Below are 139,898 nucleotides of genomic sequence, written 5' to 3' on the forward strand. Positions count from 1 at the left end.
TTGTAATGGTGCACTGTGGTTGCTTTCGGCTATATCGCTGGTGTGCAGCAGGCTTTGGAGACAGTGGCACTGAAGAGATGACAGAAGGCAGAGATAGAGGTGGCGGAGACGAAGATGTTGAAGTCCTCTTTTGAAGTGCCTAGAGTGGATAGGATTAGAAATGAGCTCATCGGAGAGACAGGCAAGGTTACACGTTTTTGATTTTGGCAAATGGCTGCAATGACACAGAAAGTGAAAAATTCCAAGGGGTCTGTGTCATGATCTGTCTGTGTTTTTTTTGTTTTTTTTGTTTCATGTTTTTTCTCAGTGTTCCTGTGTCTGTCTCGCTATGATTGTGTCCACCTGTGCTCCTTCCACTCCCTAGTGTTAACCAATCAGCTCCCTCCTACCTTTCATGTCTTGTCCAGGTGTTTCTCATTGTCTTGTGAGTCTGTCTGTACTTAGTTTGAAGCTTTCCTTTCACTTCTTGTCAGGTCATTGTTGCTGTGGATTGTTGTCGCGTTGTTGGAGTTGTGTTGTCTTGTGGAGTCTTTTGGTGTTAATTTCTGTTGGTGTCACAGAGTTGTCCTGTAGTCCAGTCTAGTCCAGTCAACTCTTTTTGCCACGGCAAGTCCTCTCTCTCGGCCACGCCAGGCCTATAGTCAACTCTCTCCAAGTCAAGCCAAGCCAGGTCACGCCAAGCCTCGTAACCGCGCCCAGCCCAGCCTCTTCACCACGCCAAGCCAAGTCGCTTCACTATGCCAAAAATTACCCTGTCAATAATATTTCTCTGCCCCACTTGCCATTTCATTAAAATATCCTAAATTGTCCTCCTGCCTCGCTCTCTATCTGGGTCCTCCACCCTCTGCATCATGCTGAAACATGACAGTCTGAATATTTTCCGTACCCACTGTAGCTTGACTTAAAGGCAAGACAAGTTTATTTGTATAGCACATTTCACGCACAAGAAAATTCAAAGTACTTTACATAAAACATCAAAAGCATTACAGAAAGAAATAAAACATTAAGGATTACAAAAACCAAAATCATGTAGAATAATTAGATTAAAATCACTAAAAGCAAGACAAGTAAAAATAAAATAAATTAATTAAATAAATAAAAATTAAAAATACAGTGAAGATTTCATGCATTTCATGAAAGAATAACATCAATAAATAACATGATTTAACCTATTTGTCAGGTGTGATGTGCCACTTGCAAAAACCAAGTAACACAGCCATAAAATAAAGAAATATGTAACTAGTGTAATGTTTCTAACTTGGGATCTTGTACATTACATTTTCTTTGTATATGGCTGAAGTAATAAAACTACTGTGGGCACATAGTCATCTCGAATAGGAGTAGCAGGAAATACTATGTGTGTATAAGTCCTGATTCAGTTGCTTTCCAGAATAACACTTAGCTTGATGCTGCCACACAAAGACAACAGGTTGTCCTCATGCATTCTATATTTAGACACCCTGTGAGAAACTTAAAAAGATTACTGTCTCTGGAACCAAGTATAGTCTTCCTCAGCCTCAGCCATGAAGAAATGGCTAAATATAGACAGCCCGCCTGTCTCTTGTGTGTCTAATACTCCCGCATACTGTCTTCACCAAATAAGGTGGTATTGTGACTGTGATGTAAATTTTGCTTCGTTTCCCCCCAATATTACAGTGGTGCTATCTATTGGCTTCAGTAATGTAGCATGAATGTAGCCTGTCAAGATTTTACTGTTTTTTGTTGACACATAGCTGGCCCTATGTAAGGCTAAATATAATTGCTATTATTATGGTAATTACTGTGTGTTTATTTAATATGGCAGAAAAAATGTAATTTTAAACAAACACCAGGAGCTAGAAATACGAATCCCATTGATGCCATTATTGTAGTATGTTAATGCTGATTGCTATTATAAGATGTAACCAGCTACAGTGGAACCTCCAAATGCCTCAAACCATTCCTTGTGGTTGGCTTTCAAGTTATTCATTATTGTATTAGATTGTAAATTATTCCCTGCTCTTAGAGCAATGCCTTGCCCAAGGGCACCTCGACAGCACTCAGGATGCAGGTAGTATCTCAACAACTAGATGCAACCTATTTGTTTTTTCAAATATCTGCAGAGCTATTCGAGCCATCCCCATCTAGTTGCATTATTATTACTTACTAGTAGTAGTAGTAGTAGTAGTAGTAGTTGTGAAAATTGCATCAGTGATGGTGGGGTGTATAGTGCCCCATATGGCACTGCTTTCATAATGAATATGTCTATGGTTACATCTTTTCTATCAGGTCCATTATGATATAAGTTTGTGTGCATGAATTAGGACCCAAATGCAGAGAAGCAGGAGAACCAGGGCAGGGTGCAGGATGTTGTCAAAGAAAAAAAAAGAATGTATTTCGAAAAAGCAAACAAGACATTTGAAATGTTGAAATAAACTACTAAATAAACATAAATAAATAAAAACAAGGTCCAAAGTAGGCTAACAAATACAAATTGCTGTGCCAGTAAATTGAGCACCTTTTATTCAGACAGTTTACCAGCTCCCTTGTCCAGGGGCACAGTGCTGTCAGTTCCTAAAAAGCAGCTTGCAGATTGTCATAAGTGAAGCAAAAAAAAAAGGGGGGTTAAGTGACAAACAAAAAAAAAAGTACTGTTTTAACTTTACTTTTACCATCAGATGTGCTTTTCCAATATCTTTTCCAATGGCAGTGTAAACTACATAGCGAAATAGCAGTAGTAAGCAAATCATCAGAACTGCTCTAATTCTTTTTCCTGGTCACATCACATTGCTAGCACTTGCAGAATTTGTGGAGCATGACCATTCTCCCCCATTGCCCAATGAAAAAAACGACATGGGCTGTAGACAATCACTCAGCAAAACAAATTCATGCTATGTATTCTTTGTGTACCTAACCCTAACCCTAAGCATGGCTGGAAGTGGATTTTAGTCCGGCCCACTAATCGGCCCTCATGCGTGTGACATGCTCGCGAGGCGGCCAAATTTCATCTCAACCTACTGAGTGAAAGGCTTCTTTTTACGTTTCTTTCTACTCCCGCAACGGCGAAAGCGACAAATGCCGCATTGATTCACATGACCGACGCATTGTGCTGTTGGCGACAGGTCTGCAACACATACCACACACACATCAGGAATTGTTGCTGCTCTGATTGGTCCAATACGTCATACGTTGCGATGACATACAGTTTCCCACACAGAGGAGAGAATGCACCACGTAGCTCGTTGCTGCTGCAAAGCAAACTAGTTTGGCAGCGGCGTATGTGTAAAAAGAAGCTACTCACGTTTCCCCTTAGCTGCCACCTTCCAGATCCATCCATCCATCCATTATCTGTACCGCTTATCCTCACAAGGGTCGCGGGGCGTGCTGGAGCCTATCCCAGCTGTCTTTGGGCAGTAGGCGGGGGACACCCTGAACTGGTTGCCAGCCAATCGCAGGGCACACAGAGACAAACATCCGCACTCACAATCACATCTAGGGGCAATTTAGAGTGTCCAATCAACTTACCATGCATGTTTTTGGAATGTGGGAGGAAACCGGAGTACCCGGAGAAAACCCACGCAGGCACGGGGAGAAACATGCAAACTCCACACAGGGAGGCCGGAGCCGGGATTGAACCCACGACCTCTGAACTGTGAGGCGGACGTGCTAACCAGTCGACCACCGTGCCGCCCACCTTCCAGATCGTTTTCGCAATAGAATTAAATGCATCGTCTAGTCATCTCGGTCCCTTTATTGTTGTAGCAGGCACGATATCCATTGTTGTCGCTGTCTTTTCTAATCGACGCCCCCTACTTGGAACGTAACTGTTTCAAAACAACTTGTGTCCACGAGTATAGTCAAGCTTATGTTTATGAATATGGCCGGAGGGTCGCGGCCGGAACGGTACCCAGGTCAAGGGTAGAGGGTCGCGGCCGGACAGCCAAAAAAGGGTCAAGTGCTCAGCTCTGGCAAAAAAACACATCCGTCATTCGTTAATCCGTCATTTTTAAAAGGTGTCCAATCATTCGTCAATCGCCAGCAAAACAGGCGTCCATCAATGACAGAATGACGGACGTACCGTCTGTCAGTCTGACGGAATTCCCACCTCTGTTAAGCGTAACCAAGACATGTCTGCAATGTAGTGGTGATTGGGCAATGCAACTTTAAACTACAGTCTGAATATTTGCACCCGTGGATTCACATATTCTCAGATTTTATTTTTTGGGGGTGGTTCATATTTTGGATTTGTCATGGGTTTTACAGGATTCTTTCTCCCCGTGTCCGCCTTTTTTGTAGAAAAACTATATTCAATGTTCATCAGCATTTTTTGAAAACTTTTTGGGGGTTGTAAAAAAAATGGGGGGGGGGTATTTTTCACCACCCCCCCCCCCTCTCTTTTTTACTATTATCATTTTTTTAATTGTATTCATTAATCAAGGGGACACTCAGTGTGTTCTGGGGCAGTCCGCGAGCCGCCAGTTGCCCATCCCTGATGCACACAAGATATGCGCGTCTTCTCACGAGGCTCACTCACTACCGCAAGCCGAGGGAAGCGCTAAATGGATGGTCATGTTACACTGAACAAGCGTGCGTCCCCGACCTCTCGCGTGTGACGCAGAGAAGTCTACTTAAACCGGAATTAACGCCGAGTGCAACAACCCCGCGCGTCATGCAGGCACTATCGTCCTTTTAGCGCGCACATAAACTCAGCCCGCAGACGGCATTCATTGTGGATGCGAGACGAGCTCAAAGCCTGCATGAAGCAGCTGTGCTGGGGAAGTCGCGTCCACAGCATTCCCACGCGTGCCGTGGTTGGAAAATGTTGTATCACTTGGATGCTTTTTCGCGTTCGTAGATTTTATTCCCTTTTTTTTTTTATTTGCACAATCTGCGTCTGAGTGACATTTTATCCGAATGAACAGTCATGGGAGAGTGGACCATATTGGAGCGTCTCTTGGAGGCGGCAGTCCAGCAGCACTCGACTATGATCGGAAGGTAAGAGTTTAGGAAAGAAAGAAATCATCCCCCGTGTCTGTACACATGCATTTGGTTGTAAACCAAGTTTTTATGTCTTATTGATTAATATGACTTTACAGTGTGGAAAAACGTAGGGTGGAGCGGTGGTTCAAATAAGTGACAAATGAAAGTTTGCATCTACAGGTTAAATACGCTCCAAGCACAAAGGAGGAAAAAGTGACAAGTGATGCTATTTCAGTCGTGGACAGCAGCCTTAACAGTGTCATGAGTAGACAAGGAGCTATCCATTGATAAAGAATCAGACTCCATTTCATCTGAGCACAGCCCGCCCATGCAAATAGAAATAAGTTCTGTTCTATAAATAGCATTTGTTATGAACAATTTAATGGTTAGAATAATCAGTAATTGTTATTTCTGGTATCGTCTTCCAATGTTTTTTTGTTTTTTTAGTTTTTCTTCAAACCTATACAAGGGCTCACAGTCTATATGTGATTTGATGATTTACTTGCCTGTCTACGGAATCTACCTGACATTCAAGCTGTGCAGGTCGGAGTAGCATCAAGGGCTTTAGAATAGATAACGCTAATGTTTAAATGTTTAAGATGAACATAACCACTGTTGATGAGGTGATTGGGTGTAAGCAAATTACTATTGCTGTTTTATAGTAAAGTATAGTATAGTATAGTATAGTATAGTATAGTATAGTATAGTATAGTATAGTATAGTATAGTATAGTATGCTTAGCAAATGTATTAAACCATTGGAGGTATTTGGCCCCGACATCATGCAGCATCATGAAGTTTTTATTTCCAGTGAGCAAATCAAGACAAAATTAATAAGTAATAATGTGCGTCACTGTTACCTTTCCGCTGTTTGTCAAACAGTGAATTTTAAAATTAATGGCTCACAATCATTACAGCATTCAGAATGTCATTTTGTTCAAATAGTGTGTATGTCCTGATATATTAATGTATACAGAAATTTGTCAAGACCAATGCTGTTAAATTCACAAAGCTGTGGCATAAACCTTACATTGGGTCGTGGTTTAATACATTAACACAGCATGTATCATAAGTTACCATGATATGATGATGCTGTTCTATTTTTTTTTTTTTTTTTAGTTTCCAAATGATTATTCCCCCCCAAAAAATAACACAACAAATGAATATGATTACAGTGTACAGTATATAAAAAGGCGACACACACCCGTTCAAAGGGTAGTTTTTTGTTACATAAAAAATGACACAAGATCAATCATTTTGTAACCTTTTTCACCGTTAATATGTACAACTCAGCTAACTTGGTTTTAGTTTTTGGGGGAGGGGAGGTAAAAATTAACAATTGAAATTGTGAAAATGGGATAGCAGAAGGATGATAATTTTAAAACTTTTTCTGCCATTAATTTGAACTGCACAACAAATATGTAAATCATTTCTAGAGGGAAACTAAAACTGATCACCTAAAATAATTGCACAAGTCCACTTGCCTTCTTGTAATTGGGGATGTAGCTGTGGCCAATCACAACTGACTCCAATTTAACATGAGTTTGACAACAAAAATCACAAATTTGAACGGGTATGTGTAAACCTTTTTTCCATCCACTGTAGATACAAACAAACCATTTAAAGTATTAAAACAGATGGAAATGTAGACTGTGAGAAAAAAATATTCCAATTATACAGTATATGTTAAATGGCTTCTCTTTCTTTCCTCAGGATCCTGCTGACAGTGGTGGTGATTTTTCGTATTCTGATCGTGGCAATAGTCGGAGAGACAGTGTACAACGATGAGCAGTCCATGTTTGTATGTAACACCTTACAGCCAGGCTGTAACCAGGCTTGTTACGACAAAGCTTTCCCCATCTCTCATATCAGGTACTGGGTGTTCCAGATCATTATGGTCTGCTGCCCCAGCCTTTGCTTTATCACCTACTCTGTCCACCAGTCTGCCAAGCAGAAGGAGCGGCGCTACTCCACAGTTTACCTCTCCCTGGACAAAGAGCAGGACTCCATGAAAAAAGATGACAGCAAGAAAATCAAGAACACTATTGTTAATGGGGTGCTACAGAACACAGAGAACACCAACAAGGAGGCGGAGCCTGATTGCCTTGAGGTCAAGGACAACCCCAATTCAGTCGTGCGAACTACTAAGTCCAAAATGAGAAGGCAGGAAGGCATATCTAGGTTCTACATCATCCAGGTGGTGTTCAGAAATGCACTGGAGATAGGATTTCTTGTGGGTCAATATTTCCTTTATGGATTCAATGTCCCCGCTGTGTATGAGTGCGATCGATACCCTTGCATAAAAGATGTCGAGTGTTATGTTTCCAGGCCAACAGAGAAGACAGTGTTTTTGGTCTTCATGTTTGCGGTCAGCGGCATTTGTGTGGTGCTCAACTTAGCAGAGCTCAACCATCTAGGGTGGAGGAAGATCAAAGCTGCCGTTCGAGGAGTGCGAGCAAGGAGGAAGTCCATTTATGAAATCCGCAACAAAGACTTGCCAAGGATGAGTATGCCCAACTTTGGACGCACGCAGTCAAGTGACTCAGCATATGTATAAATATGTGTAACACAAAAAAGCTGCAGGACATCTGTGAAGAAACTAGAGGAACTTAAATATTAAACTGAAATAAAAAACACTCTACTTTAAGATGACAAATGGTGGCATTACGACCTTGGGAGCATGTTTCACAAAACTTCTAAAGACTTTTGTCTTGGACTGGACTGTACCATGAGATGGCCGACGTATCTCATATATATTTGTTGTAGTTGGATAGGGTGATCACCATCATGTATGGATGTACTTATTTTTTCTGGGGAAAGACATTGACATGAATGGCTTGATTGTTTAATTGTGAAGCGCTGCAGATGATGGTTACATATTTGTTAAGTGCATCTTAAAAATATACACTAACTCATAAACCACAAGAACATTCACAGAGCAAGATGTTCCTATATATTCCAGTGGTTATGATAACATGAAAGTGAAACAAACACAGTAAAGATGGACATTATACAGTATACAGATTTTATATATATATATATATATATATATATATATATGTATGTGTGTGTGTGTGTGTGTGTGTGTGTGTTAACGCACACACACACACGCACACACCCCTATATACATACACACACTTGAATATCACAAAATGTACTTCACTTCATTGCTTTGGATGTCTGTGCTTGCACCACTGGCCTTACCTGGAGGTCTACCTCCATTTTTTTTAATTACACCTAAGCGCCCTATCTATTTATTTATTTATTTATTTATTTATTCATTTATTTATTTATTTATTAATTATCATCAAGTGCCATCCATTTACAGTACATTGTAAACACAGTATATTCATATTACAAAAAAAATTCTTGTAACAAAATACGCAATGTACAGCATGTATTAACAGGTGTAGAGAACACATGACATGACACACAGGGTTCATCAACAGTGCATTTGGTCATACTTTCATGCGTTTTCTCCAATTACTCCATTTTTCTCCCCCATTCCAAAATATTTGCATGTTAGATTAACAGAAGACTAAAGTGTGCGAATGTTTGTATGACTGATGGTTTGCTTATATGCTTGTGTGTTTGTTTACATATGAAAATGGATGAAAAACAATGATGTCATGGGGTTTTGATTATGGGTTAATATTGTGTATTTTAAACATCTGCAATAAAAATGAGCCATATGAACAATTATTATGTTTGATTTTGACATCAATTGACTAGATTGATTTGAAATTCAGAACTTTTGCCCACTTTATGTCTTTTAATCACCTATATCTAATATCACTGTGATGTGTGATGTGTAATTACTGAACACCTGAGGGGGTTCTCCAGCAAGCAGGTTCAACCTGAACCTGAATTCTTAGTTGACAAGCCCTAAACTCAATCACTGTGATTACTCAGGTCCAGGTCTGATCAGAATGAGTTCAATTATGTCTGAGTATGCCACAAGAGCGAGAGCAGAAACTTTCTTCCGTCTTGAACTTTCACTTATATCTCTGGGGTTGAATTCACCAAGATGGCAGGGCCCCAGTGGTGGGTGAGATCCGCCACGGAGATCCAAAACGCCCGAACGTTGTGGGGCTGGAACCAGGTAGCATCTTCCCACAAGGCCACCTATTTCAGGGGACATAATCCTTACTGGGCTTTACATGTGAAGTACCGCTACTTTATTTTGCTGTCCATCTTTACATATTGAAAGTCGCTATCCAATTATTTCACTACTCAACTAAGTAAAGTTACAGAAATAAGAGACACATCCCAAATTCATTCCAAAGAGCATTTCTGAATTTACGTTTCAGCAGCAAAGTGAATTACTGGTTTCTACTGTTAACTCACATCACATCGAATCAATTTTGGTTGGATCTTTTGTGTTAATTTGGAAGGGTGGGGGGATTCACAAAAATCAACTACTGAACAGAACAGTGGTAGGCCTACCTAAATACTGATGACATTTGGCTTGTACACCAAATTACACGTGATCTACACACAATGAGGTCTGACCTATTTGACATTAGTGTATTGCATGGGTGCGTTAATATAGCTCCCTTAATCCAGATTAAATATCCAGATGTTATGGACTACGAGTAGACCGCAAAAAGAAGGTTGGTATTGAGTCTATATGATTCTAACATGACACGCCAGATGTCTGGTTTGACAAGAGTTTCGCAAATCGCAATGTCAAGTGTTTATAGAAATTGTTTAGAATAGGGCAGGCAAATAACAATAGTATCTTCAATGTGAACGATGTGAAAATCAGACAGTAATCTCAACTGACTGTTTGAAATCTTGTAGAGTTGGTTCTCTTTGGTTACATTCGGACCGCACTCACATCACTTGACCCGACTGCATTCATAATTATAAATTGAGATTTAAACGTGCAATTAGAACAGTCCAAATTTCATTCATTAAAATGAGTTCACACACCAACATGGTCAAGCAAATGTATTTAAAAAAATAATAATAATACAAATCTTTAAAAAGGCTCATTGGCTTGATGAAGAGATTTTGGTATGCAAAATTGTCTAAAATTGTAAGTAAATGCTCACCAAAAAAAACTGTTACATTCACAAATTATTATTTTTGGACACGAAAAAATATTTTGTTTAGCACATAAGAAATGATGTTGATCTCAAGTCAATCTAAATGTTTTCAATATTACTGGTCTATACTGGGCGGCACGGTGGTCGACTGGTTAGCACGTCCGCCTCACAGTTCAGAGGTCGTGGGTTCGATCCCGGCTCCGGCCTCCCTGTGTGGAGTTTGCATGTTCTCCCCGTGCCTGCGTGGGTTTTCGCCGGGCACTCCGGTTTCCTCCCACATTCCAAAAACATGCATGGTAAGTTGATTGGATACTCTAAATTGCCCCTAGGTGTGATTGTGAGTGCGGATGTTTGTCTCTGTGTGCCCTGCGATTGGCTGGCAACCAGTTCAGGGTGTCCCCCGCCTACTGCCCAAAGACAGCTGGGATAGGCTCCAGCACGCCCCGCGACCCTTGTGAGGAGAAGCGGTACAGATAATGGATGGATGGATGGTCTATACTGTGAATCAGTGGTGCCCTGCAACCTTCCTTGCGCCAGACTAGTCCCTTAAATGTATCTAACAACCACATATAGAAGCAAATAGACAAATGATGGAGTATCTAATTAACTATTGTGCAGTTGCAATCACTTCAGTTTTGTAATGGTGAGCCCTGCGCTTAAAAAAAAAAAAAAAAAGCCATGTTTGAAGCATAAAAGGTCCTTGCACATGAAATAAAAAAAGTCTGAAAATACCAGAGATGGGCACTTTACCCTATATTGCCGGTCCGTCCTCCATCCGCGACCTGGCCACCCTTTCGTCATCGTCCTTCCGTCCTTATTCATAATAATAATCATCCTCCGACCCCGTCTAACCTCGTCTTTTTAAAGTCCGTCTGCCCAGGGGGGAAAAAAAGCGTCCGTGCGTGACATTATTTTAAGATCATTAGTTGGCTAATTTCCTATTCACATCCACTTAGCGGGTGGGAGTATCTTGAGTGGATTGAATTGTTTACAATTGTTTAAGTCTCGCCCAATATAGCATTTGGCCAGGGGACATCACGGGAATATTTAAGATTGCGTTATAATGCAAGACATTTTCATTTTTTTATTCCGTATTTCACAATAAAAAATAATCATTTCAAAATAACGCAATGTTATTTTAGGAGGGGGCGGCACAATGGTTGACTGGTTAGCACGTCTGCCTCACAGTTCAGAGGTCGTGGGTTCGATCCCGGCTCCGGCCCCCCCGCGTGGAGCCTGCATGCTCTCCCTGTGCCTGCGTGGGGCCTCTCCGGGAACTCCGGTTTCCTCCCACATTCCAAAAACATGCATGGTAAGTTGATTGGACTGTCTAAATTGCCCTTAGGTGTGATTGTGAGTGCGGATGTTTGTCTCTGTGTGCCCTGCGATTGGCTGGCAACCAATTCAGGGTGTCCCCCGCCCACTGCCCGAAGACAGCTGGGATAGGCTCCAGCACGCCCGCGACCCTTGTGAGGATAAGCGGTATAGATAATGGATGGATGGATATTTTAGAAGGAGAACAAAAGACTTCCACTTCCGGGTCGTAGCTTTCAGTGTATGGTGGCGCTGGCATGACTATGAAACAGGTTTGGAGAGATTTTTCCACTCTAGAGATGTCCCTGACAAGGACATGCTTCGCATGCAAAGGGATAAGGGGTTTCACTTATCAATGCTGCAAACGCACAGAACGGGGCCTGAAAGATGCGTACGCAACTTCCTGCCCAAACCTATCAAAAAAAACTTGACAGGAAAAAATGTGCTAGTGTACAGCAGCCGGTTTTATCAAAGCTACGTGCACACAAAACAGGCATGAAAGATGCGTACGCAATGTGCAATGTGTAGTGTTCGTGTATGTATTGTACGTATGTATTCGTACATTCATTAATATCCCAAGTAGTAGCTAGAGGCCTTGTCTACACGTAGCCGGGGGTTTTGCAAACGGTGGATATTAGCCTGCGGTTTGCCCTGTCATCCACACGTCCCTGGAGGGTTTTTCATTGAAAACCGAAAACTATGGCCACAGTGGAGGTTTGCGGATATCTCCAGTCCCTAGAGGCTTAGCATGCTTGTAAATGCATTTGAAAACGCACTTCCGTGGTTTAGTGTAGCTGAGTGTTTTTGGAAGTGTATTCCTACATGGGGGGGGGACAGCCGTTTGTTAAAAAAGCCCGGCTATGCTGGAGCCTTTTGGGGTTTTTTTATGCTTAAGTGTCCTTGAGTGTCTTGTCAGGCTCTACATAAATCTCATTTATTATTATTACTAGAGAAAAACAGACCCAGACCCATTTATCAAAACAACATGAGCCTATAGTAAAAACTAATGCTCCAATATACTCAAATACAATAAAAATGTTCTCATTTTTATCTCTATTCCAACAATTCAGAAAAATAACTGACCAGCGAGTTCCCCATCTTCCGGTGAGCTAGATTTTGCCAGTCAAGCAATATTGTCCAAGAAGACTTTGCAGCCCACCTATAAATATGATTTTGCTGACCCTTGTAAGTATCTCAGTGTGCAGGGTCATACAGTAAAATATTACCACTTAACTGCTCATTTCAGCAAACGCCTTCTTCATCTGAAGGGTATGAAAAAGTAATAGTAAGAGTATGTATCAACTACTGCAGAGAAAGTTAATGAAAGTAGAAATATTTGATACACATTAAAATCATTGGATACAATATTGTTTGATGCACAAACAGATGAAGACAAGATTTAGAGTGTGTAGTGAAGTGTCAGTGATCCATCGGAGGATAAATGGGTGGGCTACTCTGCAACACACTCCACACCCATGTGTCCCTGTGAACGTCCCTGACTGATGGTCCTGCATAAGTCAGGGTCCTGCATGACCAGGTCCAATTGGGGATTAGGTGCTGAAGCAAGTATTTGGCTGTGTTCACAGAGGTGTCACTTTGCATTCATGGCAGTTATGAGACTTATATGAGTGAGTGACTAGAGCCTGATTTAATATCTATATGCTTTAAGTCATGACATGACATGACTATTTGGACAATCCTGGAAATAATACATTCTCCGAGAGGCACATCTATTCTACTTTATGTCCTGGTGTGTGTTTTTCACCCATAAATATTCATTTGACCTGTTTGTTATTGATCTTCATCATAGCTATTATGTAGCCTACTGCTTGTAACACAAAATATTTATATCTCAGTGTTTGGAAATAGTGTGATTTATTTAATTAATTTGAAATGTATTTTAATGTCCGTCTGTCCAACTCCTCACCAGATTCCTCATTTTTCATGTAGTTGATAACATACGCAAACTATCCCCTTAATAATCATTAATCACTGCCAAAAATGTTTTATATGTCTTTCCACAGTCCAGCCATTCAATCCCAGGAACTTCCTTTTTCTTTTTTTTTTTTTTTTTTTTCAAACATTAGGGTAAAAGAGGGTCTGAAAATGTCTGGTAGTTAATGAAAAAGGTAACCCATATTTTTTCTTTACATTAATGAGTCCTATGCACCTCCACCAGGCTAAAACAGCATTCTGATTAATATTGCATTTGTGGATATGAGTTAAGCAGCAAAATCCACCTGTTATTAGCCATCTCAGTGGGCGGCCATTTTGTCACTTGCTGTCAACTAAAAATGACATCACAGCTGCTCAGGGCTCAGGTAACAACCAATCATGACTCAACTGTTTTCTGAAGCTCAGCCATGATTGGTTGTTACCTGAGCCCTGAGCAACTGGGTTGTCATTGTCAGTTGACAACAAGTGACAAAATAGCCACGCCGAGATGGGCAAAAACGGTTGGATTTTATGATTTACCTTATTTTCACAACTATAAGGTGGACTTAATAGTCTTCAATTTTCACCAAAAGCCTTATAACGCGGCGTGCCTTGTGTGTGCACCGAGTTCCAAAATCTGTAACTGTTATTGTGTGACTTTGATGAGCGCGCCGCTTGACTGACTGGGAACCCTTCCTGCCGATACACTGCTTATACAGAGAAAAGACAGACGTGACCGATGACAGAATGCAGGCATTAAAGGGTGAAAGGTGGGCGTGAAAGACGATGCTAAAGGCACACCCCCAGTAAGTATATGTGCATTGTGCAAAGCAACATCAAAAATGGCACCCACGGAGAAACACACTTATGAAGCACAGTTTAAACAGCGTCTCTACAGTCAGCATTTGACTGAGGGCAATAAAACATGCAAAAGAAATGAAGCTCAAACATTTTCAAGGAGGTCCATCTTGAAGCTTTCGTTTTATGAAACGACACCATCTATCCATCCAGGCAAGGACTACCGCGATGCAGCAACTTCCGGTGGATTACAAGGAAAAGCTGGCCATCTTCCGCTCCTACTGCAGTAAAAACATTGCCGAAAAATACCTGTACATCCAGCTCAACCACATCACTAACATGGATGAGGTGCTGCTCACTTTCGACATTCTAGTGAACCACCCAGTAGAGAAGAAGGGGACCAGAACGGTAGCGATACGCACAATGGTGCACGAGAAGTCGGCTTTTACTGTTGTGCTTGGTTGCCCTGGTAATGGACAGAATCAAAAGGGCAGGTATGGACCAAGAGAAAATGAGAGAGTGGCTGAGCGAGGTGTACGTAAAGCGACCAGATCTTGTTTTTCACGCGTCACCGTCCCGGTTGATTTGTGGCTCCATGCGGGCCCATCTCATATCCGCTGTGAAGAGTCAAGTGCAGCAAATGAACTTTGAGCTTGCCATCATTCCAGCAGGCTTGACGGAAGGAACTCCAAGTGCTGGACATCGGGACATTCAAAGTGAAGTTGCGAGAGGCATGCTATCATTTCTGGGGAGCCGCACGGCAACGAGACTGACAGACAATAGTTTTATTTATACAGCGCATTTCATAACAGCTAGAGCTGGAACAAAGCACTTTACATCCAAACAACAAAATAGCCATAATACAACAAAATGGAATCAATAAATGAACACAAAACACTATATGCAATAGACAGTGGACAGAGAGGGGGCTTGCCTAACATCCAATGGGAGGTCATTCCAAAGGGAAGGACCAGCAGCCAAAAGGGCCCGAATCCCTCTGAGGCTCCGCTTGGTCCTCGGCACCTCGAGCAGCGCCTGGTCCACAGACTTGAGGCTCCGGGAAGGTGCGTAGGAGTGGAGGAGCTCAGAGAGGTACGCCAGCGCAAGGCCATTTAATGATTTATAGACAAATAGGAGAATCTTCAAATTGGAACCTAAAACGCACTGTGAGCCAGTAAGGGAGGCCAGAATTGGTGTTACGTGCTCCATCTTCTGAGTTCCAATTAGTAGACGGGTAGCAGCATTTTGGACCAACTGGAGACGTTTGAGGGAGGACTAGCTCACTCCAAAATAAAGTGTATTACAGTAATCTAGCCGAGATGTAACAAAGGCATGGATGACTGTTTCTAAGTGCTGATGGGAAAGGATGGGCTTTACCTTAGCCAGCTGTCTAAGGTGAAAGAAGCTGGACTTAACAACAGCGCTGATTTGCTGGTCCAATTTAAGATCACTGTCCATTTTCAAACCCAATTTTGAGACTGTTGCCTTTAGAAATGAAGACAGGGGGCCCAGGTCAGCAGGGTGGGATGGAGACGAGCCACTGGGCCCGAACACCATAACTTCTGTTTTCTTTTCATTGAAATTTAGGAAATTCAGTGACAGCCAATCTTTGATGTCCTCTAGGCAGGACAAAAGTGGTCTTAAGGAGAAAGCCTCTTTTTTGCTTAGCGGGCTATAGATTTGACAGTCGTCTGCGTAGCAGTGGAAGGAAATACCATGTTTTCGGAGGATGGAACCCAGGGGCAGCAAATACAAGGAGAACAGCTATGGCCACAAAACAGCTCCCACTGCTCCCACTGCTTTTTTTAAAAACATATGTTAGTATGCATGCTAGTGTATGTTTTAGTGTGCATGCATGCTACCGTATGTTTTAAGCTAGTGTGTTTTACCATGTCTGCGCCCAACAATACTTATGCCTTATGTATGTGTTGAATACAGAAATAGCACCCGTAACTGAGACTGCACCATTTAATACGGTGCGCCGTCACCTAAATACGGTATTTCATATTCCATAAAGACAATATCAACCAGAATGCCGTGTTTAGTCTAGTGGGGGTGCATAAAACATATTATTGTAAATAATTTTGGGGGGTTGACTTTCACTTTAAAGTAGGGACCTACAGTACCCACATTCTGGATAACAGAAAGACCACTCAATATTGCATATGATGCCAGAGTATCTAAAGGCCTCAGTTTAAGTGAGAGTAGAACTATACAGTATGAGAATGCTTTAGTGTTTTTAATTGTTTTTCTTTTTAATTCTAGAACAAGCCACCAGAAATAGAGAATGGCTTGATAAAATATTTTACAAAATGATTCAGGTTCACATACAGCTATTCCAAATGCAGGACTCCTCTGTGTCCTGCTCATGCACTGGTGTTGTGTGGCGTGTATTTGTTCATCTGTTTGCCCAGCTTTGTCCTCATTTCACCACCACCACATGTGACATCACTAGTCACGCTGCTGATGCACTGGTTTGGAGGTCACTCCTCGATGTGACAGACTGTCACAAAGTGAAATATCTGTTGTGACGTGCCAGGGTGCAATGTGCTGACACCTGGATGTGCCCACCAAGCAACCATTAACCAAGATGCTCCAGGCCAACACATGGACCATCACACGACCACCGGGAATCAAGTGTTAAATTTCCGGGAAGAGGGGCTTCGTCATAAACAACCACTTTACCAAACCAAAGAAGCTCGTTGAATCTTTACAGTTGTCAGTAACTTGTTGTTTGTCTACTCCTGGCTGCAGAGCGGTTTTCAACTTTTTTCATGGGGTCGTCTTCCAATATTGCAGTTTAAATGTTAATATGAACATAACAGTGTATAATCTACATAGCCCACGATGTAATATATGTATCTGTTAGATTGGCATTGGGAGATAATTTCCCATCACTTTCACACGATTCCCCACTTCCAGTTTGACATTGATGTTGCCGTGTCTGTTCCAAAAAAGACCTTTTAACAGCCTTAAAAAGGCTGTTGCTTCGGCATGCAGGTGTCATGTGGATTTTTTTTAAAAAATGCTACCTTTGATGAGGTTACTTTATTTCATCTGCCGCTACTATCAGTGTAGCAAGATAATGAGAACTAAGGTTACTTTCACCACACTACGGTTTGTTTGAAGTACTGTTGAGTTCTGCTCTGCTGTGTGTTCATGCTGACTTATGACACGCAAGCAGTTTTTTTAGTGATGTCATACTGCTTCGTCAGCACTTCGTGACAGGCAGCAGACCGTGGAGAACATTTACAAACCATGATGTTGAACTAACACATTTCCTGGTGTTATAAAGAGTTTGTAGAGGCTGCATACCAATGTACATTTGTTTCTGCTCATTCTCACTGCCTTGTGGTGTAAATGTGTCCATGCATAATTTGAGATACTTGTGTTGCTCTATATTCTCATTCATTCTTCATGTTGAATTTCTAACCAATTTTAAAAGTGAACTTCTTGTTGTCAGCAAGCAGTGGCCTCATCATACCCTTTGTTCCAGTATTAATGAACTGTGCCCCAGTATCAGGCATGGATGGGCCGTTGAATAAAAATTGCTGCGCAGTTGTTAATATCTCACAGATGGCAACAGTGTTACCCTCCATTCATTGATTCGCGACCTGTTCTCAACCTATCCTCCCTCCTCCCTTTCCCTCCCCCGCTTGCTGTGTGTTGAGGTGTATTGAGTGGCAAGTGGGAACTCACCTCCGACAGACGGCTGATATTGTTCTATATCAACAACATAACTCGAAAAAGTAATTGCAATGACACATTGGGCGTCAGAGAGCCCCCTACTAGCAAACCTGTTGATAAGACGTCAAAACAAGACTGTATGAAGCAAACGTATCGATCAGGTCACTCAAAAAAACTTAAAGGATGAAGAAAGAAACAAAGAGATTGTGGTAAGTGTTTATCTTACAAAACAAAAGTAGTGCTGCTAGTTTGTCCCAGTATCACCAACCATCAAAATGTTGACAGGGCATTACTAGCTAACATTAAACAGCAGCCCAGCAGATGAGACAAAACAGTATTCACAGTATCAGTTTGAATTTGTTTACAAAGAATTATGTTGCATTATGAGCCATGCTGCAAGAAGTTAGTCCTGTTCTGACAATGATCATTTCCTATTAGAATTATGCATTTGCTGCAAAATGCTAAAATTGATAGCAACCTACATTTTTCTGTCAGCTTGGCCTGTCCAAACTGGTACTGATTTGCAGAAGTGGGAATTTTACTAAAATTTGCCGGTCCGTCCGTCATCCGTCATTTTTTCTAGCCGAACACAACTGTAATCATCAGTCGGTCAGTCTGTCATGTAATTTTAATTTTAACCGGGCTTCTGTCATCGTTTCTGTCAGTAAACGTCACCGGTCCACTAGCTCGTCAATCGTTAATCCGTATTAAAAAAAAAAAAAGTTCCAACAGATGAAAAATCCATCCATCCATTATCTGAACCAATTTGATTAAAATGATAAATGGAGTGCACATCTACATCATACAGTGTCGGCTTCAGCTCAGGCCTTGACTAAACACGTAGCTGGGGTTTTTGCAAACAGCGGATATTAGCTGCGGTTAGCCCTCACCGGTCATCCACACGTCCCCGGAGTTTTTTCATTGAAAACGCAAAACTCCAGCCACAGTGGAGTTTTATCTCCGAATCCGCGTTTGACGCGTGGACAGTCAGACCCGCAGATTTAGTCGTGTAGACAAGGCCTCAAACAGCTTTACACACGCATACACTCATATACATTTCACATAGCCTACACTTATTTGCCAATGCATTGATTTGTTAAGTGCCGCTTTAACTCTTAAAAGTTTCACTTTAAAATTTTGCTAACCAAAATCCTGTATCGTATTGTTGCCAAAGATACAATCTTGGTGGATTAAAATACTACCTTGTCCTGGTGCAAGCGGAAATGAAGTTACCCTGACAACAAATTGTTTTTTGTTTGTTGTCGTCTTCTTCTGTCTTTTAGCGGTTGGCAAACAACTTTTGGTGCATTACTGCCACCTTCTGAAATGGAGTGTGGGCCATCAAAATAACGTTTCACAACCTCACCCTACTCTTTCCAAAAATAAAAATAGAAATGTAAAAATTAACTTAACAAGAACTTCTTGACATATATTGTCAATGCAGTTACTCGAGACTGCCATCAAGCCAAACACACGTGACACAGGTGGGGCGCGTTTCTGAACGTCAGAACGTAACAGGGCCGCTGGCCGGAGGTTCCGGACCAATGTAGTTGGGGGCCTGTGCCCCAGTAGAGCTTATGCCTAGCAACGCCCCAGATCAACAGGTAAAAGAATGTTATTTGTCATTTGAGGCCTCAAAACATCTCATCATCTCATCCATGCAAGGTACTACGAACAAATGTGCAGATTTGGCTAATAAAACCAAATAAACAAAAAATGACTCCGGTTACAGAGTGTCTAATCTTTTGTTTCAGACCCTAATATGATACAAAATTAATGTGTCATTATGAACCATTAATAAAATGACTAGAAGCTGCTTTTGGTGGAAGTGGACTAAAACAGATTTTGTCCTTGTTTTATGTGGCTCAGTCCCTCGATGGAGAGACCATTAGGCATATTTGAGATTGTGTTATTCAAATCAGAGGGTTGTGTCTGGTCTCTTTAATCACATAGCAGCAAGCAGCATGTGTGGATTATAGGATTTGCAGCTGCCTCTCAGTCCCAGTGTTTTTCAGGTGAAGTAGGCCAGTGGTTCAGGACATCCAGGATAAAGCTGGTCACAGCCCAGAGTGAACCTTATACTGCTGCTGAAAAAAGTTGTATTTTTACAAGATATAAATAATGATCCCTCAAATCTTTCTAAACCCACAAAGATGCTTTACAGAAACAAAAACAGATCACTTTTGAATTTATTCTTGTGCCTAATCATACAGTATTTTCAATGTGATTGATACAATATACTTTAACATAAGATGGAAGATGTGATGAGACAGCAAAATGTACAGTGTTTTTTGTGAGCGTGTGCTTGCATGTGCCATCTCCGCACACGGTGGATCTATTTTTGGTACTGGGCTGCTTCACAAAAATGGCTGGATCACAAAGCAGGCTGGTGTTCTGCTACATGCAGATTTATGTGAACGAGGCTCAAACATGTTAAGCTAGTCAAAACTTTCTGCAAAATAGGTTTCTCAAATGCCTTTTTTCAGGCAATGAAAGTGAAATGAAAACTTTTCTTGACAAGATTAGCTACTTCACACAAAGGCAGGTATTTAGATGCACTACCCAGTTTTTGGTGCAGAAATACAATTTAGTACAAACTGTCATGTCTGTTTTCAGTTTTGCTTTTCGTTTTGGTGAAATTGGTGTGCGGTGCCTTGGCAACACACCTGTTGCCGATCACAGTCACTCGCCTTTTAGGGACAGCTGTGTCAGATTTTCAATTGCTTATACCTCCATGTGGTCAGTATTGTTTGACTTCTCTTTGTATCTTCCATGTGCTTCCTTGCTAGCAATTCCTTGTCCATTGTGCTTCTTGTTTCCTGTATCTCCTGCTAACATTACATTGGAGTGTATTTTTGGTATAATGTATTGGGGTATTTTTGATTCTTCAGGTTTTTTTGGGTTTTTTTGTCATGGCACCGTCCATCTCTTTAATAGTTTGGTGTATTTTTCTATATTAGCACTGACTTTTTGTTGTGTCATTTTTGGCGTCCTTAGCTTGCATTCAAGTTTCTCCATCCATCCATTATCGACCGTATTTTCTGGACTATAAGTCGCAGGTTATTTTCATAGTTTAGCCGGGAGCAGCGACTTGTGTGTGAAATTATTAGCACATTATATTGTATCTCTTTCCTTTTCAACGTCAGCAAACAATACACCAAACAACCACAGGAGGGCGTTCTAAGGCTGCATATAAACCTGCATTACATATTGACTTTACAACGGGCAGAATAACATGTATAGTGTATATAATTTCACGTCTTATTATAACCCATATAAAGAAATAAAGATATATCCTAAAAGCTATTAAAATACATGAATAACTTAAACGGTTAAAATCTAACATTTTTAATAAGTAATTAAAATAGTATGATAAAGACAATTTGACTGTCTATCAACATACATCCATACAAAATAGTGTACTGTTGCTTTACGACACTGGCTGGGGTCTTGCATCAGCCACACGTACGGAGCTGAGAGCGGGGAAGAGAACAAAGAGATAATTATGACCGAATACATAAATACTTTTGGTGACTTGGAAACATTCTACATAGTCAGGGATAAATAAAAGACTTATTCAATCGATCTACATCCGTTTTGGTGAGTTTAAAGTTATCTTACCGTAACTTTCTTGTATGCTACATGTGTGAATGTTAGCTAAATGTTACCATTGTAGCTCGGTGGAAATGATGTGTATTAAGAGCACAATTAATTTCCTCCAAAAATGTGACTTATACTCCAGTGCGACTTATATATGTTTTTCTTTATTGTGCATTTTATAGCTGGTGCTGTTTTGTAAAGGTTAATCTAACCTATTATCGATGTTGATGTCTCAGCCAATGGGATGGCTGGTTAGAGGGAGGTCCCTGTGGGGGGGGGAGTATTCATGTTTGCTGGTTAGAGAGAAGTCTAGTAAAGTTTTGAAGCAAGTCATTCTCTCTCTCGCTCTCATTATTTCCCGACACATACTAACATAACATGGTGTCAGAATGAAACCGTTATAGTCGCGGGAGTGATACGCCTCCAAGAGGTGAATTATCCGGACCAGACGAGCGGGAGAGGCTAACGACGGCTCGCTAACGCCCATCGACAAGGCCGACAGGAGAGTGTACTCAGCCGAAGTTGCATCGGGGTGAACAGGCGACCAGGCAGCAGGTAAAGCCAAAAAGAAGAAAACAAACCAAGGAGCAGTTTAAATAATAATACAGAGAAAAAAAATGCAAGGCAACCCTCCAGCACTAGCGAGCAGTGTCCAACTAGCTCCACCTGGTAACTTTGACTTCAGCAATGCAAATGAATAGACAAAGTGGATTCGACGTTTTGAACGTTTCAGGATAGCATCAAGTCTGGATAAACAGTCTGAAGAGTACCAAGTTAACACACTGATGTATACTCTAGGGGGATGAAGCTGAAGATATACTGAGTGTTCCGCCCTTAAGAAGTGATCAGAAGAAGAAATATACAGATGTGAAACAAGCTTTTGAGAACCATTGCGTGAGCAAGAAAAATGTCATTTTTGAGCATGCACGATTTAATAGACGAAATCAAGAACCAAAAGAAAGTGCAGAATCGTTCACCACTGCTGTGCATAGCCTCGCGTAACACTGTGTATTTGGAGCACTAAGAGAGGAGCTTATTAGAGACAGGATTGATTGTGGGTCTGCAAGATGCAAAGTTTTCTGAGTCATTACAGATGGATCCTGATCTCACATTGGAAAAGACAATAACCAGAGTACGCCACAGTGAAGAAATAAAGGGGCAGCAACCGGTACTGCGTGGCAATATGAATGAGAGGCAGTCTGAAAACGTAGAGGTTATGTCGGCAAGGCCCAAAACCCAGTATGTTCCAAAAGGAGGACACAAGAACAGCACACGTATTAAACGAGGAAATACGGACAAAGCCACATGTTGCGGAAGATGTGGAAATACAACAGACCACAAGTGGAAAGACTGCCCTGCTAAAGATGCAGAATGCCGCAAATGTAAAAGGAAAGGACATTTTGCCCGGAAATGCCGGTCAGCTGGCGGCATCCATGACATCACAGATGATTCTACAGAGGGTGACTCTGACCTCACCTTTCTTGGAGAGATGATTATCGACATGAACAGTGTTGAAAATGAATGGACAGTACATCTGGAATTAAATGGAGAGACAAGAGTTTAAATTAGACACTGGTGCAGGAGTCACAGCTATCCCGTTTTACCACTACTCATCAGACAAACACGGGACTTTGAAACCTCCTAAAATTCCACTGTATGGCCCAGGCAGGCAGCCCTTGGAGGTAAAAGGTTTCTTTAGAGGAAAACTGAAGGTGAAAGACAAGCACACTGAACAAGACGTCTATGTGGTGAACAATTTGTCAAAACCACTGTTGGAGCTTCCACCCATTAAAGCTTTGACTCTTGTGAAGCGAATACACACAGTTCAAGTGGGAGAAGATGTCATAAAGTGTTATCCCAGAGTCTTCCGAGGACTGGGGAAACTTAGAACACCATACAAAATTCAACTAAGATCAGGTGCCACACCATATGCTCTGTCCGCTCCACGTCGGGTTCCCCTCCCATTACGTGACAAGGTGAAGACGGAACTGGACCGGATGGAGGCTATGGGGGTGATAGCGAAGGTCACACAACCCACTCCATGGTGTGCAGGTCTGGTTGTGGTGCCAAAACCGAGGTCAAAAGAAAGACTGAGACTGTGTGTAGACATGACACATTTGAATGAGTGGGTGCAGCGGGAAAGACACATTCTGCCAAATGTGGATCACTCACTGGCGATGTTGACGGGAGCAAAAATATTCAGCAAATTGGATGCTATGCCAGGATTTTGGCAGATTCCACTGACGGAAGAAATCGCTCTCCTGACGACTTTCATCGCTCCATTTGGTCGCTATTGTTTCAACAGGCTGCCGTTTGGAATATCCTCAGCCCTGTGACGGTGTGGTATGTCATGCTGACAATGTCTTAGTGTATGCGAAAGACCAGACTGAACATGATACCAGACTACACCAGGTGCTGAGGAGACTCTATGAGGAGGGGCTAACTTTGAATAAGGACAAATGTGAATTTGCCAAAAGCACAATAATGTTTCTTGGACACAGTCTCTCAACAGAAGGTGTTAAGCCTGACTCAGGCAAGGTCAGAGCCATACTGGAGATGCCAGAGCCCACCTGCATTGCTGATGTCAGGCGAGTAATGGGCATGGCTAACTACTTGGGCAAGTTCCTGCTCACCTCTCCTCATATGCACAGCCCCTAACGGTCCTTCAGTCAGAGAAGACAGAATGGTGCTGGGGAACACCACAGAGAGAAGCTTTTCGGAGGCTAAAATCTGAACTGAGCTCACCCAGAGTCCTGGCTGTATACTCACCTTATGCAGAGACGCGCGTGTAAGCTGATGCTTCGTCATTTGGGATAGGAGCAGTCCTGATACAGAAACAGCCAGAGAGTGAGGACTGGAAACCAGTTGTGTTCATCTCCAGACAGCTACCTGATGCGGAGAAACGTTACGCTCAGATCGAGAAGGAGGCGCTAGCAGTAACCTGGGCATGTGAACGCCTACAGTCATACTTGCTAGGGATGAACTTCACAATTGAGACTGAACACAAGCCGTTGGTCCTTTTGCTGAGTTCGAAAGCGCTGGATGAGCCTCCTCCTCGGGTCTTGAGATTTCGACTGAGACTGTTAAAGTTCACCTACAACATTGTACACGTGCCAGGGAAACAACTCGTCACAGCAGACACACTGTCACAAGCTCCACCATTATGTCAGTTAGCCACACCGGAAGAGAAAGAGCTGGAGGGGGACGTCCACATTTTCGTGGACTCAATCAGACTGTGTCTTCCAGCCACTGAAGCAAGATTGCAACAGCTTGCAGAGAAACAGAAAGAGGACCCAATCTGCAGTAAATTGAGATATTACTGCCAAACAGAGTGACTCGACAGAGCTCACCTGCCAGCTGATATCGGACCCTACTGGTATGCAAGAAATGACCTTTCCATGCCCGAAGACCTGCTTCTGAAGGGACAAAGGATTGTTATTCCCAACTCCTTAAAAGACGACATGCTTGACATTCTCCATCAGGGTCATCAAGGGATTGGAAAGTGCCGAGCCAGGGCTCGTCAGTCAGTCTGGTGGCCAGGGCTCTTATATTATATCAAAAACATAGTGGAAAACTGTCCCACGTGTATCAAGCACAGGCCCACTCAGCGGGAACCCCTGATACTTACCCCTATACCTGAGAGACCGTGGCAACGTGTTGGAATTGATCTGTTCATCTGGAAAGAGAAAACCTACCTGGTAGTGATAGATTATTTCTCGCGCTACATTGAAGTGGCACACTTCCATGTCACATCAGCCAGAACGGTCACAGCGGCACTAAAGAACATCTTTGCTCGGCATGGAGTACCTGTGGTGCTCATGTCGGACAACGGGCCACAATTTGTTGCTTCCCTCTTTAAGGACTTTGCCACAGAGTACTGCTTTACTCACATGACCAGCAGCCCGTGATACCCACAGGCCAATGGTGACGCTGAGTGAGCAGTGGCCACATCAAAGGATTATGGAAAGAGGGAGAGGACTATGCAAAAGCGTTGCTTAGTTATTGAGCTACCTCTCTAGAGAACGGTTACTCTCCAGCCCAACTACTCATGGGAAGACAGTTAAGGACCACACTTCCACAAGTGCCCAAAACACTGAGTCCACGCTGGCCGAACATCAAACAGTTCCGGAGCACAGAGACTCAAGGAAAACGAAGACAAGTGGAATATTACAACAGACGCCACAGAACACGTCATCAATCCGAGTTACATCCAGGTCAGAGCGTATGGATAACTACAGAGAGCACTCACGGGACGGTGGTACAGCAGACGGATACCCCCAGATCATACCTCGTCAAAACAGAGGATGGACTGTTGAGGAGAAACCGTACACACTTGCGAGCAACCCAGGGTTCAACATTTGTTCCAATCAACAGGGAGGAAACTGACATACAGAGAGCAAATCAACCTGCAGCAGTGCCAGATGCTGCTTATGTTACAAGCTCAGGCAGACACTCACGTCCGCCTAAAAGACTGGATTTGTGATTTGACGGTTAAAAGAGTTCCTGACTGTTATTGCCAATGTTCTATGGGGGAAAAAAAGAGTTTCAATGCTTGAAGTGAAATAATGATGTTTCTTATTTAAAAGGGGGATCTAACCTATAACGTGCATCGATGTTGATGCCAATGGGATGGCTGGTTAAAGGGAGGTCCCCGTGGCGGGGAGTGTTCATGTGTGCTGGTTAGAGAGGAGTCTAGTAAAGTTTCGAAGCAAGTCATTCTCTCTCTCACTCTCGTTATTTCCCGACACACACTAACATAACAGGTGCGACTTGTACTCCGGAGCGAATTATAGTCCGGAAGTTACGGTATGTCGCTATCCTCACAAGGGTCAGGGCATGTCGGAGCCTATCCCAGCTGTCATCGGGCAGTAGGCGGGGGACACCGTGAACTGGTTGCCAGCCAATCGCAGGACACACAAAGACAAACAACCACAGAACATACAAACTCCACACAAGGAGGCCGGAGCCGGGATCGAATCCACGACTTCTGAACTGTGAGGCGGACGTGCTAACCAGTCGATCACCATGCCTGGCAGCTAAACTCACCTTTTAAACTCCACTTTGAAACTCTTGACTTTTTAAAAAACTCGACATGTTCTTACCAGGGGCGTAGCCATGGGTGGACCTGTGTTTGCACAGGCCCACCCAGATTGACCGACAATCGCAGAGCATACATAGACAAACAACCAATCACACTCACAATCACACCTAGGGGCAATTTAGAGTGATCAATTAACCTACCATGCATGCTTTTGGAATGTGGGAGGAAACTGGAGTACCCGGAGAAAACCCATGCAGGCACGGGGAGAACATGCAAACTCCACACAGGAAGGCCGGGGCCGGAATCGAACCCACGACCTCTGAACTGTGAGGCGGACGTGCTAACCAGTCGACCCTTTTCGCCCTTTCAAGTTTCTCATGTTCCCTAATTTAATAAACTATTTTTTTTTGTACATTTGGCATCTGAGTCTCCATTGAGGTCCAATTTCTCGGTAGAGCTGATTTTAACATACCGTCAATGTTTGAACCTATATTAAGCTGATGTCATGTGTAAAATGGGTTGATTTTCCCAAAACAAATTAAACAAATTAAGTAGTTTCAGAGCTTTTTTTGCCGGTCTGGCCGCGACCCTCCACCTTTGACCTGGGTACCCTTCCAGCCATATTCATAATCATTGTCGGCCCTGTCCCCCCAAAAAAAGTGTCCGTGATTGACGCCGCCGCGGGAGAGATGCTAATGGCAGAAGCTTTACTCGAACCTGCTGTGGATTGTGTATTGTATAGTTATTTGGGTCCAACAGACGGCCAGAAGTCGCATTCAACAAGTTATTTATTTTCGCTTAGAGCGCGATCTCTTTAAGATATCGTACAAAAGAATGAAGACAAGATAATAGTATATTCAACTTGTACTAAACTGGGCAGGTTGTACCAGCATTCCTGACTTGTTTTTAGTGGAGTACCAGTAATTGAAATTGAACTGTGGCCGTAAATATCTTATTGCTGAATGTTTAGTGCATTTTAAAATGGAACTAAAAAACAATACACATTTTGGTGAGTTGCACTAATACAATGAAACTACCTATAAATGCTAAAGGAAATACCGGATTTGTAAACATATTTCACCCTTCCTTGGCACCAATCATTTTTTCTCCAGCAGGAGATGAGGCATTTTTGAGAGAAAAATTTGCGCCAAATAATTTGAGAGCGGCTATTGTTAACATGGTGTTGCGAATCGATTCTAATCTCTTTTATTTATTTATTTTTTACATCGATGCATATTCTATGCAATTTAAATTGATTTTAGATGAATCATTACATCCCTAGAAAATGTATTAATGTGTAAATTCTTCATGCGTGGTGTCAGAAATCAGATTTCAACTGATTGAAACTGATGTACACAAATAAAATTTCACACGCAAAAAGTATTGCCTCTTCATCGCAATGATACTGAATAAATGTTATGCCTACCTACAAATAATATACTCAGTGAAATAATTTATGTCTATTATACTCTGATGTGTTGCATAATTATGCAACTTAGTACTCATGATTTTGTCAAGTATTTTAATTTCTATGTTGTCATTTTCTAGTGGCTCTGTTTCAATCTCCACATCGTCATTGACATCGTCCCCCAAGTCAGGCGGTCCATCTGAGGGCATGTGTTCATCGTCGATCTAGATTGTCATCAGTGTTTGCCTCAATCTCCAACTCTGCTGTTTTTTCAGCCCACTCCGTCTGGATCTCAGCCGTCACCAGTGACTTGGAGTTACACTTCAAGTCAGCATGTAGGGTCAGAGTTGCGACCGTCACCAAAGAGATCATCCTGGACATGACTGGCTACATTTCTGAAAATATAATTACATAAAGGGTCCGCTGATAGTGTAGTGGTACACACGCCTGAGTTGTGTGCGGGCAGCGCGGGATCGATTCCCGCTCAGTGACAGTGTATGTGTTCCCTGCGACTGGCTGGCGACCAGTTCGGGGTGTAGTCTGCCTTCGCCCATTGACGGCTGGGATAGGCTCCAGCAACTCCCCGCAACCCAATATAGGATAAGCGGTTTGGAAGATGACATGACATAATTACATAAAAAAAAATTATCAGGCAAAGTATACTGTTTGAGATGATGGTAACTTCGATATGTGATCAAAATAAATTATTCAACTAAATGATAACATCGATAAATGTGGCTCTGAATTAAAAATGTATATTGTTAGCTGCATATCGTCGCTGCCATGTGAAAAACACTTTTTTCAATTTTTACATGAATAGTGTTTCCGTTTTACAGACATCACATTAACATGAAAATTTAAAAAATTGGATATAACTGTTTTTCACAGGACAGAGATGACGATATGCTGTATGTTGGGGAGGCTATTTCGCTGGATCTATTTGGGTGTATACAGGGTACAGGATGGTGTATCGGTCAGAATACAGGAGGCAAGTTTATTACTGAGTTGGGGTTCTTTACTCAGGTTGTAAGGGATGGATTACAGATGATGGATGATAATGAGGCGGCACGGTGGTCGACTGGTTAGCACGTCCGCCTCACAGTTCAGAGGTCGTGGGTTCGATCCCGGCTCCGGCCTCCCTGTGTGGAGTTTGCATGTTCTCCCCGTGCCTGCGTGGGTTTTCTCCGGGCGCTCCGGTTTCCTCCCGCATTCCAAAAACATGCATGGTAAGTTGATTGGATACTCTAAATTGCCCCTAGGTGTGATTGTGAGTGCGGATGTTTGTCTCTGTGTGCCCTGCGATTGGCTGGCAACCAGTTCAGGGTGTCCCCCGCCTACTGCCCAAAGACAGCTGGGATAGGCTCCAGCACGCCCCGCGACCCTTGTGAGGAGAAGCGGTACAGATAATGGATGGATGGATGATAATGATAAAGATGCTAGACAGATGACAACTGACAGACGGCAGATGACAACTGACAGACGGCAGAGGACAGCTGACAGATGACAGACGACAGAGTCTGAAATATCAAATAATAACATTAAGGGGATGCACAATATTCAACTAATTGTGACACATTTTACACAAATAATCAGACTAAGGCTTGATGTATAAAATGCTAGAGAAAACTTCTTAAAGGAAATACAATAGAAAACGGGGCAAGCTCTTAACATAAATAATATTACTACTGTTGTAATTGGCCAAATAAACTATCCAAGGGACACTAAAATTTACTGGTGAGTTACGATGGTCTAGTGGGCGATAAGAATAACACAAAATGACAATAGTGCAACAATGTCTCGTCCGCGATTCCTCTCTAAATGCCATATATGGATGTAAAACTAACATGAACGCTACAAATACACATATTATGGAATATAGAACATGAGGAACACGCTTACTTTTTGGTCATGAACTCTACAACCGAAACAAACGTCAACGTCTCTATCGACCTTGTAGGACACAACTCCGTGAACCTGCTCTTTCTTGCACACTACTTAACTGCTCATGCGCAGGGAACACAGCGTCATAACATGCACGTAGACAGTCACATGATACGAAGAGGCATGGCTATACACGGCAACGGCGTGGTAAATGCAAAATACAGTATTTACACCACTACAACAATGCAATGTCTTAAAGCCTTTTATATAGCCGCCCCCAAATGTACAGGGCACATTTGCTTATAATAAAAGGCTTATTAGTCCCTTTGAGGGTCTTGAGCTGCTCCAGATTCAGATGGAAGGGCTGGTAGCATTACCAACCGAGCTACTGGTTGGGTGTACACATGCCCTTTAATGTCAAAATTAGCTGACTTGATATGACTATCATCACTACGATGAATCTTAGTCACATGACCAATAGGACACATGGCACGAGGTAACTAAGGGTCGGCTATCATGACCACTGACTTCTCCAGAAAGTCAAGGGGGGAAGTGTGCCATTTCTGTCTTGTTTGCAATCCAGGGAGGTATTCTCTGATGAATCTTGACCAAAACCGGTCTGCAAGGACCTGTGAATGACGCCATGGCCTGCGGCTCAGGCTCTCAATCTTCGGGTAAATGATTTGGGGAAGTGATCCATCAGGCCGCCCCAGTAGAAGGCTCTTAGGGGTCACAGGGTCAATATCAGCCAGGTCGGCGGACACATAGCCTAAAGGTTTTGAGTTGAGAATGGCCTCCACCTCCAGCAGAACAGTGGAGAGGACATCCTCATGGATGTGCTCTGGGCCTATACAAGTGCGGAGGGAATATTTGACTGCTCGTACTTCCTTCTCCCACACTCCACCAAAGTGTGGGGCTGCTCGAGGGTTGTAGTTAAATTAGATTTTCTGCTAGGCAAGTTGACTCTGTAGGGTTGGACAAATATTAGTGAGGGCTTCCTTAAGTTCTCGCTCACCTCCTTTGAAATTGGTCCCATGGTCCGACCATTGTTCAGAAGGGGTTCCTCTCCGGGTGATGAATTGCCTTAAGGCCATCATGAAAGCGTCACTGTCCATACTACGGAGGAGGTCTAAATGAACCGCTCTAGTGGTCAAACACTTGAAGATGAGACCCCAGCGTTTCTCATGGCGTCGACCAACCTTTACTAGCATGGGGCCGAAACAGTCCATGCCGGTGGCGTGGAAGGGAGGTTTGTGTAGTTGGAGACGCGATGTTGGAAGGTCGGCCATCTTAGGTATAGAAGGCTGTGCTGTCCAACTGACAATTCTTTAAGTGCCTGACAATCCGCACAGGAACGCTGATGACGACGAACCGCCTCACAACCACGAATAATCCAGTATGTCCTCCGCAGCTCCGCAACGACTCGCTCTGGCCCTGGGTGTTTAAGGTCCTGGTCATACTTCTTAATGAGCATGTGAGTCAAAGGGTGAGAGGCATCAAGGACAATCGGATGTGGGGTGATTTCATCCTGTCCCTCAAGACGGCGTAACCGGCCCCCTACTCTTATGAGCTGAGTAGAGGTGTCGATAACTGGTGCCAGTGTGAGAAGTCGACTTGAAGATGACACCGACTTCCCTGCTAACAGCTGAGCACAATCTTCAGGGAAAGATTGATTCTGGGATTGTTGTAGGATGAGTACCTCAGCTTGTCGGTACTCCTCAGCAGTGGGTGAGTAGTCTGAGGGGACTTGGCCATGAAGTTTGGGATCGTCCCAACCTCGCTGCTTGTCCCACAACTGTCTCAGGACAAGCTTGGCACGGGTGGAAAATGGCAACAGGTATCCTAGCGGATCATACTGTGAGGCTAAGACCCTATATATATTTCTCAGAGTCGGTGCTTTGTACAGGACTAACCTCTGCTTGTAGTCTAGAGAATCCGTCTGCCAGTTCCAGCTGAGGCCAAGGGTCGACTCCAACGGGTTTGATTTATCCTGTGCTAACCATGTCTTGACTACTGGATCTGAGTTCGGTAGGTAGGTGGCTGAGAACACTCGGGTCATTGCAAGCCCATTGTCGCAATTCAAAGCCGCCTGAAGAGAGTAGATTCCTGAGCTGATCCACCAGACTCTTCGCTTCAATGGTTGTAGTCACACTCTGCAGGTAGTTGTCGACGTAGAAACAGTGCTCCACTGAGAATCTGAGGGTATCGTTGCACTGACTGGGATCCTTAACGTGGCTCTATAGGGCATAAGTCGCACAAGAATTCCATAAGAATCTCAGCAGCTGACAATCCTCAGGGAGGAGGTGGACCTGGTGGAACATCCCTTTGATGTCCCCACTAACTCCAATGGGACATTCCCGGAACCTCAAAAGGATGGCTAGCAGGGGGGCCCCTAGGGTTGGGCCTGGTAAAAGGTACTGATTAAGGGACTGGCCCAAGTACTGAAAAGAGCAGTTAAAGACAAGGCGTTGATGGGGGATGAACCAGAACCAGCACTCCTTAGATGATGTGACCTCTCCAACCTCCTGCACTGCACCTGACTCAATGAGTTTCAGCATCTCTGCTTGGTAGCTTCTCCCTGCTCAGGGTTTTTAAGGAGGCGTCTCTCAGTGCTACGCATTAGGGCCATAACTGATTCTTTAAGTGCCTGCAATAGTGGCATTGCTGCATGGCGTAACAAAGGGGTAGCATATCTAAGGATGCCATCCACCTCTGTACGTACCGTCTTTGTTCCAAGCAGGGCTATGGCTTGCTGGTCCTGCTTAGACCGTGTCACCTCCTTCTCAGGCCTGTAGGGGACAGTATCCACTTTCCAGAGTCTCTCCACGTGCCTGTAGAGATCATCCATGGGTGGTAAAACTGAGGTAAACAGGCATTGGGCTGTATAGGATGGCCGCCCCATGGGCTAGCAAGGGCCCTGCAGGATCCACCCCAGCCTGGTGTGGACAGCTGCCGGACTACCATGAGGGTCAAGTCTGACGGGCTCAGTGGGTGTTATGAGGTGAGGCTGGTCTGAATCTATCAGAAGCAAAGGCTTTACTTCTCTGAGGGTAGGAATAGGAATACCACGTAGGTGCTTGAACTTCCTCCGTAGGTTGGTAACAGGATAGCTATGCTGGGCTAGGTTAAGTCCGCTTGCTGTAAAAGCACCGGTAATCTTAAACATGACCTTAGGGTTGTTGGAAGAGGCGACCCGGAATTATACTGCATGGCCATGCAGTACTTAGATGTCCTGGCGGACTGTGTGCAAGGGAAGGACTTCAGGAGTGCCTTCCATGGGAAGGGACTTAGCAGCATTAGATAGCAGCATAGTCCTCTTGGACCCGTCGTCCAGTATTGCAAAGGTGTCTAATGTCTGACTACCATAGTGCACATGCACACGCATGTCTCAACCTTCAGCATGACCCGGTTACCAAAACTGGGTCGGTCGAGATAGAGGCTCTCAGAGGCACAGGTGGTCAGACAACTTTCAGCTTTTGGAGGTAAGTCTATCTTAACTTCCTGAACTCTTAAGTTAACGTCGTGGAGAGCAAGAAGGTGCTTCCCTTGACAAAGGCTACAGGGTTTCTTGAGATTGCACTGGGCAGCTAAGTGTTGATGAGCACAGCGCCAGCACCGCTTGTTCACCTGAATCCATTATTTTAGCTCATCTTTGGTGAGCTTGGACACACTACTACATTGACTGAAGTACTGCTCTGTACTTTCACAATGGGCACAGTAAGCTTTAGACTTGTCTTTCTTCTTAACTCTCTGAAGGCTCTTTTTTGTTATGTAGCACTACCGTTTGTCTAGCGGTAGAACGACTGTCTCCTTTGGTGGTCTGCTTCTCCTTGGAGCTCCGTCCACTTGTTGGATTGTCGAAGCCCTGACACCATGACTCATAGCAAAGCCACTCTGACAGATCACGCAAAGTGTGTGTGGCTCCAGGTCTCGTGAGCTGATAACGGCGGAAGTCAGCCCGTTCAGCAGGAAGCTTACCCATCAGGTGAGCTACGTGTGAACCACAATTTAGCTCTATTTCTACTTCACGGCCCAAGGTTTGAAGGAGACCTACCAGGGATTGGACTTGGAGGGCAAATCTCTGGAACGGCACTGGATCACCCCGTCTTACTTCTGGGCCATCCAGAACGCTGGTTATCTTCTTTAGGGCAAGCTGATTGGGTTGACCATACTTGTCATGAAGGGCTGTCATGGTGTCGGTATACGGGGTTGACGAGTTTAGATCGAGAGTTTAGGCATCTGATATTAGCCTAGCTTCCTCTATCTTAAGGCGGTCTACGAGTACTTGATACTTGAAGAGCTCTGTGGCATTGGAGGGGAGGAGGTTCTCTAATGCTATACGCAACCTGGCAAACTCACTAAGGTCTGGGAGAGTGAACTTGGGGATAGTTGGTTGTGGTCCTCTGTACACCGACTCCGGGTGTGGAACCCTCCATGTGATGTGTGACTCTGTGAGAACTTGGTCCATGAAGGGGAGATGGACCTGCTGAAGGTACTCTTGGATAACTGACGTGGCTGAACAGGAGGAACGTAGAAGGTCTCATGACTTGAGGGAATGAACTGAGAATGACGGACCAGTGATGGTTGTGGCTGAGATCTGTAGGGCTGAGACTTGGATTCGGGGGGAGCTGGTTAGTTAGGGTACTGCTGGTCTTCCACGTTAAGGGCACTCAAGTTGGCATATAGGTCATCCTCAGGTTCAGGCCATGGTGGAGGATCAGTCCAATCCTCCTCTTCCTCAGAGTCAGTGACGAAAGAGCTGCTTATTGGGATGGCGGCCCCCATAGGATATGATTTGGGGCTGGAACCAGGGTATTAAAGGAATGCTGGCCTGGCTCACGCCGGTTCTTAGCGAGTGGGCCACATCAATCAGCTGCTTGAGGTCACTACGGGCTTTGTTTAGCTCCTTTATGAAGTGCCATATGTGTCTCACGTAGGATAGTGTTCTACTCTTGAAAGGCACTAAGGTTCGGGTGATACCTCGAGTCCAGAAGTGGAGGCTGTAGGTGTGACTGGACAGGTGCAGATAACATTTCATCATCCACATCCCTCCGGCTGAAGTTTGAGGCTAGCTGAGGGGCTCTATACAGAGCAGCATCCCCGAAGTTCCCCGAGTGAGGTTGAGGCGCATGAAAGGGGGTCATCTGGACTGGTCCTTCTGTGGATATAGCGGTCTGCCTGTTGGGGTCGGAGTAGACGAGTCCCACCGTGACTGGCCACTGTACTCGTATCCCATGTAGTCAACCTCAAAGTCCTGCATCCAAGCTGGAGGGTGTGTCCGACGTTTCGGCCTCACATCATGATGTCTCTCTTTCTCTGTCTCCATCCTGAACACTGTATCCGGCTCGAAGGGCCAATGTTGGGGAGGCTATTTCGCTGGATCTATTTGGGTGTCTTAGAGCTTTTTATACACTGTGTGTTGAAAAGAAAATGAATTAGTGTTACCCTGGTCTTTTTGATCGAATCAATATTGCTACTGTATCTTCAGGGATGACATGAGCCATCTTGTTGCTACTACTATAAAAGAAAAAAATAATAATTGCATTGAAACTAATATTTTCAATTCAAATGTGCACAACTTTGTTGGCTTGTGCATGAAACCTTCAAAATAGATATCCTGACAGTGAATAATATTTTAGCAGTACAGCATTGTATATGTAGTGATTTTCTCCTTTTGTTCATATACAATCAATAATTTGTTAGAATATACAATACAATACAATTTTATAAAATATCTATAAAACCTCACTACCCTTTCGTGTCACTACATTTCTATTAAAGATAGCTCAAAGACAATCGGACTCAGTGACATGTCTACAAAGTAGAAACAAATGATGGGACATTTTGCTTAAGTTTTTTTCTTTTACATTAACACACTAGAATGTCCTTGTTTTTTGGAGTTCTCTGTGACTACTTAAATGAATAAAATGGAGCGCCCAATTTAGCAGGAGCTATTAACAGCATCCATACAATACATACATTTTTGTTAACGTGCTGAATTGTGGGTACAAGTGACTAAACTACAGTATGGTGACAGATACGTTGAAAACAGAGCTACATTAGCCAAGTCCTAATGCTAACAGTGAAACGCATCATTAGATTGCAATCTATCGGCGTAAGCCTGAGTCCAAAGCTATTATTTGAGACAGAACGACGTTGTGAAATACATATTAATAAATTGGATACACACGTTGCTGACTTTATCTGCTGTGAAGATGCGTCTCCTGAGCCGCTGGAAGCGCCATCCGATCCGCTCGCGTTCGCCATCTTTGTTTTCTTCTCTACGCATGCGCAGGGAGAGGAATCTTGGATCAATAAGCTCTTCTTCGGACCTGCCTGTGTTCTGTGTGACGTCATCCTGATTTGCAAGTTGTGCAGATTCGTCCTCACAAAAGTGATTCGTCGTAAACTGGCAATTAGTGCGTAGTGAAGATTCGTAGTCGTAGAAGCGAGAGTTGTATTCACAAAACAATGGCACTCACAGTTTTTATTCGTACTTACAAGAAAAGAAGTCAAACCCTCACAATTTTGATTCGTATTCTCAAGAAAAGAAGTCAAACCCTCACAATTTTGATTTGTACTCACAAATTAATAGTATTACGGATACAAATCTTTAAATCACGGATATGCCTTTTTGACAGCGATCTTACTCCATAAATATACTCCCGGACACAAGTTGTTTTGAAACAGTTAAGTTCCAAGTCGGAGGGCGTCGCTTCAAAAAGACAGCGACAACAATGGATATCGTGCCTGCTACAACCATAAAGGGACCGAGATGACTAGACTATGCATTTAATTTTATTGCCAAACTACTTTGCTTTTGCAGCAGCAACAAGCTGCGTGCTGCATCCTCTATCTCCTCTACGTGTGGGAAACTGTATGTCATCGCAACATGTGACATAATGGACCAATCAGAGCACCAACAATTCCTGATGGGTGCGTGGCAGGTGATGCAGACCTGTCGCCAACAGAACAATGCGTCGTTCACATGAATCAATGCGGCAGTTGTCGCTGGCGCCGATGTAGGAGTAGAAAGAAGCCTAAAAAGAAGTCTTTCACTGAGTAGGCTGAGATTGAATTTGGCCGCCACGCGACCACGTCAAACGGATGAGGGCCGATTAGTGGGCCGGACTAAAATCCACTTCTGGCCATGCTTAGTCTAGCCATTTTTTTTAATTTGTCGACCCCCGCTCCAAAAGGGGCATTCAGCCGGGCCGGAGGGTCTGACCGGTCCAGCCCAGGGACGGACTGCCCAACTCTGAATAGTTCATACCTCCTTCCACATAGTATTGTGTTGTAGAAACTCCTTGAACTTTTTTTTTCCAGTGTTAAGCACAGATGGTTTTTTTTTCCTCTCTGAAATATAATTGCATCGATAATTTTAGACATGACCCATACTGTCAGTGATCTGCCCAACAGCGTTTGAGCTTCTGTGTACAACCAACGTCACCAACAAGGTGGCAACAGGTCACCCCCAAGGACCACAGGAGCAGCCCTGCGACCTTCTAAACACAGCACACCAGTGATAGGATAGAAATTGCTTGGAATGTTTTAAAAGTGATCATTTGAAAACGTAAACATGATTCATTGAAACAAAGTGTTGCATGTTATATTATCAGTTTGTTGATTACTTAAAGAAGAAATCAACCCAAACATTCCATCATCTATTGAAAAAAAAAAAGGACCACTTCTCATCAAGATTAACTGTATATAAAAACACTCATAGCGAGCTCTGATTAAGATCTGATGTTATCTTAACTGGATAACAAAAACAGCGTTTGGGTTCCTTATTTTATTTTTCATTATTTTTAATTTTTTAATTTTTTTTACCACATGTAGCAGATGCAGTAAGATGTGCAAATGCTGATACTGATATCTCCTGACTGTTGACTACAACAACAGACTGGTATGTCAGGACCATTGTCCGCCTGGAAGCATACGTGAGGAGGTAAGGGCACTGCATCCAGTTTGGCTCTTTGTTTGCATTTTGGGTGGTCCGAGGTCAAGCTTTAAGGCAGAGCAGTCATATTCGAATCTGAGGACCCTCTTATAACAAAACGGAAAGCAGTGGGGATACTGCACTAAGGACAGGGTATCAGTGCTCTAACACATGGGTTCATAACCCTCACACGTTTTGGAGTCATTTCTTTCGGGCATTTTAAGAAAAAATGCCTTTACAGTTGCTTGCATTAGAATATTCTGACCACTAATGGAATTTTACAACCAAGTAAATGTTTTATTTCCGTATTATTATTATTATTATTATTTAAATGTATCTTTATTTTATTGTCTATTTTTGAAAATGTGTCTGTGATCAAGCCATTCTGAATTTTGTCAAATTGACAGGTAAAGACAGGTAATTTACATACAGCTCCCTCACCAAGTTTATTCTCCAACTATTTGCATATGGTGCATATGTGAAGCCCTTAGAGACTTTCCTGTGATTAAGGGCTATATACATAAATTTGACTTGACTTGACTATTTGTCTGTGAATATATCCCAGCTGTCTAGGGGCAGTAGGCGGGGGACACCCTGAATTGGTTGCCAGCCAATCGCAGGGCACACAGAGACAAACATCCGCACTCACAATCACACCTAGGGGCAATTTAGAGAGTCCAATCAACTTACCATACATGTCTTTGGAATGTGGGAGGAAACCCGGAGGCACGGGGAGAACATGCAAACTCCACACAGGGAGGCCGGAGCCGGGATCGAACCCACGACCTCTGAACTGTGAGGCCGACTAGCTAACCAGTCGCCCAGAAATAACACTATATGTTAAATAAAATTACACTATTTATGAAATCAATAAAGAAATCAAATAATCCTTTCTGGTTTATTCACAGAAAAAAATAAGTTGGGTAATACTAATAATAATTAATAATAATAGTGATATTATTATCACTATTTATTAAATAATTAATTACTAGGTTTGGACATCAATCAAGCACATTTTATTTATATAGCACTTTTCATACATAAAAATGCAACTCAAAGTGCTTTAAAACATTCAAAGCAAAACATTTGAGAAAAAAAAAAAATTATAATAAAAAATAAAGTGATACTTAGAAAAATAAAATAAAAAGAAAAAATCCGTTCATGCCCTCCCTCCCAACAAACCCAAGACAGATATCCAGTAGTACATCAGCAATCATTCACACACTCCCACACAAAGTGCACAACCTGATAAAATGTGTTAAAAAGACATGACAAGGCACAGAGAAACCATATGAGGAAAGGGTACCCAAGGGGAGCTCTCCGCGCCGAGGGGAATGACAGCCCACGGCCACAGGGGCGCCACCACCATAGAGGCCCGGATTAGACAGGCGGAGCCCACACAAAGTGTAGAGGCCGCCGGCCACCCAGACCTAAGGAGACCCTGCGATGACAGCCCCCGCGGGAAGGGCAGTCACCCCTCCCTCAAAGCGGAGGCCCCCCCCATGAGGAAACACTGGAGCTAAAAGTTGACAACGGCAGAGAGCAACAAAACTAAAAGACAGAACAGTAGTATAGTCTAAGAATTAAAATCAGTAAGACAAGATAAAAAAATAATCTTCAATCAAAAGAAAAGATAAATTATTTAAAAGTTGTTGAAAGCCAAACTAAAAAGGTGTGTCTTGAGCTTTCTCTTAAAAATATCAACAGTCTCTGCAGACCTGACTTCCTCTGGCAGGCTATTCCAAAGGTGAGGACCAAAATGGCTGAATGCAGCCTCGCCATGCATTTTGGTCCTCACCCTTGGAATAAATAAAAGGCCGGCGCCAGAGGACCTCAGGATCCGCGAGGGTTGGTATGATAAAAGCAAATCAGATAAATAAGATGGCCCAAGACCATTCACACATTTATAAACTAATAAAAGTACCTTAAAATCGATCCTGAAACACACAGGGAGCCAATGCAGCAATTTCAAAACTGGCGTAATGTGCTCCCGCCCTCTGGTTCTCGTCAGCACCCGAGCGGCTGAATTCTGCAGTAGTTGCAGTGGTGAAATGCTCTTTTTCGGGAGGCCAGAGAGCAGGGCATTACAGTAATCTAAACGACAGGAAATAAAAGCATGCATCAGCACTTCCGTGTTAGCCTGAGAGAGAAACGGGCGGACTCTGGCGATATTCTTAAGGTGATAAGAACCAATCTTGGTTACATTTTTAATATGAGGAATAAAACTGAGCTCAGAGTCAAAAATGACGCCAAGGTTCTTCACACAATGTGAAGGATTAAAAATGTGTAGTTTTGGTAAAAGCTTCTCTCTCTGACCTTCGGGACCGATAACTAAAACCTTAGTTTTGTCCTGATTGAGCTGTAGGAAATTATCTGCCATCCATGACTTGATATCTGAAATGCAATTTAAAAGGGTATCAATGGGTCCTGTGTCATCAGGAGACATGGCAATATACAGCTGCGTGTCATCAGCATAGCTGTGAAAGCTGATGCCGTGTCCCCTGATGAAACCCCCAAGGGGAAGCATATAAAGATTAAAAAGTAGGGGGCCTAAAATCGAACCTTGGGGAACCCCACATTTCATTTCATGGGTTTTGGAGGAACAAGTATCCATACTTACAAAGAAATATCGATCTGTGAAATAGGAATAAAACCAGTTAAAAACAGTACCGGAGATGCCCACAAGATTTTTAAGTCTATTTAATAAAATTTGGTGATCTACTGTATCAAAAGCAGCGCTTAGATCCAGTAGCACCAAGACTGAGTTTTCTCACGTCTGCAGTGCACCTAATATCATTTAAAATCCTTAAAAGAGCAGTCTCCGTACTGTGGTTCATCCTAAAACCAGATTGATATTCCTCCCAAAATTATTTGTATTTAAAAAATGATTCAACTGGATGAAAACCAGTTTTTATAAAATCTTACTTAGAAACGGTAAGTTGGATACAGGTCTGTATTTATTAAAAACGCTCGGGTCAGAATTGCTCTTCTTCAGAAGGGGCTTCACCACCACCGTTTTAAAGGCAGCGGGGAAGACGCCCGTCTGAAGAGAGCGATTGTCTATGTTTAAAATTTGTTCCTCAAAAAATCCATAAAATGTCAAAAAGAAATGTGGGAATTGGATCCAAAAGGCAGGTTGTTGGGTTTACCTGGGAGAAAACTCGACCAAGTGTCCTTGCATCAACCAGGGCAAAACTTTCCAGTGTTTCCTCATGTAAATATGATTGTCCAGGTTTATTAAAACTTGTGTTTTGACGGGCTAAAAGACTGGATCTTATGTCATCGATTTTACTTCTGAAGTGGTCTGCAAAGTCCTCACAAGAGCGTCTGTTGGTCTCTGTGGGGACTTATTAAAATCAGAACTAGTTAAAAGTTCAAAGGTGGAGAAGAGAACTCTGGGGTTGTTTTTATTGACTAAAATAATTTCTTGCCAGTTTGACTGTATTGTAGGATTTCAGTTGTTCGCATAAAATTTCATAGTGTACTGTAAGTTTACTTTTTCTCCACCTCCTCTCTGCACTCCTGCATTTTCTCTTTGATGTTTTGATAGCATTGTTTCTCCACGGGGGTACAGTCTTTGTTTTTGTTGTTTTAATTAAAAGTGGAGCTACTGAATCTAATGATGATTTAAGATGTAGGTTAAAATTGTCAACAATAAAATCACAGGGTGCAGGTAAAATGTCAGCAGGAGTGCTTTTTAAGATCTCGATAAAATTTGCAGCCACCTCAGAAGATAGGTAGCGTTTCTTCACTGTTCTCACCGGGACTGCTAGATGGTTAAAACTGGCGATGTTAAAATAGACACAGTAGTGGTCTGACACTGCCAAGTCAACAACAGAGGACACACCAGCAGACAAACCATAGGTTATAACCAAATCCAGGGTGTGTCCTCTGTTGTGAGTTGGCTGCAAGATGTGCTGTTTAAAATCCAAGCAGTTTAAAAGGTTTAAAAAATCTCTGGATAGTGGGTCCAATATGTTGTCCATGTGTTTATTAAAATCGCCAGTTATTAAAATCCTGTTATAACTGGAATATAAAATGGATAAGAATTCTGAAAATTCTGTAATAAAAGAAGTGGAATGATGGGGAGGTCTATAAACGGTAATGCAGAGAATAGGGGGACTGCTAAAAACCAAGGCATGGTGTTCAAACGATAAATAGCTGCTAAAAATGATCTCCTTTGATAAAAGAGTATGAATAAAAATTGATGCAGTCCCGCCTCCTCTTTTGCCATCCCTTGTAGAAAATAAAAAGTTAAAATTCGGTGGGCAAGCCTCGGTGAGAGCAACTGGAGTATCTGTACCAAGCCATGTCTCAGACAAAAGTATACCATGTAAATTATTGTCTAAAATCACGTCGTGTATGATAAAAGTTTTGTTTAAAAGGGAGCGCACGTTCAGCACGGCCAGATTAATTATTGTGCTGGACGTGCGCTCATGGTGGTATGAAACGGAATTTGGACAATTCCGGTTCCGATTCCAGTTCAGAGTCCTGTTCTTTGATTCAATTCAGGTTCCTAACGATTCTTGATTCGGATTCTTCACAAAAGAAATGGAGGTGTTATTTTTTATTATTTTCAAATCGTGAACTTCTGTGTCCTTTAATTTCATGAACTTTTTACTGTTTGTGAACTTTACTATGAGTTACTATAATGGCTATTATTAACCAGTATATTTTTTTGTATATATTTTATATTATTTTTGACAAGAACGTTATTTTTGAGAACCCCAAGAAAATACAATAAATAATGCAGCAGTTACTTAAAGCATGCTATGAACATCGATTGATGGGCTCACCTAATGTTGTTTTTCTTTAGAAATAAAAAATATATATATATATACAGGAAGTCCTCAATTTACGAACGAGTTCCGTTCCTTCACTGGCGATGTAACCTGAATTTCCGCGTATGTCATACTGTATTTCACCATTAAAGTCAAAATTTACATCAAAATGCTTGGTATAAAAAAAATGAAACAAAATGAAATAAAAACATAAGATGTATTAAATATTAAATGCGCTGTAATATTCTTTGACTTTATGTTTTCCGTGTGGTCCTTGAAGTGGAAACGAATGTGATTGGCTCATATTACGAGTGAGTGATATGTTCTGTTGTTCTATGTGAGAGTAGTTGATATAGAGAAGTTTAATAAAGAAGTGCAGTTGGCACCACGTCGTGTTAGACTGGCTGACTTTATTAACATGAAACAAGACATGCGCAAGCTATCATCTCCGTCGCGTAACATCTACTATCGCTAACAAATGAGCAGTGTTGGGCAAGTTACTTCCAAAATATAATATATTGCATATTACTAGTTACTTGCATGTGAAAGTAATAAGTTTCTTTACAATATTACTCTATTTGTAGAGTAATGCGTTACTCAAGTTTAAGTTATTTTTAAGTTACTCTTTCAAAAATCGGGGATTAATTTATTTAATAATGATTTCAAGACCTTAAAAGGAAAATGCAAAATTTGCTGCCGTACTCTAGCTGGTAAAGTAAACTTATGAGCATATTTAACTATATAGTGTGGTCTATAATATTAAACGTTTTGACTCTATGGTGTGGTGGAACATCACTACCTTTGATCAATATTTGTATCAGTAAGATTTATTTTTTAAATATAAATATTGGAACTGATATTTTGTCCAGTATATAAATAATCACACTGTAAACCACAAATGAAATTATCATTATTCTCAAATTACTTTACACACTGAGGGCGGCATGGCTCAGTGGTAGAGTGGTCCTTTCCCAACCGGCAGGTTGTGGGTTCAATCCCCGGCCATTGTGACCATGTTGAAGTATCCTTGAGCAAGATACTGAATCCCCAGTTGCTCCCGACGCTGCGTCATCAGGAGGTAGATGAGGTACAGTGTGAAGCGCTTTGAGTACCAAAGGTAGAAAAGCGCTATACAAGTGACAGTCCATTTGCCATTTACACACAAATAATAGTGATGCATAACATATAATTGATAATTGGTCTGGCAAAATAGATAGATAGATAGATAGAAACACACAGACAGGGCATGTGTAATAAAAGCAAAAATATGTATTGAAGTCAAAACTGACCTGACTAAATGTTTTTTCCTTTTTCATGATTATTTTTTCTATTTATAATAATTGAAAGTTCAGTAAGTTCTAATTTTCTTTTACTACATGGAGACAAAGTTTCGAGGTGATTTGAAAAGAAAGGTAAATAAGAAACGAGCGCATCAGACTCTAATAATGGCGTCTATTGTAGTTTGTCTGATTGATGGTGCCATAGCGTGACGTCATTTGTCACCGGCAGATGATTTGCATTTTGATTGAACAGCCAATCAGAATCACTACGTTTTACATATGGCAATTGGTGGCACTAAGCTAATTAAATCATATCTAAAAAGCACAGTGACTTATTTTTTTGCAGTTTATTCGCTTCGTTTTACTTAGGTTTGTTCCTGCTTGTATTTTGTGTCTATGATTTGCAATTTATTTTATGAAACCATGACAATGATTATTGTCACAAACAATAACTTCTCAGCCCTCTAGGATGTTGTCAATGGTGAAAAGACAATCAAATTGCATGGAAGAGAGTTGATTCGCGCACTCACGTTGTCACGTGAAGCTCCAGTGCGACAGGAACTTTTTAAGTATTGCTAGAAGTAATAACTTGTGATCAAGTGATGTTATGAACAGAACAACTTGTTAAATGTAAAATACAGATGTCAACATGTGTATTATAGTCCCGAAATTTGTAACGCGTTACCCGACTCAGTAACTGTAATAATATTACAAAAAATGCCTAAATGTAATGTATTACTGTACTGATGCGTGCGTTAATTTTGTAATGCGTTACCCCCAACACTGCAAATGAGTATTGGTTACCCCCAACACTGCAAATGAGTATTGGGCACCACTCGCACCACCGCGGTGCAGACTTGTATGACCGGTCCGTGGCAGAAAAAAGGTTGGGGGCCACTAGTGTAGGGGGCCCACACGGCACATTTTATCATTAAATTATATAAATTTACGATTATACATGAAGCATCCTCCAAAACGGGGACCTATCATGGGCCCTGTGAGCTTGTGGGCCCTGGGGCGACCGCTCTCTTGCCCCCGCTCTGACAACCGCTACTGGCCGGTGCGCAAACACGATCGAGACACTCAACCAAAAGGAATACTGGTCTATGTAGCAGAGGAAGTGCTTGTATGCAGAAGTGCGTTGTTTGGGGTGCAACCACCGCAAATATACAAGCAGAGGTAAACGAGCTCAGAGACGCAGCACAAAAGCACACTTTTGGAGCGAGGAGGAAACGACTGCTTCATTCCTGTGGTGAGTGACATGAATATCAAGTGTTTTATTGATAGTTGAAAGTAACATGCGGAAATAACGTCCATTTGAGTCACAAGGGCGTGCGTCGACGTCACAGTGGGTTGTTCAAATGCCGGAGCAACTCTGTCCGCTCATTCATGTAAACGGGATATTCAGAATGTTTCAGGAATCAGAATTTTGACCTTAACCGAATATTGACTGCATGTAAACATAAACTCTATGGTGCTGGGGACAAAAGAGAAGAGGAAGAGGCACAGGCGTCGTAAAGTCCTTGATGTGCTGGCATCATCCTTGAGTACTGCGCGCAGCTTGAATATACTCGTGGACACAAGTTGTTTTGAAACAAGTCGGGGGGCGTCGCTTCAAAAAGACAGCGACAACAATGTATATCGTGCGTGCTACAACCATAAAGGGACCCATATGACTAGACGATGCATTTAATTTCATTTCCAAACTAGTTTGCTTTGCAGCAGTAACGAGCCGCGTATGTCATCGCAACATGTGACATAATGGACCGATCAGAGCAGCAACAATTCCTGATGTGTGCGTGCCATGTGTCCCAGACTTGTCGCCAACAGCACAATGCGTCGGTCATGTGAATCAATGCGGCAGTTGTGCCGATGCAGGAGTAGAAAGAAGCCTAAAAAGAAGCCTTTCACTGAGTAGGCTGAGTAGGACTGCCCAGCTCTGTGTATAATAGACAAACATGACGCTGTATTTTAAGGGCAACCATAGAAAATGTATCTAATCCAAGCAGCAGAGCTGGGCAGTCCGTCCCTGGGCCGGACCGGTCGGACCCTCCGGCCCGGCCGGATGCCCATTTTTGGGGCGGAGGGGTGGGGGGTGACACATTTTAAAAAATTGCTGGACTAAGCATGGCCGGAAGTGGATTTTAGTCCGGCCCACTGGTGTTCGGGCAGGTGTGACTGTCTGCGTGCGAGACTGTGAGAGGCAGGGGTATGCTGTCAATAAACAGCCGGGCGCACATGCAGGCAACAGTTGTTTTTAAAGATACGCCAAACAAAAACAAGCATTTTAGCGACGCGTTCCAGTAATTTGTGATAAATTAATGAAAATGGAGGACTCTCAGGAAAGTAAGAAGACTGCATAGAAAATGAAATGCAGTTACAACAAGGTCTGGGAACTCATTGTCCGTGGGTGAAGCCAGTGAAAGACGAGTCAGATAAAGCTTTCTGTGAACTTTGTGGCTGCTGTTGCTGTTATGGAGATATCTGAAAGACTTGAGTTGTGATGGATATAAGCTAAAGTGTTTCATCAGTGCTTTCCTTGGTTCTGGAAGTGCATAGTGCTGCTATGGTGGACACGTTTGTTTACAACTGAATTGATTGTAGTTACAGTATTGTTATCTCCTGACTATTTTTGATATACTTTTTTATTTTCGTTTTATGCTGTGGCTGTTTAATTTGAAAATAATTTGAATTGCAGTAGTTGCAGTAGCCTGTCTTTGTTTGGATTGTCTTTGTTACTGTAGTAAATAGTCACTGCACTTAATGCTCTACATGTTGACGAGATTTGACAAGGTTCAATTGTGTGAGTGTGACTATTGTTAAAGTGCATCCACCTCAAGATATGATGAGACTGACTAATTTCAGCCTTTATTGACAGAGAGATTGACAGACCCAGTGATTCATGAAGAAAATATACTTTTACATTTTTTGTAAATTCTTATGAAATTATTTTTGAATTTGTGTTTTGTTGTATTTTTTTATTGTATTGACTATTAAGAATGGTGAGAGAAATCTCCAGGCCCACCCTGATTTTTCCAGGCCCACCCATTAGCCATGTTCTGGATCCGTCCCTGTCCTATTGATATTGTCTCAGAGATTCACCATTTTATTAGCAGTTTGTGTTGTATTTTTGTAACTGCAGATAATTTCAACTGCAATTCTGTGTTCTGTGTTTTTATTTGTAGATCTATAATTGTTATTTCATTACAGTTTATCATATTATATGTTACTGAACACTTGACAAGCTGTGCCATATGCATTTTTGGTGTCCGTCGCGAGCGTCAGCTGCGTACCACATTGTCCCCCACAAGCATACTCCCTGTCCCATATCTGGTAAGTTTGGATCTGGTAACTCAACATGTGTTAACTGACAATTGGTAACTCTAGTGTGACATGCTCGCGAAGCGGCCAAATTTCATCTCAGCCTACTCAGTGAAAGGCTTCTTTTTAGGCTTCTTTCTACTCCCGCAACGAAGAGAGCGACAACTGCCGCATTGATTCACATGACCGACGCATTGTGCTGTTGGCGACAGGTCTGCAACACATGCCACGCACACATCAGGAATTGTTGCTGCTCTGGTCGGTCCATTATGTCACATGTTGCGATGACATACAATTTCCCACACGGAGGAGGGAAGGTACCATGCAGCTCGTTGCTGCTGCAAAGCAAACTAGTTTGGCAGCGGCATATGTGTAAAAAGAAGTTACTCACCCACGTTCCCCCTAAGCCGCTACCTTTCAGATCGTTTTCGCAATAAAATTAAATGCATCGTCTAATCATCTCGGTCCCTTTATGGTTGTAGCAGACACGACATCTATTGTTGTCGCTGTCTTTTTGAAGCGACGCCCCCTGACTTGGAACGCAACTGTTTCAAAACAACTTGTGTCCACGAGTATAGTCAAGCTGCGCGCAGTACTCAAGGATGACGCCAGCACATCAAGGTGGAGTTCATGCACTTCTTCTGCCTCGTCTTCCCTACTTCCGGAAACACGCCGTAGCAAACCTGCTGTGTATAGTGGTTTTCTGGTATGCTTTTATTTTGAAGGCCGGGAAGTGTGTGGAGGGGAAGTGTGGAAAATAAGTAACTTGTTGACTGCGAAAAAAATCCAAACATATTTGGGAAAATGTGTCTGAAGTTGTAACAATGTTAGTTAACATAACATAACGTTTCTATACACTGTTATCGCCTGTCGGTCAGTCTGTCATGTTATTTTAACTGCGATTCTGTCAGTAAACATGAAAGGTCCACCAGTCCGTCTATCGTCAATCCGGAAAAGAAAGGTCCAACACATTAAAAATCCATCATCCATCCAATCAATCAATCCATTATCTGAACCGATTTGATTAAAATGTTAAAGTTTTGCTCACTTTACCCAGAATCTACAGTCTGTCACAGTGGATTAAAATGATTCCAAACCAAAATAAAGAAGAAATTACAAGAAATGAATGTTTTTTGATATTCTTCTTCATCATCTTCATCATCAACTTCTTCCTCTTCTTCTGTTACCGTTAGCGGTTGTTAACAACCTTTGGTGCACTACTGCCATCTTCTGAAATGGAGTGTGGGGGGTGGCAAAATACCATTTCACAGCTTCTTAACCCCACTCTTTCCAAAATAAAAATAGAAGTGTAAAACTTAACTCAGGGGCGGCACGGTGGTCGACTGGTTTGCACGTCCACCTCACAGTTCAGAGGTCGTGGGTTCGATCCCGGCTCCGGCCTCCCTGTGTGGAGTTTGCATGTTCTCCCCGTGCCTGCGTGGGTTTTCTCCGGGTACTCCGGTTTCCTCCCACATTCCAAAAACATGCATTGTAAGTTGATTGGATACTCTAAAATTGCCCCTAGGTGTGATTGTGAGTGCGGATGTTTGTCTCTGTGTGCCCTGCGATTGGCTGGCAACCAATTCAGGGTGTCCCCCGCCTACTGCCCAAAGATAGCTGGGATAGGCTCCAGCACGCCCCGCGACCCTTGTGAGGATAAGCGGAACAGATAATGGATGGATGGATGGAAAACTTAACTCACAAGAATTTCTCTGTGAAACTCTCTGAATGCAGTTACTGGTACTTTATTACTTCTTAGATAAGCGGTTTGGATAACGGTGAGTCATTCTGAGGAATGAATGATTCTCTCTTTGGTGCATACCGCCACCTGTACATATCCAGTCAATGCGGTCCCCATCTCTCTTCCGCAAAAAAGCCGGCCGTCAAAAATGGACTATGAGGTCAATTTGGATTTGATCAGGTTACTTATGATTACACAAACGGACGAAAATCCACTTCCGTCTATGCTTAGTCCGTTTTTTTTTTGTTTTGTTTTTGTTTTTTTAAGTTTCCCGTCTATCGTCTAACATCAGCAAAATGGGCGTCCGTCATAGACGGATAGATGGTCCGTTGGTCAGATGGAATGCTCACCTCTGTGTGTTACTTGGACAAGTTTTACTCAGCTGCTTTTCGCAAGTATTGTCATAATGTGGGTTTATTTCATTTGTTATAATGTATCAAATATCAACAGTATTTAGTCATAAAATATTTTGCCTGGTAAATGCCTTGCCAAGCAACATGGAAAAATATTATTTACTTACAGATTTTAGTTTGGGTGTAGGTCACTATGTACAAAATATCTCTGCCTTACGGTTTTTTTTCACCACATCTTCCCTTTATCAATGGGAAGAATGATGGAAATAAGAGTGTCTAAATATTCATTTGAGTGTTTCATTTAACACAGTCATCAACCAATTAGGCAGGCCCTAGTTCAGTTGTCAGGAGCTGTTAACAACTCGCAGGTGATTTGTTGTGGAGCAGATGCATAGATTGCCAGGTAATGAAGCAGAGCCTAACGTCCAGCCCATATGGCCTTGTTTGAGCTGCCCATTTCTCAACAGCCTGTCTCTCTCAGACCTTGTCCTGTCCATGAACCATCTCTACTCAAATACCATCATACTTCCTTCTTTAATAACACACACACACACACACACACATCCACAAGCACTCACCCACACATACACCCCCCCCCCCCACACACACACACACCACACACCATATATTATATGAGACAAAATTCCCACGGTGGCATTGTGTGCAGTTCCTAAAATACTTAAAACCGTTGTATGTTTAAGTGTTGTCAGAGAGGAATGTGTCAGAAACATTATAAGTATCCTGTATTTTTGGATTAGGTATGGGATAGGACTGGGAAATCAATGAATCAACTCTGCCATTTGTCATGTACTGCCAAAGCTGGTCATTTTAAAAATTGGCTAAAATTGACGAAAAATTCTGTCTGTTTATCGCCTACAGCCGGGGTACCCTTCCGCCGTTTATCCGCCATTTTCTCCGGCCACACCAAATAGTAATCGCCTATAGGCCGGTCCGACTATCATATTAAACGGCCTTCCGTTAGCATTTCCGACTGCCAACTTCAACAAACTACCAATAGCACCCCACCCGCTGAGCGATATTTGAAACGAAAGACTCACCGTGGCGTGGAAGCCTCACCGTGACCAGACTAAGTGTGTCTCCTTTTAGCACCTTCAAAGACCTTATTTGTTCTATGTACCTTTCAGGACCTCGGAAGCCTCGCCGCATTTGAAGGAGATGCATTTTGTCCGGCCCACCGCAAAAATAGCCGATTACATAGATGGAAAAAATGGGCTTCCGACTATGCTTAGACTATTTTTTTAAGTTTCCCGTCTATCGTTTATAGCCTACAAAATGGGCGTCCGTCATAGGCGGATAGGTGGACTGGTCCATCACATAGGTGGTATACCCAGCTATGTGTACTGCCACCTGCTGTCGACTGAAATTGATGTCCCAGAGCCCACGGTCTGAGTCACAGATCACCTGTTATCTGGGTTTGATCACCTGAAGTTCCCAAGGCGAGCCCGTCACGTTGTGAGTGACATCAGTTTCAGTCAACAGCCAGGGGAGTACAGGACAAAATGTCAGCCCTCTGAAATGCAAAAAAAGTTCAGATTTTTCTGCTTAATTTCCTTTTCCACAAACGCAATATCAATCAGAATAGTGTTCAGATTCGTTGGAAAACATATAATGTATAATTACAAGGAAATTAAAAAACTTTTTTTTTTATGTCATGCCTCATCAGCCATGAACCTCATCGCAGGTCACTGGCCATACAGCACCAGGTAGGTCATTGTTTGCACAGGTTCGTCATTTCCATATCATTGTAAAACGATTCAAAGAGGATTCATTCAAGGATTTTTTAAAATGTTGTCAAAGCACTATAAAGGCAGGACATACAGACGAATTCAAAAGCCTTTTCTCTCTCTGTAGTAATGATAAACACTATATAAAAACTAGTGCTGTCAAGCGATTACATTTTTTTAACTAATTAATCATGAAATGTTCCATAATTGATCACAATTATTTTCAATTCCAATTTTTTACGAAGCTTGGAACCGATATTTACTTGAGTAAAATCTTGGAATTAATGTCGAAAAAATGTAAAGTATTATTTGATTCAAAGACTGTTCTATTAGCTTTCTTTGATCCTTCAATACGGTTCTTTTCCTGTAAAATATTTGTACAACTGTTGAACAATACACCAAAGACATACAACTAATTAGTATTTGAATTCGGCTTTGCAAAATGCGCAAATTATTTTGGATTTCTCCAATGAGCCGTTGAAAAACGTTTTAAAGTAAAACTACGTAAAAATACGTCTTTACACTAGTGATTCTCCTCCAGAGATCAGCTGCCACAGGAAGTAAATTAAACTGAGTTGAATGAGTTTTTTTAATGCTTTGTAAAATTTAAATTACCCTCCATAGTTAACGCTTTAACTTTGACAGTTCTTTTTAAAATGTATAAACCAGAATATGTACTGGTTATATGTGAAGAAATTAGAATGAATACAATTATACAGGGCGAGAATCTTATCTTACCTTATTGCTGTGCCATGTTCCTTAATGTTGTAGTATTGTGTCTCTAACCCCATTGAATAAGAGTTTTGTCACCATGGCTAACATTCCAAGAAAAAAAAGGAAACCCTCATTCACTTCAAATGTTAATGCTTATTTCCGTGTCTTATTCTGACGGACGGCTCCCTTCATCATCGCAAATTAGCCATTACAAATAGAGCAGAGCCAAGGCAATAAAAGCAGCAGAGCTGGGCACTTGACCCTTTGTTGCCCGCGACCCTCCACCCTTGACCTGGGTACCCTTCCGGCCGCGACCCTCCGGCCATATTCATAAACATTGTCCGCACCGTTCCGAAAAAAAAAAAAAAAAACGTGCACGATGCCCCCGCGGGAGGGATGCAAACGGAAGAGGTTTATTTAAAGACAATTAGCTGGCTAACTTACTCTTCAAACCCGCTGCGGACATGCTTCAAATGCGCCACTTACTCACGTACTTACCCATGTAGTGTATGGACCTACTTTTCCAGGCGTAGTTATTCGCCCTGTGATTTCCTCAGTGCACCGCGACGTGCGTGGAGTGATATAATTTCAAGTGTTATCAGTGATTCAACTCGTCAGTGAATGAATGCCGTTTATGCAATAAAAAGCTGAGCTCCGAGACTTCTCCAAGTTATTAAGTTGTGAAAGACACAACAACCCAGCTGCGTGTACTTACTTCCATTGCGAGCCATGGTGTTGGTTTTGTCGTATTGTTTAAATTATTTGTCCAACAGACGACAAGTCTGCAAACAACAAGTTACCTATTTTCCACACTCCCCGGAAGTAGGGAAGTGCATAATGTGCCAGTGTCATACTTGAGTGCTGCGCGCAGCTTGATTTACCTCCCGGACACAATTTGTTTTGAAAGAAGCCTAAAGAGAAGCCTTTCACGAGTAGGCTGTGATGAAATTTGGTCGCCTCGCGAGCACGTTAGTGGACCGGACTAAAATCCACTTCCAGCCATGTTTAGTCCAGCCATTTTTTATTATTTGTCACCCCCCACCCCTCTGCCCCAAAAATGGGCATCCGGCCCAGGGACGGACTGCCCAGCGCTGGAAAGCAGCATACATATCGTCACTTTGTTTTACTTGGAACATATCGCAATTCAAAAGTAATACAACCGAAAAAAAGTTCATGACAAAATTAAATAACAACTGTATGATTTAATATGCCCTGCGATTGGCTGGCAACCAATTCAGGGTGTCCCCCGCCTACTGCCCAAAGACAGCTGGGATAGGCTCCAGCATGCCCGCAACCCTAGTAATGATAAGCGGTATCGATAATGGATGGATGGATGGATGATTTAATAAAATCATGGTTCTGTCAGTTAAATATGACAGACAATGTGCTTTACACACAACTGTCACAGTTAAAATATACACATTTTGTCCTTCCTGTCCCACTTTTCACTAACTCAAAATGTTCATATCCTTTCACTCACTGTACACGTGGCCTTAATCCTCCAGTGTCACACAGGCTTGACCCACATGTTTTGTTTCCTTATCACAACAAGCTATTTCTCACACATTTTTTCCTTACACGGTGACTCGACATGCACAAACTGTATCAGGTGTTCGCGTTCATCTTTTCATATTCCTCCTTTATTGTATATCTGTTTAATCTATTTTATTTAAGAGGTTTAGTTGCCTTTCCTGTTGACATACAGTAACAGTGTCCAACGCATAGAAGGCTCCAGATGTTTACTGACAGATGTCACTCTCATGCAACCATTACTCACTGCAATGCAAATAAGCTTTGTCTGAAATGTAAGATTGCTTAACTCTTAATGCCTATTCAGTGCAATAAATAAACCTACTAGATTCCATGAATGGTTTTCCCCAGGGACATGCAACCAAAAAAACTGCTACATTATTGAAACACAATAAACAAAACATAAACCACAGAAATTCCACTGATGTGAAAACACAGGAAAAGCAGAATTGACACTAATGACCTCTGCTCTTGCATAGAGAAACAGGAGCCATAGTGGCGGATGAGTACGGAAGCCACAATGTAATAACCACAAACCACATTAAGAAATTGAGTCACTTTGTCAATACAATGCACCGATGTGAGTGTTTCCAAGTGGTCACGAAGTGCAGTTGCTGACGATGTGACAGTATTCAAGAGGAAGGACCCCTTAAGGGTAAAATGCTAATAAATGTATCCACATTGTACACTCTTTGACCACAGCAATGGAACACAGATCTAATGAGATTCACTACAAGAGCAGCATAAAAAAAATTACCTTTAGAGAGAAAAAAAAGCTCAGGTTTGATTGAAAATGTCACCGAGATATTAATTTGTCAATTTGTTTTTTATTGTGTTTGTAGTTTGCAGTCAGTTTGAACGGAAATGCATCAACGAAGAGCAGGGTCTAATACAGAGTTCTCTCTCATCTTGTAGCTCAATAATCATAGATCAAGAGGAAGTCAAACCACCAAAAATGTTTACAATATGTTCTGTCAGCCATACTAGTCCAAACACAACATTCCGATTGACATTGTTTTTGTGGAATATGAGTTATAGTAAAATCCCCCCATTTTTGTCCATCTCCAGTTGTGGCCATTTTGTCACTTCTGTCAACTAATAATGACATCACAGTTACTCAAAGGTCAGCTAACGACCAATCATGGCTCAGCTTCAGAAAACAGGTGAGTCGTGATTGGTCGTTACCTGAGCCCTGAGCAACAGCGATGTCATTTTCAGTCGACAGAAGTGACAAAATGGCTAACCCGAGATGGCAAAAACGGGTGGATTTTGCTGCTTAACTGATATCCCACAAACACAATATTGCCGGTAATCAGAATGTCGTGTTTAGGCTAGTGAAGGCACATAGAACATCCATCCATCCATTATCTGTACCGCTTCTCCTCACAAGGGTCGCGGGGCGTGCTGGAGCCTATCCCAGCTGTCTTTGAGCAGTAGGCGGGAGACACCCTGAACTGGTTGCCAGCCAATCGCAGGGCACACAGAGACAAACATCCGCACTCACAATCACACCTAGGGGCAATTTAGAGTATCCAATCAACTTACCATGCATGTTTTTGGAATGTGGGAGGAAACCGGAGTGCCCGGAGAAAACCCACGCAGGCACGGGGAGAACATGCAAACTCCACACAGGGAGGCCGGAGCCGGGATCGAACCCACGACCTCTGAACTGTGAGGCGGACGTGCTAACCAGTCGACCACCGTGCCGCCCCACATAGAACATATCATTGCAAATAATTTGGGGGGGGATTAACTACCTCTAAGTACATTGCTTAACTGCGAGTCATTTTTGACCCACTAATGGAAGAGTGTCACTCATGTAAGGGTTAACCAGGTTATACTTACTAACTAGAATCTCTGTCCATATATTCATACTCATATTTTTATTTATTCATTTATTTTTCAGTACAGAACATTGTGCTGTACCGAAGCAAAATAAATTCCATTGTTCGTCACTTCTTTGATGAAAAACTTTCTTGCAGTTTGAGCACCATCTAGTTTCTAGTTGTTCAAGGACCAGAACAGAAGCACTGGTGATCAAGTCCAGTATTATTTATTATTGAAATAGATGGGCATTGTGAATACTTTGATATGTGCCCTATACATTCACTTAAATCCAAACGTACCAAACAAAGCAATAACCATAACATAGCTGTAATAACGTACATTTTGTAAATGTCTAGTATTTGCCATTCAAGTCCATAAAATAGTACAGACAGTGCATACATTTTATATGAACACATTCATTCAACACCTGAACTTTGAACACTGACTTTCCACACTTGCTCATCTTCCAGTTGGTCATCTGCTTCATGGTCATCATAGTGCGACATTCCTGAACAAACTTTATTCAATTCACATAGACAACACATATTGTAAGTCACATAGACACAAAGACTAGCCAAACAGCAGACAAAACAGATGGATTTGTGTTCAAAGAACATGGACAAAGACACAGTGGAGACACAATATAATTCCACGGCAATACACAACCATGAGTTGTGATAACAACATGCAGACTGACAGGCGTGTTAGGTGCTTTGTATAAAGCGTTCAATACAAGCACGACTAACCAAAACAATGTTTATCTGATAGCTGCTAACAGATTTACTGTATATAGTTTATATAATATAAGCACCATAGTCTTGTTTTTTACAAAGTAAGTATCAACATGTATTAAAGATGTAATTCTGAATACACAAAGTAAGTGGCAGCGTACAGATCCTTAGTCTTCTTTACATTCAGTTATATGAAGCAATTAGACACATGCGGTGTCTGCATCCACTTGCTATTTATCTCTTTCATCCCGTAGGAGCCCAGTCGGATTCTATTTTGCATGTTTCAGTGCCATCTGGAATAAATAGTGGAATAATGGAAATTACATTCAGGCATTTTCTGTTAAGTATCAATTTGAGACAGGTCAGATATACCTTTCTTTGACCAAACATTTGTTGGTTCCAAAATCACCCACCCATCCATTTTGTGACTGCATTGAACTACTGTTAAATAAGGGAAATAATGTGGAATGATATTTATTGTTAATAATTGTGTTTATCACTTCTCGTGGTGTTCTCATATGTGCAGTGACATCTAGTGGTGGAGGAAGTTAAACCACTGGAAATCTAGCAGGAGAACACTGAGTAAAATGTCAGGGGCATTGTGTAGAATTTAGTGCCATCTAGTGGTGAACTAATAGAATGCAAGTACCTACATTTTGAAGCACACGCACTACTGTGCCTCAGAGAGACCAACACGTTGCAAGCATACCACCCATTTCCTCAGCAGAGTGTCAGGCAAAATGTCATCACAAACAACTTCTTGTATTCCCTCAAGTGACAAAGTAAACGTATTGCATTTGTTACACATTCTGTAGTCATGATGTGGAAGACCTATGTTCGCTACGTTTGTCTCGTTCGGGTACCCGTAGCAGAAAGATGGCGGTGAAACATGGTAACTTCCTGTAGGGGAGGCGCACCCTATGTAATATAATTAGAGATTACTAGACCTACGATTATTAGGGATGTCACAATATCGGCAATATCGTGATATTGCAATATTGAAATTGCAATATATCGTCGTCGTCATGTCATGATATTAATAGCAGTAAATCTGTTTAAAAGCCCAAGTTGTTTTCCCATTTGTGCAGTTCCAGCACCCTCTAGTGGTTAGATTATTAGTGCAGTTTAATTTGATGCCACCTGTGTTTAAAACCCACGGTACTCTCCAAGAGGAACTCATGACTGGCCAAGCCTATTTCTTTGTGAATGCTGTTATCATGTACAAAAACAGAATATTGTGATGTTTATTTTTAATACGAGCTTTTTCTTTTTAGCTTTTATTTAGTATTGTGAGCTTTTTATATACAGTACAGTGATCCCTCATTCATCGCGGTTAATGGGGGGACAGAACCCGGCGCGATAGGTGAAAAACCGCGAAGTAGCGTCGGACTTATTATTATTATTATTATTATGATTATTATTATATATAATCATGCATTAACTTTATCTCAACACAATAACATCAATAAAGTCCTTTGGATAAAATGCAACGTGGGATTGTAGTTAAGGTAAGCTGTTTTAAGACAACCTCAGACAAAAGTAACAAACACTTTCACACTTTATTTGGCAATGTCTAAGTCGTCTGTTCCGCTGGCCGGCCGGGAGCGTGCTGCGCTGCGCTCACGACATATAAACACAGCTGTTGTACTGTACTATCCGATTTTTACAAAACTTTATTAGAGCAAACACATCATTACAAATATGGAGGAGAAAGTATCCGACTTGACTCTGACTAAATCAACGGCACATTTGAATAGTGGATGAAACTAAGCGAGAGGCAGTGATGATGCGCACCCAGTCAGCTCACATATAATACACAATGGAAAAAGTAAATCCACTTGTGCCCTCGTTGGTCGAGCTCACGCTGGGAACCAGTCACCGCCTTTATGCGTGCCTGTGTGTATGTACAAAGCCTCAGAGTCAACTCTTATCTAAACAATGCGTCTTTCTGCAATATAGCTGCCGATATGGCTGTGTTGTTTCATTTTTAATTTGTTATGAATGCTTCTGAAAAATCTGTGATGCACCGAGGGCGCGAAAGTTGAAGCGCGAAGTAGCGAGGGATCACTGTATCGCCAACTTCCCCACAATATCGTGATAATTATCGTATCGCGAGGTTCATATCATGATATTACCAGAGCTGGGCAGTCCGTCACTGGGCCAGACCGATTGGACCCTCCGGCGGAGGGGTGAGGGGTGACACATTTAAAAAAAATGCTTGGACTAAGCATGGCCGGAAGTGGATTTTAGTCCGGCCCACTAATCGGCCCTCATGCATGTGACGTGCTTGCAAGGTGGCCAAATTTCATCTCAGTCTACTCGGTTAAAGGCTTCTTTTTAGGCTTCTTTCAAAACAACTTGTGTCCGGGAGTATATTCAAACTGCGCGCAGCACTCAAGTAAGGCACATCATGCACTTTCCTACTTCCGGAAATACGCCGTAGCAAAACTGCTGTGTAGTGGTTTGCTGGCATGCTTTTATTTTGAAGGCCGGGAAGTGTGAAGGAGGGTGAGTGTGGAAAATAAGTAACTTGTTGAATGCTTGCAGACTTGTCGTCTCTTGGACCCAAATAATTATACAAATCGACGAAACCAACCCCAGGGCTCGCAATTGAAGTTAGGACACGCAGCTGGGTAAGTACATGAGTAAGTGCCGCGTTTGAAGCGTGTCCACAGCAGGTTTGAATAGTAAGTTAGCCAGCTAATTGTCTTTAAATAAACCTCTTCCGTTAGCATCTCTCCCGCATCATGCACGTTTTTTTTCTTTTGTTTTTTTTTTGGGGGGGGGATCCAAACCGGGCGGGGGCCGACAATGTACGGGCAAAAAAGGGTCAAGTGCCCAGCTCTGGATATAACTGTATCGTGATATTTGGATATTGTGACATCCGTAACGATTATATTTTTTTAAATGTACGTTGATGTGATACAACATATTTGTTTGTATATAATTGCAATTAATAGTGCTTTTTAAAAATGAATGAACATTGAAAAATCGGAACATTCTGCACACTGTCTCTTTAAGAAGTATTGATAATGTTCCAGCCATCATTATATCTTAGCTCTCCGTGTACTGTACGTACCTTCCTGGATGGCAAGAGAGTTTGTCACTTCAGCAGAGGCACAGCCAAAATTGGCAGTCTTTGTTTCAATTTGATTGCGAACCAAGGTTCCACTGTAATAATATGCTTTGACGTATTAAAAAGTATAGAGTACCCATATTCAATTATTTCATTGGCATTTACATTTCCAGTTTATACTCCTGCTACAATCTAGATTTTTTTTCTTGTATTAGTCTTGTGAATTTTGGAATAAAATGCCTGTTGAATTACCTTGTGAGCAATGTCTGCAAGTTGCTGGGCGGTGTGCACCAGACCTACTGTCTTGTCTTCAGCTGCAGTCAGTTTTTCCCCACGCTCACCCAGAGCCACTTTCATCTGATGGACTATGTATGTAACAATGAAAAAGCTTGAATTAATATGAAGGAAATGTTGGAATGAAAGAAAAGTAAAGTATACTATGAGTCGCTGAAAAATGTAGTGTAATTATAACACATTTCTGGGTTCAAATTTTTAATTTCCATATATTGCAATGAGTGCAGAGCATAGGTTTTATTAAAAACATCAAATCAGAACACTTGAGTGCGATTTCAATAGATTTTGGTTTAACAATTAACATTTCAAAATAAACCATAAGCCATAAATGCTGATGTACTTAGGAGCAACTTTAATACCCGATGCAATGCATTTCTCATTTTGTAGTTTGCTTCTGCTCAATTGATATGCTTGATGCTGGTGATTTGCAACCACCTGGTGACGTAAGAATGTAACTACAATATTTGTTTCAGCCTGAAAGGATGGATACAATTTCTATGAGGAGGGCAGACGCGGCGCCAGGATTTGTTTCTCTCTCTTGAGGATGAGGAGCGGCTCGACTGATATTTGTGGGGCTGAGAAAATAATGGATTTTCATCATTTCACTTTCATTTTGAAGCAGTTGTTGTTTTTGTTTTGTTTTTGGGTAGGGGTGGGGTGGGGGCAGAATACACAACCGAGCATATTTGCTATGAAATGAATTTTAACTGAATCTGGTCATAGAATATTCAACAAAAAAACAAAAGACATTACAAGTGCCCTTGGGGCAATAGCAAAAATGTATCTATCTATCGTATCCCCCAAGTCCCCACGGTGTCATCATTAACTAATTCACTGCCCCCCCATTTATTTGTCTTTTCACAGTCCAGCCATTCAATCCCAGTAACTTATTTATATTTTTTTTTCTTATTTTTTTCAAACGTTAGGGTAAATGAGGGTCTGAAAATATCTGGTAGTGAATGAGTTAAAGTCACTCGTAACCTTGAGCCTATACCAGGTCCAAGAAAATAAGAAAGCAAAAATGCATTTGCTGTATCCACAGGTAAATTTCAAGTATTAAAGTATAGTTGTAAGTAATTTCACTTTTCAACATAAGTGACACAGCATAGCTCAGGAGTTGTCTTAAGAAATTAGATGGTGGGTGTTCAGTTCCTATACTAATGGTGATCATTGGAAGTCACGAAGCACAAAGTACAAATGAAGTGGGACGTGCTGCTGTATTGCAGCCTGGCACCTCTCCCATGAATTACAGCGCTTCTGTCACTGAGTTCAGTGGTGCCCCGTGCTCCCTCTCAGCTTCTGAGCTCCCCATAAACACCAGCTATTGTTTTGCATTGTATTGTTTCCCCCGAAATCAACACTCATGTGACCGCCCTGCCATCCAACACAGAGATGCCTTTCAGCTGGAGAGGGCTACAGAACAAACAATGGTCAACAGACAAATAAATCCAACAAGCCAAATTCTGGCTAAAATGACAGAAAGAGTTGACACTAACTTGTTGGTCCTCGTTGCAGTAAAAATTAACTACCTCTACCCTGTGAGCTCCTTTGGTTCGCAACCATCTTCTTCTTCATATGATTCAAGAAGGCTTTGCAGCGGTAGATGAACAGATTCATGGAGGACGAATCTGTCACCCAAAAAAAACATTTTTATTTAAATCATACATTAAACTCCTACGGAAGAGGATTAGGGCCAGAGGGGGAAAAATTAAGGTTGGTAAGATTCTCACTTTTATTTCAGAATTCTGACTTTAATGTCAGAATTCCGACTTTATTCTCCGAATTCTGACTTTATTCTCAGAATTCTGACTTTAAAGTGGGAATACTGAAAAGTGAGAATTCTGACTTCTGAGAAGAAAGTCAGAATTCTCATTTTAAAGTCGGGATTCTGAGAATAAAGTCAGAATTCTGAGAATAAAGTCAGAATACTCACTTTAAAGTCAATTCTGAGTTTAAAGATCAATTCTGACTTTAAAGTGAAATAAAGTCAGAATTCTGAGATGAAAGTGAGAATCTTGCCAACCTATTTTTTCCCCCACTGGCCCTAATCCTCTTCCGTAAACTCCTGATATCTGGTGAAGGTGAAAATTATCTACAGCAAGTTTTACAGGTAAAAGTTCTCTTAAAACATAAACTATAGCATAAAACTGAGACTTTGACAATAATTTAGCTTATTTTGCTTGTGAATGAACACATTTTAGGATCTGCCAACTAAGTAAGAAATAAAAGACAAATAATCTTAAAACAATATTCATAAAATTACAAATTCTGCTCTCGCGTAGTATATTATTCTCAAAACAAGATCAAAAAGACTTTTTGGCTTGAAATAAGATTCTAAGTCTAGATTAGATAGCTGATTTTTGCAGTGTAACGTTTTGAGTTCAGCCTACCTGTTCATTTATAATGTTAACACTCCGCAGCATTTTATTTTCTTCTGCTTTTCTTAAAAGGTGTTTATTTTCTTAGTGCAAGTAAAAGTGCACCAGCGGTTGTGTTCCTGACTACTTGCGAGAGCATTCCAATAAGTTCTAACTAGCAATGGTAGGCTTTTTTTTTTTTTTTATATTAGCTAACATACGTTACTTTATGTTAGTGATAATAAACATGCTCGCGTGGTACACACAAGATGCATTTTGTCTACCTTGTGAAGTGTGTCATGATCCCAAACTTTGGTCATTCTCTGTTGCTGCCACCCTGCCAACTTCATTCTACCAATTTTGTATGGAAATCCATTAATTGTATATTCATTTTATTCTGCCTCAATCATTTTATTTGTTATACAAATGATAGTGTGACTTATTTATTTACATGTTTTATTTTAACTTGTTCACACTGGTTCAACCTACTGTTACAATATCAATAACAAACATCAGTGTGTTTTCTAAAGTTTTTTTTTTCTTGTTTTCCAGATATGGAAATATGATTTGGGCAATTCCGCTATTAGGCTAATGATATAAAGACACACTTCCCTTTTTTATGTATCATTCTTGTTTTTATTTTAAAACGGACTTGTGGGGGGGACGCTATTGATCCCATGGTGCCTCATACATTGAAAATAAATTCCTAAATCAGCACCATAAGTGCTTTTAAACTCAGCTCATGTGCCACGCTTCTACCAAGTTTTAGGGAAATTGCTTTTGTGTTCCATGTAATCCACCTAACTGTATCCATCCTACCATTTCCTGAATTGTTTCATTGGCCATTAAAACAATAAAGCTAGTGATGGACTAAAACATTTGCACAGTGCTGTGTAATGCGATATTCTATTACCTCCTGTGAGTTTGGATGGGCAGTTGATGAACTCTGGTGGTCTGGGTGCAACATAGCTTTTCCGTCGTGCTTTTACTATTCCAGCTGAAGGCCCCGGTGAGGAATCCATAGGACCAGCCCTCGCATCCCGGTGGGAACCCTGGAGGCTCGCCTTGACCAGACTTCCTGCCTTTCCCTGCCAGTAGGTCTGGCAGGCACGATATAGAATCTGGACCAGAATGCACTTTTCTGCCGCTGAGCTGGCCACCCACTGATCCACGGCATTGACAAATACCAGGTCAAATTCGGGGCTGTCCTAGTGGAGAGTGGATAACCTGTTAGCAAGCAATTACTTTTAATGAGCTTAAAAGTCATATCTCGTTCTATGAAATCAAAATGAGATGGTGACCTTGTTGGGGTTAATGCCATTGACCTGTCGTAGCTGTTCCACCGCCCACTGTGATGTCCTTGTGAAGGCCAAGGAACCACTAAACTGCTTCACCTTTGAAATGAGGAGCTGGTGCGGCCTTGTATTGGTCACTACACAGAGAGCATAAACGAATTCCATGTGCCAGTCTCACTTTGATTGATCAAATTTTCTTGGCAATCATCTATAATGTACAGATCTTATTTTACTTATTGCCACGAATACAAGAGTGGTTGAAATGGTGTCGATTCTAGCCATGAATTGCTAGTCTCCAAGCTTTTACAATGTTTTGCAGGTTTGTGTGAGAAGTCTATTAACATTTGTCTCGTGGCACACCTTACACAAAGTCAAAAAGTGATATTTGCACCTGAAACACAAATGAATGTTGCATAGTCTCCTTTGGATCCAGGGGAAAGGAAGGATATCCTCTTCCTCTTTCTCCTCTGCACCTCCACTGCCACCAGCATCCGTTCATTACCGGGGATGAATACTTCTTTGTTGATGGTAGACTGAATGTTCATTGTTGATGTTAGACCTAAACTAGTGATGAAATGACACAGGATACACGCCTTGGTGAGGATGAGTAACAATAATAACCAAAAAGAGAGTTGCTGTGACAATATGAGGCTCTCTCTTTCATCACTGTAGCTGCATTTGTATTTTTTTAATTAAAAGAACAATGCTACAATTGTGTATGATTTAATCCAAAAGATATGAACGATATCATCTGCGTTTACTGTATTTATGTTATTAATTTATTGTTTTAACTGTCTTTGTTTTTGTATTTACAAAGTACAGCACTTTGTATGCAGCAATGGTTGTTTTTTACTGTGAAATACGAAATAAATATAAAATTGAGTGGGGTTGATTTGAGTTGACAGTCCATTAAATGGAGTGACAAATACAGTAGTTTCAAAATGTATGCATCTTTGTATTTTTTCCAGGTGTCATCTCAGGTGCACAAATTCCTTGTGGGATGAATGACAGTGTCACAGGACGACTGGAGCCTAACCCACCTGGGTGAGATGCAGTGTATCGTATTACATTAGTTGTTTACTCACCAAAAATGCAAGTTGTATGTTTTGTTTAAAAAAGCAAAAAAAAAACCAATTTGGGAGCATCGGGTGCAGGCGAAACAAAGCTCAAGTCAATTGATACAGTTGATGGATGGATGGATGGATGGATGGATGGATGGATGGATGGATGGATGGATGGATGGATGGATGGATGGATGGATGGATGGATGGATTCAAATTCAACCCAAGCGCCCCCAAAAACTATAGCATTTTTAAAACATTCTTTTCCTTAATAAAGGACACGATATGCTTAAATATGATTTTAAAAAAACGCTGGATAAAAAATAAAACAAAACAAAAATGTGAACAACGCAGCATCGGAAATACCCCCTGCCTCAAAATGGTCCAGTCCATTTGATTCCCAGCACCGCTCTTGCCCCACTCCCGGCTCCTCCTTCGCTCGGCTTGTCACTTGCGCGCCACAGCGGTGAGAGTATGTTATACTGTGGTTATGTTGAACAACTATTTTACCACCCCATACCATGACTTTGTTATCATCAACAGATATTAGTCCTCATTTTAGCTGCATTGAATCGAATGCAACAATGATCAGCCCATCTTAATTGTTGCGTGCGTGAAAGCTATCTGTGTGGTTTAGGGTTGCCAACTGTACCATATTAAGCCGGGACTTCACGTATTTTGGGCTAATTTGGTTTGTCCCATACGGGACCTTAAATGTCCCGTATATTGACTATCAACTCTTGCAAATACAGAAAACTGCAATCTACCGATCCTCTAATATAAGATGCTTTTAGTAAAGCTTTGGATGGCTATCGATTGTCAATAACGACGGAAACAGACAGGTTGGCAGCATAATGTCTTTTGCTATACTTGCTCAAACATACATTGCTGGTTCTTAAACAGTGATAGCACATTACAGCGCTCCTAATGGAGACTCTCGGTACTACACATGACAGTTCCTAGATCAGATAAAGCGTCAATCTCAGAACAAGCAAATCACTCCACCTGTCATGTAAGGACTTCTCTCTGGCTGCGCAAAATGACAGAAGACTGCTTGAGTCAGTCTAAAGCAGCCAGAAATATCCATGGAAAAAATAATGGTGAGTCACACTCCTCTTTTACATTTCAGATTTCTTACACACGTTTTTTGATGAAAAGAGCCAAATTGTGGTTTCATATGAGGTTTCATATGAGGTGAGTCGCTCTCCTGTGAAAAACACTGTCCATTTTTTTTCTTTTTTTTCTTATTTTTACGTGAATGTGGTTTCAGCATTAACGTGAAAATTTGAAAATATCTAATGAATGATCCGAAATCACTTTAAGTGAAATTAAAAAAAAAATTCTGAACCAGCCAGACACTCTGAGTGCTCAACACCCCCAATGCTCTGAACCTAAAATCGCCCCTGGTAGGTAGGTAGGTAGGTAGGTAGGTAGGTAGGTAGGTAGGTAGGTAGGTAGGTAGGTAGGTAGGTAGGTAGGTAGGTAGGTAGAAGAGCGGGATGCAGGGGTAGACCTATGTGGCCACCACTACATCTGGAGGAAGTTTTTGATACCTCTGACTTTCCTGCCATTTTCACATGGATGCAGCATCCTTAGACCCCTTGCTACTCTGCCACACCATATTTACATGTATTGCATATTGAAGGGATAACTTTGCAGTTGATCCCTATGCAAACTCTAGAACCGTGCTTTTCAAACTGTGTGCCGCGATATTGTCAAGTGTGCCGTGGGAAATTATCTAATTTGTGTACCTGTGCGGTCTAGCGCCTGGCAGCGTTATCGTGTCTTTACGACATTGTAGTACTCTTCCATACCAGCAGGTGGCAGCAGCAGCAGCTAGCCAATTGTCTTTGTTTAGAGACAAGCGAATTAGTCGCATGTTTATCCAAACAGGCCCATGTTTCACTGAGTAAGTATCAATAGGAAACATTATAAAATACTTTTTTCTTTGTGTTTATTTAATTCCTATTCAAGACGTTATAATATAATGTCATTCTTCAATGTTAAAAATGCTTATATAAACAATATAACACTTATCTTGTTAAAATAAGCTTCTTTTTTCACAATTTCAGCTGCTGGTGTGCCGCGGGATATCAATGAAATAAATGTGCCTTGACTCAAAAAAGTTTGAAAAACACTGCTCTAGTACACAGGCGTCAAGCTCAAGGCCAGATCCGGCCCGCGACATCATTTTATGTGGCCCGCGAAGACAAATCATGTGTGTTGACTTTACTTTTTTTTTATTTTTTAATTGTCATCACTGTTTACACAACATATTCGATATTTCAAGCATTTGTTACCAATTACTGTACCAACTATTTACTGGCTTTTGATTTCAAAAATAGTGATCTATCAATTAGTTGTGTATAAGGCGATCATATATTTACACGGGTTAACAGTCGCAACGGCCCTCCGAGTGAAATCACAACTACGATGCGGCCCGTGACAAAAATGAGTTTTACATCCCTGCTTTAGAACAATATGTTTTTGACAATTGGGGACAACTCTGCCAAGCCCATGTGACAATGTGAGACCTCACGGTCTTATATGAAATCAATATGTGCCAAGGGGAGTGTCAAGGGTGAAAACAAAATATTATCCTGGCTTCAATCACCTAAGGCTAACATTTTTACAGCCAACGCCACTCATAATTGTTACTTTCACACCACAGTAAACAGCCAACATGGCCCAATGTGCTTTTTAGATATGATTTGAATGAATGAGCCATTGATCGCAGTATGCAAAATAGCGTCGGCCATCAGTTACAATAAATCAATCTGATTGGATGTTAGCTAGCGAATCAGTAGGCCTATATGAGATAGAAGTAAACTATGATCCTACAAAAAAAAGCAAAACAACGCCAAAGAAAATACCATTATCTAGTCATTTAAGCTCAGCAAAATATTGCTTTTTATTTTTTAGGGGCTTATAATACGATTGTGTTGAGCAAGGTTCTGTATATATGTGAATGTTATGTCATGAAACCCTGACTGTGGATGGTATTATAAATAATGGCTTTGTTATGCTGTCGTTACAGAGAGGGGTACCAGCATGCAAATGAGTGCGTAAGTACACGTGTGGGTGTGGAATTAATGTCTAAAAGTAGCATTAACTTGTATGAAACTGTATTTTAATCAGTAGAAGTTGGTAGACATAAATGCGGAAGCCCATTTAAAATAATAGGCAGACCGGTGAACAGTGCAGCACAATCTTTCACAGTCCAGTTGATCACGCCCCCATCCCGCCAGACGCCTGTTGTCATGGAAAAGCAATGGAGGCCGTGTGGTGTGGTGCCTGCCTGGCATATCTGAATGGGCTGTTTAGGGCTAATGGAAAAGCAACATAACTGGCGACAGTGGTCCAGATGCAGATGCAGTCCCATACTGACCCACGCCTACAGCCAAAAAAAGGGTTATGATCGAAACCTACGGGCCGCTTCTGTTTTAAGCGGCGTGGACGACAAAACGTACAGGCCAAATAGATGTGAGTTAAGCAACCCCGCGTGGCTTTACTCAGCCAGTCAAGTCTGCATTTCAGGTGTTAATCACGGACGCAGCGCAGACAAGACCGAGAAAGATGAGGAGAGATGGGGTAGGGGAAAGAAAGCAGCAAAGGCTACAGCATGGAAGTAAGTTGAGTTGAAGATTGAGAAAGGGAGGAAGTTCAGAAGATGTATGGTAATGTGGTAGAAAATTCAGGGACAACTAGTGCTTTACAAAAAATGACATGGAACAGCCAGTCAATTTGGTTTATTCGTAATTCCCACCGGGAGCAATTAATTGTGCAAATGTGAAACACCATAATGAGACAAAACAGGGTTTGAACAAACATAGCCACTCAAAATCTAAATATGACAGAAAATCCTGGCAGGACAAGCAAGGGCTCAATTCTATCACTGAGCAAAAAAGTGAAAGAGTTGGATTTAAGACAGAAAAGGGAACCTCTGAATCTGTTCAATTAAAACATGTAAAATTGTTGGAGAATGTGTCATGATGCTAAACAGTAGTGATAGGAAAATGACGCTTCAAATTTACTTCATGAACTTGTTGTATTTTTTGACTCCTCTAGGTGGCACTGTCGGTTTCAATAAAGAATTTAAGAAATGGCAGATGTCAAAGTCTGGCAAAGTCAGTGCTTTCAGCCCAATATTGAACAGAGTGCCATTTTGAGGAGTCAACAAATACAACTACTGGTTCATGAAGCAAATTTGAATCTTCATTTTCCGATCACAACTAAATAGAAAAGTGGAAACTCCAAATTTTCATTCAATGTCTTTTTTTTAAGCTAAGCACTTTATTTGAACGCATGCAGTTTTTAACTTCACTTCACATCTACATGCTCTTATATTAAAATTCCGCCCTACTTGTATTTACTTTGTATAGAATAAGGGAACTTTACACAGTTGGGCAAAATGTGTACGTTTGATTACCCTGGCAAGATCTGTAAGATGTGCATGTTTTAAAGACACTTGGAGGATCAGGCTAAACACATTTAATGTTATTATTAATGGGATTCAAAGCTGGTCCTTATCAGCATTTTTTAAATTCAAAATTTCTGCCAGGGTACTCAAGAGCACAACTGTACATATTTACATTTATTTTTGTGTTACGTTTTTTAATTGGATTGAATTAGTTTGCTTTGACTGATAGTGGATGGAGATACAATGACAAGGAGACGAAAATATACATAACAATAAATAGTTAGACATTATGATTTTCCAGGCCTTTGGTGCAGACCGTGTGGGTTCAATTCCCACTTAGTGGCGTATGATATGATATGAATGTGAATGCTTGTCTGACTAATTGTCTACATGCCATGTGATTGACTGGCAACCATTCCAGGGTGTCGTCTGCCTTTCACACAAAGTCACTTGGGATATAGGCTGCAGCTCTCGGCAACACTGAACAGTAAGCAAAATGTAATAAAAATTGGACGGATTTATATTTTAAGACTTTGGATTTCAGGTAGATAATATCAATTTGATGCTTGCAATGGCACACCAGAATTTTTGATTCATAATTTCAATCATGAAAAAAATGTGCTACCCTAACCCAACTTTCCCTGCCTAAAATAATAAACACACTGTAACATAAAGATGTTTGTCTTACCTCTCTTGGTTCTGCTCTCAGATCGAAAAAGTGCACAAAGTTCTTGTTAGTTGCAAGTGACGTTAGTTTCCTGTTAGATTAACTACTAGATAATATACAGTAGCTGTCATGAATTTATACCCTGGTGGCACACCGTGTGGTGTGCCTTGCAGTGAACACACAAATCACAGTGTGTCCCATTAGAGGAGGATGACACTGGAAGGCAGAAACAGACGTTCTCTGTTTGAGACACAGAGAACCACGGCTCACTGCACTTTATGGCTGCCTAAGATCCAAACAACACATTGGTATTTAAATCACCGAATCATAAATTAGGGGATGCGGAATTCTTCCTGAAAAAGTCCTCTCAACAACCCTTGAGAATCTTTAATCACATAACAGGATGTAAATGTCTAGCTGGATTTTTTTGGTGGGCTCTTAAAATGTGATGTTGATAAAGTGTCTCAAATGTGTTTTTCAATTATGCTATTATTCCGTCTGGAGGTGTTTTACGTTGCCCGTGAAGCTAAATATGCTATTCCACTTCAGTTGTGTAATAAATTTCAAATATTACAAATGCTCTCAGGAGCATTTAGAAATATATATATATAAATATAGATAAATATATATATATACATATATATAGTGGTCGACTGCTTAGCACGTCCGCTTCACAGTTCAGAGGTCGTGGGTTCGATCCCGGCTGCGGCCTCCCGTGCCTGCATGGGTTTTCTCCAGGTACTCCGGTTTCCTCCCACATTCCAAAAACATGCATGGTAAGTTGATTGGACTGTCTAAATTGCCCCTAGGTGTGATTGTGAGTGCGGATGTTTGTCTCTGTGTGCCCTGCGATTGGCTGGCAACCAATTTGGGGTGTCCCCCGCCTACTGCCAGCACGCCCCGCGACCCTTGCAAAGCCTGACTGACTAGACACAAAAGCTGCTATTTGACCGATTGGTTTGTAACCCCGACTTTGGACATACAGTTTCATTAATGAAGTTTTTGACTCAATTTTAGAGCCACTCTTAAAAATGGGCACACTGCCTGGAAGCTAAATTCGCCTTTTAAAACCCACATTGAAACTCTTGACTTTTTAAAAACCCGATGTCACAGGTTCTTACATTACAATTTTTCCTCAATTTTATACCCATCCTTAAAAATCAGGACCCTGCATGGGAGCCAAACCCTCCTTTGGACAAGTGATTGCTTTAAAATCAGAGGTCACACATCCTGACAGCTCAATTTTCAACTGAATTTTGAGAAAGCGGCCAAAAATTGACCAGAGGTTAAGCGCCTTTGAAACCTTAAATGCTCTTTTGAAAGCTTGACTGATCAGGTATTGTCTATGTGGACGAGTGTTTCAAGACTTTTGGATGTGGAGGTTCTGGGTTCAATTCCTGTGCTGGGACAACCTCAGCATAAAGTTCTTCATTCAATTTTATAACAACTCTTAAAAATTGGCACACTCCCTTGCAACTACCCATCCATCCATTGTCTATACCGCTTATCCTCACAAGAGTCGCAGGGCGTGCTGGAGCCTATCCCAGCTGTCTTCGGGCAGTAGGCAGGGGACACCCTGAATTGGTTGCCAGCCAATCGCAGGACACACAAAGACAAACAACCACAGAACATACAAACTCCACACAAGGAGGCCGGTGGTACACACGCCTGAGTTGTGTGCGGGAAGCGTGGGATCAGTTCCCGCTCAGTGACTGTGTGTCCCCTGCGACTGGCTGGCGACCAGCTCGGGGTGTAGTCTGCCCTTCGCCCATTGTCAGCTGGGATAGGCTCCAGCACCTCCCCGCGACCCAGTACAGGATAAGCGGTTTGGAAGATGACATGACACGTGCTCAGTGAGAGAAATATTCAGCCCCACCCTGATTTTTCCGGGCCCACCCATCAGCCACGTTCTGGCTCCGCCCCTGGTTCTTACATTTGAAATTTTACTCAATTTTATAATAAGTCATAAAAACCAGGACACTGCATGGAATCCAAACCCTCCTTTGGACAACTGACTACTTTCAAACCAGAGGTGACACATCCTGACAGCTGAATTTTGTGTCATCGTCAACACCGCTTATCCTGTACAAGGCCGTGGAGATGCTGGAGCCTATCCCAATTGACTTGGGCAAAAGGCGGACTACACCCGGAACTGGTCGCCAGCCAGTCGCAGGGCACACACAGACACCGTCACTGAGCGGGTACCGATCAGACGCTGTCCGCACCCAAGTCAGGCGAGTCTAGCACTACACCATCTGTGACTCAGCAGAATTCTTCAACTGCATTTTGGGACAGCTGTCAAAAATAATGACCGCTTGGAGGTTTTTCCTAAATTAAAAAAAAAATGTTTTAAATAAATTGAATCGGGGTCCTTTCATGTCCTGCTGATGACATTTCACGTTAAGTGGAATGAGAGAACTTCAAATTTGCTGATGACATCTTTAAGATGAAGCGGTGGAGTGCAAAAATAGAAATTAAGGCCTTCATTGTTTTCCAGCGCTTGGGTCCACATACCTGCTCACCACCAGGTCTATTAACACATGACAGCATTTTAGCCAAAAGGCCATCAAAAAAAAGAAAAGACAAGCAAATCAATACTGCCCTAGTAATTACTGTACAGTATATTTAAATGAATGAACAGAGACAAAGATGCAGATCCTCAAAATTTTAATGAAAATCAAATTGATATATTAATTTCAGTCAGAGATGATGTTGAAAAGAGGAGCATGACACAATTGGTTTAAATGCAAAATACTGTACCGTACATGTACAAGGGGTCTTTGGTTCAGGACAGTTCCAACTTACAACACTTCAAGGTTACGACATCGCACAAGAATGCACCCACCATCACACTTATTGGTTTTCATTGGATTTATTTATGTCATGTTTTGGCTTGCTGTTAATGTTTTTTTCTCTGTACACAGTCTGCCTTGGTTTATCGGTGGGAGAGGTCCCCTAGCCGCACCTGCCTGCAATCAACTAGCTGCACCTGTTGGTGATCAGTCTTGGCTAGTATTTAGGTGCCGCACCAGTGGAAGGAAGGTATTGTTTGTGCTTGCCGCCAATCCACTTAAAGAGTAGTCAAGGTTTTTTTCTCTTAAGCCTCTTAAGTCGTCTTGTTTTTTTTTTGGGTGTGTTTCCATTTTTTGAAGACTAGATGTTCCAGAAGTACTTAAAGAGGAATTTAACCCATACATATTTAATGTGTTCTATGCAAGCCACTAGTTAAAACAAGGCATTCTGATTAATATTGCATTTGTGGAATAAGAGTTAATCTACCTGTTTTTAGCCATCTCTGGGGGCGGCCATTTTGTTACTTCTGTCGACTGAAAGTGACATCACTGTTCAGGGCTCAGGTAACGACCAATCATGGCTCAGCTTCAGAAAACAGGTGAGCTGTGATTGGCCATTACCTGAACCCTGAGCATTTGTGATGTCATTTTCAGTCAATAGAAGTGACAAAATGGCCGCCCCCTGAGATGGCTAAAAAGGGGTGGATTTTGCTGCTTAACTCATATTCCACAAACGCAATATTAATCAGAATGCCATGTTTCAACATATTTTTTTTTTAAAAAAATGTTTGGCTTGATTTCCGCTTTAAGTTTGTGTCTAATACGTACTTCTGTGATTTTCAGTTTTCTCTTTCTATCTTGTGTAGATAGATTCTGTTTCGCTTGTTTATGTACCTTCCTTCCACTACTTCCTTTTGGTTTTTGCTCTCCTTAATGATCGTTGGTCATTGTATTTCTTGCATGAATGTATTTTGGTTGCATCGCACTCATTTTGTGCAGTTTATTTTAATAAAGACTGTGTCAGCCTTGTTCTATCTGCGTTGTGGTCAATGCATCCTCCTAGGCCAGTCATGACAATTTATGGCCAGAAGTGTTTCTCATCCAAATCTTAAATCTGACTTTAATGCTGCAATTAGCATTGGTAGTGATAAAAGCATTTCAATGGGAACGGGACTGTCATAAACCGAGGAGGCCCCTGCCTTTGAACTGGCATTTCATTTCTACTTTACAAAATGTAAACAGTACACTGTTATCTGTAAAAGTATACCTGCTTGCCAGTACAACTTAATGGCTCCTGAACAAATGCATGACAAATGTTGGTTTTTTTTTTAAAATGTTTTAAATTGAGAATGCGCAAACAATGCAATAAAAAAAATCTGACCCGACCCCGGTTCATCTGCCAGTTTGTTTTTATGATTTTACCATTCCAAGTAATTTTTTTCTAGCGTTTGACATTGTCATTTTTTTTTTTTTTTTTTTTTTTGCCATTTCTGGTTTTGGCTCCTTTGGAAATAAAGGACATATTTTTACATACTTCACAGCGGGCACACCCAGCCCCAGTTCATTGTAACCAATTCTGAGCTACAGTTATGAAACAACTTAGTTTAGCTAGAGCTGAACATACAGGGCAGAAATATATTTCTCATCAAGACAATCTTGGAAAACTGATCTGGCTGAGTGGATTTTTTCAGAATAGTAGAACAGTATGTACACTTGACTTGACTTGATATAACGACTACATATTTGAAAGCATTTGCGTGTCAGTGCATCAACATCCAATTCACTTTTGCATTTTCGCTACCTTCCCCAAACTCCGACAAGGAAAAGGCCACTGGAATTTGCAAACTCAAGGCAAATCACTGATGTACAATTCTTACATCATATTGTGACCGTAAAGCCTCAAATGAAAAATAAACTATGCTATCTGTACTTATTGGTTACTCGATCAGTGATTTGATGACACGATCATTCATCCTATTCAGTTTGCCAATCATGTATTTGAACCGGCATACCATGCAACAGTCTCCATACTAGTATTGGCCCACAAATTGTTACATGTCATGAGTAGTGGTGCACATGAAGGGAAATGCTTGTATACAAAACACAAGGACTATATACAACTATACACATCTTGAGTTTTTGTGAATGATCAAATATAATGCATCCTTGCACATCCAGTTTCATATTTAGTTCTTTTCAGGCCACCTCAAACACTTTTTTTCCCCTGCATTCCATTATTATATCCATTAAATCCACACACTGGACATCTGGTGTAAACGGCAAATGCACATGTACATTACTTTAGTAGTTGTCATATAAGCCAACAAGTTAGCTTACGGTAAAAGTTGTCTTGTTTGCCCCAATGACAAATTAGAGAAGGCTAAAATATCAAAAGGGAAGGACCGGTACATAAATCATATGTGATCATTTTTCATTTTCAATCATTTTTTTTAACTGAATGGAGAACATTGGCCACCAAGACCATAATAATGTATAAACCTTGGCATTGTAATAAATAGTACTTAAAGGCTGAATATTTGTCCAAAATTGTAATACTGCATTAAAAAAAACATTTGCAGTTGAAACCATAACAAATAAAAGTAATAAAAAGCTCAGGCAATTTTGTAAAAACACAATGTTTTGCAAAATTCTAAACTAAAGGATTCTGGTCACTTGAATATTCTTGAGTAGTGTAATCAAGAACATTAGATTAGATTAGAACATTGTCTAAACGTCTGTATTGAGAAAGGGAATGAATAATTTTGGACATGGAATTTATGTTACAGTGGAAAGAAAAAAACCTAAAAAGTAGCTATTTAAAGAAGAAACAACTTTCTTGTGTCATTTCCGACTGAACCCATATTTTTTAATGTGTTTACTTTCTGTTATATATGTTACTGACTGTTCTATGCAATATTTGATTTCCAAGGAGCACAAAGGACACAATGGGTTTTCAAAGAAAAAAAAACATCTAATAAACTAGTCGGTTTTAACATTAGTTTCTAAATTCTTGCCTGCATGTTTGAGTTTAATCAGAGTCCAATTATACACATTTCATTAAACATCATTTTTCTAATACTTTGTCTGTCTATAATTTGTCAACGAACCAGGTCAGAACTGCCCACTCATATACAGTACTGCTCAAAAGTTTGTGAACCTCTTGAGCACATTTGGATTTTCCAATTATTTCAACTTGATTTTGTTGTTCAATCCAAGCCATATTTTATATGAAATATCAGGTGTAAGGTTTAGCAATTGGATGTATTTTTCTTTTTTAAATTCGTTGTTTAGTAAAGACTAAATAAAAAAGAAAAAAAAGAGTTTTCTGTCAATTTGTGGAGGTGCAAAAGTACGTGAACCCTGAGATGCATTGCTTAAAACAAGCAGTCAAGTAGAATCAGGTGGGACAAATTGGTAGCTAAATTAAGAACTGAAATGGACCAATGAAATGAGAGACGTTTAGGGAAGAAATTCTGAATCACTGAATGAAACAGAGATGAAACGACGTCGCTTTAGTCTTACCCAGGTGAACCCATATATGTCAGTCATGCCAAGAGGAAGAGAAATCTCATCTCAAAAATATTTCGGCTTCCGACCATCTACAAATGAGAGCACTGGAAATTACTACAACGCTGCCTAGAAGTGGTCAACCTAAAATAACAGGAAGAGCCACAAGAAAAATTATAATTCAGGTAAAAGCCAACTCAAACATCACATGCCAGAGAGCACCTGGACAAACCTGAAGCTTTTTGGAAGTCCAATCTGTGAACAGTTTGGTCCCAACCAAAATGGTCATGTTTGGCCATACCTGCAGGGTTCACAAACTTCTGAGCAGCACTGTATGTAATTGATACTGTAGTGAGACAGACAAAAACAACACCCTAGAGTAACATTTCTGGTTGTTCTCTGTTCTATATGTGGGACTGAGATTAAATTCACATCATTTTGTGGCTATCAACATATTGTTGGCAACTCACAATTGGCTGCTTCACATTTAAAAATGCCCCATGTAATGAAAAAAATCATGAACATAAGATGCTATCATTGTGGTCTCAAAGCAAGGACTGCAAAGGCATGCTTGGATGATCTTGATGTGGAAAAATATGACTAGGCAAATCAGAGCGCTGACCCCATGACAGTAACAGTCAATGTGTGAGTAGTTTAGTTTCTATTATTCTCTATATAATTTGTCAATAGTTTGTATTAGTGACTCAGAACAGGAAGTTAATTTTTACCTCCATTAACCAGGTCAGCTCTAATGACTGCTAATGTGTGCACCATTATGTAAATACAAAACTGTCTTTTAGAAATCAAGGTAAGGGATTACACCAAAAATAGGCTTTTCTGACTTGGCAGTCTAACAGCTGGAGAAAAATATCAAAGTATTTAAGTATGGTTGAAGGCTTAGTCATTTTACGGCTTTTGGTTTTAATTTTGGCTCCATTCAGCCTGTTCTGACACACGCATACACAAATGCGTGCACACACGGAGGTAGAACGAAACAAACACGTCAGAAATTAGATTTGTAAACACAGGGAAAGGGGGACATTTCTATGGATGTGCTACTAGCGTATAGCTCCAGTAACCAAAATATTGTACATCTGTGGATCAGATCCAACATGACCTGGTCTTTTTGAGGAATCACTAAGCATGTTCTTGGAGTGCATGCACATCCAGCGTCACAGCTGAAAAGAAAGTCCTTCTCTCACTCCGAATGAATTCACAGAAATCCTGAGAAGGGACATATTGTGGACTAAATGATTGCTACCAGACAAGCTAGTTTTGTAACGTACTGTATCTGTCTCTCCATGGTATGTTATGTTGGGAAATGATCACAATATCAAAGCTGAGCAGTGTACTGCTCAATTATGGGGCTACGGGATCATCATGGTCTCAGTCACAGCTGAAAACTAGTCTGCAGATACACAGAACATTGCAAAAGTTCAACGATGAATAGGAATTGGCCAAAGAAGAAGTTGTTGCTGCAAAAGATCACGAGCAGGAACTTTTGGACAAGTGGTCAGAGGGCATGGCTTGACAGTACGCCCGTTCTGTCAAAGGTCACATTGAGGTTAGAGTGCGTAAACTGGGACAAATCTAGATTGTGTGTGTGCGTGCCTGCAGGTGTGCTAATATGAGTGTCACTGTCAATTCAGTTTCAATTCCCTTGGTAACAGTCATTTCATGCCCCTGTGAAGCCAAGGTTTGAATAAATAAAAATAATTAAAAAAAAAAAATCTATATTCAAAGCCATGTTGCACAAATAAAAATGATAAAATAAATATGGATTTACTATATAGTAATCAAGGGTCAAAATTTCACATTTTAGAAACCGTACCAGTGTATAAAATAGCATTAATATTTAATCAATACCATTTTTAGTCAATCATTTTGTAATAAAACTGTAAATGAGATAGGGAGCGCTCATTTTGTACTTCAAATGTGTGAATAGAAAATGAATTGACTGGCCATGCCTTACTGTGCATGGATTTTTTAAATTTTTTTTTTATGAGGCATCTGTGTTGTCCTCAACAGTCTCAGTAGGGTCTTGGGGTCTATACATGAACGTAAGGAGGAAAAGCGCCACATCATAAGAGCACCAATAGGCCGTATGTGACGTCACCGCTGACCAATAGCGACTCTCGACCAAGCCCTCTCGCAGCTCAAAATCGATGCGTTGTTCCAATTCCACTAAAACAGAGAAAGTGACAAATAGTAGCTGTAATAAGTAATTGTTGTTGTACATAGAATGGAAAAAATAATCAGTTGTACCTATAAAACACATTAGAACAAACAGAATGTTACATGCTAAACAATGTTTTTTGACAAGTGACGGTTTTGGAGATGCAAGGCGTCTTACAGTGATGCCTTGAGATAAGAGTGACACGACGTTTGAGTTTTTCAAGATACAAGCCATTTCTGCCATTTATTTGGTTTGACTTGCAATTGCAAACGTGAGGTTAAAGCTTTTTAAACAATGCCTGCAAGATTTAAGAGGTGCAGTTAGGCACACACCTGTGTTCTATCATACAAAATCGCTGGTTGTTTGGTAGTCATTTTTGTTTCCCACGCATACGTAGATGAGATCTGCAAGTGGTTTATTCTCTTTCACTATATGGCAGCAACCCATCATTCCCCGTGAATATTGTATAATCTGCCTTCCCAAAATCACAATTAAAAAGCATTTTATTTTCCTCTGTACATTCTGTATAATACGGTCCCCCGATTTGCTGGTATCATTTATTACCAGAGTGAATATCAATGAGTAAAGATTGAAAACATACCAATAAATTGTAAATGCTTTTAAATCCAGGTTTCATACTTAGGCTTGAGTTTGTTCAAAGCATTTTAACAATCTTGTTCTTGCACTGTATGCTCTTTTAGTAATTTTAGTAAGCTAAGCTACTTTTTACCTTGCTTTGCTTTTAAATGTTCTCAATTGAACTCTTTTGTTTGGAACAGCTTTTAAATGTTGTACTTTTTCATTATGTGAAGCACATTGAATCACATTGTGTAGGAAATGCACTATATGTCATATTAAATACATTTATAAGACATTAAATATCATGTAGGAATGTAAGTACATTTTTTACAACCTCTAGGTACTAGTAAACATCTATGAAATGTGAAATTATTTGGTAATTTTTGTCCACCCTTGTATAATACGTGTTGACAATTTTGGATGATGAAAACATTGTGTATTATCACAGTAATTTGTGTATCCATTTTTTGTGACTTCTCTTTTGTTTGGTGGTGTGCATGCTTGTGGTTTGGGGGATAGTTCCTATTTGATGAAATCAGGGGAGGACAAAGTCAGACAAAGCCATCCTTCTGGTATAAAACCAGACTTGTCCTATGCTCACGAGATTGGCATTTTACTTGTAGACAGTTAAACAGTCGAGGAGAGGAAGCTTTTGAACTTACAGGTGGTGAGGTCCAAGACTACTGAAGTGGATTGAGACATTGCCTGCTCTATTTCCCTCCGCTCATCCTCGACTTGTTTCTCCTTCTCATCACTTTCGGGGAGCTGTGCCTTCTCTCCCGCCGCGTTCTCCACTTCTGTAGTTCGACTCTCAAAATCGGAGGGCTCCTCCTCCGCTCCACCCACCTGGCCACTGGATCGAGAAAAGCGTGAAAACAGGATTCCCCCGATTCCCTTTCCGATACTTGCAGCACCTGAAGGGCAAAAGATGATCACTGATTGGTGTTGAACAAAAGGATCAAACTCAAAAGGGAGTCTTGCACAGGATGACATTCAAGTTGGAACCACCAATGGTTGCAGAAACAATGAAAAGCAGTTTAGCAGCTCCAGGAAATATATGTAACGAAAATCTAAACATTATACAAGAGCCAAAACATCAAATCTACATATAAGCTACATGGATTCTACCATACTTTATTGACTTTACTTGTACTGTATTGTACTTATTTACTAACGATCCATTCATCCATCCATTATCTTCCGCTTATCCGAGGTCGGGTCGCGGAGGCAGCAGCTTCAGCAGGGAAACCCAGACTTCCCTCTCCCCAGCAACATCTTCCAGCTCTTCCAGAGTGAGACATAGTCTCTCCAGTGTGTTCTAGGTCGTCCTCAAGGTCTCCTGCCGGATGGACATGCCCGGAACGCCTCACCATGTAGGCGTCCAGGAGGCATCCTAATCAGATGCCCGAGCCACCTCAACTGGCTCCTCTCACCGCGGAGGAGCAGCGGCTCGACTCGGAGTCCCTCCCGGATGGCCGAACTTCTCACCTGATCTCTAAGGGAGAGTGCCAACCCCTCTCGAGAGGACTGGTAGCAGAGCCCAAGCTATGTGTGGAGGTGGGCCCAACTATATCTAGTCGGAACTTCTCAGCCTGACACACCAGCTCGGGCTCCTTCCCCTGCCAGAGAGGTGACATTCCATGTCCCAAGAGCTAATTTCTGTTGCCGGGGATCAGACCAAGGTCTCTGCCTATAACCGCCGCCCAGCTCACACATCACAGACCCCTTTGGCCCCTCCCACCGATGGTGAGCCCATGGGAAGGGGGACCCACATTGCCTTTCCGGGCCGAGCCCGGCCGGGCCCCATGGGTGCAGGCCCGGCCAGCAGGCGCTCGCCATCAAGCCCCACCTCCAGGCCTGACTCCAGAGGGGGCCCCGGTGACCCGCGTCCGGGCAAGGGAAACTGGAGTCCATACATTTTTTTCATCATAAGGGGTCTTTTGACCTTTGATCTTTTGATTTACTAACGATAGTCATACTGCATATATGCTTACCCATGATGCTGGCCTTGCCCAGACTGGTGATGGACTCTCCATAGTGTCGTCGTGCCTGAGGCGGGGAGGTGCAGGGGCTGGGAAGGCTTTCGGAGTCGGATATAGATGTGGTTTCCTTGGGGAGGCTCAGCAGCGTGGGGCGAATTTGATCATATGGCGTGGGGCTGCTGGTGTTGTACCTGCCACGTCACAGAAATCAACTTGAACTTTGACCTATGTACATATGTATGCATAAATACATTGAGGTTTTTTGTCTTATTGCTTAATATGGCTTTACCATGAAAACTAACATAAATGCATCTTAGTTTCTGAAGAGTTGCTTGTTTTTTTGTTTTTTTTTTGTTTTTTACAGATGGTCCAATGTCACTCAAGCTGTCTTTTCAATTACTGCCACTGGAGGGAGCCTCTTGGTGTTGCATGTGATATGAAGTGTCAGGATGTGGCAGCCATTTTGTATTCACACCATCCCAGACGGGAAAATATAGTGCCGAGGAAAAGTTTTTGCCCATAAGGCACAGCAGTTTTGAATTTTTTTTTCCCTTGATAAATAAAATCACCATTTAAAAACTGCCTAACCCTTGTGTGGTGTTGGTATTTTTGTTACTCAGCCAGTGTTCATGGGTCTGTGGACCCGCTAGAGTTTTGGGTTTTCATGTATGTGTCCTTTCAATGTCTTTACTATTATGACCTAAAATTTTAAATCAAATATTTATTGAAAATAAGATTTCAAGTAGCAGGTAGGCTAGGTCTTAATGCCGCAGGTCTTAATGCTCAATGATTAATGATTTTTTTTGTGTAAGCGTACATATTACATTATTATAAATGCAACCTCGGTCTTGTCTGCTGTATGAACACATGCGTCGTCAAAGTGGCCCGCATGCGCAGAAGAAGAGACGACGTCACACCCGACGTTGTGTTTGCGGAAGTACATGCGGTCCAGCATTCATACAGTCAAGCGATTAGGTATCAGGTAGAAATAAATGCAGTATTTGGGGGAAATTATGAGGCAAGGCTTTAATATCTCATTTTATGGAGACATCACTATCGATGACATCACGTCCTAACCGTGCGTAAAAAAAGAATCTGTCTGAACCGCTGCTGAATTACTATGATCGCCATAAACGTCCACTTTATGCTTCATGTTTCATCCATCCATCCATTATCTCCCGCTTATCCGAAGTGGCAGCAGCGTCAGCAGGGAAGCCCAGACTTCCCTCTTCCCAGCAACATCTTCCATCTCTTTCGGAAGGATCCCAAGGCGTTCCCAGGCAAGCCGGGAGACATAGTCTCTCCAGCGTGTTCTGGGTCGTCCTCGGGGTCTCCTGCCGGTGGGACATGCCCGGAACACCTTACCAGGGAGGGCGTCCAGGAGGTATCCTAATCAGATGCCCGAGCCACCTCAACTGGCTCCTCTCAACGCGGAGGAGCAGCGGCTCGACTCTGAGTCCCTTCCGGATGGCCGAACTTCTTACCCTATCTCTAAGGGAGAGCCCGGACACCCTGCGAAGGAAACCCATTTCGGCCGCTTGTATCCGAGATCTTGTTCTTTTGGTCATGACCCACAGCTCATGACCATAGGTGAGAGTAGGAACGTAGATTGACCGGTAAATTGAGAGCCTCGCCTTTCGGCTGAGCTCCTTCTTCACCACGACAGACCGATACAGGGTCCGCATCACAGCAGGCGCTGCACCGATCCGCCTGTCGATCTCCCGTTCCATCTTACCCTCACTCGTGAACAAGACCCCAAGACACTTGAACTCCTCCACTTGGGGCAGAATCCCATCCCCGACCCGGAGAGGGCATGCCACCCTTTTCCGACTGAGGACCATGGTCTCAGATTTGGAGGTGCTGATTTTCATTCCGACCGTTTCACACTCGGCTGCGAACTGCTCCAGCGAGAGTTGGAGATCGCGGCTTGAAGAAGCCAACAGTACCACATCATCTGCAAAAAGCAGAGATGCAATACTGAGGCCACCAAACCAGACCCCCTCGACACCTCGGCTGCGCCTAGAAATTCTGTCCATAAAAGTTATGAACAGAATCGTTGACAAAGGGCAGCCTTGGCGGAGTCCAACCCTCACTGGAAACGAATCCGACTTACTGCCGGCAATGCGGTCCAAACTCTGACATCGGTGGCACAGGGACTGGACAGCCCTTATTAGGGGGCTCGGTACCCCGTACTCCCGAAGCAACCCCCACAGAACTCCCCGAGGGACACGGTCGAACGCCTTCTCTAAGTCCACAAAACACATGTAGACTGGTTGGGCGAACTCCCATGCACCCTCGAGGACCCTGCTGAGGGTGTAGAGCTGGTCCACTGTTCCACGGCCGGGACGAAAACCACATTGCTCCTCCTGAATCCGAGATTCGACCTTCCGACGGACCCGCCTCTCCAGCACCCCTGAATAGACCTTGCCGGGGAGGCTGAGGAGTGTGATCCCTCTGTAATTGGAGCACACCCTCCGGTCTCCCTTCTTAAAAAGGGGGACCACCACACCGGTCTGCCAATCCAGAGGCACTGTCTCCGATGTCCACGCGATGTTGTACAGACATGTCAACCATGACAGCCCCTCAACATCCAGAGCCTTTATGAACTCCGGGCGAATCTCATCCACCCCCGGGGCTTTGCCATCGAGGAGCTTTTTGACTACCTCGGTTACTTCAACCCCAGAGATAGGAGAGCCCACCTCAGAGTCTCCAGGCTCTGCTTCCTCAGTGGAAGGCGTGTCGGTGGAATTGAGGAGGTCTTCGAAGTACTCTCCCCACCGACCCACAACGTCCCGAGTTGAGGTCAGCAGCACCCCATCTCCACTATAAACAGTGTTAATGGTGCACTGCTTCCCTCTCCAGAGACGTCGGATGGTGGACCAGAATTTCCTCGAAGCCGTCCAGAAGTCATTTTCCATGGCCTCCCCGAACTCCTCCCACACCTGAGTTTTTGCCTCAGCAACCGCCAGAGCTGCATTCCGCTGGGCCAACCAGTACCTGTCAGCTGCCTCCGGGGTCCCGCAGGCCAAAAAGGGCCGATAGGACTCCTTCTTCAGCTGGACAGCATCCCTTACCGCTGGTGTCCACCAGCGGGTTCGGGGATTGCCGCCACGACAGGCACCGACCACCTTGCGGCCACAGCTCTGATCGGCCGCCTCAACAATGGAGGCACGAAACATGGTCCACTCGGACTCGATGTCCCCCGCCTCGCCCGGGACGTGGGAAAAGTTCTGCCGGAGGTGGGAGTTGAAACTCCTTCTGACAGGGGATTCTGCCAGACATTCCCAGCAAACTCTCACAATACGTTTGGGTCTGCCAGGTCGGACCGGCATCTTCCCCCACCATTGGAGCCAACTCACCACCAGATGGTGATCAGTTGACAACTCCGCCCCTCTCTTCACCTGAGTGTCTAAAACATGCGGCCGCAAGTCCGATAATACAACTACAAAGTCGATCATCGAACTGCGGCCAAGGGTATCCTGGTGCCAAGTGCACATATGGACACCCTTATGTTTGAACATGGTGTTCGTTATGGACAATCCCTGATGGGCACAGAAGTCCAGTAACCGAACACCGCTCGGGTTCAGATCGGGGGGGCCGTTCCTCCCAATCACACCTCTCCAGGTCTCACTGTCATTGCCCAAGTGAGCATTGAAGTCCCCCAGCAGAACGATGGAGTCCCCAGGTGGAGCGCTTTCCAGCACACTGTCTAAGGACTCCAAAAAGGGTGGGTACTCTGCACTGCTGTTTGGTGCATAAGCACAAACAACAGTCAGAACCCGTCCCCCCACCCTCAGGCGGAGGGAGGCTACCCTCTCGTCCACTGGGGTAAACCCCAATGTACAGGCGCCAATAAGTATGCCCACATCTGCTCGGCGCCTCTCACCCTGGGCAACTCCGGAGTGGAAGAGTGTCCAACCCCTCTCGAGAGGACTGGTACCAGAACCCAAGCTGTGTGTGGAGGTGAGCCCGACTATATCTAGCCGGATCCTCTCAGCCTCACACACCAGCTCAGGCTCCTTCCCTGCCAGAGAGGTGACATTCCATGTCCCAAGAGCTCGTTTTTGTTGCCGGGGATCGGACCGCCAAGGTCCCTGTCTTCTGCCGCCACCCAGCTCACACGGCACCCGACCCCTTTGGCCCCTCCCACCAGTGGTGAGCCCATGGGAAGGGGGACCCACGTGTCCTTTTCGGGCTGAGCCCGGCCCGGCTACCAGGCGCTCGCCATCGAGCCCCACCTCCAGGCCTGGCTCCAGAAGGGGGCCCCGGTGACCCACGTCCGGGCGAGGGAAAACGTGATCCATTCATTTTTTCCTTCATAAGGGGTCATTTTGAGCCGTGCTTAGTCTGGTCCCTCACTTAGGACCTGTTTGCCATGGGTGACCCTACCAGGGTCATAAAGCCGCAGGCAACTTAGCTCCTAGGATCATTGGGGCGCGCAAACCCCTCCACCACGATAAGGTGACGGCTCACGGGGATGGCTTCATGTTTCAAATGGGATTAAATTAAGGTAAAATATAAAGTCAATAGTGTTACTCAAAACAACTTTGTAGATTCGATCCCCTGCTGCCAGCAGTTTCCCTCTGCCTGCGCGGAGCACATTTTGGGCTCAGGATGACGTCAATGTCGGATATATATATATATATATATATATATATATATATATATATACACAAGGCTGGGCAGTCCGTCCCTGGGCCGGACCGGATGCCCATTTCGTGGGAAATTTTAAAAAATGGCTTAACGTAGCATGGCCGGAGGTGTATTTTAGTCCGGCCCACTATCGGCCCTCGTGCGTGTGACGTGCTCGCGAGGTGACCAAAATTCATCTCAGCCTACTCGGTGAAAGGCTTATTTTTAGGCTTCTTTCTACTCCCGCGTCGGCGCAAGTGACAACTGCTGTTATAGGGATTGTAGTATTGCCCCCCGGCCAGGTTCCCCGCCCCCTCTTGTAATGGTATGCCCCAGTTGCAGGTGGGAGGCGCAGATTATGTGACGTGACAATGAGGAAATACAAACACGCTTGAGCGCACGTTACTGTCTCACATGCTGCGATGACAGTTTCCCACACAGAGACGGATGCACCACGCAGCTCGTTGCTGCAAAGTAAGCATAAGCAAGCTACTCACCCACGTTCCCCCTTAGCCGCCACCTTCCAGATCGTTTTCGAAATAAAATTAAATGCATTAAATGCAAAACAACTTGTGTCCACGAGTATATTGCTGACTCAACTCAACTGACGTTGGCACATCAAGGTGGAGTTCATGTACTTCTTCTGGCGTTCACTACTTCCAGAAATACGACACAGCAAACTTGCTGTGTATAGGGGTTTGCTGGTATGCTTTTATTTTGAAGGCCGGGAAGGAGAGGAAGTGGAAAATAAATAAGTAACTTGTTGACTGCCATTTCTGGCGGTCTGTTGAACCCAAAAAAACAACCCTGGGGCTCGCAATGGAAGTAAGCACGTGCAGTTTGGTAAGTAGTAAAGTACTGTAATGAACTGCGTTATCTTTGTTGTGGTTGAATTCGTGTTTTGCAGAGTTATGTTGTTTCCGAGCCTGTTGAATGCGTCGCGCAGTATATGGATGGGAAGGGGTGCGGGCGAGAGAGGAGGAGCGGAGGACGAAGGAGAGAAAGTGTGTGACTGGGTCGATTGAATGGTTGTTGTACTTGTGTTGGCGTCAGCTATGGCCCACAGTAGCCGGTTGAATCAATAAAAACGCGTTCATTGAATTACGACTGATAGCGTATCATTGGGAGACGCTACAGTATTATGTGGCGCATTTTGTTATTGTTATTGTTAGTGTATTATTTATTCTGGTGTAATTTCTTAGAATATCAATGATGATGAATGGTTCACTTTTATTTATCTTTTTCTAAAAAATGTACCATTTACTTGTCATCTTTTCAAAATAAACTTTTTTTTTTTTTTTAAATCGTTTTTTTTGGACCGAAAATATACCAAACCGAAGTTTACCAAAAACCGAACCGAACCAAAATGTGATTTAGCGTACCGTTACACCCCTAATATATATATTCCACTCAGTGAGCTGTCTCATTTTGGCCACTAGATAGCGTTGTTTTCCCAATAATGTTTATTTTTGTTCTCAAGTTGTTTGAAGTTAAATGTAAAAATGCTGTTTTCTTGACAATTCGATGACTATTGCTGAGGGGTAGGGGTGGGCGGATCGATCCAAATATCGATATTATCGATACGAAGCAAGTACTTGGATCGGATCGATACTATTGTCCTGAGATCGATACTTCACTCAAAGCGCTGCTTCTCCCTCCCCCTCTCTCTCACCCAGCGCCTCCTGCTACTCTCTGCCTGAGTGAGTGACTCAGGCACACTTTTAGCCCCTCCCTGGCAGAGAGGGCGACAAGAGAGTGAGAGAGCAGCCGGAACCTAAAGCAATATAGAGCCAAACAAGAAGCGGAGCGCGGTGTGGACTTTTTTTTCAACAGAAAAGGACAGTGCAAAGTGTGATTTGTGGTAATAAAGTGCTCTGCTGCTGTGATAACACCACAAATTTACACAAACATTTTAAAAAAGCGTCCGCTGATAGTGTAGTGGTACACACGCCTGAGTTGTGTGCGGGCAGCGTGGGATCGATTCCCGCTCAGTGACAGTGTCTATGTGTGCCCTGCGACTGGATGGCGACCAGTTCGGGGTGTAGTCTGCCTTCGCCCATTGACGGCTGGGATAGGCTCCAGCAACTCCCCGCGACCCTATATAGGATAAGCGGTTTGGAAGATGACATGACATGACATTTTAAAAAAGCTCACCCTACAGAGAGCAAAAAGCTACAAGCTAAATTGAGGGATTATGTGGTACAAAATCAAACTACAGTGATCCCTCATTCATCGCGGTTAATGGGGGGACAGAACCCGCCGCGATAAGTGAAACCCGCAAAATAAGAGTCGGATTTATGATTAGGATTATTATTATCATTTTATATGATGTTTATTGTACAGTTTTATTTGGGGGGATTTGCGCCTCTGTTACGCTGTTGCGAACCCCAACATGGTTCCCACACTTCTAAATACTTGTTAAACAATCCATTTAACTATAAAAATGCAAAATGACGAATATAAATATTAAATACCAAGCTTGCAGGCATGATCAGAATTTAGCTTCGACCGACCGCGGCAGCTGACAAGCACGACGGAACGTTCACTAAAAACTACGTTAAAGTTTTAATTTTTATCATAAAATTGACTTAACTAGAATGCCATAGTGTAATTTATCCAATCCTGCACTTTAAAATGCTTGTCGCCGTCCTGAAAAGTGAAAGTAAAAGCGGACGCTTCTTCTTCTTCTTTCCTCCTTCTTCTTCGCCTGCTTTTTCTTCTTCTTCTCCTCCTCCTAAGCATGGCCGCCGGGGAGGATCATGCATTAACTTTATCTTTGCACAATAACATCAATTATGTCCTTTGGATAAAATGCAACGCGGGATTGTAGTTAAAACAATCCCGCTGTTTTACAGGTAAGCTGTTTTAAGACAACCTAAGACAAAAATAACACTTTCACACTTTATTTGGCAATGTCTTAAGTCGTCTGTTCCGCTGGCCGGCGTATAATATAAGCACAGCTGTTCTACTGTACTATCCGATTTTTACAAAACTTTATTAGAGCAAACACATCATTGCAAATATGGAGGAGAAAGTATCCGGCTTGACTCTGACTAAATCAACGACACATTTGAATAGTGGACGAGACTAAGCGAGAGGCTGCGATGACGCGCACCGAGTCAGCTCGCGTACAGTACAGTGTGTGGAAAAATTAAATCCACTTGTGCTCTCGTTGGTTGATCTCGCGCTGGGAACCAGTCACCGCCTTTTATGAGTGCCTGCGGGTATGTACAAAGCCTCAGAGTCAACTCAAATCTTTGAAACAATGCGTCTTTCTGCAATATAGCAATATGGCTGTGTTGTTTCATTTTTAATTTGTTATGAATGCTTCTGAAAAGGTGGCACGGTGGTCGACTGGTTAGCACATCCGCCTCACAGTTCAGAGGTCCTGGGTTCGATCCCGGCCCCGGCCTCCCTGTGTGGAGTTTGCATGTTCTCCCTGTGTACTCCGGTTTCCTCCCACATTCCAAAAACATGCATGGTAAGTTGATTGGACTCTCTAAATTGCCCCTAGGTGTGATTGTGAGTGCAGGTGTTTGTCCCTGTGTGCCCTGCGATTGGCTGGCAACCAATTCAGGGTGTCCCCCGCCTACTGCCCGAAGATAGCTAGGGATAGGCTCCGGCGCACCCCGCGACCAGTGAGATTCATGAAAAAATATATACTTTTAAATTTTTAGTAAATTGTTATTATTTTGTTAATATTTATGTGTTGTGTTGTGTTTTTCTATTTTATTGAATATTAAAAATGGCATAATTTATTGGAGGGATAGGAGGATTGTGCTCAGTGAGAGAAATATTCAGGCCAACCCTGATTTTTCCAGGCCCACCCATTAGCCACGTTCTGGCTCCGCCCCTTACTGTTGCACATTATTTCTGCAGTTTGAAGTCTCTACCCCGCACACACACACACAAACACACACACACACAGATCTCTTCCCTTCACCCTCCCACCTCCGCGACACTCTAACAATCACCCATAAAAGCATTTTTTTGTCCACATGGACGAGATGCATGATCTGTACATATAATATTAGTACGCAACTTTATAGAGTAGCAGGACAAATTGATGTGCATATAAATGACTCATGGAGCAAGGCATGCAGCTAAGAAATGGGTGGCTGCTTGTTACGTGTTATAGAACGACGCGTCATTCACTCCACCAAAGCCACTTGATCACCGTCATCAGTTTAGACAGGTGGCTTTTTATCTAACCCCACAAAAAACAATTGTCGAAGGTCACCAGTCTCACTTTCTCCGTCATCCATGTTTTTTCTGACTTCTGACTGTCTGCACTCCACACTCCACACACAACATGACTGTCTCAATGTTGTATACTGTATAATTATACTACTCACTGCCTCTGACACCTTATCCTGGCTGATCACTGCCACCTGCTGTCCGTTTTTGTCAATATTTTACATTGCAGAGAAGTCTGAATTTCAGTGAAAGGTTGCGTCAGCTCCTACTGTACACTATGAGTCAAAAAACGTAAAAGACGTACTTATACGTCCTGGGTAGGCAGGACCTATTGTTTACAAAGACGTCTTGTACGTCTTGAAGTGCAAAAGAGTTAATATTGTGACATGACGAGGACGATATATCGTGGCAATTTTAATATTGCGATATGATGATAGTGTGACAACCCTAACATTCACACCAACAGATATTGAACGGGAATCTCATTCTCAAGCCCACGCCTCTGATTGAAAAGCAGCTGTTGGCCACAAATGTACAACATTACAACTTGACTTACCAGTGGATTTGAACAGGTGCAATGTTACTGTAGTGCTTTAAAATAAGAGGTTCCAATCTGTACGCCTAAAAGAGCAGAGAGAGAAAACATGATTTGGACAGAAATGAAACCTATTTTCTATGTCATCATATATTGGTTTCCAAAGGTAGGAGTGAGTCACATATGTGCAAGTCACAAGTAAGTCTCGAGTCACTGGAAAAAAAAAATCAAGCATGTCAAGTCGGGTTACCACTAAATTTCAAGAAAGACAAGTCATTACTTGGTTCAAGCAAGTCATAAGTCAAGTCATAAAATCTTTCTCAGTAAAACATATGTTGGAGTGATAATAAAATGTTTTTTCAGTGATCCTACTACAAAAAGTACATTATCTCAAAAAATGTCATGAACATTTAGGATGAGGGTGTGTGATGTCATTTTCAGTCGACAGAAGTGACAAAATGGCCGGCCCCTGAGATGGAGAAAAAGGGGTGGATTTTGCTACTTAACTCATATTCACAAGCGATTGGTGAGCTAAATTGTCGCGCCAACCTAGCTTGCTTATGTTCAGAGAGCTACCTTATATACTTCAGACAGATGAAACGAAACTTATAGATGTTGTCTCACTCATCTTTGAGTTTCAAACCTTGCATGTTGCTTCCAGTCTTTTTTCACGGTTTCATCAAAACGATCATCCTTGAATCCCAAGATGTCTGCACATCTTTTTTCTCTCTCCAGAATTGACTGTAAGCAACATGCCGGCTGGTTACATTGGTGTCTATGTTTTGATGAATAGAAGCTATCGAAGTGCACAGCAATTCACCTCGTTACCAAATAGAGGGCGGGGGGAACTTTTGCATATGCGAACGGAAACGCCACAGTCAAAATGAACGGTTTGGTCCAGTTTTTACAAGCAATCCCACCCCTTGTTACGTTACTTAGCTGTACTTAAAGAGGAAGTCAACCCATACACATTTTTTAGAATATGTTCTATGCAGGCCCACTAGTTGAAACAAGGCATTCTGATAAATATTGCATTTGTGGAGTAAGAGTTAATCGACCCGTTTTTAGCAATCTCTGGGGGCGGCCATTTGGTCACTTCTGTCAACTGAAAATGACATCACAGTTGCTCAGGGCTCAGGTAACGACCAATCACGGCTGACCTGTTTTCTGAAGCTGAGCCGTGAGCAACTGTGATGTCATTTTTAGTTGACAGAAGTGACAAAATGGTCGGCCCCTGAGATGGCTAATAATGGGCGGACTTTGCTGATTAACTCATACACCCACAAACGCAATATTTATCAGAATGCCTTGTTTCAACTAGTGGGCCTGCATAGAATATAGTCTGGAAAAAAATGTGTTTGGGTTGACTTCCTCTTTAAATGTTCAGAATCAATTTTTTTACTTGTCCCAGACCAGTGTTTGTTTCGCAGGCTGAACTGTAAGGTTATTGTCTTACCTCTCTTCGGGTTTTGGAATGTTGTTGTTGTTGTGTCATCATTCCGTGAGGTGCAAAGCATGCGTTTTTCCATCCAATCTTTGTCAATGTCGTGGACAAAATATTCCATGAATTCAAATGAGTGATCCTCGGAGTTGCTCCGACACTGTCTATGTTTACGTTGCCACTTCACACTAACAAGTGACACTGACTTTGTTGCCAGCTTGTCCATTTTGCCATTTGGCCATTTTCTGTCGACTGAAAATGATATCACAAATGCGCAAGTCTCAGTTAACAACCAATCATGGCTCAGCTTCAGAAAACAGGTGAGCCGTGATTGGAAGTGATAAAATAGCCGCCTCCTGTGATGGATAAAAAACACAATGAATTTTGCTCTGTAACTTATGTTCCATACACACAATATTAATGAGAATGTCGTGTTGTGACTAGTGGAGAAACATCAAACATATTGTAAAGAAAATGTTGGGGTTGCGAGGCGGTTGGACTGCAACCATCCATCCCAGAGAAGTGGGTGTCCGAGGCTTTGTGGGGCTTTGTCAGCAGCCGGCTTCTCTGGGTTGCTGGAATGTGAGGGACAAGCTCAAAGAGAGGGCGGCTAAGTCAAGTTACTGGTTGTGGCTTTGGAGGAAGGCTAGTTAGCTGCTGTGCAATATCCTAAGGAGCGTTGCTGCAGGGTGTAATGCACACGTAAACCCCCCCACCCCCACCAGGAGGTGTACTGGTGGGTGAAATGAACGGTGGTACCTGCCCCAAAAGTACACTACATGAGGCACAGCATGCAAAGATGATAAGCAGGAAACCATCCCCAGTACACTACAATGAACTCACCACAGGGTCAGTGGGATGGAATATGTTGAAAAGGCGTTTGCAGATTGAGGTGGGGAGGATATGATCCTGAACGCCATTGCTTCCTGGACGAATGCCTCGTAATGCCAAGAATACTGCTAGTGGGGAGCCCATGCAAAAGAAATTCTCCACCTAAAAGATTAAGAAAAAACAACGATCTTGAAAAGCGATGACTAATGATCATCTTATAATCGATTAATCTGCCGATTATTTTGTTAGCCTGAATAGTAACTCCACCTGTATTTTGACTCGAGACCTTTTTATTTAACCACCACTATCTCCATATTCATTACAACAAGTGAATTCCCTCCAACAATGTCCCTTCTATGAGCCTCTTCAACACAGCACTGCCCCCTAACAGTGTGGCATGTAAAGGCTATTGCTTAAAATAAAACAACAAATCTCAGTCTCTTTTTTAAAAAAAAAAAAAAAAAAAAAAAAACTATTGCTGCTCAATCTAACAAAAAAACTGAACATACCATTAGAAATTACAGTAAACATGAATGTGTGGTTTGTCTATTTTTTTTTTTTTGGTAAACATTGAACTATTGAACTAACACGTAAGCAGTGTGTTGGTCGTTTCATTGAATTGACCAATGCCCTTGATAGAGAGCCTTAGACAGTCTGCCAGTTGATCTTTGCGTTCTGACCACAGCACCTGTCTAACTATTTTTGATTGGATCAGCTCTTTAATTGAACTGATTTCCAAGCGGAGCCTTTTTTCAGCAACAAATTTAGTAGACTTCAATGCATCCATGAGTGAATGATTATCGGTAACACAAATTATTGGCACAGGTCGATCAGTACAATCAGGAGAGAGTTCAGAGAATAATGTTGACAGAAAATGGCATTGTCAATTCCCACCGACATAGCTAGTCTCACCTGCTAGTGTACTCCTGACAATTCTCTTAATTTTCTTTGACTGCCAAGAAATAGGAGAAAACTGCCCATTTTCACCCATCGAAACAATAAAGTGCCCACCTTGAGTTCCAACCATCAGAGAGATTTGCGAAAGACGCATCAGTGAATGCAACCAACTTTAGGCTATTATCTTTCCCAAGGTGTTGAAAGTTCAACTCAACTGACTTGGTCTTGAGTTTAGATACAATTCTGTTTGCTTCATGAATTGTTTGTATGGTAGCACATTTGAAATTTGATGCCAGATTACTGGCATCAAACATGGCATCAGGTCTGCTCTGTCTTGCAACCCACAAAAGTTGCCCTATTTTTGATCTTAGCCGATCTCTCTCCTCTTCAGTAACAGGTGAAGCTTGCACCGCTGCTCGTGATGGTGTGAGATGTATTGGCTGTAAATGCTCAATGTTGGTGTATTTTCACTCTTTTGTCAGACGTTAAAAAATCTACACCCACAAAAGAAAAATTATCATGAGCTTCACGACCGACACTGAACTTGGCTTTAAGATGTGTCATGACTGTCATTTCAAACATTTGAGACCCACCCCAAATGAAATCATCAACATAACAAGCAGGAACACCGGTTACATTTTTGTCATTGTCCAGCCATTAGAAAACTGCTGGGTCAACTTTGGACATAATACCTCCTGAATCAATCATTATATCCTTCACTCTGTTGTACCAATACAGAGATGCATCTGCTAAACCATACACACACTTTTTTAATTTCCAAAGTGTCCCTGTACAGTTAGCTTCAGGAGGAGGTTTGACGAAAATGTCTTTAGACATGCCCTGTAAGAAGGTTGACTTTATGTCCATTGAATGAAGTGGCCATTGTCTTTGACAAATCACTGCTACAAGAAGCCTCAGTGACTCTGAGGCACAACTTGGTCAGTCTTTTTGTAGTTCTCCAACTGGCAGCTCCTCAAATCCTCTTGCAACAAGCCTTGCCTTTGGTACTAAACCAGTCACTGTCTCTTTCAGAGTACACACCCATCGTGTTGATATGCACCTTTGTCCCTTGTCCTCAACCTCCTCGAACACCTCATTTTGTCTCCAATTCTGTATTTCACTTGTTTCGGCTTCATCAAATGAGATATCTTTTGTCACAAAAATGTCCTCACTTCCATAGTCTTGATCCACCAGTATTTGAAGATCTTCTAATTGTGACACATTTGTGGCTTCATTGGTGCCAGCCACTCCAGCAGGCTAAAGCAGCTCCAAATTGTACCAATTTTTTATACTTTCCAGTCGCTTTCCCTGCACATCCCAAAACCTTTGCTGTTTGTTGAATGCTAGTTTCTGGATTTTTGAATGTTACAATCTGACCAGTCTTTAATTTGATACTTCTCCCATGCTCTTGTCCTTCAACACTTGTGTTTAGCATAGCTGGCAATGGGTCATTCTCTGTGTACACAGCATGTGGCTCTCCTTACAACTCCTCAGTCACATCAGTGGTACGCCGTTGCTCGTTGTTGGTCATTTCATCACTGGTAATCTGAGAGTTATCATCATGTTCCTGAATAACTTTCTTCAGTCTGAGTTGATGAACTCTAATACAGGTGCCTCCATGTTTGTGGTAAACCTTGTCACCTAGTTCATACTTCTCATCTGTGTGACGCAGCTGTTTCTTTAGTGCTCTACGTATTCTCTCTGAATATTCTGCTTCAGTAAAAGCCTTTCTTGCTGCATGAAAAGCTGAAATATGCTTCGCAACCCATTCACTTTTCGTGCTGCTTAGAGCAGGTCTTTTGTCAATCAACACAGAAGGCAGGTTGGGGTTCTGTCCGAATACCAGCTGATGTGGACTGTAGCCATGGACACTTTGCATGCAGTTCTTCGCCATCAAAGACCAATCCATTGCAGTGCTCCAGTTGCACCCAGTGCTTGTTTTTACTTTCATTATAATCTCAGTTAGTGTTTGATTGTGTCGTTCTAACAGCCCATTGCTCCAAAGACTGTAGGCAACTGTTGTCTTAACTTCCATGTAAAAATTCTCAGCCATGTCTCTCACTTCATTATTGAACTCCCCACCATTGTCACTGAGCAGTTTTTTAGGGGGGGGGCGTGCACACTGATCCAATCATGAATAAAATGTTTCACTATCTCAGATGACTCCTTGGTAGTAAGAACACTCCCTGCACTAAACCAAGTGAACTGGTCAATAATATGTAGGTACCACACTCCTGGCTTAAGCTCGTGCAAATCAACCGTAACTGTTTCATTATACGTTGACGCAAGTGGTAAGCCAACAGCAGGTTTTGGTTAAACCCTACAATATTTTTGACACACTTCACACCGACTTACTATCTTCTGTAGCAGGTTGACACATCCAGTGTCCTTGTTGCCAGAACTACTCAAAGGTCTTTGCAGCTTGTCAGCAGAGGCATGTCCAAATTGTGAAGTTTCTCTAAAACTCTCATCTTCTCGCCAGTTTCCATTTCATCTGTTATTGTCGGAATTTCTTCCTCATTAGCCGAAATGTGCTCCCCGTTGGCTTTGTATATATCATCACTGTCCACAATGCTTACACAGTAATGTCCAAGGCTAGTAAAATCCGGTTCGACAGGCTGGTTGAACATTACTGGACTGTCACGCCCCATGTCCAAAACTGTTCCAGCTCTTTTGAGTGATGCCTTACTCAAAAGCAGGGGGATGTCAACAGGTACAACTTCAGTTTGTATGTTACATTTTATGTGCCCAATTTTAGCAGGAATCTTCACACTTTTCACAGAGTAGACCACTTTTCCATCTCCAAATTGAAATGGTCTGTGACTTTGTTTTTCTGTCTCTTTCATAGTGTTTGCACTTTTCTTTCCCAGTACAGAGCTGTAGTTTTCAAGCCACTGTTGTCCACATACTGTTCTAGTGCAAGCAGTGTCTATTATAGCTGAGCCAAAACATTCTGTCATGAAAATGTCTGCATCTGTAGGTGATTCCTCGGTGAACAGTGTAAAATTACACTCATCAATTTCCGTTTTATGATCCTCGGTTATATGGATAATGAATGAATGAATGATCCTCGGTTATTTGACACTCACTTTTGTGTGGGCAGTCTTTAGCCCAGTGAAACGTGCTTTGGCACACTGCACATTTTGATCGCTGTCCATTCTTGTCAAAAGGATTTGTACCGTTCTGTGGAGCTTTCTGTCGCGCTGTTTTTTGCCAGCCTTTGCCTCTATGACGTTGCTGCTCCGTAGCATACACTGTTTCCTGTCTGATTCCGTCCGTCGCAGCACTCGCGTTTGCTCCAAATATCCTCTTCAGCGCCGACTTCATATGAGCAAATCAGTCAAGTCACTGCACGCTGTTAAAGCCAGCTGTCTGTCTGATATATCCAAGCACGCTGTATCCAGTCGCTTAAAAGCTAAAACAGCATCCGGGAGCCTTTCATAATCCGGTCAAAATTGGAGTAAGCCTCGTATATTCTGTCCTTTTCTTCTTTGAGGAACAACCTATCAAGTTTGGCGTATAAAGTGTTCATTCCCGTGTCTTGATTTAAGTAATCTACTGGAATTTCCATCGCTGTCTCGCGCGCCCTACCTGATAGCGCTAAAGCCACCGCAAGGGCTTGCTTTTTCTTCTCCAAGTCGGTGACTCTTGTCCAAATTCCGACCTCCTTTATCCAGCTTTCGTAGGGTTTTCCTTCAAAAGGTGGCAGAACTCTGTAGTTGCTAACCATCCTCTGCTACCAATGTTAGCCTGAATAATAACTCCACTTGTATTTTGACTCGAGACCTTCTCATTTAGCCACCGCTATCTCCATATTCATTACAACAAGTGAACTCCCTCTTAGCAGTGTGGCATGTAAAGGCTATTATTTAAAATAAAACAACAATTTGAGGGATTTTTTTGAATTTATATTAAATTATTAATATTTGAATTCAATCTCACTTGAAACATGAAGCATAAAATGGACATTTATGGTGATAGGATATATGGATATATATACATATATATAATAGTATATATAATAGTCGATATAAATACCTTGAACTTCAAAGCCGGAACTGCAACACAAGACAAGGTCTGCAGACCCTGGAATTGATCCTCCAAATCTCTCAACCTGCACAAAAAATGCCAGATTTTTTTTTTTTTTTTTTTTTTTTTTGATAATAAACATGTGCATATGCATATTAAAGGAATGGTTGGGCCGGATGGCCATGTTTTCACTAACAAGTTCATTTTATATAATTTTTGATCAGGAAAATGAAAAGAGTTGTCATTTTCTATTTTATCAATAAATGTGGGAGAAATTAGGAAATAAGTGACTCCATGAATAACGCCTCTTGTTAATGAGGAGAATGGCCATGCCCCCTACCGTTCTGTCCTGTCGGTCGGAGTCACTGGAGGAACCGATTACAAAAACTCCATTGGAAATCATTGTACTTTCATTGCTTATAACATCCAAAAACGGTGATCAATTGGCACCAAAATTTATGTGGACATCCCTACTAATGACCACTTCAACATATCAAAAGGATTAACCTCTCCATGGCTGATTTATACGAGATTGAGGAAATGTGGAAGTGAGCAGAGCTACATATATTTATGCTGGGACGAGCGCACACTGCCTTTTTCCTTAAAAAAAAACCAAAAAAAAAACAGTGCTACTTTGCTGATCACGATTAGGACGAGCGAGGCATTTAACACCAGTCAGGATATTTACAGAGACTGAAGTGGGAATGAGTAGATGTGCACATTTATTTGGATGAGGAATGGCCCCAGTTTTTCGACCGACAACGCGCCATCCAATGGAACGTAACAGCCGAAATGGTGTGAGGATAAGCGGTATAGATAATGGATGGATGGATGTTATAGGTCACATTAATGGTGGGAAAAGTTTTTAAATCATTTAACTTGGTCTCATGACAAGGGTGTGTTGACTTTTTATAGCCACTGTACATTAACTGCACAACTACTGCATCCAGCCGAGTCACAGGACTTACATAGGTCAAATTCCTTGGCCGAGGCACCACCCATTCACATTGTTTTGGAGGAGAAGTAGTAGTAATCATCCTACACTCACAAGAAACATTTCAGTCCATTTAGTATTTACCTGAGGCGTGTGAGTCTGAGCTGCTCCTGAAGATGGCGCTCTTCATCACTTGGCCAGCGAGCTTTTGTTTCTTCTGGATCTGGCACTTCTAAATGATGAAAGCGCACTGGGTCCCAGCCAGTCATGATGTCAAAAGTTATGACACAGCCTAAGGAGTGTGACACGATGGACACCTTTCCATTTTTTTCAAAGTCTGGATTTCTCGAGCAGAAAAGTGAGTAAAGACGGTTCAGCTCCAGAGTCAGACCCCGGGTAATCTACGTATACAATGACACAACGAAAATTCATCACATATGGCAGATGTACAGTAAACAATGTATTCATATTATCGTTGCTGCCTTTATTCACACCTATTTACAGAACTCATCATATAGACGGATGAATTCAACAATATTTTTTTCACAAAGACCTGCAACTCCATGCCCTATGATTCTGCACAAACTTACCGACAGGTAGCCATAAAAAAAGTCTCACCTCGTCTCTGTAAAGTGGGCTAGTGTAGTACATGATGTCCATGGCGCTGCTGTTCAACATGTCTCTGAGACCTCTCAGTTTGTCTGGAGTGATGGTGTCCACCGTGTCTGCAAGAGCGCACAATGCACTATTGAACGGAAATTAACAGAACGGCTCAGTTTGATGCTCGTCACTTCAGGCAGCAGCCAGAATAGGTTGATCAAATAGATCATGTATCAAACATTCGGCTTTTACACAATTAATTATGCTCATTTCGATTGATGCTCTCACCGAGGTATTAATTAAACAATGTTGATAGTTGTTTGTTGTGTAGGACTGAACTCGAGTTTGGAGTTTGAAGCGAGGGAATTTTATAGGTGTTAGTGGAAGACAAACAAACAAATCTATAAGATAATTTTGAGGAAGCCAGCTACCACATAAAAGCAATGTTTTGTTTAATTTAACTCGTCTCGAGTGCCCATCTTGAATAACATTGTGTTTAAAACGTGGGATAGCACAACCAGAAATTGCTCTGGGAGAGGCTAGCACCAATTATCATAGTACGTGAAATGACCCAGACGCAAGGAAATGCAGAGTCTTGTCATGGATGACATGGCATGACTCCTTCTTGTGACTGGCTCCAATTCAACTCAGCTCATCCAGAAACATCTAAATTTTATTCTTGCAATATTTTTTTTCTGGCATAAAAGAAATATTTAACAGAAGTGAAAATGATCTTTTCTCCCTAACGCCTCCCTTTCTGCCTTTTCCTCCTCCTCACCACAATAACCGAAGCCATCGTCACAAACGGCAGTGCCATGGTTAATACCTGCTTTTTAGAAATATCAGATGCAAAATCAGCCCCCACAATTTGTCTTAGGTTTGATAAATCACAATGTGCATGCCAAATTAACGGAGATGGGCATTATACTAAAAATTGAGCGTCCGTTATTCGTCATCCATCTGCAGTGTGGGTACCCTTCCGTCGTCCGTCATTCGTCTTTTTTTCCGGGGGGCTGTGGGGGGAAATAGTACCCATCTATAAGCCGGTCCACCTCTATTTTTAAACAGGCGTCCGTCGCCGAGTCCGAGGCAAAATGAACTGCATGCCAATTTTGCCATATGGCAGATGCAATCTTAGGCGCTACGTCCAGTTTGTAGATCAGCTAGTAGTTTATCTAGGGTTGCCATGGCAATGATGACACAAAACCCTCCATATAACAGGTCAGTGTGAAGCTGTCAATTTAGAATCAATCAAACAGCTAAATTGATAAACAAACTGAAATGTTGAAATTGGAAAAATAAAAAATGTGCAGTCACCTGTTTGCATAAATATGCACACTGTTCTGCCCCCAGTGAAAGTTTAAAAGGTGTTTCATAAAGCTTAAAAAATGTCAGAAGTTTTTTTTTTTATCTAAAACATCAGAATTCATGTGTATTATTCAATGCTAAAAAGGTCATTGTATTTAAAACAATTTCTATCCAGTCAACATTTGCGTATCTGTATTTTATGAAAACAAAGTCTGCAATGCATTTTGGGTAGCAGTCGCCATGTTCAGGCAGAGAGACGAACTGCAGAAAGCCTGCCTGTAATCATCCTCACTGCTCCTCCTGTGTTATATTCCTTTTTCATACACCTTCGAAAGCAATGGCTGTAAGATCAATTGTGCTGAGAAGTGTTTAGAGATCTGTTTGGGAGATCCTTTTTGCTACTTTGGCACCAGTCAATTTGTGGTGCATTTATTTGTTTAGCTAAGCTAAGGCATATGTTATTTTTGTTCATTTTTAGCTTCACTCAACATTTTCATTGAGCTGACGTCACAGTTGTTCACTGTTAGCCGCCAAGACCAAGACCGTAATAGAGGAGCAAGACGTTCAGTTTCTTGGCTCATAAATATTGAGTTTGTAACAGTACACACATCCACAAACTTTGCATCACTTATGGCTTTTATTAAAGCACTAAGTCTTATCAGTGTGCCAGAAGACTTATATGTTTTCTTTACAAAAACTCTCCAAATTTGTGAGATTCCGAGGGCATCTCCTGTGCACAGCCCTCTCTGTATGACCCTACTGAGGTTCGATCAGATTCTGGACTCTGGGTGGGCCATTCCAAAACCGTAATCTTTTTCTGGTGACGAAGCCATTCCGATATTGATTTGGATGTGCGCTTTGCGTCATTATCATGCTGAAACATAAAATTCCTCATCTTCAGGTTTCTAGAAGTCTGAAAGGTTGTGTACTAACAATGAATGGTATTTGGAAATGTTTTTAATTCCCTTTATCGTGACCAAGGACCCCCAGGTGACAAAGCACGATCCTGTCAAAACAATGCTTCACTTTAAGTATGGTGGTCTTTTGATGGGGATCAGTGTTGTATTGGTGCAAAATACACAGTACCTTTTACAATTATGGTCAAAATGTTCAGCCATGTTTTCATCGGACAATAACACCATCGGACCATAACACCTTTCCCCATCCTCTTTTAAGGATTTAAAGGCTTTTCCAGGTGAGTTGTAAAGGTTAAAAGTCACATTAATTAAGTCAAAAATGTTTTGAAATTCATTATCGTGGTCTAATTTTTAATATCGCAAAAATCTGGCATTAAAACATGGGTGTGTAGACCTCTTCTACACTGTATAGTATGAGCAAATACATTATTTAACTATGGCATTTGGTTATGTATTATATATCATCCTAATTCTCTTGGAGTAGTGAATGACTACATCACTCATGTACCTGTATCTAACCCCAAGATTAGCTTTTATCTTAAATGGCTGCAAGTCGAGGTGCGGCATACCTCCATCAAGAGCCAGTTTCGACCTCCATTCAACAGGAAGGAACTCAACATGCTCTGTGGTGCGATTAGGAAAGTGCTTCTCCTCCATCTTTCTGGCAGCATCTCTCATCCTGCCAACAAAGAGCGTTACTGAAAATAATAATTGTGATTGCACACTATTCTGGCTTATTTGTCTTACATGCTGGTGTTCCTAATAATGCGACCTTGGTCCATCTTCTGGCCGATGCCATGCACCACAAACACGATGTGGGTGGTTTCAGGTGGAGTGTCCTCAGGCGCTGCCTCCTCCACATACCCTCGGTGGAGACGCGTCCCACTGCTGGAAGCTGTCGGTACGAGAGTACACGTTAGCGTCTGAGGTCGGGTGTCCTACGGCAGTGTGAAGAATCAATCAATTAAAATATGAACTTCTGCACCTTCACAACAAATCTTATCTCAAATCAACATTCCTCATTTAGATTATTTTGAAATGTCATCAATACTTTCCAGCCCAGACAGATTTTGAGCCATGCGGACTCAGATAGGGATATACCGATTATCGGCCGGGCCGATTATCACGCCGATATTAAGTATTTTGACAAATATCGGCATCTGCTTTTTTTCTTTAATCTGATGGCCGATAATAAATCTATTTAAAACAGTGTTAACTTCAAGAAAGGATTTATTTAAATATTCAGTGAATAAGAGATTCTACTGACCCTGGGAACATTATGCACCTTTTGTTTTTATTTGAAGTCAATTCAATACAATATCTCTTTTTGTTAGAATTTTACAACAAAGATGGCCACATTGGCAAACATTCAGAGTTTTTTTTATTTTTATTTTGACACCAATATTTTCCCTTTTAGTGAAAATGAATATCGGGCCCTAATATCAGTTACCGGCCTCCTTGACGAACTTAATAATCGGTATTGGCCTTGAAAAAAACATATCGGTCTAACGCTAGTGTCAGACGCACATTATTCATAAATATGACAACAGCAGGCATCAAGACCTCTGAATTATTATAGAAATTAGTTCAATGAACGCCTTATTATTAATAGTAGTAGTAGACTTTAAGCAATCAGGGTTTTTGGGGTCGATCAGAGGGTTTGAAGAAAAAAAAAAACTATTCGATCATCGATGTGATACGAAGCTGGAGCAATATATTACTGTAACTTGTATATTTACTTTACAGTCAACCCCCGCCATAGCAACAATGCACTGTAAAGAAATAGATGATTGAAACCCCCAAAATTATTTAGAAAAACAGAGATAAAAATTAAATATAACATAATGTTTACATATTTACAACATCTTCTCTGACGTTGATAAAAAACAAATGCATGAACATGGCCAGTCATTGCTTTTGCTATCTTGGTTCAACAGCTGTAAACAAATCCACACACTTACTTACCAGCTGCACCAAGTAGCTATTGCCTGTTCCTTTTTGGCTCGCATTTAGAGCTGGGCTGGTTGTGTTCAAGTCCCGGTGTCCACAGAGCACAATGATTATTTTGTCCTACATTGTTTGTCCAGTGTCCACTTCTTACCTAGCGTCTATGTGACGTAGTAAGCACATTAGCGAAGTCGTTTGTATTGACTTTATATGTAACCGCGTCAAGAGAATAGCTCAGCTCGGCATGACCACAGTATATCTCCTCCTATTCTTGTTCATCAAGTTTAGTGCGTCCATAGTCAACAAAGGAGCTATTTTCCGTGTGAGTTCAAACTGGCCTGCTGGCCTGCAAGTGTTCCATGTACCTTTAGAAAAGCCCAGTTTCTGAGTAACAGTTCGTGCAATCTTGGACGTGGTGGCGTCGCTGTAGAGGTACACTAAATCCACACTGTGCCAGTCAACATGGCTGCGGCTCAGCTTCAAACTGTGAATAGCTGACAGAAAGTGACACAGTAATCAACAGCCAGTTCAATTTAAACTACTCCACAATAGTTATTGTGTGTATGGATGTATGCGTTTCTTATGCAGTCAACCAGCTTTACTTTATCGCTTGATTCTAAAATGATGCATGTTTCCTTTCTTACCATCTTTGCTGTCTACTGTGGTGGTCACTGCCTCCATTTCATAGGTGTCCCTCATTTGTTGACCTCGGAAACGGGCAAGGTGCTCTTGCTCAATCATGTCACTCTCGTCCTCCTCCAAAGGAAGCCAGGTTCCATCAATGAACCACTGACCTCTCATCACAGGAATGCGGTCTTGTTCTGGGTAAAATGAACATCACACCTCCAATTGGATTATTCTGATGTCATCGTCATCATTTATGTGTATATGATGTGTAATGCGGGATGTCCTATCTTTAAATGTTTGTATAAATTGTGTTACCACAGTATGCAACATGTTTATCACACAATTGGCACCTTGCACTAATTTTATCGACAGGTGAAAAATAACACCACACCAATGCTTCGTCTCTGCCATATTATTCTCTGTAAATGAAAATGTGTGTTTGACTCTCAGGTCATGTGACACGGTTTCTGCGCAATTGCGTAGTGCAGTAAACTACCAAAACAGTTGAAAATTATGTGTGCGGTACCATTTTTTAAAGTTGGTATCGATATTTGTTTAAGGAAATCGATACCAAATGAGTAGCATGTGAGTATCGATATATCGATCCGAAAGGATCGATACGCCCATTCCAAATAGGTTCCAGCTCTCCATGACTCTGAAGAGGAGGGCACATGCACAGACATTTTTGGGTGGCAGGTGCTAAGCCCAAAAAAAAGGACTTTTGCTTTTTTCTGTGACTTATTTTTTGAAACACTTAATCAAGTACGGCAAGTCTATCAAGAAGTCTTAAAAGACAAAGGGGTATTCGTTTGGTATTTAGAGACTGCATGCAACTTTTAGTAAATTGTAGTTCGACTAGAGCAGTCACCAAGGAGGATAATAATAGTGTTGTACTGATATAATTATTGAATAGACCTACTTCTGATTCCCCTATCGTACTGGGTTAAGTGGCAGTTATTCAGTGTTTATTGTGTATACGCTTAAAGACAAAAACATTGTGTGCTTACGGTTCCAGTAAACAGGGTAACATTCCTTCTCTCTGATGTCCACCTCATAGAGGCCTCCCCTCACGCACACTGCCTCCATGTTAATGCTGTTGTCATCCAGGTCCCTCATCTCCTCGGACACTGAGGGCCGTTGGCGTTCAAATCGAACACTGCACTCTTCCACTGCCACACTCTCCACTGGCTGGACCTCAGCGGACGTGGCTGCTGCACCTTTGCCCTCGGCCTCGTCGGGTTCACAGTGGCGTTTGACCTTGTCGGGGTTCTGCTCAGCGAACCTTCCATAGGCGGTCTCGATTTTTAATGAGTCGTGTCCAACGAAAGGCTTCCACGTCCGCTTGTCCTCTTTGTAAAACCACCTGACCTCCTCCGGGCCCAGCTCCGTCACGATCTCGCCCCTGTGCCGAGAGCTGTTGGAACGTATGCGTTTCTTGGTTGTCACGTTGCCGTCACTTTCCGTGTAGTTCGGGTCGATGTCCAGATACGACGGGCTCGAGAATTCTTCTTCAGACAGGCCCAGCATTATGCCATCCTCTGGTAAAATTGGAATGTGTCTGTCCAAACCGGGTTCTACTGGGTCGCTCTCGCCGGTGCGGGTTTCCACTCCCATCGGGTTCTCGTCGTAGCCGGACACGAAAACATCATTTGCCATGTCCCATTCACTGCTGCTCACCGAGTTATTATCCGAGCTCTGCTGGCGCATAGTCGCTTTGTCCTTCATATTGCTCATGGTTTTAATTCAAATTGTTCTACATCAATACAACACAACGCATGCTCCTATAATCCCAACATAAAGGTTTCTTTCTCTCAGCTTGTAACATCTGTACGACTGCCTGTCCCGCTCACATTACGACAATATTCAGTCACATTATAGTGTGCATTCCAACACACTGGTCCCCCAAAAAACTAATAACAAATATCTTGCGAAAATACACATTCTCCTGTTTTTTTATCATCGGACATCACCGTTACTTCTGTTAGAATAAATGACGCTAGTTTGGCAATCTCAGCAGTGTAGTTGTGAAGAAAATGACGAGAGGTTCCGGTTAAACCCGTCAAAATATAGTCTCTGTAGACAAATGAATTTTCGTACGGATTTAAAAAGCAAATAATCATGCATAAATACCTTCGATAAAATATTAATAAACCCATTTAACTGTGTGGGATTTCATTTTTTTCTGTATTTCATTGAAATTAAATGTTTTGAGTGCTCTACGTTTTATTTTGAAATCAGGTTTATAAGAATATAATGTTTAATTGTGCCGCAGCATTTCGAATTTAATTCGTTCACATTATTTCATGGCGTTGTATGATTTATACATATCTTACAAAAACAATTGCGCCATTTAGAGCTATAACAGTGGCAATCTTATAATATTACGTGTTTGTATATATCATTTTCTAAACCTCGAGAGCCTCCGTAGATTAGGTTTGGGCTGTCATGGCAGTCGTGAGATGTTCCTGTTTTTATGTTTTCAGGAATTATTTTCTTGTAGCTTATAATTGCTAGAAAATGGCAGGGGGGTTCTTAATTACACTGTATGAGTACTCGCCACTCTTCTATATTAGCGTGGTTTCTTTGTGTTTTGTTGTTACAGCTGCCATGGTCCTCGGCTGGTAAGTGATGTTTCGCCATGTTACTTTACTGTAAACAGCAACCGTCGATATATATGTGTGACACAAGTCTGTGTCAGACTTGTAAGTCTAATGTATGGGTGGATTTAATTTCTTTCAACTATAGTGTTTATAAGTTCACGATGCGCGTAGGTGTCGTATATAACTATAGGTGGAGCCTGGAGTAAGATACAGTATTTATAGTCTGGTAGCTATCACACGTTTGCTCCTCTTTTAAAAATAAAAATGACACAAATATTCAAAATTACAATGCAATAACATTTTGGTAGTCCTTGAAAGCAGACTGACTGTCTTTTATGTTTAGTCAAAATAAGACGTTTTCCCACGTCTGAAAATGATCAACATTTTCCCCATTTTCTGACATTACGGACCCAGTGATTGAATCATAATTATTTTATGGATTAGTCACTTTAATCTATTACAAAAAGAGTTATTTGCAGTCATAATATGAATTAACTGTTACTGACATGTACCAAAGGTCCGCTGATAGTGTAGTGGTACACACGCCTGAGTTGTGTGCGGGCAGCGTGGGATCAATTCCCGCTCAGTGACAGTGTCTATGTGTGCCCTGCGGCTGGCTGGCGACCGGTTCGGGGTGTGGTCTGCCTTCGCCCATTGACGGCTGGGATAGGCTCCAGCAACTCCCCGCGACCCTATATAGGATAAGCGGTTTGGAAGATGACATGACATGACATGACATGACATGTACCATAAAGGTTTAATTTGAACCTGTACTTTTAAAAACGGAATCTGAATGATAAAATTTGAATTCCTCACTGAGAATTCAATTCTGTATTTTTTTTTCACATTCATATTTACAAGTACAAATTCAAATCTTTTCCACACAGTTTCCGTCCGCTTAACTTTTCACACTCAGTTTTACGATAAAAATTTCACATTTCCAATGCGCGAATTGAGTTCGTGTGACAAATATCCAGGTACTTGAGGATAAGCAATCGATTGCAGCACTCAGATCGCTTCTTTATCCAATCAGCATCTTCGTTTTGAGCACGTGGTTGCTGGCCGTAGTGCTACACTTCTTTCCCAATTCTTTTTCTTCTGCTTCATTTTTTTGTCTTGTCGCCGGTGGCCCAGGCCGGACCACCGGACCGGCCGCGGCCCACCGGGGAAAACCCCACCTTCCCCGTATGCCACCCCACCTCTGGTATTAATTGTGGAAATAGCTGATTCAAAAAAAAATCCAGGTTAAACCATGATTACCAGTCACCTGATTATTATTTTTGCTTCAATGTCTTGCAGGGTTGGCTTTGATGTCCCAGTCATCTTGCGTAGCTCAGATGACACAGAGTCCCTCCTACCAACCCCTGAAAAGCAAATGGTTCAGGTGACTAATCCTTTTTCCCTCGAGATGGGTTCAGGATCCGCATCTGTTGCAGGTATGAAGTACTGCAAATGGCACTTGAAAATACATTGAAACCCCCATATTGAGGCACATTCAGTTGTTTTGATTTGAATCAAATTCCCATACATTGGGAGAAAAAAGTATGTGGAATTTATCATATTATTATATTATTCATGTATACATATTTATTATATACATTTATTAAGTCTTACCTCCATCTAAATCACAGGAATAAACGGTGTCTCTTAAACTAATACCACACAATTTACAGTACTGTGAAAAAGTATTTGCCCACTTCCCAAAATCTTACTTTTTTTTGCACAGTTTCTCCACATTTCAACCCCCAAATTGTCTTTAAAAGAATATGTTCTACGCAGGCCCACTTGTCGAAACATGGCATTGTGATTAATATTGCGTCTGTGGAATATGAGTTAAGAAGCAAAAGTCACCCGTTTTTAGCCATCTCAGGGGGCGGCCATTTTGTCACTTCTGACTGAAACTGACATCACTGTTGCTCAGGGCTCAGATAACGACCAATTAGCTTCAGAAAAGAGGTGAGTATTGAGGTTGGTTGTCCACTCCGTAATGTCAACAAAGTGTTATCTAGCTTTAAAAAAAACCCCATAATTTTAAGAAACGTTTGGAGTTGCTGCACAGTACATTTAAGTTTACAAAGTCCCAACAGGTTGTGTGAAGTAGAGCTGTGGCTAATGCAGGAGGTCCCTGATTTTTTTTGTTTATTTGTTATATTTATAAAGAGTGTAGATTTTACTGTAAATGTAAAGTTTTACCATCACATTATTAACTGTTAAGTATGTCAGGTCAAAAAAGACTGGCTTTATTTTATATTATTCATACTAAAATTTAATTACATTAAGTGAACTCTAGAAAGGTTCTTTTTTAAATATATAAACAACTAGACCATTTCAGTTCAGTGAAATCCAGAAAGACTCATTTTTTATATAATAATTATGTCAAAAAGGCTGTCTATTTATTTTCTTAAATAAAAGCTTTCTCCTTAAACATTACTGTTAAAACATTACTGTTAAAAATGCAGTTCCAATAAAGTATTCAAAGCAGTTGTCATTTTCATTTTATGTGGGGTTGTTGGTGTCTGCTGAAAATATCTAACTTAGTTACTTTTAAAATCAAGTAACTGGTAAGAGAGAAGACACGACTTGTTCCAACATGGTTTTCATTATAGAATTCCAGTGAGTCTTTCGGAAGTTTTTCTCACTAAACTGAGTCCCTGTGAGATTATTGCATTTTAGGGTTCATGTTTTTTATGACCTTCCATTCCATTCTACAGATGGCGCGTGGTTGAAGCCATGTTGTTTGGAGCACTGTGTCTTGAGCTGTTTCTGGGGTTGTGAGGTCAATGCCCTGCAGCGAGCGTTGCAGGCCCACCAGGGTGGCGCCAGGTTCAGCACGCCCCAGCATTTCCAGGAGGCGCTGCATCGCTTCTATCATCACTGCCAGAGCTTCTAGTATCCTTTTTAAACATATCGTAATATACACTCAACACAAAAAGTCATTCAGTTACAAATAATTGTTTCTTTGCAGCGATGTGGGTGAAAGACGACCAGAAAATTAACTCACAGTCTACAAGTCGTTAAATCTTGCTTCGAAAAAAAAATGTTTGAGTATGGAATGAGAGCTGGACAAGGCAGATCGAATTTTGTGATTTTTCATTTTGTTCCCTGCCTTGTTTGTTGGCATTCAACTCAAAAAATGAAAGACATACGTCTTTGTTAACTTCCACATTTAGCTCTGTAAATGTCCAAGCTGCAATTTTATATATGGCATGTTATTTAGCAAAAGACATACAGTGTATTCATCTGTACCTGAAGAACCAGGTGTTCAATTTGTGCTCAAATGTTTTTTGTTGAGTTGCAATAGTAATATTTATGAATTAAGGGTAAGGTTCAGTAACAATTGGCTTTTTTTTCTGAAACGTCATGGTAACTGGTAAATCTGTGTTGCACAAGCTTTTAAAGGTCAAACTTATAATGGAAGTCAACCAAAAATGTACTTTACAGTAATATGTTCTGTGCGCCCCCACTAGTCTAAAGACGGTATCCTGATCAATGTTGCGTGTGTGGAATATGAATTGAGGAGAAAAGTCCACCCGTTTTTATCCATCTCAGGGCAACTGTGATGCCATTTTAAGTCGACAGCATGTGGCAAAATGGCCACCCCCTCAGATGGATAAAAACAGGTGGATTTTGCTGCATTCATATTCCACAAACGCAATATTAATCAGAATTCCGTATTAAGACTAGTCGGGGCGCATATAAGATATTATTGTAAAGAAATTTTGGGTGTTAACTTCCCCTAAAACAAAAACAAAATCTCTAAAACCTGATGTACTAGGGAAAAAAATCAGAGGCAAAAATACATTTTTGTACACATAATGCCATCTCTGATTAAAATTTGCTGTTGACCAGTGTAAGTATTTTTGATGATCGATTAATCGTTGATAGCAGGTTCCCCAGCCCGGTACCAGACCGCGGACCGATATGGGGCCGCAGGCCACTTTGGACCGGGCACAGTACTTCCGGTTTATTTATTATGCGAGGCTTAAAAATATTTTAATTTGAAAAATGATCGGATTCTCTCCGTTACATCCATCTATGAATGACTCTTGACACATGTCAAGTTGTCTCCGTCACGTAACGCTAATATCAAATGCGCAAGCTAGCAAATGAGTAAAATAAACAGATGTATTTGGAAAGTTTCTTTGCAATGGGGAAAAGGCCCAGTGAGAATTCAACAAAAGAGCCTATGCTCAAGAAGAAAAAGAAGGGTACGTCTCACAGACAATACTAGAAGACCTACTTGAAATATGGATTTACGGCGACAAGTGATCCCACGCAAGAAGGAAGCCTGCTCTGCACAACAGTATGTGCAGTCAATGCAGACTTCGAAACTGATTTTTCAACAAATGTAAGTGCCTTGTGAGCATCATACTAGGTGGCTAACCGCTTTGCTAAGCCTAAAAAGTCTCTTGCTTTTTCCTCGGAATTATCAATTAAATTGATGGATTAATCGATTCTTAAAATAACCGTTATCTGCAGCCCTAGATCCTAGCCAATCGACACATGGCAGAACAATATGTTTCCCCAATCTTTTAAATGTTTTGCAACTTGGTTGTTTAAGAAATATGAAGATGCTCAGTCACTTCGGATTAGAAATATATTGCTACATAAGGAAAGTACATAAAATATAAGCGCATGCACATTGGCTTCCCAAACACCCTGTGTTACTTCATTTTGGTCAATATTATTTGGATTCCAATTCCAAATAAATAAGGATGGTCATTGTTATTGGAAATAGGACATAATGTTGTCTTCATTTCGAACTATTGTACTGTGAAAAAAAAAACGTTTATTAGTCAAATTAGGATAGAGAATGACACTCATTTATTCATTATTTTATTTAAATGGAGGCAAATGTTTGTTTTTATCTGTCTTTGGCAAACCTTTTAACTTTTAACAGTTGCTGTTTAAGCTGTGATTGTTTAGCTCTTTGACACAATTCAACTCTAGTATCAGCAGTGAAGACAGAGAAGAACGTTTCACTTGTATTCCAGCTGATCAGGGACTCTCCGATTTTGGCCCATTGCCCAGACGGCGCTATCCTCTCGTGGCTGTGTTGACTTTGGCGGAACAAGAAGCCCGAGACACATACGACATTGTGAGTTCTTCGAATATCACCAAGAGTGTGACTTTTGCACCTTAAGGATGTCAGAGCCATCTTTTTACAGCACGTGCCGTCTTCTTTCAGGTGGCCAGTGTCACTGTAATTCATGTACCAGATGAGAAATACAACCTGTCTGCAAGGATCCTCTTCCAGTACCTTCTCACCTCACAAGGGAACATGTTCGAGTTAAAAGTATGTTTTCATGCTGGCGAGCTGACCACACTTTTGCACTTACTTCAACTCTCCAGTTCGCGCTTTTAAATGTCATTTGTGTTTCAGTCTTTCCCTTAAACCTTTCCCAGAAAAAATAATTTGAAATCATTGTCCGATCCTCCTGCAGGCTCTCTTCATGTCAGCTAATATTAGTAGACAATCTGGTCATCCTGATACCGACCCGATTCCCCGTCCCAGTGAGACTGGGCATGAGGAGGAAGAGGAGGCTGGGAAGGTGGCATCAGTGGCCGAGGATGATGATGATGAAGATGATAAAGGATGGTCGGAGGGGCAGGGCAGAGACTGTGTAGTGTGTCAGAACGCAGCCGTCAACAGAGTGTTGCTGCCCTGCAGACATGCTTGTGTGTGTGACACTTGCGTTTCTCACTTCAAACACTGCCCCATATGTCGAGCTTTCATCCAGGAGTCCTTTGTCCTGACTCTTGGTCCTGCTGCATCCGAATAGCATATTGGAAGAATTTTCTATGAAGAACATGATTGTATTCACCCTTCCCTGTTGAATTTTCCTTCATCGCTGAAGGGAGACAAGACATTTTAGCATTTCTAGAAACATTGAAATGAAGTTGTTTGCTGGTTTGACTCAAGGCTGTAATCGTTTGTAATTTGAACTGTACTTTTCCCACTGAGAACAATTTAGTTTGTTGTGTATTGACTGTTCTCACATTTGTGTAAATATTTTGTGCTATTTGTGTAGTTAATACGCAGCTGTGTGCAGTTTACATGATCTCCTTCCTACATGTTCATTGAACTTTAAGTTAGGTATGAACAGTTTGGATTGTCAGCCCTGACTGACACCTCGCACCCTAATTTAATTTAATTTAGCTGGGATAGGCTCCAGCTTCCCTGTGACCCCGTACAGAAATTGGGTGACCTTATGTGAATGTATGAAAAATATGAATCGTTCAGATTCACAAGTTTAACTGTTGGGTCTGTTGTATGTGCTGTTGTTGGGGGGGAAAAAGTCAATTTGCACTGAAAACAGTTATCAGATTAAGTTTAAAGGGAAAGTCAACCCAAACATATTTTTTTCAAGAATATGTTCCCAGCAGGCCCACTAGTTTGAACATGGCATTCTGACTAATTTTGCGTTTGTAGAATATAAGTTAAGCAGCAAAATGCACTCATTTTTAGCCATCTCTGGGGGCGGCCATTTTGTCTTGTGTCGACTGAAAATGACATCACAACTGCTCACAACGACCAATCACGGCTGACTTGTTTTCTGAATCTGAGCCGCGATTGGTCGTTGTGAAGTTGTCATTTTCAGTCGACAAAAGATAAAATGGCCGCCCCCAGAGATGGCTAAAAATGAGTGCATTTTCCTGCTTAACTTATATTCTACAAACGCAAAATTAATCTGAATGCTATGTTTAAACTAGTGGGCTTGCGTAGAACATATTCTTGAAAATATGCTGTCACATGATTATAAAATAAAATGTATTAAAAATAAAAGATTTAAACAGAATGGTTTATTGCCATGACGGATTTCTTTTTTTTGTTTTGTTTTATACAAGTGTTGCGTGAGACACCACAAGTGAAAATCTTTCAGTACAGTGGCTACTAAAAGACAGCATAGAAGTCACTTTGGTAGATGACAATATATTTTATGCAAATGCTGCTCCCACAAACACGAAGAATACATTTTTCTTCTGGCCATACGTATACGACAGCAAATCAATGAAATTGTAAGAACGCAAAACGTTAAGCTCTATACAGGCTTGTAGTCCAGCTTGGACTCCAGCTTCTTTGAATCGGCCACTTTTCGCACAGCTTTCATGAAGTCCTCTTGGGTGACGTACTCTCTGTCGGAGCGAATGGCAAACAAACCTGCACACAAATGAAGTCCACATGGATAAAGGTTTATGTGCAAAGAGGGGTATTCAAAATAGACAACGCTAATTACGCTGAATGTCTCACCTGCTTCTGTGCAAACATTTCTTAAATCAGCTCCATTGAAACCATCCGACAGCTTCACAATAGCTTCAAAATCTGAACAGAAAGGCATTATCAACAGCAGGCATTGATTGGCCTCCAACTAGTGACGTTGCTTGTAGAAACCCAAACATTGGAAAAGCGGTGTTCTGCTGACCTATTTCTCCATGCTTGGTGATGGGACTGGAGTGGATTTTGAGGATGTCCAGACGAGCCTGTTCATTGGGCAGCTCGATGTCTGGAGAGAAGGTGACAGCATTAGTGCCGACATTTGGCTGTACAAAAATTACAATTCCAAGGATATCTTACGGATTTTGCGGTCGAGTCGGCCGGGTCGTAGCAGGGCGGGGTCCAGGGTGTCGGGTCTGTTGGTTGCCATGATCATCTTGACTCTGTGTAGTGTGTCAAATCCATCCATCTGGTTCAGCAGCTGGCAAGAAACACAGATAATCAGCTGTTTACAGTCTTGATCTAAATAACGTAGTGCCTTATATGGCTGTAGGTAAACATATGCGGCCATTTAGACTAAAACGGGACTTTTGGGATACAGGTTAACATCGTCAAGTCAGTCCAACATCGTGGTGCCAGCTGTCTTTGTACAACACACTCACTTGCAAATGCTGATTTGTTATTTACAGCAGGGATCTGAATTCTTCGTCACCTCACAATTCAGGGGGTTACTGTTCAATATCACCGCACCATCTTTTTTGAAAGGCCTCTCAGATGATATTAAGTGTTTTGTGGACAAAGGGCCTAGATTTGACATTTTTAGGGCATGTCACAAAGGAGTGCGTATGAAAAAGTTGTAAATTAGCTTCTCACACTAGCTAACAATATTTGACTGGTCAATGTCTGCGTACACTTGTACTTTCATGAAAATCAATTCAATTCGCTGCCAGCTGTTTTCAAAGCATGTTGTCCGCCATTTTAGAACGAGTTTTGCGTGAAAAGAATCATCGCATTTTATGACTGAAATGACGTATTTACTGATATGCAACTAAGAAATGCACCGTGCGTGACTCAGACTAACCGCTGAAAGTCTGTGGCTTTTTACATGGTGATCCTCATTCACTCCATAAACAGCGTAATCTTTTCTCATGATCGACAGGCTTTGTACTACCTCCCACGACGCGTTACATGTACATGCTGTGTTCGCGTGTGAGGTTCCTAAACTTGTCTGTGTTACAACTTGTTGGCATTTGGCTCCCTCACAATCGACATAGCGAGCAGAGATTCAACACCTAATTTTGATCTGCAACTCACAAGCTGTGCTGATCTCAAATCTAAAGCGATGCGATGCTGCCATCTAGAGGGATCTCTTAGGCATTACAGTAGCTGGTCAAGACCCTCATCTTATGTATACATGCCAGTGACAATACATGGTTGGATTTCCAGTTCATTAATACAGTTTATAGTCATCCGCCAAAAATTTATTGTAATTTTTTTATTATGACAAATATACAGTACGGTGTACAGTAGAGGCTGTCATTTTTTTCAGGAAGCCTGTGATGTGAGTCACAATAAATCGTTGATGTTTAAATTAAATGAATATAATATAATCTTTCTCATTCGTCGAGACAAGAGGTGCATTCAAATACAGTCGGACATTTCAAACTCAGCATTGTGTAAAAAAACTGGTTAAATGTTTTTTGTGTTCAAAGGTTCGAAAGTGTCAAAAAATGTTTATGAGCAGGACATGAGGGGAGTTGTTTTTCACCAGGACGGGATAGGATTTATTTATTTATTTATTTATTTTTTAACGATGGTCCAAAATTGGGACGGGACAGGATTTTTTGGGATGGACAGGAGTGAAAATCCATTCCCGTGTCACCCTCTAGTGTACAGCCATACTGACAAAAACAGAATATACAGGATCAACCAGATAGTCCTCAGGGAGGAGGGCGGGCTGGTGCGCAGGCGAGGCAGAAGGGGACCAAGCCCAGCCTCCTTCACCGCTGTTCATGACAAGCACGTGGAGCGGAGTAGACCAGAAGATGGACGGTGAGAAACGCTTGAGTTTGCCAGAGGACCCGCCGCCGCAACATTTGGGGCAGCCACCTCTGTCACTGCCCGAGCTGAGTTTATTATCCATTTTGTAGGGCATAATTTGCAGTTGGCTAACAAGTGTTGTCATCCGTGTTTGCCGTTTGCCTTAAAGTATCAGCACGACTGATATGGCTGCTACCAACCTGCCCAGAGTGGGTAAGGAAAGTATTCAGACCCCTTGACATTTTTCACATTGTATCATTGCAGCCATTTGTCAAAATCAAAAAAGTTCATTTTATTTCTCAATGTACACTCAAACACCCCATCTAGAGAGAAAAAAACAGAAACGTAGAAATTTTTGCATATAAAAATTTCAAGGGGTCTCAATACTTTCCGTACCCACTGCTTATTTCAGGTTGGTGGAGTGTTATCGGTTACATGGTATTGGAGGACATTTACGGCTATTATCTGTTGTATTATCTGTTTTAGCTGATTCATAAGGGGAAGGGCTTGGGAAAAGGAGGTCGAAGTCATGGAAATACCCTGAAACTCTACTAAGAGGTGCAGGCACCATTTTCACACTTTATCTGGGTGCAGGCACCATTTTCACACTTTATCTGTAACTCAAAACTGTAGTCATCCAAATCCATCCTCCAGTCAGTTAATTCCCTGACCAAGTATTAAATGTATCTTGCTGTAGTACAGCAACATTAGGCATTGCAGCTCATGTGATAAAATGTCTTGAGATACGACAGTCACTCATTTACCTCCATCAAAGTCCTCTGAATCTCTCTGTCAGCAGAGGTTCCCTCAGAGAAACGCCGACCACCTAGAGGGAACAATGTACCACAGTCAAAATTTGACTGACATACTACACCGATACATAATAACAGTCTATTCTGTTGGGAATCTAGAATATGGATCTGGCAGAAATTATTTTAAAGTTCTTGTTTTTTTAAACATTTGCAATCAACTCTTAGGGATGTAACGGTATTGTAAATAATGCTATATGTAAATGTTATATAAAGAGGGTCTGAAAATGTCTGGCAGTGAGTGAGTTAAAGGTTAACATTCCTGGCACTTAAATCACTACACTACAGTAAGTATTCTCTAGTAAGGAATCATATTTGCATTGTCCAATCTTTCCTTATAATGGAATTTCCTTAAGTGGGAAACGACTACGGTACATGTCCTGTATAAACGTGCGAGTATGTTAACAAAATACATATGTAACAAGTTAACAACACAAGCAAAATAATAATGCTAATAAAAGCATGATTAAACAAAAACTGCACTATAAAGTACAGGTATATGAACAAAATACAGTACAGTATAACAAACATGGACCAAATACTGTTGAAAAAATATACTGTAACACCAATGCATTACAGTACTGTACTTAACTAAAACTGTTCTGTATTTTGACTTTTCTCAGACTTGGGGAAAAAAATATCTCAGACTTGGGAAAAAAATAGTCTATTTTGAGTTGTTGTGTTGGCTTCATTCTTTGCTGTATGAAAATGTTTGTCTGCGTATCATACATTTTGTTGCTAATTGCAAGTAACTGTCCCGTTGATCATCACTGATGTCTGGTGATTCTTGTGCATACAAAAGGGCAGGTTCATTTACGCCACTGTACTTCGTCCATCGAGCCGCAAGCAATTTTCTTTGAGCATGCAAACTGCTGGAATCGCAATGAGCCAGAATCGATTCCTTGTTTTTCTCATAGATTTTGAGTTTGTCCGACTCCAAGTGTCTCCTGGATGTTTTTTACTTTGTGTCCAGGTTTGCTTACTTGAATGCATTTCACTCTCTCTTCGTTTGGACGCCATGAGCTACAGACGAAAATGTAAATGAATACATTTGAAATCTTTTCCAATTTCAGCATAACGCATGCCAAAGAAGTAACTTACATGTCGCCGTTTTGGATCCGATGATGGCGCAGCGGTCAAAGTTTTTCCATAGTATCGAGTGGGAACTGCTTGAATTTGCGCTACTGCGGGCTTCGCTATGGCTTCCGGGTTCCGGATACAATACCAGAACTTCGTTGTAAGGAATCAATCGTTAATGTAATATAGTAGTAGAAAATTTAATGCATACATTTTTTTTCCGAGTGAGAGAATTTCCGTTTCATCTAATGATGGCGGAGCGGTCAAAGTTTTTCCGTAGTATATAGCGGGGACTGCTTGAGTTTGCGCTCACTGCGATCTTCGCTATTGATTCCGGGTTCCGGATACCGGAACTTCCGTTGTCAGGAATCGATCGTTAATGTAATATAGGAGAAAATTTAATGCATACGTTGTTTTTCCAGGCGAGAGAATTTCCGTTTGACAGAGGTCCGTAGGTGGGAATACTTACTGTATTGCCTTTTTGTACCATGCCTATCTGTTCCCAAATGTATCAGTGTGTCTTAATGGGTGAATGAGAGGCACTAATTAACTCAGTGCACTTTGTAGGTTGTTGCCTTAGGAAGTTGTCTATTTACTTGTATTAGTTTACTGGCGGACCTGCCACATCAAACATGGCCTTCTTGTGTATTAATTTATTGTCTTCTCAATTAAATGCATAATTAAGATGAAGTTACCTTATGTTTGACCAGCTACCTGTGAAGCTAACATGGCTTAGCTGAGTCTGGAGGTTTCAAAGCAATCAATCAAGTTAGATGTCGTAGTTATGGCTCTTATCTTTAAGTTGCAAACCCTGCATGTCGTTATCCTGATTTTTATCAAAAACACAATCCTTGAATCTAAATGTAATTGTTTAGAGTTCCTTCCATGATACTTGCCTAATGAGGTGGCCTCAGCACTTCGTCTCACTAGTGGCTAGTGCAAAGTGAAGTCTTCAACAAGTTTCAGCGAAGCAAGTCGAAAGTTTGTAAATTGGCGACTTGAGTCATTCCCCACTTCTGGTGTTCATTATGTGGGTCGCATCACTCAAAAGCAGCATTATCTTTTCGAAGTAAAGCATCTTTAGCACAGCTTTTGTTTCGCTTATTCAAGTTGTTTTGCTTGTTCAGCTTAGTAAAATGTGCAAGCGAACACAATGTTATGGCCAGTCAGTGTATGTAAGATAAACCCATGTGACCTCATTTTAAGTACTTTGAAACCACACCCAAATTAAAGCAAAAGGGGACAGAATACAAAAAGTAATAATGATTTCAGCGGAGAATGAGTGTCGCTCACCGATGGCATCAATCTCATCCATGAAGATGATGCAAGGCTGATGGTCCCTGGCATAGTTGAACATCTCTCTAATGAGCCTGGCACTCTCACCAATGTATTTGTCAACGATGGAGCTGGACACCACCTGCAGGTAAACATCACCTGACTAGCTGAACGGAAGCAAGACAACTTCACATGATCACTTCCATATGGACACCCACCTTGAGGAAGTTACAGTCCAGTTGACTTGCAACCGCCCTGGCTAAAAGAGTCTTCCCAGTACCTACAGGGGAAACAAACGGCTCATCAATATTAAAACAATGTTGTCAAAAAAGACAATAACTTAGAATAACTGTGTGAATAAAACACATTAATTGACTTTCAACCTGGAGGGCCATAGAGCAGGCAGCCTTTTGGGGGGATGATTCCGACTCTCTGGAAAAGCTCAGGATTGGTGAGGGGCAGTTCAATCACCTGCCATAAAATCAATACATCATTATGGTGACTTCAATGATGAAAAACTGATTTCTGGTCATTTTTTAAGATGCAATCAATTAATTAGGCCATAAGGCCAGCCACCGCCTATGAGGTGATTGCACTTAAACATATAAATCAACTTGCAATTGCACGCTCTTATTTGCTAAAACAATCCAAATTTGTCAGATTGTGAAGACATCTCCTGGGAACAGCCCTTTTCAGACAATCCAACAACCGCCCCCATTTATGATGGAACACATTGAGGTGTCGACTCCGGCTGGGCCATTATACTACCTGAATCTTTTTATGGTGAAGATGTAATACAGATGAAAATACGTGAATTTGTATATAATTAAGGAGGATACAAATAAGGCATTTCATTATATAAATTTACCCTTAAATCACACCTATAAAATGTCTGTTCTGTTATACATTTGAGATATGTCATTTAAACACTGGTAACTATTTGTTTTTGTTTGTGGTATTATTTTAATAACTTATGATTTGATATTATTGTAAACACACTCAAAGTTATCTTGTGTATCATCTTTTTCTTTACCATAGTTATAACACTTTCAGGGAGAAAAAAAATCTGCTGATTAAGTAGAGTTTTATAAAGTAACCAGCGTATAGTCAAATAGGAACTCATATTCGTATGTTCATCTGGATAAGGGCATTGTGATTCTAAACCTTACTCCTCAATATAACATCACACTTACCTCTCTAAGCTCCCGGATCTGTTCTGACAATCCACCAATTTCAGAGTAGGAGACACTACCGGGGTCTTCATGGGACATATTGTACACCAGAGGGTCCACCTCTCGTGGCAGATACCTTAAAAAAAAAAAAAATGATGAGCTCTGACTGTTATTGCTTACATTCTTTACCCAACCAAAAGTAGGGGCAATTTGAGAGTCTTATAACTACAACAACTAAAGGCGAATTTTATATTATAGTATGGTGAGCCAGCCAAAACATAGCCAAAGATAGATCTAAGAAATATGAAGATTCATTGAGTTGTAAATTAGATAGATTGACACTTCATTTGTTCTGTTAAGGAAATCAGATAAAACAATATTGAGTGTGGATTTATTGGCATGCATTTGAAATTATAATCAAATGGGTAATAAGTCCAGCCTACCTCATTATAGTCAGCGTAGTCATATCTAAAGCCACCCTGGTACCTGGCTTCAACTGTGACTTGTCCAACTAGGATGAATAAGAAGACCATAAAAATACAACATTCTGAAAATTGAGGTGACGCTGATTAAACCAAACAAGAACTTTTTTTTCACACCAATAACCTCCAAATGGAAGGCACTTTTGTGGAATCTTAATTGTCTGTGTTTTTAATTTCATGAGGATCAGTAAAGCAATCAGAAAACTAATGAATAAGGCATTGTCAAAATGATCTTCCACAAATAATACAGCACAGCAAAAACAAAATAAAAAAATAGGACCCCATTTTATGGTCAAAATTACTAAACAACTAAAAAATATAATTGCTGTCATTTTACTTGTGTTTCATAAAGGATTACAGATTTAAAACCTCCAAAACTTTGGTCAGATCACTTGGTCACTTGAGACAACGGTAGCAAGTTTATGTGTTTTTTGGGTTTTTTTTTTTTTCTTGACGGGGATCCCATTAACTGAAGCCCATGTTTAAGGCCTTAATGTCTAGTACACTGTCATTGGTAATAAAGGGTTCAGAAGACCCAGGGAGGAAAATCATTTTTTGACACATGAGTATGTGTTGGGCACCTACCTGTCTGCGGCATCCAACCACATATCGAGGACCATTTGTGGCCTTGACAATGACTGTAAATTAAAAAAATAAAAATAAAAACTTAGCATTGCATGAATAACAGTATGACACACAGATGGGATTTAACAGTAAGCATACATTTTTCTTCTGTCAGCTGTTTGAGGACTTCTCCAACAATCTGCAGACATAGAAGGATTGATGTGGTTAATCCTCATCTACAACTACAATATGTTTAAATTCCCATCCAGTTGTACGACTTTTTTATGCCAGCCAATTTGTTCTCTCTCCAAGTGAAATCTTTGCAATTGGGTTTCCAATAAATAGTTGGGACAATATTAGTTGCATTTCTGTCAGACACAATTTTTACAATGTAAAAAATAGCAGTAGGACAAAGTAGGATTTGTTTAAATTTCCAGTATTATCAATATCAAAGCATGTCAACATAACTTCCATTGGCAGAAGGTTGTACAAGTAACATTCCCATCGCGCCAATGTGAAAACATTTGAATGGTATTGTTCCCGATTGCAAATAATACTCTTCTTACCTGGCCAACACTCTGCAGAGCTTTGAGGTCATTCTCTGACTTTTCATACTGTTTGGTTTGTTCTCGCAGCTGTTCTCTCACTGAAATCAAATCGGGTAGGTAGCTACGTTTTAATTTCAAAATAAATAAACATGCGACCGACATCTATTAAACGCCTCCATGGATAGCTGGCTAGCCGGTTAGCAGTGGTATACTCTACTACTTTGGCATGATACTAGAACAAAAAAATACGATGACGGTAGCGTGACGTTATGTACGTATATGTTCATTCATGTACGTATTAATAGCTGTTGAAATTCAACCGCCTGTCATTAAATTCAACATTACTGGCCGGGCTTGTTTGCTCCAAGTTAGCATCTCGATACTATACTGTACTGTGGTCCCATTCAAATGTACTACGATGCTTACTGCATGACAAAGCACTAGCTAGCCAGACAGCTAACATACTGGTTGTGTGATACTATCATGTATACCAACGCAATACACAACGTGTATACAGTCATGAACGTATAGGCACATGTTCAATTGGTTCTTACGTTCTTTTAACCGCCCGTCAACTTCTTTGTGTTCCAGCAATTTTTTTCGGTAATCTTGTAGCGCTTTCTCCCTGTTGTCCGCCATGATTCTGCAATGGATTCTGGGTATCATCAACGTCACCGATTGTTTTTTTTCCACTTTGTTTTTGTTTTTGTTTAGTTTGTTTTTTTGCTAGCCAGCGCCGGGAACTGAGGTTACTGCACTTTTCTGCAGAAAAAAAAAATCTGAATTTATGAATAAAATAAAGTTTTTCTAATCAACCCTTGCTTCTCAGTATACATTTCGTATTTATTATAATACTGTCATGTTACCAGATTGTATCCCGCCAAGTCAGCTCTATGGATGGATGTTGCTATTTTTGTTCATATTTGTTACATATTTCGTAAATATTTGGTTTGATTGATTTTTCTTGTGCTTTGCAAGAATTTCTTTTGTGAACACGATTCTGAAAATAATGTGTTAAATTTCCCTAGTATGACGGCATATATATATATTTTTTTGGGGGGGGGGGTATACTGTACCTATATTAGATACAATAAGAGCACTATTTTGTCCATATTTAAAATGGCATTTTGTCATACAGCATGGACTGGTTTGGAAATGTGTGATGCAATGGGGATCCGCAGTAGTAGTTAGAAAAACCTGTAGCCCCCTCCATAATCTAAATTGCCCATCCCTGCACTAGGTACACAAACCTGTGCGCACGCACATGCACACAAGAGACAGACTGACCAGAGATGTCTGAGCGAAAAAAGAAACGTGACAGTCACGGTTGTTTCCAAATGTATCTGATTGCAGGCCGCGAACCAAAACGAAACGGCTCCTAAAACGAAACGCCTTCCCGCGGGAACGAAACGCCCCCCCATGGGAACGTCACGCCCCCTAACCCCCTTGCCCGCAACTGGAAGTCTCAACGGACAAAAGGTATATGGGGAAATGCCGCATGTGTACTACATGCTGCATGTGTTCTTAAAACAAGAAAACCATGTAAATATACTATTTTTTAATACTGTATTTTTTTAAAAAGCAATAGTTCATTATTTCATTATTTTTTGCAAGAAGTTTTTCCAGTTATTTTTCCTAGTTCCTTGGCAATTAAGGGTCATCCATCTACCCAAACGTCCTATAGTTATATAATTTTCCAAACTGTTCCTTGGCAATTAAGGCTCATCCATTCCCCAAATCGTCCTATATTTATATAATTTCCCAAACCTTTCCTGAACTGTAGTCATCTTTAATTTTATAATTTATTTTTATATACAAAACTGATTGCAAAAGGTATTTTCATTCTCATTTTGTTCACAAAACTAGGCTGTCTTTATGTATTGTATTCTATTGTCATTTTTACAAAGTTCTTCTACCAACATTTTTTATACCTATGTATCTTTTATTGAATGTGCATGCTTTTGTCACTTCAGATATCCACTAAAAAAATCAAATTTATTCAGAGCCAGATAGGATGAAGCAATCATCACGGCAGCCTCTGCGAGGATTGTAGTCACTTGTAAAGCCCATGAGTTCTCCACTCTTTCCTCGTCCCCTAAAGCCTTTGTGCTCTTTGTATATTTGATTACACTGTATACACGTGGCAAGGTTGTAGGGGATTCTGTACATCTCCCTGAATTCCCAATTCACGACACCTAATGGCCCAAAAAAACAACAACAGTGGTATATATATATAGAGAGAGAGAGAGAGAGAGAGAGAGAGAGAGAGAGAGAGAGAGAGAGAGAGAGAGAGAGAGAGAGAGAGAGAGAGCGAGAGAGAGAGAGAGAGAGAGAGAGAGAGAGAGAGAGAGAGAGAGAGAGAGAGAGAGAGAGAGACAGGTTGCAGATCCCTGGTCTAGCCATTGAAAGTGTGCTTCCTTGCGGAATGACTCCTCCTTGACAATCACCCAGGACGAGTGCACGACAGGGCCAAGTTGAGGATAGCACATTCGCCATCTTGAGGACAACATGGATGAAGATTTCACGTATAATCTCCTCCGGTAGCTGTGAACATACAGCATTAGTTATAAACTAGCTGGTCTTCATCATCAACAAGATCATCATCATTATCCTCTTCTAGCAAGGATACGTCCTTAACATGGTAATCTCATCGAAAGCCCTTTTTCTTGAATGCGGAAAATGCGGTCCAAGGAGCCGCTGGCCATCAGTTTACCTTCATTCGTAAAATGGGCATATCTGCGACCATAACTGCAAAGATAAAAATTAACAATTACAAAGCTGCTGCACCATAGTTTTAAAATATCTTCCAAGTTGAAGACACCACTTACTTTAAATCTCCAAAATTTAAATAAATATTTTGCACCACCACCTCCGGAAGTAGGAGCCCCCTGTTTTGCTTTGTATATATTTTATTATTCTTCCAACCACTAAGGGGCGGTGTTTGATTGTTTAACCTGAGATGAATTGGGGGTGGTGTCTATATAGGTTAAATTTGGGGTTTCCTGAGGTGACAGGTGTCACTGATTAGGAGGAGGAAGCAAACAATTTTTCGACGGGCATGTCTTGTACTTTGGTGTTTTTTTGTAGTGTATTTGGGTTTGAACAAGTATGATTTAAGAAATTAAATGTCAATTGTTACTTTATTCTGAGTGATGACATAAAAACTTTATTTTCTCTCCATGCATACACATCAGAAAGGTGAATGAAAAGAAAAAGGCCTGAGAGAAGGACTCGTGCACCAAATCAAATTGCTCTCGCATAGCTTGCTGATTTGCTGGTCATTTCAATCAGGTGGGTTGTAGGAGGGCGACATCTAAAAGATGAAGGATACTGGCCCTCGAGGACTGGCCTTTGACACCTGTGCCTTACAGACAAGCTTTCACACACCATTATCATGAAGATTCCACAGTAATTGCTGCCTAGATGTTGTCCAGGAAGCCCCTGTAAAGATATGTGAGTGTAAACTGCAAGTGTAAAAATGGAAACTTAATGACATTGCAACAGCCCAATGAAGACATACATCATTATTGGAAATACATTTTTTAAAATAGTTTTTACTTTGATATCCATGCCTTACAACTCTACCCATGGTCCTGGAAAAATGTGCTGGGCGACAGTCCTGGTACAAATATAAAAAAAGAAAGGAGAAAAAAAAAACGTCAGACAAATAAAACTGTCCATGAACAATAGTTAAAACTTAAAAGAGTTTGGGCATGTCTGAGGAACGAGACTGTCGGTCATCTGTACCCAACTGTAAAGTTGAACAATTAAAACCCAAAATATACCAACATAAATACAAACACAGGTGCTTACTGCTTATATAAAATGTCTTAACATTTATGTCACAACCGAGTAAAACTATGTTGTGATTCATATTCCATTGTTACATTTACTCTAGCGTTATTAAATTGCTACGCTGTACTGCAACCACAACATGATGTATGTTGCAGGCCTACTTATAAATTAGCACATGTTGCTCCATGTAATTTTACAATAGCGCAATATTACGAACTTGGAGCCTCAAGGGAGAAATTGAAAGGAAAAAAACTAGCATTCCCTCACAATCATTTAATTATTTTCAGGGAACGCAAAGTGTTTGCGAGGGAACAAACAATGTTTTTGCGATGGAAAACATTTTTTTCCATGCCGTCTTAGAGCTCTATATTACGTGCGTGAAGTTGCCCCCCCACTCCACACAAAAATAGGGGGAAATAGTTTGTTATATTTGTGCTTCGTTTGTGCCCGTTTGTACCATTAAAATTTTCCTTTGTGCCGCTACCGTTTTGCAGTTAATAGCAATTCCTTTTTAGGTCATCTAGAGTTCACCCAGCCCCCCATCTTCTCCAAATGGGCCCGAAATTGTACCATTCGTTTGTGCCATGTTTGTGCTCTTTTGTTCTGTCTGGGTGAGTGGCATTTTGCCGGCATTGTCTCGCGGAGCCGAGCGCTTCAGCCGCCTTTTAAGCTTGAACACGTGGCTCCTACGCACTTGTGGCCACCTTGACTTTGCTTTTATTGACAACTTTAACCTATTCTGGAATCGCCCGTCTTTTTACCAGCCGGATGGTGTTCATCCGAACTCTCTTGGTAGCAAGATTTTAGCCGCTAACATCCACCATGTCGTAACCAATTCCACTCCCAGCTGACTCTTGTTTACCAATCATATTTCTTCTTCTACTCATAAACGCTGCAATGACAATGTCACTACCATCACTTACAGGCCAATACCAGCTGCTCACAGTACCACCACCCTCACTAGCTCCCCCTGCAGGCCCTCATTATCATTACCACTATCGGACAATTTTCCCATTGAAACCATCACCGGCAGACGCTTCCCTTGCACACACAAACAACGTGGTTTTAACAGTGGTAATCTAGTATATGTTAATACTGCTCATTCGTACCACCATGAGCGCACGTCCAGCACAATAATTAATCTGGCCGTGCTGAACGTGCGCTCCCTTTTAAACAAAACTTTTATCATAAACGACCTGATTTTAGACAATAATTTACATGGTATACTTTTGTCTGAGACATGGCTTGGTACAGATGCTCCAGTTGCTCTCAACGAGGCTTGCCCACCGAATTTTAACTTTTTATTTTCTACAAGGGATGGCAAAAGAGGAGGCGGGACTGCATCAATTTTTATTAATACTCTTTTATCAAAGGAGATCATTTTTAGCAGCTATTTATCGTTTGAACACCATGCCTTTGTTTTTAGCAGTCCCCCTATTCTCTGCATTACCGTCTATAGACCTCCCCATCATTCCACTTCTTTTATTACAGAATTTTCAGAATTCTTATCCATTTTATATTCCAGTTATAACAGGATATTAATAACTGGCGATTTTAATATACACATGGACAACATCTCGGACCCACTATCCAGAGATTTTTCAAACCTTTTAAACTGCTTGGATTTTAAACAGCACGTCTTGCAGCCAACTCACAACAGAGGACACACCCTGGATTTGGTTATAACCTATGGCTTGTCTGCTGGTGTGTCCTCTGTTGTTGACTTGGCAGTGTCAGACCACTACTGTGTCTATTTTAACATCGCCAGTTTTAACCATCTAGCAGTCCCGGTCAGAACAGTGAAGAAACGCTACCTATCTTCTGAGGTGGCAGCAAATTTTATCGAGATCTTAAAAAACACTCCTGCTGACATTTTACCTGCACCCTGTGATCTTATTGTTGACAATTTTAACCTACATCTTAAATCATCATTAGATTCAGTAGCTCCACTTTTAATTAAAACAACAAAAACAAAGACTGTACCCCCGTGGAGAAACAATGCTATCAAAATATCAAAGAGAAAATGCAGGAGTGCAGAGAGGAGGTGGAGAAAAAGTAAACTTACAGTACACTATGAAATTTTATGCGAACAACTGAAATCTTACAATAAAACAGTAAAACTGGCAAGATCTTCCTATTTCTCAAACCTCATTACAGTCAATAAAAACAACCCCAGGGTTCTCTTCTCCACCTTTGAACTTTTAACTAGTTCTGATTTTAATAAGTCCCCACAGAGACCAACAGATGCTCTCTGTGAGGACTTTGCAGACCACTTCAGAAGTAAAATCGATGACATAAGATCCAGTCTTTTAGCCCGTCAAAACACAAGTTTTAATAAACCCGGACAATCATATTTACATGAGGAAACACTGGAAAGTTTTGCCCTGGTTGATGCAAGGACACTTGTTCGAGTTTTCTCCCAGGTAAACCCAACAACCTGCCTTTTGGATCCAATTCCCACATTTCTTTTTAAGACATTTTATGGATTTTTTGAAGAACAAATTTTAAATATAGTCAATTGCTCTCTTCAGACAGGCGTCTTCCCCGCTGCCTTTAAAACGGCGGTGGTGAAGCCCCTTCTGAAGAAGAGCGGTTCTGACCCGAGCGTTTTTAATAACTACAGACCCGTATCCAACTTACCGTTTTTAAGTAAGATTTTAGAAAAACTGGTTTTCATCCAGTTGAATCATTTTTTAAATACAAATAATATTTTGGAGAAATATCAATCTGGTTTTAGGATGAACCACAGTACGGAGACTGCTCTTTTAAGGATCTTAAATGATATTAGGTGCACTGCAGACGTGAGAAAACTCACAGTCTTGGTGCTACTGGATCTAAGCGCTGCTTTTGATACAGTAGATCACCAAATTTTATTAAATAGACTTAAAAATCTAGTGGGCATCTCTGGTACTGTTTTTGACTGGTTTTATTCCTATCTCACAGACCGATATTTCTTTGTAAGTATGGATACTTGTTCCTCTAAAACTCATGAAATTAAATGTGGGGTTCCTCAAGGTTCGATTTTAGGCCCCTTACTTTTTAATCTTTATATGCTTCCCCTCGGGGATGTCATCAGGGGACACGGCATCAGCTTTCACAGCTATGCTGATGACACGCAGCTGTATATTGATTGCCGTGTCTCCTGATGACACAGGACCCATTGATACCCTTTTAAATTGCATTTTAGATATCAAGTCATGGATGGCAGATAATTTCCTACAGCTCAATGAGGACAAGACTGAGGTTTTAGTTATCGGTCCCGAAGGTCAGAGAGAGAAGCTTTTACCAAAACTACACATTTTTAATCCCTCACACTGTGTGAAGGACCTTGGCGTCATTTTTGACTCTGAGCTCAGTTTTATTCCTCATATTAAAAATGTAACCAAGATTGGTTTTTATCACCTTAAGAATATCGCCAGAGTCCGCCCGTTTCTCTCTCAGGCTAACACGGAAGTGCTGATGCATGCCTTTATTTCCTGTCGTTTAGATTACTGTAATGCCCTGCTCTCTGGCCTCCCGAAAAAGAGCATTTCACCACTGCAACTACTGCAGAATTCAGCCGCTCGGGTGCTGACGAGAACCAGAGGGCGGGAGCACATTACGCCAGTTTTGAAATTGCTGCATTGGCTCCCTGTGTGTTTCAGGATCGATCTTAAAGTACTTTTATTAGTTTATAAATGTGTTAATGGTCTTGGGCCATCTTATTTATCTGATTTGCTTTTATCATACCAGCCCTCGCGGATCCTGAGGTCCTCTGGCGCCGGCCTTTTATTTATTCCAAGGGTGAGGACCAAAATGCATGGCGAGGCTGCATTCAGCCATTTTGGTCCTCACCTTTGGAATAGCCTGCCAGAGGATGTCAGGTCTGCAGAGACTGTTGATATTTTTAAGAGGAAGCTCAAGACACACCTTTTTAGTTTGGCTTTCAACAACTTTTAAATAATTTATCTTTTCTTTTGATTGAAGATAATTCTATGTTTTGCTTTGAATGTTTTAAAGCACTTTGAGTTGCATTTTTATGTATGAAAAGTGCTATATAAATAAAATGTGATTGATTGATTGATTGAAAAATTCAGGTGGAGCTGCAACGGTTTTAGGGATAATCCACTTTATAATTTCAAGTGATGACATCACCCAGCCCCCCATGGGTGACGTCATCACTCGAAATTAAAACGTGGAATGCACAAACGAAAATTTTAACGGCACAAACGGGCACAAACGAAGCACAAACGTAGCAAACTATTTCCCCCTATTTTGCGTGGGGTGGGAGGCCAACTTCACGCACGTATCGATATTGACTCAAACAAATGAATCTTCTTCTTTTCCTTTCGGCTTTTCCCTTGAGGCGAATCAATTGCCTCCATCTAACCCTGTCCACTGCATCCTCTTCTCTCACACCAACTACCTTCATGTCCTCCCTCATTACATCCAAAAACCTCCTCCTTGGTCTTCCCTATAGGCCTCCTGCCTGGCAATTCAAAACTCAGCATCCTTCTACCAATATATTCACTATCACTCCTCTGGACATGTCCAAACCATCTCAGTCTGACCTCTCTGACCTTATCTCCAAAACCTCTAACATGTGCTGTCCCTCTGATGTACTCATTCCTGATCCTATCGTTCCTTGTCACTCCCAGAGAGAACCTCAGCTTCTTCATCTCTGCCACCTCCAGCTCTCCCTCCTGTCTTTTCCTCAATGACACTGTCTCAAGACCAAACAACATCGCTGGTCTCACCACAGTTTTGTACACCTTTCCTTTCATTTAAGCTGAAACTCTTCTATCACACATCACACCTGACACTTTTCTCCACCCGTTCCAACCTGCCTGTACACACTTCTTCACCTCTTTTCCACACTCTCCATTGCTCTGGACTGTTGATCCTAAGTATACAAAATCATCCACCTTCTTGATCTCTTCACCCTGTAACCTCACTCTTCCACTTGGGTCCCTTTCATTCACACACATGTATTCGGTCTTACTGCGGCTAACCTTCATTCCTCTCCTTTCCAGGACAAACCTCCACCTCTCTAGCTTCTCTTCTACCTGTTCCCTGCTCTCACTGCAGATCACAATGTCATCTACAAACATCATAGTCCATGGAGATTCCGGTCTGAACTCGTCTGTCAGCCTGTCCATCACCATAGCAAACAAGGCCCTCCTTGTTTGCTCAGAGCTGATCCCTGATGCAGTCCCACCTCCACCTTGAACTCCTCTGTCACACCTACAGCACACCCCACCACTGTCGTACAGTCCTCATACATGTCCTGCACCACTCTCACATAATTCTCTGCCACTCCAGACTTCCTCACACAATACCACAGTTCCTCTCTGGGAACCCTGTCATAAGCTTTCTCCAGATCGACAAAAACACAATGCAGCTCCGTTTGGCCTTCTCTGTACTTCTCTATCAACATCCTCAAAGCAAATACTGCATCTGTAGTACTCTTTTTTGGCATGAAACCATACTGCTGCTCACAAATGCTCACTTCTGCCCTTAGTCTAGCTTCCACTACTCTTTCCCATAACTTCATTGTACGGCTCATCAGCTTTATTCCTCTGTAGTTGCCACAACTCTACGTCTCCCTTGTTCTTAAGAATGGGAACCAGCACACTTCTCCTCCATTCCTCAGGTATCTTCTCACTATCTAAGACCCTATTAAATAACCCAGTCAGAAACTCTACTGCCACCTCTTCCAGACACTTCCAAACCTCTGCAGGTATATCATCAGGACCGACTGCCTTTCCACTCTTCATCCTCTTCAGTGCCCTCCTCACTTCATCCTGACTAATCTTTGCTAGTACCTGGTCCACAGCAGTCATCTCTTCTAGTCTCTTCTAGTGTTCTCTCTCATTTTCCACGTTCATCAGCTCTTCAAAGTACTCTTTCCATCTTCCCATCACACTACTGGCACCTGTCAATAGACTTCCGTCCCTATCCTTAATCACCCTAACCTGTTGCACGTCCTTCCCTCTCCTCTGCCTTTGCCCTCTTCATCTTCCTCACCACCAGAGTCATCCTACACACCACCATCCTATGCTGTTTGGTTACACTCTCACCTACAACTACCATCTGTCCTTCTGCATTCCTCTCCTGGATACCAAACCTGCCCATCACCTCCTCATCCCCTCTGTTTCCTACACTGACATGTCCATTGAAGTCCGCACCAATGACAACTCTCTCACTTTTAGGTATGCTCTGCATCAGTTCATCAAAGTCCAGCCAGAATTTCTCCTTCCTACCTGGGGAGCATATTCACTAACAACATTGAACATCACACCTTCGATTTCTAGCTTCAGACTCATCACTCTATCTGACACTCTTTTTACCTCCAGGACATTCCTAACAAACTCCTCCTTCAAGATAACTCCTACTCCATTTCTCTTCCCATCTACACCACGATAGAACAAATTGAACCCTGCTCCTAAACTTCTAGCCTTGCTACCTTTCCACCTGGTCTCCTGGACACACAGTATGTCTACCTTCCTCCTCTGCATCATGTCCACCAATTCTCTACCTTTTCCTGTCATAGTTCCAACATTCAATGTCCCTACTCTCAGTCCTATACTCTTAGCGCTCCTCTTCTCTCTCTTCCTATGAACACACTTTCCTCCTCTCCTTCTTCGACCAACAGTAGTCTAATTTCCACCGGCGTCCTGTTGGTCAACAGCGCAGATGGCGGTCTTTGTAAACCCGGGCCTCGACCGATCCGGCATGGAAGTCATATGTTTGATTCACATCTTTGATTTGGCCAAAGTTTTACGCCGGGTGCCCTTCCTGACGTAACCCTTTGTATTTTTCCGGGCTTGGGACCAGCACAATAAGACACTGACTTGTGTCCTCTTGTGGCTACATTGACTCAAACATATGAATAGTATTGCTATTTGACCCGGAGCTATTTGTAGCATTTTTAGAAGCCTAAGTGTCGTATATCCTTACATTAATTAAATAAAATACAGTCCATTTACAATCAACCACTTACATTCAGTCATTTTGTTTACTGGAAAATGTACCGCCTACTACACGACACCAGACTGCACTACAGAACTACTTGGTCACATTACGCCCACCCAAAGTGTATAGGGGGCGTGGTGTTACCATGGGCATTTCGTGGAGAGGACGTAGGGGGCGGTCGAGGGTTCGTTCCGTACCGGGGGGGGCGTTCCGTAGCGGGGCGTAGGGGGTGTTTTGTACCGTGGTTGGCGGTCTGCAGTCAGATACATTTGGTTAGGTGCCCTGGCGATAAGGGGCGTTCCATGCCGTGGCGAGAAGGGGGCGTTCCATGCCCTGGCGAGAAAGGGCGTTCCGTTCCGGGGTCTGCGGTCTACAGTCACACCCCTCTCCCTTTGAGACTTCGTGTAGCGGGCAAGGGGGTTAGGGGGCGTGACGTTCCCATGGGGGAGCATTTTGTTCCCGCGTTTCGTTCCGGGGGGGCATTTCGTTTTAGGGGGCGTTTTGTTTTGGTCCGCGGCCTGCAATCAGATACATTTGCAAACATGCATCACTAATTCGCTTGTCTCTAAACAAAGACAATTGGCTACCTGCTGCTGCTGCCACCTGCTGGTATGGAAGAGTACTACAATGTAGTAAAGACAGGATTACGCTGCCAGGCGCTAGACCGCAATGGCACACAAATTAGATCATTTCCCATGGCACACCTGACAATATCACACCAGTGTGCCGCGGCACACAGTTTGAAAAACACTATTTTAAAGTACTGGCATGTTGACCCCTGGTGAGTGAGCGGCACCTTGTTAAGTACACAAAGAGTTGGCCTACCTGCTTTATGAAGATAGCAGAGGGGTGGATTTGGTTTCAAGGTGAAGACCGGAAACATTTGGAACACTCGTCATATATGATCATGATATTGATAACATTGCTAAAAGAGCAAACCTTTTGGTGGTTCAGTACTGGATATACTATATAAAATGAAAAATGTTAAATGTTTTGTGCTCAATTGTTCTAAAGTTTAAACAAAAACGTTAAAAACACATTTAGTTGTTTTTAATCAAAAGTATTCAAATTAATTATGTCCGCTGATAGTGTAGTGGTACATACGCCTGAGTTGTGTGCGGGCAGCGTGGGATCGATTCCCGCTCAGTGACAGTGTCTATGTGTGCCCTGCGACTGGCTGGCGACCAGTTCGGGGTGTAGTCTGCCTTCGCCCATTGACGGCTGGGATAGGCTCCAGCAACTCCCCGCGACCCTGTATAGGATAAGCGGTTTGGAAGATGACATGACATGACAAGTATTCAAATTAGTATCCTTATATTTCTCTGAATTTGCAGTTCTTTAGTTGTTAGCTATTATTCCACTGTGTTGTACTCATTTTTAAGTTTTTGCTGTGGTATCATGTCAGTATCGATATCGAAGTACTATATCGTCGCTGTCCTGTGAAAAACACTTATCTCCAATTTTGGAATCTTTAATTTTCACTTTAATGCCATTTCTGTATTGCATGATGTAACATGATTCAGGAAAAAATAAGAACATGAAAAAAATGGAAGATACCGGTAAGTGTTTTTCACATGACAGCGACGATATGCAGGTACAGTATAGTACGATATCAAAGTCAAATTTTGGTATCATAACAACCCTAATCTGCAGCCGGGTTGCCATTGCAAAGGAGAATTTTTTTCTCTGATGCCTTACCCAAATACATCAAAGTTAAATAACATACAAAATATAGCGAGTTTAAGATGATTCCAAACAGACCCTGGAAAAGCTGTAGAGAGCAACAGCTCATGACAGAGCATCTGTCTACAAGACAAAAATTGACTCCTTAATTATGATTCATTTTTCTTTTATAGCTTTTCCTTACATTTAATGCTCAGTTGTCATTAAAAAAACCCCAATAATAATAATAATAATATTATTATTAATATTAATAATAATGATAATAATGATAATAATATACCAAAGTCAGTAATTGATTAGCATACCTACACTGATAGGATTCATTCAATTTAATTTAATTTAGCGTATAATACATTAAGGTGAATAATTTCCAAGTGTCCCTTGCAGGGGCGGAGCTATGGGTGGGCCTGGGTGTACACAGGCCCACCCAGATTGACAGACTGCCCACCCAGTGAGATTCATAACAAAAAAATATACTTTTAAATTTTGTGTAAGTTATTATGAAATTATTTTTGAATTTGTGTTTCGTTGTGTTTTTTATTGTATTGAATATTAAGAATGGCATAATTGTGGTTGTCTAGGGAAGATCTGAACTACATATTATTCAATTTGTCATTTTATTTGAATATACGATGTGTCGGGACAGGAGGATTGTGCTCAGTGAGGGAAATATTCAGGCCCACCCTTATTTTTCCAGGCCCATCCATTAGCCACGTTCTGGCTCCACCCCCTGGTCCCTTGCATCATTTTATTTTTCTGACTGAAGAAAACGTTTGGACGCCTCTGTTGATCAGTCTCTTCATTCATTGAAGGCCACCCTGTAGGGGCGCTGTTTCCTCCCAAGCTGCTGTGCGCAGCGTCGCAGCCGGAAGGCCGCCGACCGTCGCTGCCTGCTGAAAAGGAACTGCGCAGCACCGCACCACTTTACTGGGGGCTTTCTGTGGGGAAGCCAACACGGCAACCTGGACTTTTACAATTAACCACCGGCTTTCCATAAACATCAAGGCATGACTGCGGCCAGCATTTCCCCTTTCTTCGACGGTGAAGTCTCCGACAAGGTAAATGACGGCTATGCGCGCACTCAGTTTCCTTTGTAGAGCAAACATGCTAACGCTAGCATTGACACTTTTCTGTCAAGTAAAATGTGAAAGTCGGGTTTCGGAACGGCCAAAAACACGCTTGCATGTTCGTTACACACGATTATGCTATACTTCCTCGATAAGATGAGTAAAACAATTGACCTCGGCGCTTGTCGCTTCAGTATGCAATATTTGCGCAAAGTTTGCAATATCACGTCAGATAAGATGACTAACAGTGTTTGGCGCTAAATGCGGTTAGTTAAGAGTGTCGTGCTTAGTTTTCCTTCATATTTAAGTAGACAAAAGTAGTAGACAAACATTACGTCCCAGAAGCTAAAACTAAACACAAGTGTTGCAACTTTATTGACTGTCCGGCTGTTTAAACGACTCCAGTGTGACGTAAAGAATTGTTTTTAGCTGTCATTTATAGTCTCATGTAGTGTTTAGGTAGTATGGCCAATTTTGGGGTGGCCAACGCGTTTCAAGCATTCACGCACCACTATTTAAAACGGAATATTTCTTCTCTAATGAACATATCACCTTGTCTTGTAGAGAACAATATATACGGTTGTTAAATTCGTGTCAGCTGTTCTTCTTTGCATACTTAACGTAGTCAGCTTGAACGAAAACTTTTTTTTGTTTTGTTTAAGTATCAGCTCAAGTATGTGAGTGGATTATTATTATTATTATTATTATCAATGTTTAAATATTGTTTTGTTTTTTTGCTCCTCAATTCATGCCCTCCCCCGTTTTTCATGGAAAAGGCATATTGAATGTTTGTGTTTTTTGAAGAATTGTTTGGGTTAAAAAAAAGGCAATAATCTTTTTTTTCCCATAATACACGTCAATGGCCAAAAGTTATACTCAGATTTTCGGTATTCGGCCCAGTCCTTCTCCCTGGCGAATTGCGGGGGTCCACTTTACTCTTCTTGTTTCTTCAGATCTTCTAGATTGTCATTTTTAGTTCTGAGATCCTACTCTGACAGCATGATCCAAATCATTATCGAACATGTTGTATTGTGGCTCTTTGTAGTTCTTATTGTCCACAATTAATCAGATTGATCAACTAAATTGACATCTACGTGTTGGATCACAGATTTCAGAATATTGACACGAAAATATCGACAGTTCACTTATTTGAGTAACTAATCTTTTTCCAGGCAGGATGTACTTTTGTGTCCGATCTTTGTTGTGGGGAGCAAATTTTAAAACTAAATCACTGAAATGCCAGAATTTTAAGGCTATGCTTCAAAAGCTTAAAATAGCTTTTCAAACAATGCTTGAAACCCCTAACATAACATAGGGGTTATGTTATAGCATTTTCTATCCTATTTTTAAACGCCATATACTAAAAATTCATTCTGTTTGTTTTTAGCAGTGCTGATATATACACTGGAACATCTGAGGTGGCAGTTCATTCAAGGACACTGGTTGATCTCTGATTTGTTTGGATTTGAGACAATTTTCCTATAGTATATGGCAAAAGTTGAATTGTTTCCAGCCTCTTAAAACAATCAACTATGTAAGTAATGTGTTAAAGTACATAATTCAACACAATATTTTGAACATTGTATAAAAAAAAAGTGCTTTTTCAGCCATTCTATGTCACTACCCAGAATGCATTGCGACAATGGTGGCGCCACGTACACGCCAAAAAAATTTCATCGGATTATTTTGTAATTTTAAAACCATTTTTGAATAAATGATCTTGTAGTTTGTTCCTAACAACCAAATAAATCATGTCGAACAGACATGTCATTACAGTCAGAGATCCTTCTAACCCATTAAGGACTAAAGCGCCTGTCTCAACAGCTCCCCAAAACCTAAGGTCGCCTTTGGAATTACCCTTGAAAACCTGAAGATTTCCCAGAAATTCAACACTTACAAAATGATTAATAAATCAGCCCCTGTAGCAGACAAACATAATTCCAAAAGAATTAAAGAGCTTATACATGTGGCTTCCACACAGGCAGAATGTATTATTATTTACTGTTTCAATCGATGATGTAAAAATAATGTGTCAGTAAGAGAAGCACCATTTTAATCTAAAAAAAAAAAAATCGAGTGGTAATTACCATCCTCTATTCTGTTACAAAGATGTCTATATCGTCATTGTCTACAAACCATACCATATCACGTTCGACTGGTTCCACTGGTCGTGCTATAACAACAATGTCGTGCTGTCGTCTATATATCACTGCCGTTACTTATCAGAGCTCCGGACGATCGACGGCGTCCGCCGTTAGCCTACCTACGGCTCGAAAAAATTCCACGACATCCTCCGCGGTCTCGCGTCATGCTCACGTGTATATTCTGATGCATTAAATTGGCTAAGAGACAGAGAATTGGATTTAAAAAGACACCGACGCATCCGCTCTCGCGACTTTAAAGGTAGAATGACGCAACAGCGCTCCCGGCTTTAGTGGTTGAAACGCAGTTATGCGCTCCTGTCCTGTCCTTAATGGGTTAACACTGCACATTACAGTCAAAATCAGGGGGTCTGGGTTTAAAAGATGGATTAATGGAATAGAATTGATTTTTTTTTTTTTTTTTTTTCATAACCCGATATCGATTCATGGATTGTGAATCGATAGTTTTAATGTCTTCCCATAAATTCATGTGACTTCTCGCATCAGGTGAGATCTCATCACCAGGAGCTTATCAAAACAACATGGCAGAAGCAGAAATGATATCAATGTATGTGAAAGTCCACATGAATGATAACTTCTTAATTTTCAATATTATCTTGAATGTTAATATCTCGGTGATGATATGATAACGTTATATTTCCTAACCCCAGTGCTAGTCATTTCTAATGGTCCCTCTGTGTTTCCCCATCTTGGCATTTTTTTCCCCTCTCAGAACAAGATGTTGAACTACAGCCAGGCGTGCGCTGGTGCAAGCAGCCAAGTCAATTCGAGCCGCTACAAAACCGAGCTGTGCCGGCCCTTCGAGGAGAACGGCTCTTGCAAGTACGGCGACAAGTGCCAGTTCGCCCACGGCATGCACGAGCTGCGCAGCCTGACCCGCCACCCCAAGTACAAGACTGAGCTATGTCGCACTTTTCACACCATTGGATTCTGCCCGTACGGCCCCCGCTGCCACTTCATCCACAACCCTGAGGAACGCCGCGGGCCCCCGCTGCTCTCGGCTTTCAACAAGATGGGCTGCCCTCGCCTACAGCACAGTTTGAGCTTCGCCGGCTTCCCCAGCTCCGCCGGCTCGCAAGACAGCCCCACATCAGTCACCCCGCCCCCCAATCGCTCCACCGAAGACCTGACCGAGTGGTCGAGCAGTCCCTTCACCAACTCAAGGCAGGAGATCGCCAGTCTGTTTGGCCCCAGTTGGGGGCCCCCTCCTGAGCCTCAATTTCCAGTCCCGCTTTCCCCGACGATCCCCTGCTTTTTCCAGCCAGCCTCAGAAGGCCCCCCCAGCCCTCTCAGCTCTTTGTCCGACCAGGAGGGTTACCAGAGCAGTCTTGGCAGTCAGAGCGACTCAGAGTCCCCCCTCCTTGATGCGTCCCGCCGCCTCCCCATCTTCAGCAGGCTCTCGGTTTCTGATGAGTAACATGATTCATTCATGGAGTGAAGAGAGGAAGATGAAGCCCACTCGCCTCCTCCCCTCACTCCTCAGCTCTGTTTACACAAGAACAATCACAATATCAGATGCCTTACCTTTTGAGGGTTTCACTTTTTTTCCCCCCCACCCCTGTCAATTGCAGTCGGGTCTCTTTAACAAAATGAACAATTACTAACCCAGTATGGTCTCCATGCGCACGCCCTGGCCTGTGCCACGTTAAAATGAATGTGAACCATAGTGAAATGTAGCTCCGATAAAGCAGTAAAACGCACACTTTTCATGGGAAGCGGCAGTAACGAGTGAGGGCGGCGTGTGCGCCGCATATGTTGCAGTGTTGCCAATCTGCAGGCAGCCGCCGTTATTGCCTGTTGCCGCAACCTTTTCAACCTCCCTGTGAAAGCTCAGTGTTTCATTTGTTAGGATCACCTCAGCTAAGTGAACAAGAGGACATCAGCCGAGATGATAGCTTTTTTTTTTTCTTTTTTTTTTTTTCCTCTTCCTTTTCCGTGAAGCCGACAATGGGCCTCACCAAACCCAGTTTCTTTCAAATCATGCTGAGTTGAGTTGCACACTATTCTTGAGGTCGCTGAGTCACAGATAGCTCCTACTTAGCAAGGCTGGAATCCTGCAGCTGTTCCATGGACATGAATGACAGTACAGTTTGTGCAGGCCACAGCATTAAGAAGCATTTTCGTAGATTTCAAAGTAATTTGATTTGACACTAACGTCACCAGTTGCCATTGGTTATGTTTTGTCTGAGTCATTTGATCACTGAGCCCCTCTGAGGTCAATATTAGGTGACCTAACTTTTAAAGTGTCAGCAGACAACGTTTAGCAGGCATTCGGAAGGTGCAGCCTCTTCGTTTTGTTCCTAAATGATGAGTAATCACTTATGAAAGGAGTCCTTGTCTTAGCGGATGTGTTGGTCAGCTCAAGTTCTTAGGTTGGTTCCCCATGTTCATATCTATTGTATATTATTATTATCATTATCAATATTGTCTAGTTTATTCCATAAAGCCGTAAGCGTATAGGCTTTGGTTGTCACTGCTTATTTATCAAATTATATTTATTGCTGATCTTAAGCATTTTTACGTTGTATTTATCTGTTAATGAAACAATAGTATATATATTTTTTTCTTCTGTTAAATTATGAACTTCCATAATCGCAAGATTGTGAAAATGATTTTTTTTTTTACAGTAATATATTACACTGCAATTACATTTCTGTCAACACATTTTTTTTCCCCTTTGTTTTGAAACTTAATCTCAATTTAAAGCAAAGTGCACAAAGGTGTAACATTTTTATTTATTTATCTCTCGCTCCTCCCATGTGTTGGACTGCAGGTGGGGGATGTGTTGCGTTCTGAAGGCACAAATGCATTGCCAGATCAGCCCAGTCGTGCACACAGGGTGCAGGTGGGGTTCGTGCTCTATTACCGCAGTTGGAATTTTGCACTAAATATTTGGGAAATATCATTCTTGTACCTCTTCACATAAATCTACATAAGACAACGATATCGTATACATTTGCTAACAGAGGTTGTTTAGATGAAGTGACCAATGGTAGTGTTTTAGGTTTTTTTTTTTTTTTTTTTTCACACCTGAGCCCAGTTTACTTAACCACCTGCACCGCGCATTGACAAATGTTGCTTACAGTGTGTTTTAGGCCTCTAGAATGTAGACTGGTTCTGGATCAGTCCTGTACTCATATCAGTAACTTTGAATTGGGATTCATGTCATGTGATGCATCACGGAGTCAGTCAGTTGATTAGAAAAAGATCTCTCAGCTAAGTTTTGCCTTTTTTTCCTCTATCACGCACAGACGTACTAGCACTTTTTGTCATGATGATGATGATGATGATGATGATGATGATGTAAAGGTTATTTTTGACCACTCTTTCCCATGAAGTGCCTAAAAAAACATTCCAGGTTTCCCAATGGTCGTGCCTTCCTATTTTATTATGGTATGAGTGCTAAAAGCCTAAAATGTATTCCTGTAGGTAAGAGGTTAACAGCATTGGAATGCAGCTGTTGCTGTTCACTACAGTCGTGTCTTTGTTAATGGTTTATTTTGTGATGAAAGATTGCAGTTAAAACCAATAAAATGTGTTTATATTGGACGTATGAGCTTCTGTTTGCAAACAACACAGCAAAGGTTCAAAGGTTTTCCTGATTATACAAACAATGGCGCTCAAGGCCATCACGATATTACACTTTTGAGTGTGTCACTTCAATATCATTCAAATGGCTCACTCGGCACCGCATTAGATACATCTATACAACTAATCA

General features: G+C 41.7%; 6 protein-coding genes across 10 annotated transcripts; 3 read left to right on the forward strand and 3 right to left on the reverse strand.

Annotated features, from left to right (window-relative positions):
- The first annotated feature begins 4,391 nt into the window (after positions 1-4,391).
- On the forward strand, positions 4,392-8,654 carry gjd2b (gap junction protein delta 2b). The gene is made up of 2 exons (XM_086019756.1): positions 4,392-4,974; positions 6,672-8,654. The coding sequence occupies exons 1-2, from the start codon at positions 4,904-4,906 to the stop codon at positions 7,513-7,515; spliced, it is 915 nt and encodes a 304-aa protein (XP_085875882.1). The 5' UTR covers positions 4,392-4,903; the 3' UTR covers positions 7,516-8,654.
- A 46,460-nt stretch (positions 8,655-55,114) lies between these two features.
- Positions 55,115-69,033, reverse strand: stxbp6l (syntaxin binding protein 6 (amisyn), like). 3 transcript variants are annotated; one of them, XM_086019653.1, is made up of 7 exons: positions 68,827-69,033; positions 63,049-63,221; positions 62,664-62,794; positions 62,276-62,570; positions 60,541-60,633; positions 58,964-59,076; positions 55,115-55,928 (listed from the first exon to the last, which is right to left on the reverse strand). In XM_086019653.1, the coding sequence occupies exons 2-7, from the start codon at positions 63,200-63,202 to the stop codon at positions 55,905-55,907; spliced, it is 810 nt and encodes a 269-aa protein (XP_085875779.1). In that variant the 5' UTR covers positions 63,203-63,221; positions 68,827-69,033; the 3' UTR covers positions 55,115-55,904. The 3 variants fall into 3 exon arrangements, with proteins under 3 accessions (XP_085875779.1, XP_085875778.1, XP_085875776.1); XM_086019652.1 differs by having other exon boundaries at positions 60,535-60,633; positions 63,049-63,216; positions 68,827-69,032; XM_086019650.1 differs by having other exon boundaries at positions 60,535-60,633; positions 68,827-69,032.
- A 2,422-nt stretch (positions 69,034-71,455) lies between these two features.
- ddhd1b (DDHD domain containing 1b) lies at positions 71,456-104,750 on the reverse strand. Of its 2 annotated transcripts, none has more exons than XM_086018354.1 (13): positions 103,744-104,750; positions 102,754-102,930; positions 102,475-102,603; positions 100,910-101,057; positions 100,732-100,841; positions 97,956-98,062; positions 97,482-97,738; positions 96,413-96,488; positions 91,490-91,639; positions 89,227-89,291; positions 79,854-80,032; positions 78,522-78,773; positions 71,456-77,288 (listed from the first exon to the last, which is right to left on the reverse strand). In XM_086018354.1, the coding sequence occupies exons 1-13, from the start codon at positions 104,468-104,470 to the stop codon at positions 77,104-77,106; spliced, it is 2,562 nt and encodes an 853-aa protein (XP_085874480.1). In that variant the 5' UTR covers positions 104,471-104,750; the 3' UTR covers positions 71,456-77,103. The 2 variants fall into 2 exon arrangements, with proteins under 2 accessions (XP_085874480.1, XP_085874481.1); XM_086018355.1 differs by having other exon boundaries at positions 77,140-77,288; positions 78,522-78,712.
- On the forward strand, positions 103,833-111,938 carry cgrrf1 (cell growth regulator with ring finger domain 1). Of its 2 annotated transcripts, none has more exons than XM_086018358.1 (6): positions 103,833-104,277; positions 106,636-106,772; positions 108,048-108,225; positions 110,287-110,434; positions 110,525-110,632; positions 110,781-111,938. In XM_086018358.1, the coding sequence occupies exons 2-6, from the start codon at positions 106,712-106,714 to the stop codon at positions 111,117-111,119; spliced, it is 834 nt and encodes a 277-aa protein (XP_085874484.1). In that variant the 5' UTR covers positions 103,833-104,277; positions 106,636-106,711; the 3' UTR covers positions 111,120-111,938. The 2 variants fall into 2 exon arrangements, with proteins under 2 accessions (XP_085874484.1, XP_085874483.1); XM_086018357.1 differs by having other exon boundaries at positions 103,834-105,357.
- Positions 111,939-112,118: 180 nt separating this feature from the next.
- Positions 112,119-121,228, reverse strand: psmc6 (proteasome 26S subunit, ATPase 6). Its single transcript, XM_086018356.1, has 14 exons — positions 121,074-121,228; positions 120,538-120,617; positions 120,131-120,170; positions 119,993-120,045; positions 119,369-119,436; positions 118,947-119,061; positions 118,137-118,224; positions 117,972-118,033; positions 117,772-117,895; positions 115,357-115,418; positions 112,913-113,033; positions 112,761-112,841; positions 112,589-112,660; positions 112,119-112,498 (listed from the first exon to the last, which is right to left on the reverse strand). The coding sequence occupies exons 1-14, from the start codon at positions 121,183-121,185 to the stop codon at positions 112,380-112,382; spliced, it is 1,197 nt and encodes a 398-aa protein (XP_085874482.1). The 5' UTR covers positions 121,186-121,228; the 3' UTR covers positions 112,119-112,379.
- A 12,511-nt stretch (positions 121,229-133,739) lies between these two features.
- zfp36l1b (ZFP36 like 1 zinc finger CCCH-type b) lies at positions 133,740-139,729 on the forward strand. The gene is made up of 2 exons (XM_086019770.1): positions 133,740-134,009; positions 136,893-139,729. The coding sequence occupies exons 1-2, from the start codon at positions 133,959-133,961 to the stop codon at positions 137,595-137,597; spliced, it is 756 nt and encodes a 251-aa protein (XP_085875896.1). The 5' UTR covers positions 133,740-133,958; the 3' UTR covers positions 137,598-139,729.
- The last annotated feature ends 169 nt before the right edge of the window (positions 139,730-139,898 follow it).

This window comes from Filicampus tigris, chromosome 20 (assembly GCF_054856515.1).
Source record: "Filicampus tigris isolate MCC_2025a chromosome 20, RoL_Ftig_1.0, whole genome shotgun sequence".
NCBI lineage: Eukaryota > Metazoa > Chordata > Actinopteri > Syngnathiformes > Syngnathidae > Filicampus > Filicampus tigris.

Coding starts and splice junctions, on each gene's coding strand:
- gjd2b (XM_086019756.1), top strand. CDS start 4,904: ATGGGAGAGTGGACCATATTGGAGCGTCTCTTGGAGGCGGCAGTCCAG. Junction 4,975..6,671: donor CACTCGACTATGATCGGAAG/GTAAGAGTTTAG, acceptor TTCTTTCCTCAG/GATCCTGCTGACAGTGGTGG.
- stxbp6l (XM_086019652.1), bottom strand. CDS start 63,202: ATGAACATTCAGTCTACCATCAACAAAGAAGTATTCATCCCCGGTAAT. Junction 62,795..63,048: donor AACATTCATTTGTGTTTCAG/GTGCAAATATCA, acceptor CTCTCTGTGTAG/TGACCAATACAAGGCCGCAC. Junction 62,571..62,663: donor ATGGCATTAACCCCAACAAG/GTCACCATCTCA, acceptor ACTCTCCACTAG/GACAGCCCCGAATTTGACCT.
- ddhd1b (XM_086018354.1), bottom strand. CDS start 104,470: ATGAGCAATATGAAGGACAAAGCGACTATGCGCCAGCAGAGCTCGGAT. Junction 101,058..102,474: donor GAAACTGGGCTTTTCTAAAG/GTACATGGAACA, acceptor TCGTACCGACAG/CTTCCAGCAGTGGGACGCGT. Junction 89,292..91,489: donor TCCATCCCACTGACCCTGTG/GTGAGTTCATTG, acceptor CTGCTCTTTTAG/GCGTACAGATTGGAACCTCT.
- cgrrf1 (XM_086018357.1), top strand. CDS start 105,254: ATGGCAGGGGGGTTCTTAATTACACTGTATGAGTACTCGCCACTCTTC. Junction 108,226..110,286: donor CATCACTGCCAGAGCTTCTA/GTATCCTTTTTA, acceptor ATTCAACTCTAG/TATCAGCAGTGAAGACAGAG. Junction 110,435..110,524: donor CCCGAGACACATACGACATT/GTGAGTTCTTCG, acceptor GTCTTCTTTCAG/GTGGCCAGTGTCACTGTAAT.
- psmc6 (XM_086018356.1), bottom strand. CDS start 121,185: ATGATACCCAGAATCCATTGCAGAATCATGGCGGACAACAGGGAGAAA. Junction 118,225..118,946: donor AGATCCGGGAGCTTAGAGAG/GTAAGTGTGATG, acceptor ATTTTATGGCAG/GTGATTGAACTGCCCCTCAC. Junction 118,034..118,136: donor CCTGCTCTATGGCCCTCCAG/GTTGAAAGTCAA, acceptor TTTCCCCTGTAG/GTACTGGGAAGACTCTTTTA.
- zfp36l1b (XM_086019770.1), top strand. CDS start 133,959: ATGACTGCGGCCAGCATTTCCCCTTTCTTCGACGGTGAAGTCTCCGAC. Junction 134,010..136,892: donor ACGGTGAAGTCTCCGACAAG/GTAAATGACGGC, acceptor TTCCCCTCTCAG/AACAAGATGTTGAACTACAG.